This window comes from Gordionus sp. m RMFG-2023, chromosome 4, assembly GCF_954871325.1.
Source record: "Gordionus sp. m RMFG-2023 chromosome 4, tfGorSpeb1-WG-v2, whole genome shotgun sequence".
Classification (NCBI taxonomy): Eukaryota; Metazoa; Nematomorpha; class Gordioida; order Chordodea; family Parachordodidae; genus Gordionus; species Gordionus sp. m RMFG-2023.
Genome location: NC_088778.1, coordinates 4,952,091 through 5,095,065, shown reverse-complemented (window position 1 = coordinate 5,095,065; position 142,975 = coordinate 4,952,091). Strand labels below are relative to the sequence as shown.

General features: G+C 28.5%; 5 protein-coding genes across 7 annotated transcripts; 3 read left to right on the top strand and 2 right to left on the bottom strand.

Annotated features, from left to right (window-relative positions):
- The first annotated feature begins 2,163 nt into the window (after positions 1-2,163).
- Positions 2,164-11,630, top strand: LOC135927753 (atypical kinase COQ8A, mitochondrial-like). The gene is made up of 6 exons (XM_065463917.1): positions 2,164-2,594; positions 4,373-4,640; positions 5,039-5,181; positions 5,828-6,149; positions 6,338-6,590; positions 11,244-11,630. The coding sequence occupies exons 1-6, from the start codon at positions 2,216-2,218 to the stop codon at positions 11,526-11,528; spliced, it is 1,650 nt and encodes a 549-aa protein (XP_065319989.1). The 5' UTR covers positions 2,164-2,215; the 3' UTR covers positions 11,529-11,630.
- Positions 11,631-23,565: 11,935 nt separating this feature from the next.
- LOC135927754 (protein phosphatase 1B-like) lies at positions 23,566-25,376 on the bottom strand. The gene is made up of 5 exons (XM_065463918.1): positions 24,387-25,376; positions 24,226-24,343; positions 24,055-24,154; positions 23,938-24,007; positions 23,566-23,890 (listed from the first exon to the last, which is right to left on the bottom strand). Exons 1-5 carry the CDS (start codon positions 25,290-25,292, stop codon positions 23,870-23,872), a joined length of 1,215 nt encoding a protein of 404 aa, XP_065319990.1. The 5' UTR covers positions 25,293-25,376; the 3' UTR covers positions 23,566-23,869.
- Positions 25,377-29,908: 4,532 nt separating this feature from the next.
- On the top strand, positions 29,909-88,759 carry LOC135927872 (fibrillin-2-like). Of its 2 annotated transcripts, XM_065464102.1 has the most exons (17): positions 29,909-30,022; positions 30,216-30,325; positions 32,015-32,200; positions 32,560-32,704; positions 34,098-34,235; positions 35,129-35,275; positions 36,495-36,638; positions 37,242-37,430; positions 37,819-37,950; positions 38,618-38,746; positions 39,796-39,882; positions 40,349-40,468; positions 40,522-40,653; positions 40,708-40,834; positions 41,604-41,854; positions 43,099-43,253; positions 88,749-88,759. In XM_065464102.1, the coding sequence occupies exons 1-16, from the start codon at positions 29,986-29,988 to the stop codon at positions 43,242-43,244; spliced, it is 2,220 nt and encodes a 739-aa protein (XP_065320174.1). In that variant the 5' UTR covers positions 29,909-29,985; the 3' UTR covers positions 43,245-43,253; positions 88,749-88,759. The 2 variants fall into 2 exon arrangements, with proteins under 2 accessions (XP_065320174.1, XP_065320173.1); XM_065464101.1 differs by lacking the exon at positions 88,749-88,759 and having other exon boundaries at positions 43,099-43,327.
- On the top strand, positions 61,580-94,005 carry LOC135927871 (WD repeat-containing protein 26-like). Of its 2 annotated transcripts, none has more exons than XM_065464099.1 (16): positions 61,580-62,798; positions 77,136-77,235; positions 83,897-83,959; positions 85,153-85,289; positions 85,436-85,533; positions 85,745-86,056; positions 87,191-87,271; positions 87,879-88,119; positions 88,957-89,095; positions 89,533-89,673; positions 90,298-90,417; positions 91,044-91,189; positions 91,541-91,619; positions 91,984-92,113; positions 92,358-92,537; positions 93,072-93,996. In XM_065464099.1, exons 1-16 carry the CDS (start codon positions 61,975-61,977, stop codon positions 93,086-93,088), a joined length of 2,808 nt encoding a protein of 935 aa, XP_065320171.1. In that variant the 5' UTR covers positions 61,580-61,974; the 3' UTR covers positions 93,089-93,996. The 2 variants fall into 2 exon arrangements, with proteins under 2 accessions (XP_065320171.1, XP_065320172.1); XM_065464100.1 differs by having other exon boundaries at positions 61,828-62,798; positions 87,191-87,286; positions 93,072-94,005.
- A 3,027-nt stretch (positions 94,006-97,032) lies between these two features.
- Positions 97,033-133,741, bottom strand: LOC135927870 (ral GTPase-activating protein subunit beta-like). Its single transcript, XM_065464097.1, has 29 exons — positions 133,660-133,741; positions 133,491-133,616; positions 129,358-129,565; positions 128,935-129,135; positions 128,566-128,784; positions 127,671-128,096; positions 127,090-127,221; positions 126,296-126,799; positions 122,276-122,412; positions 121,517-121,809; positions 117,920-118,197; positions 116,972-117,079; positions 116,436-116,552; positions 115,073-115,306; positions 114,563-114,786; positions 114,239-114,349; positions 112,674-112,854; positions 112,261-112,367; positions 111,551-111,917; positions 111,246-111,348; positions 111,002-111,077; positions 109,724-109,948; positions 109,321-109,393; positions 109,113-109,214; positions 107,825-107,955; positions 102,828-102,936; positions 101,514-101,679; positions 100,513-100,629; positions 97,033-97,774 (listed from the first exon to the last, which is right to left on the bottom strand). Exons 1-29 carry the CDS (start codon positions 133,723-133,725, stop codon positions 97,672-97,674), a joined length of 5,244 nt encoding a protein of 1,747 aa, XP_065320169.1. The 5' UTR covers positions 133,726-133,741; the 3' UTR covers positions 97,033-97,671.
- Positions 133,742-142,975: the final 9,234 nt, after the last annotated feature.

The window sequence follows — 142,975 nt, the reverse complement described above, 5'->3', positions numbered from 1 at the left end:
ACTAGATGTAATTGAAATGGTATTATTTATAAATGTCATGGTTTTATTATTAAGAATAGTTGTTGTGGTTTTATTAGTTGATGTGTCAATGCCATATTAGTGGTAGGTGTGTTTTTTTATTGAATCATTAATAGCTGTAGTTTCATTTATATCAGGAATAGTTATGATTTTGATGGAATTCGCTGTTGAAATGGATATAATGATATCGGTATTAGGTGTGGTTGAAATATGAATTATAATAGATTTTAGTTTAAAAAATTATTAAATTTTAAATTCTTTCTTTCAAATTATTATTTCAGATATATGAATACATTTTTAGGGGACAGGAGTTGGAGATGGAGGCATGTAGAGGATATTCTTTAATAGTTAAAAATGATATTCACAAAAAATAACATATTTTTGAAGGGACAAATCCCCCTCATTCCAGCTGCGCCTATGCTTGAGAAGAAGTACTATCTTTAAAAATAGACTGAATGTGATAACAATTCTCAATTTACTAGAGAGTTAACATGAAGTGCCTAGGAAATGATATAAAAATCAACTCAATCCCAAAAATTGAATTTCACATTTATGCTTTTTAATCATATTTTGTCCCTTTTCTTTCATGAATACTTTCTGAGTTTATATGTCTGTAATAATTCATAGGTAAATTGTTGTGCATTTATCCAGCACTGGATGCAAACCCCCTTCAAAAACCTTTGCCTATCCCCTTAAAAAATTTAACCATCTTCGGTGGCGGTGTCAATCTATTATTATTTTCATCTTTTTATTGATACTCTTTTCAGATAATTTATCTATGTTACCTTAAATTAATCTATCTCTACTAACAACTATCGATATTTTGTGAATATAAAGAATTTTTTTTTAGATAATAAATTCAATTAAAACTTCCATTATTTACAATGAATTAATTATTATGTCATTATGAGCTTGCTAAAATATCTAAACCTTTTAAATGGATAGCAAAAAGTTTTATTTGGAAAACAATGTGTATGATTGTTTGCAATATATAGATTAGATCGATGAATTGTATTATAATAATTCTATAATAAAATATTAATTTTTACAGCAATAAATTTTGTCCTATTTCATGTCAAAATTTAATAGATAACCACCAAAAAGTTTATCCTACCACCATTAACGCAGCCTACCCTTCCCCCCCCTCAAAAAATAGGATGCAAATGTTCCAACCTCTCCCGCTCATGTAGACGCTGCATTTATTTATGTTTTATTTTTCTAAATACATAAATTCTAGATTTTTTAAAACTAGTTTTTTTGTGGGAAATTTATTTTAAAGATAGTCACTAGTGATTAATACTAAAATTTGATATGTCGCCACATGTATATTAACAAATTAAATAAAATTTCACGAAATATCTTCTGACTAATAAAGTGGGAATAATATTATTAAAATTTACAAATTATTGTTAAAAATTTGGCAGCTTACTGAATTGATTAGACAACTAACAAAAATAATCGATACAATAGTCACGATAGGAAGGAAATACAAGCCACAATTTAATAAACTCAAATATATTAATTTTCAATGGACGGGAAATCGTATTTGGGGGTGGGGGGTTATTATAGTCTAGAAGTTTGAAAACTTCAGATAGATAAATTAGCGAAACATAGTAAACATAAATATTTAGTATCACATTTTATGATTAAAATATTATATATTGTCTTTAGGGTGATGTGATTTTAGTAATATTAGCTTATGGGATATATAAAACTCTAACCAGACCTACTTAATTTCACAACAATAAAAATAGTGTCAGGATTTAATTTATTTAAAATTTCTACACTTATAATTTTAACTATTTATATCTTTACCTCTTCTATTCGCTATTTACCGACCGCTAAATATTGGCAAAATATAATTTCATTCAGAAAATCATATGGGATTTTTCGGGAAAATTTGTCAAAATCTGCTGCATAATGGTAAAATTCCTATTTTTAGGTGTATTGCAATAGTACAAGTATAATATAATATATTATTTTGCATATTCATTCAATATTTAATATCAAAATTATAATTATTATATTTCAGTAAATGATATGACAATTTTTTAAAGATTTATTTGAATTCTTGAAATTTTTTCTTTACATATTTTTTTAGGTATGTGCTTTAAAGAAATCATCTATTATCATTCCTAGATTGTCTAATCTATTAAGAAAAAATACTTTATTTAATAAAAAAAATATTTGAAGGATAATGTATACATTTACTAATTTTGCTAATTTCAATGTGAAAAATCAAACATCCTTTCACATATTAAAAAGAACATTATTTTTATTAAAATGCACAATTTATACCAGACAAATATTAAATTTAAATAATTTGGTGCGATATTTTTCTAAGGACAAAACAATGGGGTTATCACTAAAATCTCATGTTTATGAGAATTCTTCTGATGAAAATAAAATCAAATTGAAAAAAGATTTGATCAAAATGAAGTTAAAGCAATCTTTATCACATAAATCTAAAGAAAACAAAATTCCTTCTACAAAATTTAGTCGTTTAATTAATTATGGTAGTTTAGCTGCAGGATTAGGTGTAGGAGCTCTTGCTGAAATTGCCAGAAGAAAATTGGGTATTTAATCTATATAATTTTTATAAATGTTTAATTATTAATCAATATTATATAATCCCAACTAGTTCACCGAATTAATATTTTTTCAAGTCAAAGCAATTAAAAATAATGTTAGAAATATTATTTCATACAAATAACTAATCATAAACAAAAGATAAATGTTTCACATCTTTGTTTAGTAAATGGGAAAAGTTTATCCAGATGTTTCTGGATGTTGGTTCCATCCTGTCCAATCCCAGTCTGTTCTTTAAAATTATTACAAATGGTCTGTTCTTTATAATGTTTCCTCAAAAAATACTGACATACCATTTTTTATTATATATTTAGTAAGCAAATTTTATAATAAATTAAATATTGCCTATTGCTTTTTATCATCCATTAATGAGTATTAGTGTGATTTCCTTAATATGTTTTAATGAATAGAGAAGAGTAATATTTAGCATTAGAAGATGGATATAAAAATGCAGATAACAAATTTGAAGAAATTAATGAATTTGATTAATTAAAGATTATCCAATAAGCTTGATTAATTACTATATTATGCATTAAGGGAAATAATTTTTTAAGTAAAATAATTAAAGAAAGCCTTAAGAAGAATGGGCTATAAGTATATTTGTCCAATAATTTATATCCAATTAATAACGATATCCTATTATGATGGATAACCAATGAATGTAGCTTTACTCTTTTAGCCAGAATGGCTAGATGTTATAAAGTACAAGAGTTTTTTAAAGTGGAAAAATGAAATATATCCAAAAATGTTTATTTGATAACATTAGATTCTTGGATTAGGAATGGCTTAAATTTATAGATTGATTGAGGCAAAATAATGATTTCTTTAAATCTAGTTATATATGCTTAAATATTTTCGAAAATTATTATTATAATGATCTAGAGTGTCATGGTTATGTTAGCAACTTCTTAGATATATATATGCGTGATGATTAGGATCTTAAAATAGATCTTTCTCGAAACTTCTGGTACAAACTAAAACTCGGCCATCTGATTTTATACAAAAAAAGAGGTGTAAGGGTTGTCATAATAAGATGGAGAAAGTTGCATATTATTTTGAAGGAGCTAGACCAGTGCAAATGTGTCTGAGTTATCTTCTTAACTCTCAGAATGAAGTTTTCCTTTTATTTTAGGTGCAAAAAAGGGTTATAATTTTTTGTTTAAAAACGACCTATTCAACCATCAATCACAATGGCGTCATAAATCATGATATGCACACCTACGCCATCAATTGTTACCATTTTTTTTATAGATATGCCTATTCTTTCTCATCTTGCCCCAGATTTTCGCCGAGGCCTATTTCCTCATCACTTATATTATCTTTTAAAATAATATATTTTTTAAATTTTTAAAATCTTTGACTTTAAAAAAAAAAAATAATTTGCGAAACTTTTTGATCTTGGGTTGAAAGAAAGTAGAGAAGAAAGAAAAGAAAGTTTAGGTAATTTTTTTTTCTGGCTTTAAATTCGATTTTGTCGTTTTTTAAAAATATTTCTATCGGCGGCGCCATTTAAAAAAAATAAATCAGAAACCTGGAGAGGTACCATTTTTTATAAAATATATTATATTTATTATTTTTAAGTTTTATATCGAATAGTAGCAATTTAAGATATCTCCGGGTCGGGTTTAGGGCTGAGCCGGGCCTGCAGGTTTCTAAAATAAATTTAATACAATTAAAATAATTATGTTCGAAATTTTGAAAATAGTGGCCCCCCTTTGCCCTAACCTAAACAAATTATGACAAAAAAATTTTACACCATTTTAAGGAATAGACAACACAGATGGTGATTCACGAATAACTCCGGAGAACATTTTCTTGAACGAAAGCAATGCTGAGCGCATAGTAGAAACCTTGTGCAAAGTTAGGGGTGCCGCGCTAAAATTTGGTCAAATGCTCAGTATCCAGGACAATACCTTTATTAGCCCCCAACTCCAGGAAATATTTGAAAGGGTCAGACAGGGCGCAGACTTTATGCCACCATCTCAAACTCAGAAAGTTCTAGAAAGCGAAATGGGTCCGGAATGGCGAAAGAAGTTTTTTTTTTTAAAAAAAATAAAATTAAAATTTGTAATATAATACTTATTTGTGTTTGATTTAATGTTTAAACAGTCCTAATCTTAATTTGTCCTTAGTTTAAGGAAGAAGATAAAAATAAGGGAAATAATTGGCAATGATTTATATATTATATATAAATCTTTTTCGCCCGATGATACTTAGAGCTCTTTAAATATTATTTTAAGCCAAAATAATGTTACGCAAGTCTCACAGATGTTCAAACCTTTTCTTGCGTTCTATTTTTTGGTTAAAATATTGGTTTTTAAAGGTACGTTGTGTCCTTTTCGATCCAGGATAAAAGAAACTATAATTTTCAGGGAAAAACAGACGCTTGCAATTTTAAATAAACTTTCGCAATCCTTATTTTTTTAATAAGGTTCACCTCCTTCGACAATAAACCTTTCGCCGCCGCGTCTATAGGCCAAGTACACGAGGCGCTTTCCCTGCCCAATAATCCGTCTTTAGCCACACTAGGCATAGATGAACCTACACAACTGGCCGTTAAGATTCAATACCCGGGTAACTGAAGAATTTTAATATTTTTTTTTCATAAAAATGAGAATTCAATAAAAGCATCCTTACTTCAAAATAGTGTTATTAAAAAGCCCGACGACAAATCACCACACTTACATAATATTATTTTGTCCGAAATTTTAAGCTGGCCTTTTTTCTTTTAAAATCTACCCATATCGGGCTTTTTAACAACGATACTTCATAATGAGAATTCAAAATTTAATATGAATATAGTTTTGGAAAAATTCTGAATTTAAATTAAATCATCAATTAAAAGAATCAGAAAAATAAATAAAAAATTTTTTAACAAAAAAACATACCTTATTTCATTTTTACTGTTTTATATCATTTTATTTTTTGTATTCACAAATCTTTGATGTTTGGGAATAGTTTCGGGAATTTGTCTTATTTTTATTTTTTTTTAAATTCACGATGAAATTATATGATTTATAAAGCTAAATTCATTTAATCATATCTTCTTTAAATTATATTCTTATTCATTCGTCTTAATATTTTAAAATTTTTTTGCTGTGGGTGTTGTAAATATTATAATTACCACGAATATTTGTGCACATTTGTTGCGGTAGCTTTCCTGTAATCGAATATAATGGTGGTAAAAATATTTTATAACAAAACGAAAAACATACTTCAGGCATAGCCGAGAGCATAGACAGCGACGTCGATAACTTACTAGCACTGTTAGAATACACCAATATTTTACCCGCGGGCCTTTTCCTTGATTATAGTTTAGAAGTATTTAGGAAGGAACTTCATTTAGAGGTGGATTATTTGAGAGAGGCCAATTCTAGCGAAAAATTTAGGCTGGAATTGTTGCCCAACGATCCGTTTTTCACGGTTCCCGCCATCGTGAAAGAGTTATCCACTCGTAAAGTGTTGACTAGCCAGCTTATGAAGGGGATGAGTTTGGATAAAACCCTGGATCTCGACCAGGCGATCAGAAATGATATAGGGAGGTAAACAAATTTTTTTTTTAAATGCTAAACGCGATTATATATATGAAAAATAGAACGAAAGGAAGAAAGAAATAAAAAGAGAAAGAAAGAAAGAATCTAAAATCATCTTTAAATCTTAATTCAAAAAAAAACATCATTGACTTAAAGCTATTTATTTTATACTATAATCCCCCCCCCCCCCCACAAAGAAATATTTTGAATCTATGTCTCAGAGAAGTGTTCGAATTTCGATTCATGCAAACCGATCCTAATTGGTCGAATTTCTTGTACGACCCCGAGACCCATAGGGTAGCGCTCTTAGATTTCGGGGCTTGCCGACAATTCGACAAAAAATTCGTCGATATTTATCTTCGATTGATCAAAGCGTCGGCTCAAGCCGACAGAGCTTCTATTTTGAGGCTATCAGAAGAATTGGGATTTTTGACAGGTCACGAAACAAAGGTAAATTTGAAAATGTTTATTTTTTTTTACCAACCTAAAGTTGATGTTTTTGTATGACGCATCAAATTATCACCCCCCCCCCCCTCCCCTAATGAATATCTTTCAATCATATATTTAACGATTAAGCGTTTCCGTGTTAATTTTTACAACAGATTTTTTTTCCGAAATGAATGATTAAATTAGCAACATTGAAACGCTTCTTCAGTTAAGGGCACTTAAAAACGTCGTTAAATGATCGGCGTAGGGAAAAACGCGGATTTAACAAAGAAAATAATTTATTGCCTAATTTGATTAAAATTTTTTTTTAAAACTCATCATTATGTTTAGATATTGTTTGAAGGATAAATAAGTAAAACTTTTTTCTTTAAAAGGCCCATTACTTTATAACCGGAAGTCGAGTTTGACAAAATCTTCTTTGAGAATCGGAAAATTTTTTTTTTCACTTAAAATATTAAGCAAAATAAAAAATTTACAATATCATATCTAATAAATGTAAAATATATCATCAATAATTTTTGAAAATCAATATTGTTATTTTCAATTTTTTTCCCAATAATATAGTATTATCTTATTTATCTACTCCCTAATGATCAGAGAGCATTGCATAAATGAAACGGTTTATATTTTCTATTTATGATGCTTTATTTCGCGCAGATTTTTTTATGATTTATTTGTTATATTAGAATAAATAAAATTTTGAAAAATTCACAAATTTTTACTGGCCGAAGATGGGGTTAATTAGCCTTTCTAATAAATCCTCTTCAGATGAAGATCCAATCACTGTTGATAATTCACGTCATTAGGATCCCCTACTCTTTTAACAAAGTTTTATCCCATGTTAAACCATATTTTAATATATGTTACCTTGTTTGGGGTTTTCTTTTTTCAGTTAGAGGCACTTGATATCTATATAATAAAAATTTTAAAAAATATTTATTAAATTTTATGAATAGATATAAAAAATATATAATTTAAAATTATATATAAGGTAAAATGAAATTATATAAATAATTAATAATAATTTAAAAAAAAATATACCCTAAGTCTAGGTATATGCATGACAAAAAGGCATTATTTAAAAGTTGTGTCTGCAAAATTCATTGCATCTATTGATGAATCAGCAAAAGGTGAAATAAATTTAGAAATTTTTAGTATAGCTTTCAGCCAATCCATAAAATCTCGCTAAAGTTAGCTGCTCAAATTGATTTTTTGGTAGCTACTTTAATTCGTTTTAGGATATTTATTAACTATAATTGCTTCCCAATCCATTCAATTTCGCCAGCATGTCATAGATTGATAATTGCAAATCTCAAATAGATGGTAAAAAAAAATTTATGGAGGATGGTGATGATATTGACAATCAAATGTCTGAAAATGACGAAGAGGAACAAATGCAAAATACAGATAAAGGATATTTGTGAGGAATTATCAGGAATCACGCAACTTTTTTTAAAACAGTTTTGGGAATTGGAAGCAATTATAGAGTTAACAAATATCCCAAAACTAATTAAAGTGGGTACCAAAAAAAATATAACTCGAGTAGCTAACTTTAAGAGACCTTTATGGAATATGGCTAATAAAGCTAAACTATAAATTTCTATATTTACTTCACCTTTTGTTCATTCATTGATAGATGCAACGAATTTTAGATAGACACAACTTTTAAAGAATAATTCCATTTTTTTGTCATGCATATATCTAGATTTAATGTATATTTTTTAAAATAATTATTAAATTTGATACCTTATAATAATTTTATTTAACCTTATTTTTTTATATCCATTCATAAAATTTAATGAGATTTTTTTTTGATAATATATAATTTTTATTATGAGATATCAAGTGCTTTTAACTGAAGAAGAAAAACTCAAAGCTAGGGAACATATTATTTAAAATATGGCGTAACATTGAAATTAAATTTTGTTATAAGAGTGGGGGATTCTAGTGAAGGTGAATTAGCAGCACTGAATAAATCTTCATCTGACAAGGATTTATTAGAAACTCTTCTTTAAAAAAAGGATCATAACAAACAAAATCTATTACTAAAATCGGAGAATATCAGAGATATTTTAGTTAATTTTTCTAAAGAACCTAGGTTAAACACGAATATTTTAACCATGAATTATATAAATTGTCTGATAATATATTGGCAGTGCCGCGACCCTAAATTAGAATGGCAAGATAGATGTTTCTCGACAATTAAATTTATACTATCTCATTATAGGTATAATTTAAGTGAGATGAATCTTGAAAATTTATCAAATTGTACGGCTTTAATAAAAAAAAATTTTTTTAAGCAAATAAATATTTTTGAATATTAAAATTAATTTATATTTATTTTTTTTATATTTATAAATTAAATATTATTTTATAATGTACAATTAATAAAAAATAAACACTTGTTTTATATCTGTGTGTTTTTTTTAAAATTTAATAATGAAATAAAAAATAATTCGAATGAGGTTTGTGTTCAAACCGATTTTTTGAGGTTTAAACCGAACCGATATTTTTATTCTATACAAACCATTTTTTTTATTCAAACCTTAACCGAACCGATATTCGCTTCTTTTCGATCCCTGATCAAGACACTTATTAAAAGACAATGCTTTCTACACCTTCCATTACCAGGAACCCTGCTATCTAAGTGCCTTGGGTGCTAACGCATCACATATTAGCACCCATTAAATATAAATAGCAATCTTGAAATCTAAACATCACTTTCCATGTGACATAATCATTTTTTGTTATTTTAAATTTTCTTCCTTTCGCCTTAAGAAAATGCGAAATCGATAGATATTATATATCTTGGTATAAAGTAAATAACCTATCAATATAATTATATGATCCTACACATCAAAATGAATTAGAACCTAATACATAAGAAAACGTTAAAGTTATTAAAATTCAATATACATTCATTTTCGTGCTGATTTTTTGAGTATACAAAAAGTTTTGCTTATTTTCCAATTTATCTGAAAGAAAAAGCAAAATTTTGGGGTTATTTTAACTGCCTTGATTTTTTAATATAAAAAACGTGACGCATCCCTCGTGTTTAAATTGAGGTTGCCTTTTTTATTAATATCGTCGATTCAAAATTTTAAAGAAGTTTTTAAAAGTAAGGATTTGTCTTTGATAATTATATTATCGTCTGCCTTCTTATTTTTTTTAATTCTAAATATTCCTTTTTAGGATGTAAGTTATTTCTCTTACATTTTATGTAATATTACTAGGCGAAGAATAAAAAAAAAGTAATGAAAAAAGCAAACCTATTTACGTTTTTTAAAATTGTTAACGCCAAACGGTAATTTTACCAATTTGCACGATAGCCATTTGAAATGCATTATTTGCGCTTGCAACGCATCTTTTGAAACGCTAAATTTATGCCCACTATTATGAAGGTAAAGTGTGTAAGGTCAGATATTCCTTTGATTAACGAATGTATCTACATTATAATTAATTATAGAAAAATAAAAATAAAATCTAGGGACATAAACCCGACCTGAGGGCGGGCCAAAGCCCCTCCAATGGGTAAGGAGAGCGAAGCTCTTAGGAAAATTATACATTCAGTAAATAGACACTTTTTAACAAATTAATTAGCACCTCCTGAAAAGCCTATGACTCCTCTTGCTCATTAGATATCTAACGGATGAATATGATATGTATAAAATAAATAATAATTTCATTTTAAATGACAAATTAAATCCAAGAAAGTGACTTTTTTAAAAAAAAATAAAATATGTAAGGTTGAAGAAAGCGATTATCGTAAATAAGGATAGCCTAGAAATTATGCAAGTATATTGACGAAGCTACAGTTTTCTAATGATTAAATTCCTTTGGATTGATGAAAATTAAATCAAAAAAAAAATATAATAATTCCAGCCTTCTAGTTTACCTCTTAAAAAAAACTTTTTTTCAGAAGGAAAAAATTTATGTCTTATCATGTTTATTCAAAATATAATTGAAGTTTTATTTATAATTTATTATCCTTTATATACTTTTGATTCATTAATAATTTTATTAAAAATAAATACTTAAAAACAAGAAATAGAAAATATTGTTTAAACCGATCCCGATATTTTAGAAACCAGTACAATATTCCCTTAATTCTTGGGTTTTTTAATATTGGTTGCCAGGCATATGTTCGGGCCCGTGGCCCCAAAAATGTTTGTCATATTACCTCCTTTCTATTCTTCCTGAAAATTTAAAAGTATATATATTTACTATTCATTTTTCATAATCATATTATTATAATAAATAGAATGATAATTGATAAACATCATTAAAAATTAAAGAATAAAACAATTTATTTTAAAGTTTGAAATTTCTTCTCTACAAATCCTCTCTTAAAAAAAATTTATACTCGGGGTTGGAAAAATGTTGATTTTGCAGATCTTCTAATGCTCATAAATTTTACTCAAAATTCTCTTTTTATTTTGATCATTTTTATTTGTAAAGTTTCATGATGAAATCATTTTTAAAAGGGGATATATCTGAGGATTGCAATGAGCTGGTTTTAATCCTAACGCCAGTCCGCCCATATATTTTTTTAATTCTCCCGCTCACTCGCCCAATGTTTAAAATCTTTTCGCTGGACCATTGCAGCCCTCTGATATCTATTAAATTATTTAATTATAACCGGTAAAAACAAATAAGATAATGCAAGAATCCCACGTCGAAGCTGTCCTAATATTAGGGGAAGCCTTTGCCACGGACAAAGAATTCGATTTTTCCAATCATAACGTGACCCGAAGAATACAAAATCTTATGCCAATCCTTCTGAAACATAGACTGAAAGCTCCACCGGAGGAAAGTCTATCCTTACACCGGAAAATGGCGGGGGCTTTTCTTATATGCTCTAAACTCGGTGTCAAAATCCACTGCAAGGACTTGTTCGACCGTATTTACGAGAGTTATTCATATGAAACTAATAGCTTATGATTGTAAAAATGTGTTATAAGAAGAAAAAAAATTGTATTCGGCGTTTAGCAATATTTTATTAGGTCGTCATAAAGTATGTAGTGATAGTTTAGAATTAATCATCATTTATTTCTTTAAAAACAAATAAAATTATGTAGTCAATGAAATATTCTTAGATTTGTTGTGGTTGGTTCAGATTAATATATTTTAACATCCTGAATTGGCAGAGATGTTTTGATTTAAATTGATAAATTAGATATGTTGTCTACAATACACAACTTTAATTTGTTTATTAACAAATTTATATTATATTATCGGTTTTTTTTCAGGTTAACTATTCTTGTAATAATATCGATTTAGCTTATTATTTTTTTAAAAAAACGGCGAAATCAAGATTTTTAGCCAAAACAAATATTACATGATCTTCAAGATTTCTGCAAAAGATGACTGACAGGTTAAAGATCTCTTGGTAAAATCTTTAGGCTTATAGAATATTTGTTGGCTAAAATCTTGATAAAGCCTATTTCTAAGAATCTAGTGATATAAAAAATTTTTCCCCATTATATCCTTTCCAATACCACAAGATCCTTCCTCTTTCATAGCCTGTCTTAGCTCAAGGAAATTAGTTACGAATTTTTTTGTTTCTCTCAATTTAGGAATTATTGTTATCAAATATGCGCGCCCCGAAACATACTAGGATGGAGTAACCATCAGAAAGGAACGCGTTCATAGCATTATGTAACGCCGAATATGTCATTTCACCATGTTATCAGTGTTTGGCTTTGTAGCTTGTTATTTTTTTTACTTAGGTAGTTCAGTTCCCTCGAATCACATTTTTCGATTTTCAACTGTCGTAAGGTGTCACCCATTATCTATATGTTCTGTAGGATTTCGATCTGATTGGCTGCCCCTGAAGCCAAAAATGAGATGACTTTTAATAGTGAGGCACTTGGCCTAAAAATTTTAAAAATATTTAAAAGTGTGGGTCGGGTTTAAAAGTTTTAAAAAAAAAATGAAAAACTGGACGAGACCAATTTTTATATTTTACAAAAAAAAAATTAATATCAAATAATCAATGGGTAAATCTTATAATGGAGAATTCAATAATCATTTTCGTGCTCACATTGATTATTCAAAATTTTAATTCCGACCTTTATAAAATGATCAAATATTAAAATTGGGGCCTCTTTAAGGAGGGAAACGAGCTTGAAGATAAAGAATTGAAATGCGTAGAGGATCTAAAATTACGACTTCCGCAGGTCCATGCGTTAAATTTATTCATCCCAATCATTCTTACACCTTTTCCTTTCCATTTTGTCTCTACTATGCAGATCACGTTTACTCTCTTACAAAGTGTGTCCACCTTTTACCCCGCTCTTTTAGTTACGCTCGTAATACCTCGATGTGATCTTTGTTCGCTATCCCTATTTTCCCACAGTTTTAAGTTCGTTTAGGATTGTCATAACAGAGGTTAAACGGAAAACATTTCCCCCGAAAAAAATATTCCCAAATTTTTTTTTTTTATGAAGAGGATTATTTTTTAAAAAAAATTATTAGGGGAATATCAGACAGATCATATATGTTTTATATTAAAACATATATTAAAGCCTTTAAGATTCAAATTGTAAGAAGAAAAGTTATAAGTTTTAAAAAAAGTTAATATTGGGAAACCGAGATTACCAAAAAAAGATACCCCTTTTCCGATTAAAATTATTGTATATGTTAGGGTCAATCTGTTTTTTTCCGGCAATGATTTTATCGGAAATGTATTCTATCATGTTTGGAATACCTATTTTTTTTAATATAAATTATGAATGACTCAAACGTCAAAATTATCTACGATTCATAAGATAGATATTCTAAACATGCTAGAATACATTTCCCTCAAAATCCGATTTTTTAAATTTAAAAAAATTGGTTTTAAAGTAGAAAAAATAACACATTGTCGGAAAAGACACATTAACGCTAATATATATATATATGATACATAATATTTTTTATTTTGATTCAAAAAATGTATAAAATAATTCTTTTTAAAATTAAAATTACGAATGCCGTTATAATTTATTAATTATGTGAAAGGTCTCAGTGTTTTATTTTCGATACTCTTGCGAGATACATAATTTTTCTTAAATGGCATAAAAATTAAAATACAAAACATCTTATTCTTTGAAATATTTTTTTTTACGGAGACCAGAATGATTAAGACTATTTTGTAAATAATATGTATTTAATCTAACTATGTTGGTATGATTTAGATTTTCTAACCAAAAAAATGTAATAGCATTGAATTGGACCATAATTACGATGAAGAAACTGCCTTACGCTAACAATTATAGTAAACGCGATTTGTTAAAGCAGTGCGATATTAAACGCTGCGTTATTTACAAAATCAAGCCAAGTTATAATTTATAAATTTGAGACGAATTTTTCAAAACTTCTAATCGCTGTGATTTTGACAGGGTTTAATACCGCACCGCTTGAACAAATCGCGTTTACTATAAATGAGACCTTAGATATAAAAAAAAATTCTTAATTAAAAGCATCGATTGCAAATTATATCAGATATCTGTAGATCTGTACCAGAGCAGTCAAAATGATATAATTTTAAAAGACCGGGCCGGGCTTAAAAATTTTTTGCTGCAATCTTGGGCATGGGCTTTAACGGGAATCATCTCGGGGCAACTAGTAAATTTGGTTCTCCAAATCGTTAAGAACAAAAAATAAATTGGGAATTTCCCTTTATATCTCCTAAAAAAAATTTAAGGTATATTTGTAATTAATATTAATAGATGCTCTAGGGAAGTAAACACTTGTTGCGTTAAATTTGAATATTGAAAAGTTAATAGGAAATTTTGCAAATAAAAAAAACATTTTTGATTTTAAAAATGCGATGAAATTGTAACATATTTCATTGTAGATTTTTATTTAAAAATTAGCTATATTCATTCCCTAATCTCTAGTGTCCAAAATTATTATTTTTTAAAGCAAAAAGTCTAAAAAAAAATATTTTTTGAACCTTTATAAATATTATAAAAAGTTATCAATCTTTGCATTAACTGAATTTCAAACATTTTAAAATTTCGGCATAATCTGGGGAAAAAAACACTATAGCACAACATGGCACAAACTTTGTAAAGAAACGTTGATCAGTCTCTGAGGATCAGATATATAAACAGAGGAAATGGTTAACTCTCAATGACATTTATACTAACCTAGAATGATGAATCATTTATTAAAAGTGTATAGATATTGAAGTCAGCTGCAGTCAATGGGTTAAAACTCAATTAAAATGCATTTAGGCAAAATGTTTTTCAAATTTGATTTAAATGTCATTTAATGGCGGACAGACATCAGTGTATGCCCCTTTTAACTGTAAGTTTAGTTATCAATAATTAAGACCCTCCGTAGATCTCTCGGTTTAACATTGCAATTAAAGAAATTACCTTCCAACCCCGGTACGTGATCACATTGGAAATTTTGCCATTTTTTTTTTATAATGTTAGCTTGTATTTTGCCAAATATGTTTCACAAAGAATAAATTGAAAGATGAGAAGTAAAACTAATTATCAAGCACTGCGTCATAAAATTTTCCGACTGATTTTAATTCGTCCAGTTTTCTTAAATCAGGCCGGTTCGTATTTTATTGAACCCTACTCGGTTTTCATAATATTTTTCGAGTTTAAGCGGGTCGAGTTCCTAGCCTATAGGTCTGAAAAAAAAATTATCAATATTTTTATTATCTAATATCAATGAGTCTTGTTAAGTATTATTTGAAAAAAATTTTAAATTTAAGAAACAATTTTTTTTTTTTTATATAAAAGAAATTAGTAATGTTATTTTATAAATTAAAATTTTAGCCGGATTAATATTTCGCAAACCTCAACGTTTCGTTAAGATATATCCAAACTTTCTTTCCTACCATCTAGTGTTATTAACCGGCCTGATTTTTTTAAACGACAAATGATATGATGCAAACTTTTAGCAAATAGAAGTCTAAACCTTTTTTTTGCAATCTATGAGCAAAATCTTAAGACTCACATAATATTTTACTTAAAATCGTAATAGGGCCATTTTTAAAAAAATAGGTCCCTTTAGCAACACTGCTGTCATCTATGAACTCTCCAGGCTTGCGGAATATTTTTTGACTAAAATATTGGGTTAGCCTTTTTTTAAAAAAAATCGAGCTCTTTTAAACAATACTACCAAATTATCAAAATGGTAGACAATTTTTATTTTCTACTTTAATAATATTGATATAATTTTGGGTCCATATTCTGTTTAGAGACGTCTAATTCAAGGCTTTTGGGTGGCATGATCTTAATTTTAAAAAAAATCCGGAAGAATAAATTAAAATGGCAATCCCATGCTGGGCTCAGAATTAAAATTTTAACAAAAAAGTATCATGAAATCTGACCCGGGCCAAATTTATGTTAAAAATTTAGATTGTTACAATTTAACTAAGTTGAAAATGATATAATGGATTTATTTATTTATCATTCATTCATTTCTTGTATTTTCAATTTCCCTTTTGAAATCATTTACAAGATATGATAAATTAACAAATTTTTTGAAAAATTTTAATAGCGGTGAAAGGGAGAGAGGGGTCTGTGCCGGTTTCAAAATTTGTCTTCTACAGGTCTTTGATTCCTTTATAGACATTTTTCACCTTATTTTTTATACCGTTTCAAATCATGTAGCGATATCGAAAACTATTGTAGCGGTAGTAAAGGTCTCCGGCGTAGACTGGTGGGCGGATGAATTTTAAATGTTGGGATGAGCAGGGCTGACTTCAGGGTTGGGAAAATTTAAAAAAAATAAATAATTCGATATAAATAAATACAATTACATTTCAAATAAAAAAAATCATTTAAATAATTACAAATACGTTTAAAAAAATTTTTTTTTTTTTAAATTACAATTACGTTGATGAAAACATTTGGCAAATAATAAATATTTCGATGAATACTTTGTACAAAGTGTTTTTCATACTATTAAATATTAATTTATTTTTTTTTGCTTATATAACATTTTAATTAATAATTTTTTCTAAAAATTCTAATATATATATTATTAAAATGATAGCTCACTTTTTTAATATATTAATAATATATTAAATCTATTCCTTTTTGGCCCTAGAATTTGATTTGAGAAACTGAATAATCTTTCTGCCTGAGGGTAAGGGTAAAATAGAATTATATTTAAAAAAATATAATATAATTTTAAAATTATTTAGCGCCATATATATATATCAAAGAGCTCCCGGCTCTGGTACATGGACCGTATTTTAATTTTTTTTAAATATACCCGGGCCGGACCTAAAAATTTTTTTTTTAATATACCCGGGCCGGGTCGGGTCGTATATTTTAAAACCAAATATCTTAAATCGCCATTATTAGTTATAAAAATTAAAAATAAATTTAACAAATTTTATAAAAATTCCGCGCCGGCTGATAATTCAAAACCCGGGCCAAAAATTAAAAAAAAAAAAATCCTAGTAGGGCCGTGGCTTTGGGATTTTTTTTAATATATCTAAATTTATCAATTCTATATTGAATTTTTAATGTAAAATAAAAATATAAGATTTTATTTATAGAAACTAAACGCCATATAACATATATCATTTATTTTGAGTAGTTATAAAAAATTTCTATATTTAAATATTCGGGCCGGGCCGGTAAATTTATTTTAAAAAATTTCGGGTTCAGGCCGGATCGGCAAAACTTTTTAAAAAAAATTTCGGGCAGGGCCGGGTTTGAAAAATTAGGCTCGATGCAGATCACTAATTTATATTAAAAATCAATTTAAAAATAAAATAAAAAAAATAGTCTTGTAATCTTTATAAATACAAACTACATTTTATTATTTTTTTCAGCATTTAAAATACAAATATTTTTGAAAATATTCGGAAAAAAAAATACTAAGATGTATTTGTAATTTTGAATACAAGTATTCGCGTAAGCTGCCCAATGGCTGAATTATATTTATTAAAAATTAATTTTTAATTTTACAATATTACAATATTACAAATTTTTTAAGTTTAGATATGTTAAAATAAAAATAGAGGTAATAAAACGATTTTTTTTAAAAAAAGAAATAAAATAAATATTCAATGTCATTGGTCACCTAATAAAACAAAAAGTAAAATCGTAATATATTTTTTTTTTAAAAATGTTATTCTAAAAATATATATTAAGACAAATTCTATCCAGATGGTGATAAAAATTAAATTAGTTTAAACGTCAAATGTATGAAACGCTAAAATGAGGATATTATGTAATAAGCTTTAAGAAAAAAATTAATTAAACTCAACTCGGATTGGTTGGTCAAGCATTCCCGGAGGAGAAGCAGTTTGGACGGATTTCAATCTTAAAAATTTTTCTTTCAAGCTCGAGTCAAAAATGAATGGCGGTAAATTAAAAAAAAAAATTTTTTATGTTATATATTTTCTTATAGGTCAGGATGTCGTATTCAAAAGGCGTATATTATTCTAATTTTTAGAACTTGGTCACTAAAAAGTTTAAAAAAAAAGGAGTTCTAGACTTTGATAAAGCAATATTTAAAAAATGGCAACAATAATGGGACCCACCCTGCATGGCCTGATTGGAGTTCAAACTGACCGGAAGTCGGATTTTAAAATTTGTGTCAGAACTACTAACCGAACTTAGACGTCGAAATTTTTTTTTAAAATTGTTTATTTTTCCTTTAAACGTTTTTAATCTTTCCGATTTCGTTGAAATGTCCTACCATTTCAACCCTTCCAATCATTTAAAAAAAGTTATTACTTAAAATTCTTAGGATATTTTTTGACGGAATCTTTTAGTAGCTTTAGCATTTTTAGATATATAGTATGTGTACAAAATTAATTTTGATTTTGTTCTGTAGTTCAAGAGTTATAATGGTTTTTTGGAGCTTGGGGTCACATAGACCCCACTTGTTTATCCGGGAAATTTTTTTTCATCTGTTTTGGCATTATTAATCATAAATATACACTAATTATATATATATTAATTAAAAGTTATAATATATTAATATTTGAACCTTAGATAAATATCATAAATCATCAATTTTATTTATATATATTTTTTATATCATACTTTGACTTTAAAATAATTTGTCACTCCCTTGACAAGAGCTGTAATATAATGATAAAATAACATTTCATTATTAAAATAGTTAAAATCATTAACATATCGTCGATCTAGAATTGGAGGCTCCACTCGACATTTTCAAAATTTTTGAGTTAGGAATATTAATTATTTCCAAAGTTATAATAGCTCTGTCAAAATTGATCAATAAGGTTTTCCTATATTTGATTTTAAACTTTAATGCTGATTTTCTCATTTTAAACATTTTGGCAAGTGGAGCACTCCAATTCTAGGCCGACGATATAGTTTGTTTAATATATTTTTAAATAAACAAATTAATTTGATTTTAATATAAAGTATTCCTGAATTTGGGTCTGAGAGCACCCCACCTATTCTCTCGCCTAATTTTTTTTTGCATCTGTGCAATGAAGGGTTAACAATAAAAAATTTAGGATAAGACTTATTTCTAAATAATTATTTCGGGTTCGGTAAGGCAAAAATTTTAAAATATTTGTTTCAGATCGGATCTGAAAAGGGGAGGGGGACCTAATAATGTTAGAACTGGTTCTTGGAAATTTTTAAAATGGTATTTCTGTCTTTACGAGTTTTTTCAGAGGGATTCCATGCTGATTGCCTTTAGCTACTGCCAAGTCAACATATAGCAATTTTCGTTAAACAACTACCAATTATATTTTTTTGAAATGCAATAATATTCATTTTTCATATATTAGGTGATGGGATCACGCGATCATCTCCGATCTACTATATATCATCATCCGCCTTGGACGGAACCACCAAATTAGTTTCAAAAGAAACAAGGACTATAGGAATGGAGATCCACATATGGCAGTGTCGATCCAAACAAAAAACAAATTAAATACCTATTGGTTCAACACCGCTTTTAGTGGTAAATAACAATAACCAAGTTTCCCGGATTTTTTTTCCAAACTCATGCATTATTCCTTAGCTGTCCCTTTTTTTATTTAAAAAAATATAGAATTTTACTTACTTTTCCTCCTTTTAATTTTTTTTTTTGAATGGTCAAATAATTTCATAAAGAATGTAATGAAATTTTAGAAAGAAATAAAGATTTTAGTAAAAAAAATAAGTAAAAGAAATGATAAAAAAAAATATCTTCGACAAATTTATTTTATTATTATTGCATCATAAATATAAAAAAAAACCCTTTTTTTGTAACAATTTACACAATATATTTTTTCCCCTTTTTATAAATTTATGCTTAAAAAACGTTAAAAGCGACGAATTGTAAGCGAAAACCCCAATTTTTCCCCGAAATTTTCAGCATATTTTTTTCCCATTTCTATTGGTTATTAAAATTAATATTTATTCAATATAATATATAACGGAGACCTGTAGGCCAGGCCAGTATTTTAATTTTTTAAAATATACCCGGGCTGGGCCATAAAATATAAAACCCGGGTCGGGCCGTAAAAAAATTTTGAATAAAAATCCGGGCCGGGACCTCTGCAGGTCACTGATGTATAACACCAATAATAAATATAAAATTAATTCATATTTTTCTGATCAGTAAGAAAAAAATTGATAATCGCTTTTTTCTCCAAGATTGGGACTATTGAAGCCAACTTCCTGGAGCAAATTAAGGCTAAAAAGGGATAGGTTCTAAATCACTATAAATTGGGAATCTCGCTTATTTCCCCTAGAAAAATTTTAAATTAATATTAATGGATGCCAGGGAGGTAAACACTTGTATTTAAATTGAGTTTTTTAAAAATGGAGGAAATATCATCCATTTTACCAATTTGTTAAAAAGTACTTACATCTGAGTATTTGTAATCTTAATAAATTTCTAAGTACCTGATCAATTTTTAATATACTTTAACCAGTGACATATAACTAACGATGAATTCATTAAAAGTGTACATCAATTAAAAACAGCTGAGAAAGCCATTATGACGTCATTTTGTTTTCGTGTAGCATATATAAAAAAAATTTAAATTTTAATGTAGGCGAAGTAAAATAATATGTACCTAATATTTATTCCAAGGCTATTCACACAAGAAAATATGAATTTTATTTAGGTTAAAATGGCGATGTCATGTGGTCTCCAGCTGATTATCATCAGTCTAGGTACTTTATTTTTTCTAGGATAAAACTTGGTTAAACCCATATTGGAGGAAGTTATTTAACAACACCAACTGCAAAAAAAAGTCAAAATAAAAAAAATTAATTCAAATGGTTGAGGTTGAGCATTTTTTAATGCCTTAGATCATGCATATTTCATTGATTACTATAAATGATGTTTTATTATTATAAATTAAAAAACCTTGAGACAATTGGGTTTAGAATTGTTTAATAAATATATAATATTTTCTTAATTTCATATCAAAACTAAGTATGGGGAGACAGTGTGCAACATTCATAATTTTTTAATCAAAATTCATTCATTACAAATCACTTGATATTTTTAATTATTATTTTTTAATTTTAAGACAAGTTTTTTTATTAAATTTAAAAATAGCATAATATATAAAACAATATTAAAATAACATGTTAAAAAGTCATGCATACAATTAAAACAAGATAAAGTAAAAAAAAACATAAAAGGGAGGGGGCAAAAAAAGGCTCCCATTGAGATCACAAAAAACTAAGATAGTTTTTAAACTTATTTTAGTTAGTGAAAATTAAATAGTAACCTTTTCTAAGCTTAAATATTACAATTTTTTCATAAATTTATTTGATCTTATATTTATAAACACTAATAAACAATACTCAAATAAAGGGTTGTTGAAAAGCCCAATTTGAGTCAATTTTTAAAAATGAGCCAGCCGATTAATATTTTAGCCAAAATAGCATCTTGTAAGCTTCGAGATTTGATGAATAGAGGGCTTTCTACCATCTATGATTAAAATCTCCAAGCTTATATAATTTTCCAAATTGAGCTTTGTAACAACCCTATGCATAAATACGACATATATAACTAGTATTTCTTTTTAAATGTAAATTTCAGAAATAAAAGATGTTTTTGTCTAACCCTGTTTCTAAATTTGGATTGGACTGGGCCAAGAGACAGAAGGTATTACAATAAGTTGATTGAAGATTAGGATTATTTGTCTATTATCACCAGAACTTTTTATATTTAAGGATCTTCATTATCCAAGATTAGATAGATTATTTAGCATGAGAGGCAAAGATTTCTGATTTGATTTGATGTGTAATACCAGGTGAATCTGATAACAATATATCCAAGTTATCATCTTTAAAAGATCTTTAAAGGTTGATAATTATAACTTATGGGGTACCTTCACAAATTTTATATATTGTTAAAAATTCTAGGTTACCATCTGTTAGTATGTTCTATATAGCCTCACTTGGATCCTTAATATAGGCAGTATCAAAAATATTTTATCTAAAATATTTAATATTTGGTTAGTTTTATACTTTTTTACATTTTAATTAGAATTAATTAAATATACATAAGCACATTAAAATTTTAACTAATTGGAATTAATGCTTTTATTATTTCTCATCATTAATGTTTTGGGCATTACCAGTCTGCCCTTATAACTAGTGTTGCAAAATAACTCAATTTGAGCTCATTTTTAAAAATGGTAACTCCATTTTTAGCCAGAAAAATATTGCCGATGCCTCTGGCTAATAGATACCCAAACCTTTGTGCCATCTATGAGCAAAATCTTTAGGCTTGCATATTATTTTTCTGGATACAATATTGAATTGAGCTACCCTTCTTTAAAATAAACTCAAACAGAGCAATTTTTATCACTACTTATAACCATGCAATTAAAATACGGTTATAATGGGACTTATCTTTTCAAATTGTATTGATTTTCCTATATTAGTAAAATGTTTACTTTTTCAAGTGTTAAATAGAAGTATAAATGATAAAGACATGGGCATGACTAAAATACACGTCCCCGGTCAAGATAGATTATTTTTATAAAAATGAATATAGAATCGTGTATAGTTTTTCATGGAGATTTCGAAAATGGTATTAAGAAATTTTTTTTTGACTAAACTACGCGTCTCCGAAATTTTTTTTAAAAAAAATTCTTAATACCATTTTCGGAATCTCCATGAAAAACTATACACGATTCTATATTCATTTTTATAAAAATAATCTATCTTGACCGGGGACGCGTATTTTAGTCAAAAAATGAAAAAAATGAGTGTTTTTTTCAAAATTTTACTAAGTTAACACTTCTTTTTTAAATCAAAAAAACATTTTCTGTATCCATTTAATGAGCTAAATATGAATCTGCTTTTATTTTCTAAAAAAAACTGTATCTTGATAGGGGACGCGTAGTTTTTTCATGTAAAAAATTAGAAAAAATAAATTTTTAAAAATTTTACTGTTAACACATTTTTTTTAAATCATAAAAAACATTTTCTATATTCATTTAATGAGCTAAATATGAATCTGCTTTTATTTTTAAAAATAATTGTATCTTGACCGGGGACGCGTAGTTTTTTCATGTAAAAAAATAATTTTTTAAAAATTTTACTAAAATATCATTTTTTTAAAAAAATCATAAAAAACATTTTTTTAACTTATTTTATGAAGCTAAATAAGATTTTTAATTAATATAATACAAATTAAACCTCTTTGACCAGGGACGCGTAGTTTTCAGGGACGCGTATTTTAGACATGCCCTAAAGACATCACTTAAATAAAATATCATAAAAATAAATTTTATTCAAAATTCCAACATTTAAAGCTTTGCCATATGAAATCCAACATATTTTAAAAATAATATAAGCCTAAAATTAAAAAATCAAAGTCAATGATTTAAATAAATCCTGTTAATTCTGCATCTTGCCTGGCCTAATTAAATTAGAAAATTTTAAAAATATTGCTTAACCCCCCTTTATGAAAAAAATAAATCTTGTTGAAAGTTAACTTATTTTAATTGAAATTTAACATATTTTTTTAATGGAGTATCTTGCCAATTTTCTAATAAAATGCTATCAAATCAAAATAATTCTTTTTTTTATTTAAATATTTTGTCTGGTTCAAAAAATAAAAACTGTTGGTATATATATATATAAATAACATTACAGAAATAAATGTAAAAAAATATATTTCAATTTTGGGAATTATAATTTAACACGTATTAATATCTACAAGATTAAACAATTTACATCCCCCATGTCAAAATTTAGTGCAAGCAAATAACCTTTGTGGGTAAATTTTGATACAAAATGATGTTATTTATGTGTATAAGAATAATTGGTTACAAATGTTTTGTTAATAAAATTGGTTTGATGAGAATTTGGTCATGAAGATTCCACTTTTTCCTATTTAATAATTCAATAATTTTTAATTTGTGCTTAATTTTTTTAACTTTTTCTGTAGCTGCGGTTGTGTTGGAAGATATAGAATGTTGATTGAACGATGTTTGGATTATTTGATGTCTTAAAAAACAAAATAATATTTGCATTTCACATATTAACTAATTTACTTTGAGGATATCCCACCTCCAGGTGGATACTCATATTCCTGACGCTCTAATTCTTGCAGTATAAATGACATGTTTGCTGTTGGATTTGTTTCACATATTTCTGTATATATTTTTCAAAAAAATATTGATAATTATATGTAAAGTTAATGGAATTTTTATAAAAAAGCTAACCTTTTATTTTTAAATCAATACTTTGATTTAATTTTGTATCATCTTCTATAGCTTTTGAATTTAATTGTGGTGAAGCATCAAGGGTGACTAAAATTATGCTCATGTTATCACGACTTCCCTTAAAAATATACATAAATTGTAAATATTTTTATATTATTTACTTTTTGTAGGCAAGTGTCCACAACTTGATTACACACACTTTCAAGATTGTCACAAACTTCTAGCCTATTTCTAACATATTTACATATATCATCAGAACTCATAACATCCCAAATTCCATCACATGCTAATATAATAAATTCATCTTTTGTGGGATCTCTCAACTCTATACGAATATCAGGTTCAGGTGAGACTAGTTGATCAAATGGATGTTTACCAGAATTGTTTTTATAATCAAAATCTCCTAATGCGCGTGAAACAGCTAAAGACCCATTAACACGTTGTATCAGCACAGATCCACCAGCTTTAATTATGCGAGCTTTTTCATTTGGTTTTGAAGGTTTATGATCATCAGTACTGTAAAAACATGCATTACTTCTGGATAAAACTGCCCTGGAATCACCACAATTTATAAATATAAAATGTGTAGGTGAAATTATCACTGCAACAGCAGTTGATCCACTTTTATCTTCCCCTTTTTCTAATTTTGGGAATGTTTTAAGTTTTTCGTCAATTTGTAAAAATGCATCTTTTATTGATTTTTCTAATAAACTATAATCTATATTTTTTGGATCTCTTTCAATAGATTCTTTTAATTCTTTGCATTCAAGTATAGAATTAAGAAGATTTTCAGCTAAATAAGATGAAACAAATCCCCCAGCATGACCATCAAACAAACCAAAAAAGGCCCAATCATTCAACCCATTGGGTAGACCCAAACAAGCACAATGTGAATCTTCCATCCTGACTCTCCAGCCTTGCATTGTACTGATACCATATTTTATAGTTTTATTATCCCCATGTTCATTGTATTTTTCAGTCGATGGTTTATCAAGAAAGGTTCCCATGGCGAATTTTTCATTAATTTTAAGTCGTTTTAATAATAATCGTGTGATGATTTTTAGCATAAAATTTTAATTTTATAAATTAGCCAATTGTAAAATTAAGTGACGGGCATCTTTTATAATCATAATATGATATGATAAATGAAGCCAAAAGCCCATTTCTATTTTTATTTTTTATTGTAAATCACAACATATTATACGTAAATTGGTATAGTTGGCCTTTGGTTTATTTATAATTAACTGCTTATTTACTAATTGAAGATCTTGATAAAATATATTTAAATTATCATACCAAATATAAATTAATTCTTTTATGTAGGGGTAAACTGTAAATGTAATAAAATAACTTTTTCAATTAAGCTAGAAAAATGACTTAAATTTATAATTAACATATGGCCTGATTTAAAAATAAGTAATTACAAGTATTAATAGTAAATTATTTGGTTTATTCGAATATTTAAATTGTAAATTTGAATAATTTAATCGAATTAGAATTTTTATAAATATTAACAATAATAATGTTTTTTCTATTGATAACTTATCCAATTCATTAGCGTCTTCATAAGTGTGTAGAGGGAGGGGGGGTAGAAGCGTTCTGCTTTTTTTGTAAGAGGCTAGGCATCTAGAAGGTAGAGGAGAGGGGCAGACTGGAGGTATAGCGGTCACTTGCCATATTTATCTAGAAGCCTCGTTTTTGGGAGGCTCTTCCCATTTTTACCCGGCCTTCGTTGAGCTCTCTACAATAATTTTTACATATTATATATGGTTTCTATTTATATATTTTTATACAAAAACATGCATAAACGATAGGCTTAATAATATATTGCAAACAGTGTTTTGCAAATTTTCAGAATATTGTAAGGTATAGATATATATGATGTTAATTTTGTATTTAAAATATAAGATACTTGGCAAAAATATCAATAAGATACTTTTGTATATCATATTTTAAAAAATAACATCTAATTTACAAGATAATTTTTATCATATTTTAAAAAATAACTTCTAATTTACAAGATAATTTTTATCATATTTTAAAAAATAACATCTAATTTACAAGATACTTTTAAAAATAATTTTAATAAATCGTCAAGTCAAAGATAAAGAAAATATAAAATTAAATTTATCCTTTTTACATAATCTTTTAGTTCAAATATAGATAATGGATGCATGAGTTTTATAACAAACGAAGTATTAATATTATTATTTTTGTTGAAATTTTGTTTCTTTTTTTATATTTAGAAACATTTGGGCTTTTGGGTTTATCTTTTGGCATTGACGATGCTCCTGAGATCTTTAAGTTTTACTATCCCCTACATGATATGATATTTAATATTTTAATAAATTTATAATGCGCCAATATTGTAATTCAATTCATATTTATTCATGCTTTTATTCCACATATAAAACTATCAATAATATAAATTGAAAATAAACAAATAATAATGTTAGACAGTTAAGAAATACTATCCGATATTATAATACATATATAAATATTATTTCCATTATATCAATATTCTCTATATATGTATTATAATGCAATTATACTAATGTAATTTCTATATTACTATAAAATAAATTTCATTATAAATGTGATCTTTAATAAAATAATATATTATAATTTTAAATATGACCAAATTTTATTATAAGTATGCAGAGCCACTTATAAATTTATGGTATTCTTTACACTTGCTTTAGTTTTTTTATTTAGATTAGTATTTTCATGTTGGGTGAACTTTTAAATTTTTTTTTAATATGCTTAAATATATAATGTAATTGTATTCTCATTATTTATTACCATCATTGTTTTTTTTTGATTCTATAATTATAGCTTCGATAACTTGATTCATAATATTTGAGATATTGAGATGTTGTGATTTTAATAAAATATTTTAGTTAGTTGTTTATCAAATTGTTATATGGCGACCAGCATAATATATCATTATCCTATCTCTTAAAATTTCTAAAATCGAACTATCTTTTTCATTTAACAATCCCAACCCAATTATAATGATGAGCTAACTACATATCCTCATTTTCATTTACAAATTTAATTAATAGAATAAACAGATGACCAAAATAATCTATTTGGAAAATTAGTCCTTTATTAAATTTTAAAATGATAATCATTGTTATTAAATTAAATTAGACAATAAGATATCAACCTGTTTCCATTAACCTTATTATAATGCCTCATAATCAATAAAGTTCCTTATCACATTTTTCGATGTTTATTATTTATTCTTATCAACTATGTATCAACAGCTTTTTGTTACCAATACATGTTCTAAATAAAGGTAATCTAACCCTGGTTGGCGTACTATAGCGTTGAAGAATTTCATAGACATATTAAGCAATGTATACACTTGTTACTGAAGTGGCTCAATTTCGCTATGGTCTTTAATTTATCAGAATATTCCCTCTAGCCTTTACAATCTTAGAGAGGGGCTCGAAAATTTGGAGAGTACTTGAATCCCTGTATTCTAATTTACTACAAGCATGAGATGGTATCGAAAAATAAGCTTAGTCTTTTTTAGATATAATTGTTTATCCCATAAAGATATGAAGTATGGCCATTTGTTTCATTTAAAAAATTATTAACTTTTACATTCTTTCAAATTATTGTTTAAGATTAATGCATACATTCTTGGAGGAAAGGGGGTGGGGAAGTGGCCTGGAGGGGGCTAAGGAGAATATTTTTATTAGCTTAAAATGATATTCACAAAAAGTTACAAATTTTTAAGGGGGGATTTCCCCTTACTCTCCCATCATCCTGCTGGCTACAACTATGAAGCAACTGCATCATGTCACCGCTTACACTTAGTTTGCTCTGATCGAAATATCACAGAATTAGATTTATCTTCTCCAATCTCTGCTTGATTTCATTTCGTTTCGGGCCGGGTCGGGCTTTGGAAATTTTTTAAAATATATTTAGATTTATCAATTTTATATTGAATTTTTTATGTAAAATAAAAATATTTGATTTTATTTATAGAACTAGACGCCATATAACATATGTCTTTTATTTTGAGTAATTATTAAAATTAATTTATATATTTTAATAAAATCGGGCCGTGCCCGCAAAACTTTTTTAAAAAAATTTAAGGCCGGGCCAGACTTGAAAAATTAGGCCCTATGCACATCACTAGCTTGAATCATGTCTAACCTCTACCTAGCTAATTACTGAGTTGCACGAAACTCCTTAAGGCTCAGCTGAGTTTCGAAAATCTTTTCCATTCAAGCACAGATTTATTTTGTTTAAACGTATTTTACTCGATCCATTGATTTTTAGAGAGGCCCAGATTTATTTTTAAAAATTTAATCGTATTTAAAAATTTATTATATTTTGTAAATTTTTATAAAGAGAAATGGAAAATATGAACCTCAAATGAATGTCTTCCAACTAAGTTAATTGAAATTTATTTTAAAAGATTCCACCCGGCTTGGGTTAAAAAATATTTTAAAATCTAAAAATCATACTATAATCCAGCCCCGCAGCTCGAGTTTCAGGCCGGGCCTGCAGATCATTTAAATATGCGCCTATATAACTTGAATTGACGATAAAGTTTTAATTTTATTACGCGGCGAAATGACCGTTATTTAAATACAACGGTTAGTTTTATATTACATTATAATTATTTAAATAATTATGAGAAAAAACATGTTACACTGTTAAATAAAGAATTCATATTCCAAGGTTGTCAAATCATTCATGCATATACATAGTCATACAATAATTCAAAATGAAAAGATAAATAATGGGAGATTTGAAATTATTTTACTATCCAAAGAAGAAAGAAAAAAAAATATTTAAAGATTTAAATTAAGATAATGTTCAAAATATGTATTAAGAATGTCGGTAATTAGTCCCATACATAAAAGCTATTTAAACTTGGAGTAAAATGCTTTTCAGTGGAGAATGGAGATAGTTGGCATTAAAAGGTCTGGGTCAAAGCTTAAATATTGGTTAGGGTTTGTTCCAAAAGTAATAATGCTAAATACCATTTTAAAAATTTTTATGCTTGATTTGGACCAGAAACACATTATATGAGTAAAGTCTAGACTCTAGAGTCATATTTTTTTAAAAAAATATTGTCATATATCTCGCTACGGTAAATAATTATGGGATATTTAATAGACTCCCGCTGAGAGTATTATGAAAACGTTTATTGATGGATATGGTAATCGTTAAAAGGAAAACCCATTAAATTTATATAAATAATACCTTAAAATACCATCAGGTATAATATGTAAGCGCACTCAAGATTAAAAATTCATCCCATATTTATACATGTTTGTTGAGAACAAGTGCTCAGTGTCACAGCACAATTCGAAAAAGGACCATAAAAAATCAAAAATGAGATTTTATTAAACTTATTTTAAAAAGTAAAAAAATTTCTAATCTATAGGTGTGGAAGGTTGATTTTGAATACATTTTTGATTTCGAAAAATAAAAAAAAAAATAGCCGATTGGGAATTCAAACGTGAAATTTATTAATAATATTAATATTTTATTATTTTTTTTTGCAGAAGGAATAATTTAATCTTTAACGTAACAATTCGTAAGAAGATATCTTTTATATCTTAAAAATGTAAATGGTTAGCAGGTGCCAAAAAGAAAAAAAATTAGTTTATTTTTTTTTGGAAATTTAAAGGTCAATTTATTCTTTAAAATATAATTAATATTATTATAAATAAATATATATTTTTTTTAAATAGTTAAATTTTGAAGTAAAAAAAAAAGTTGATCCAATCCATGAATTTATTTTTAATATTAGCTATCATTTTATTAAGTAACAAAAAAACATCTAATGATTTATGAAATTATATTATATTAATGTATTATGTATAAAAAATTTTTTTTTTATCCAATAATAATAAATATAAATGTATAATGTTAAATATTCATTCTTATAAATTTATTTTATTTTTTTTTACATAAATTTTTAAAAAAAAATCAATTTAAAATTTTGATATAAATAATAGTTAAGGTGAATAGAGGCGTGTCTTTAGAATCGACACTTGATTATTGCTGCAATCGCGGAAATCTCCAAGCCCTAGAACGAAATCACTGCTTATTCCCTAATCACACAGAAGTAATTTTATATGCAACATTTATTTTAGATGCAAATATTCTGTATAAAATAGTGATCGAGATCGGGTCTAAAAAGTTTTACCCGGCCCGAACCCGAAATATTTTTGAAAAAATTTAACGGCCCGGCCCGAATTTTATTAAAAAATATTAGGCCCGACCCAGCCGAACTCATTTTTTTTAAAAAAATAGGCCCTTAGGGCCAGGCCAACTTTTGCAGATCTCTAGTATAAAATACTTCCTTTTCTTCTAATTTTATTAACTATTTGAGGGTATGTGATTGTGATGTTCAAGTTCAAAATTAAATTAAAATTTTTTTAATTCCTTTCTTTTGGTCAGGACAGGACCGTATTTTAATTTTTATAAATATACCTGGGCCTGGCCAAATATTTTAAAACCAAATATTTTAAATCGTCATTGTTATCTATATAAAGATTAAAAATAAATATAATATATTTAAAAATAAATCCGGGCTGGGCCTAATTTAAAACCATGGCCGGGCCGTGCATATGGTGCCTCTGCAGGTGCCTGCTTTTGGTAATTATAATTATATATATTTTTTAAATATTAAATGTAATCGGTATAATAACATGTGCAAATCTCTAATTGCTTGTGACCTTCCACCTTATTACGGTTACTTATCGGAAAAGATAGAAGTCCACTATACAAATTTTATTGGGGATGAGAGGAGGGGGGGGGGAGGCGAGGTTTTAATTTATTTATAAAAACATATGATCATAAATAGAGAAGCTAAACTATCTAGTTCCAGATGATAGAGCGTTTTGACGCGAGTACCGTTTAGGCAGGAGCACCCGGAGAAATAAATATGAAAATTTTGTAAAAAATATGCCAAGTTTCCTAAGCTTTATTTTTTTTTATTATAATTATATCTTGCATAATGTATATAGTGTATAGTAATATATGTTAATCGATAAATATTTCATTGTCATTCTAAAAGAAAATTAGACTATACCTAAAATACTGTATATTTTTGATGTTATATGCTAATTTTAATTCCAGACTTTTGCGAAAATTTTTCTACATATTATTTATTAACAATTCCCCCCCCCCCCTTTTTTTTTACTATTTCCCGTTTATGCAAGAAATGTAATTTAAAAAAAACGTTATCAGATTAGTATTTCTAGTTTTAAAATTTTATGAACAACAATTCTGAGAGAAAGGAATTCACGAAGATCATTTTTATGTGCAACTGTGCACTGCACCCTTCTACATCTTGCCACTGGTTCCCATGGTTCCAAGATATAACGTCTTCAACTGACCAATGACGGGTCTTTTTTTAATATTTAACAAATCAGTTTTGTATTTTAAAAAATAAAATTCACATTTTCCTTAAAAATAATTGGTTATCATTTTATATTCATCTTTTTGTTTTAGATAACTTCCCGCACCTTTTAAAATGGAGGATATATTGGACTCTGGAAATTTAAATACAAAATTAGCAGAAACCTGTGGAGGTCGAAACAGACCCGATCCTAATTTTTACAAAAATCAACTTATTTTCCAATCCGGTCCCAACCGGGATTTAAAATTTTTTCTATTTTCACGCCCGGCCCGGTTTTAATTTTTTTGGCACGGATAGCCAGGCTTGGAATTTCATATCTGGAACGGGTTAATCTCTATTATCAACTTTCATATTACCTTATTTTTTTTTAATTATAATTTCTTTCCCCAGGGAATCGAAGTTTGGATCAAAGAAGATGACATTTCAAGGTGTCAAATATCTTTCGAAATATGTTGCGCTCAAACATTAGAAACTTCGAGATGCGATTTAACGAAAGAGTTCGTTATTAATGAGGGAATATTCGCGAATTGTTCTTCCGTTCCTCTTTCATTTAACCATTCCACCACGTGCGTCAATGTAAAATTATACTTATGAGATATTTACTTTAAAATCAAGTATAAGCTCTTGTATCATGGGATGATGGGGGGGGGGGGTTAAAACGCAAGATTGTCATGAAATTGAAGAGTGACATTTTTAAAGCTTTTTCCCTAAAATGTTAATATAAATTGTTGTTTATACGGGAAGCCAGCTGATTTGTATTAATATGCATTTAAAGAAAGGGGGAGAAGATGTGGAGAGGGGGGGATAGACTAAATGAGTGTAAAGTGTGTGGGGGAGTGCCAATTTTTTTTTTTACTGGTAGCAGATAGGAGGGATATCTTCAACGGTATAATTAAAAACTAACGGCTAAAATATTTATGACATTAATATACAAGAAATGTTGCGAATGTTGTAAAATCGGACTAATCACATTGCACGACGGAAAATCGTGTTCCGAACTAGAATCCTTGAAATTGTGCGACAATATTGCTTTAGATTGCTGTGAATACAATATCACCAAATTGGAAATTTCGAACGAAAGTAAATGAAATAATAGAGTTTAATAAAAAGTTTAATAATATATAAGGTCCCCAAAAATGTCCTTCATCATCAAGTAAGAGCGGCGAAATGTTGTTATGTTAATAATATTATAATAATTACCTTAATCCTTCCCTAACTTGTAGATAATTATTGGGAAATGGGGAGATAATCGATTTAATAGTGGGAGTGGGCATGAGGTGGTTGAAAGATATAGTTCATCATTTCTTTATACTTTTGTTTAATATAACTTTATTTCGCTTTTTTAATAGGTAATAATATTTGTTTAATATATCTTTTCGGTTTAATGTTGTTAAACGGCTCGTTTTGAACTCTTTTTTAAAAACGGCTAACTCAATATTTTAGCCAGAAAAATATCGCCTAAGCCTTGAGATTTCGAGAATATATGCCTAGACCTTTCTTCCTTCTATGAGAAAAATCTTCAGGCTTGCGTAATATTCTTCTGGATGAAATATTGAGTTAGCTGTTTTTAAAAATCGCCTCAAAACAAGCCGTTTAACAACACTACTTCGATTCTTTTCCATTTTGCCCTCTATATTTGCTTCATATTTTTTTCTTTATCATTGTATATGGGTGACCACACTTTTTCATACTAAAACTTTAATTTGTGCCGTTTAAAATTTTTATTTGTTGTTTTGTTGCCTTCATTATATATGCTTCTTCGCGTATTTTTTTTTAGAAGAGTTTGAATGAATTATATATAAAAAATATATCTTTTTTTGAAATATTTAATACTTTTGGGAAGATTTATAACTTGGAAAAGGGATATATATTTATTTAAAAAATTCATTTCCCACAAAACTAATTATTTAGTTTGCTTTTGAAAACTTTGATCTTAAAAAAAAATTATTTGGCCTGAGTTTAAATTTTTTTACCAAAATATTTTGAAAAATTTAATTTTTGATAATAAAGTTAAACTTATTATTATTATTATAATTTTGAAGTTTGTAAAATTTGGATGAAATTGGATGTTTTTCCTTGAAAATAATAGTGTATTATAATAATTTCATTTTTAATATTATTACGTATAAGGGATTTATATTTTGAGCCAATAATAACAAAGATATTCATATTGGATAGTTTTCATATTTTACAATGAATCACATAAAATAATATGTTTTTGATTATGGATAATATTGAATTAAAATTTAGTTAATATCGGATAATTATTTTTTCGGTAAAAGTCTACTTTTTTTTCATATCTCATAAATATATTTTTTAGGTTAATAATTTTTTTAAAAATGCAATCATCCCAAACCTAGAGTTTAAAAAATATCTTCCAAGATTTTTGAAGATTTTTCGAAGATCTTCTTTGCCCAAAAATTTTGAGTAAAAATAAATCTTATTATAACTTATTATTTTTGTTGAAAATAAGTTGTAGAAAAGACTTTCGATAAAAGATGCTTTGAGCTCGGGCATTGCTCCCCTATCTGCTCGCCTACTATAAACGGGAAAAATATCTGCAAATGTCCCAATGGATTTTATAAAAGGTCAATGGATAATAATTGTGTTGGTAAAAGAAAACTTTAATATTTTATTCGTTTTTTTTTTTAATTTCTAAAGAAACTAACGTGCTAAAAAATTTAAACTGTAAATATTTATAAGGTAAATTAATTTTTATTAGAGACCTGCAGAGGTACCATTTGCATGTCCCTGCCTAGATTTTTTTAAAAAAGATTTTCAGACCCGGATTTATAAAAAATTAAAATCGGCCCGGCCCTAAATCCGGGCAGGGCTTAGAGCCGGGCCTGCAGTTCTCTGAATGGTCAATTCTATATAACTAGAGCACTCCTTATTGATTTGTTTAGAGGAGATAAGAAAGAATATTTTTCTAACTTATTTTTTTTCACATTATCATTATATTTAATAACATGTATAATAACGGCTCAAATCAAGCCATTTAACAACATTACATGTAATAATATAAATTCAGCATGTTTTAAAGCCAGACGGTTTAAAAATAACATTTTTTATAATTAAGTTAGGATGCCGGGATAATTCAAAATATAGATGGCATAAATGCTTATTAAAAATTAGGCCGGCATCTAGTTTTTAAATGAACGCAAATTTTTAAATGTACGAAAAAATAAAAATTTTATCACCAATACTAGATAGTGTTAGCATTTTAAATGATATTTATAATAGTCATCTGTAACATTAATAAATGTTTTTTGTATCATATGATAAAAATAATGGGTTAAACACTATAATTCCTATTAGAATAATAATAATAAGCATGTAGAGGGACAAAGTAAGATGGCCCAAAATGGAATTTATTCTATGCCATATTATAAGCCTATGATCAGACTTATTTCTTGGGATTAACCCAAAAATTTTCTTTGAAGTATGTTTATATTAAATTTCTAAAATACTATTTATATTATATATATTATGCATTTCAAATAGACATAAATGAATGTTTAGAGGGGATCAATAATTGCACCTACAATGAAATGTGTATCAATATATACGGGACTTATAAATGCGTTCCAGATATCACGCCATATTGTGGAAAAGGATTTATATGGAAGTCAAAACTTTTTGAATGCCAAGGTTTGACGACTTTAATTATTAACATACAATTTATGAAATACGAGAATGGATAACTTAAGTTATCAAATGTTGAGCCACTATGGTAATATTTGGAAAAGGTTTATCAGGGACCTCAATATCTTTTTTTACAGGTCACCCGGCCCTAAAATCTTATTACCAGGCTAGACCCCCTCCGTCAAGATGATTATTTAAAATCCAGAGATCGAATATAAAAATGACGAAAATAAATGTATAAAATCAATTTATAAAATTGGGTTACACGCATGCGAGTTAGGTGCGTAGCGAAAAAAAATGTACGACCGAGACCTGGTCCATTTATTTAACGCTGCGTTTACGCTTGCAAATGTTATAAGATAAATATAAAATTTTATAAACTTTCTTTTTATCATTGAAAGCGGTTTAAACGGGCTAGTGTGTTAGATATCGCATAGTAGAACACATAGCAATTGCTAAAAAAAAAGGCCAATTTTTTTTTAAGACTCATTTATTTTAAAATATATATTGTCGGAATCACGTGGTCGAGTCCAATCTACTATACGTCATCCCCTCCCCTCAGGATGATGCCACATCATTGGTTTCAGAATAAACAGGGTTCTTGCTGAATTCGAAGAACTACCGGATCGAGTACACGCACTAATATGACTATGCCAAAAATGCTCCTCGAAGATGACTATTTTTTTAAAAAAAATATATAAATAATCGTAAATAAACATGTGTTATCTCAATCATAACAAATTTTGGTTGGTCCAATATCGCACCACGCGATCGCGATATTTAACATCAATCGTTTTAAACGCGGCGTTAAAGAAGTGCACCAGAACTTGGCCCTAAAAGACCTGCATGATATTTTATTTATATTATCATAGAATTCAAAGTTTTACCTAATTTTTTAGAATAGACATAACTCGCAGTTTTTTTGGAATTATGAGAAGGATATTTTATTTAAAAATGCTAATATAATTGATTATACTTTTTATCAGTTTGCGAAAATTAGTAATTTATATTTTACCTTCGGGGCAAAAAATCTACGAAAAACAAAATTTGTGATTTTATCTTCGAAAGATTTTTTTTTTGTGGTGCATGAAAATTACAAAATAATTTACTTAATAAAAGATCTCACTACGAAAAAAAAAAATATTTGGCATTTTTTTGTAAATAAAGTTAAAAATTAAAAAGGACCGTCGTGGTAATTATGTTAATTTTCGAATATGATGTTTAGATGTAAACGAATGTGAATTTCCTGATCTGAACACTTGCGAAATGGGTATGCGATGCGAAAATTTGCCGGGGTCTTACAAGTGTAGAAGAATACTCGGGTGCGGTACAGGATACATAATCGATAATGTCACTCAAAAATGTTATGGTAATTTCTTACTAGTTTTTTACTTTACATTTCTTTTCTTTTACATATTATTATTTTAAAATAGTAGAATAAATATGAGTATTCAAACGTAAACATTGGTCAGTATTTGGACAGCTGTTCTCGAGAAAAAGACCGACCTCTCAAACTGTTCGGTCCAGTCTCGATCTAAGACCTATAGAACCGGACCTTGATCTCATACATTAGACGAAGGCATTAATGGTAGCTAATCCATTATTAATTTATAATGATAAAAATACTGGATAAATAAATAACAACCTTAATTATTTAATATCACTTCTAGACTTGGAAGCAAAAATTATATAAAGAAAATTAAAGAAAGCCATCTTTTCCCATTATTATATTTATAATATAGTTATAATATTGTTGTTGTATAACGGCTAGATTTTAATCAAAAAAAAATACATAGGGTCCGAAGATTTTGACACACAGGTGACAGAAAGGTTTGGACATCTATTAGCGTAATTTTGAGTTTTAGTATCGAAAATATTGAGTTAGCCGTATTTAAAAATCGGCTCAAATTCGAGCCCTTTAATTAAAACTATTGAGTTATTCATGTCTATATTGAACATAATTTGCCATTAGACGTGAATGAATGCGAAACAGGAACTCACGATTGCCAAGAATCGTTCGAGTGCGTAAATACGAAAGGTTCTTTCAGGTGCGTACGTAAAATCTGTCCCAAAAATCAAACTTTAGACGCCGTAAATGGACGATGCGATCTTAAAGTATGTCCACCGGGCTTCTACTTAGATATTTTTGGCGATTGCGTCGGTAAATAATAATATCTATAATTTAGTTTTTTTCTTCTTCTTTTATCAAACGACAAATCTTATCGCAAAAACGGTAAACTATAATAGAATAAATTTTGATTGACTTAAGATCAAATGAGAGCTTCGAACACGAATTAGGGAACAGAAATTTTTAGAGTAGTATGATTTTGACATTTTGCAAAAAAAATGGACCAAACAGAGACCGATTTATGGACAACTCATGAAATTTGGGGTGTGTTCGAACAGGGGTAGATCGGGAAATTCGCGCTAAATTTAAACATTTTAAACACGAATTCTAGTTCCAAGCCTGGATCGAAAATCAAAAATACGGAAACAAAAATTGAAATATTTTTTCTTATTAAAATTTTTTTTTTTTAAAAAAAAATTAGATATTGATGAATGCAAACAACTTGATATATGCCACGAGGGGCAGGTTTGCATGAATGAACAGGGCTCGTATAAATGTAAAAATACTAAATGCCACTTGGGTTATCAAATGGATGAGGATAGGAATTGCATTGGTTAGTTTATCTTCATATTAGCTGAAATATGAATCATTTCTCATTTTTATTGTATAAGCGTAGCTGGGGGGGGCAAGGGTAAATCCTCCCTCTGCAATACATCCCCCTTCTCCAATCTCCCCCAAATATTTACACAATATATCGGTATTTGGAGAAAAAAAAATAAGTAAAAGTTAATAAATTTTTTTTTAAAAAAATAACGACTTATAATTGATATTTTTTACCAAGATTGTTATATGACATAGCCCAAAGGTCTACAATAAGTCGACCAAAGACATCCAGTAAAATTTATGGCTAATACCCTCCCCCCCTCCTCCTAGCCAAATCTTGGCCATTCCTCTGTCGTGTTGGTACGAATAATAGAACCGATAAAATTGAATAAAAACAATAGAAGATTAAGATTTGGAAAATAAAGTTTTTAACAAAAAAAAAATGGAAAAGTTCCACAAGGAACAATGTTGAAAAATTTACTTACAAATAATTTCATATATTTAGAAGTAATTTTCTAATATTTACTAATAATTCTGTTTTATTTACGAATAATGCTACCGAATAACGAAAATGCTATTATTCGTATTAGATTCGAACTTTACGAAATGGGATAATTTAATCACAAAATAAAAATATATTAATTTAAATATAATTTGGCATCTAAAAAAAACAAAAGATATTGATGAATGCCAGATAGGAATCCATAATTGTCATGGAGGACAAATTTGTTCAAATCTCAAGGGTGGCTTTAATTGCGATTGCCCTCCTAATCATTATTTTGATCGCGATTACAATCAGTGCAAAAGTAATTTGTCTATGTTTTTTTAAAAATACTCATTATATTATTAATAATCTAACATAGCCTATTCAGATCACGGGGGAAATCAAATAATCACATGGAGAAGGGAAGGCGGATAATTTTATTACGGAGAGGGGAATTCATTTAACGGATCTTTAAAGGATGATCGAAATTCATAAATTCCGGTATTTCCACCGGGTAGTTAAGGTAAATCCGAAAGGTTCATACCGCTCCGGAGTATTTGGTTTTCTATAATGGATCTGAATTCAGCCGACCACATTTAAAAAATCTTTTTAATTGTCTAGTGGTCTGAACTGGCTTGATTGATTTTCACTACCACCGGGCATAGATAAAAAAAAATTAATTTAAGAGGCAGCGTCTTAGATTGACTTAATTTTGTTCTTCAATTCTGAATTCTATTCAGAAAAGCATTTTTTTTGAAAAAAATATAAATGATAGATTATGACATAATGTGTTGATATATTTAAAATGAGCATAAAGGTTTACTTATTACAATTTTTTATATCTAAAATTCACTATTTTAGGAACAGCCATCATATTCATAAAGCTTATTTTTTTTGACTAGTGTAAATAAATAAATGTCAACATTTTTTTTAAAAAACAATTTAATATATAAAACGAAACACATATAAATAACACATAAACTACACGTTTACTAGAGGTCTGCAATGCGGGTTTTTAGCCAAAAAGCCTGACCACTAGTTGTAAAAATTATTTTAATGGCTGGTTAGGTTCTTTATTTATATATTTTTTGTGTATATTTTAATTGAGCATATATAATATGCTATATTATGAAATGAAACTATATTTTTTATTAAATTGAAGTCTGTTCTGTTCATTTCGCCTAGTATTTATTTTTTTAACCCGCCCGCAACCACCCAATGTTGAAAATATTTCAGAAAACCCGTCCAATGCAGACCTCTAGTTTATATTTTTGTTCTTTGGTTATATACCACTTTATGCATATTTTAAGACAAAATTTTAAAAACTTATTTTTAGTTCTTATAATTATTGTAACTCCTATTTTTTTTTAGTAAATAGAGTTATTGGCTGTGATCCTTACAAAAATAACTGTGGTTGCGCTTCTGGATTTCAGTTATCTCGCTATTCCGAATGCATAGGTAATTTTTCATTTCATTTTAACCCGATCGTCGCTTGATTATGGGAGTGCGCCTAATCTGTTTTTTTTTGTTTGATAAACGGAGAAAATCGACTTTTAAATTTCAAAAAATTAAAACTCATCGATCAAACTCAGGTCAGACTCACTTCAATAATCTAGCGAAACCTCTACAACAAATTTTGGTTGGGAAGCTTATTCGTCTAAACTGCTAGAATTTTAAAAACGGCTGACCAAATATTTTCGCTAAAAAACTGGAGATTTTGCTCACAGATGGTAGAGAAAGGTTTAGATATCTTATTAACGAAATCTCGCGGTTTGTGCTATATAATTTTGGCTAAAATCTTAATTTACGAATAAAGCTAGCCTGTTTAACAACATAAATTAATATTCACTCTCATGGAATTTTTTTTATTAGTCTCCAAAAGGATGGCACAAAATTCAAACAATTTTAATTATTACCAATTCAGATATAGATGAATGCCTAAATACCACTCTATGTGAGCATAGCTGTAGTAACACACGGGGCTCTTACATTTGCCAATGCAAAGATGGGTATAGGTTGAATGAAAATAAGCATAACTGCGACGGTAAAATTTATTTGCCACTCTCGATTATCATTATATTAATATTATATTCAAAGATGTAAATGAATGTCACGAATTTTTCGGGGCAAATTCCCTTTGCCAAGGAATGTGTATAAATGAAATTGGGTCCTTTAAATGTGGATGTCCTGATGGATACCATCTTTTGTATGATGGGAGATCTTGTAAAGGTATAATTTTACTATAATATTAGCACTTCCTTATTAGATAAATATATGATTTAGATATAGATGAATGCATGTCACCCAATTTGTGCAAGGATGAACAAATATGTATAAACACCAGGGGAAGCTATGTTTGTAAAGGTGTAATATGTCCCCCGAATTATATTCTAAAACCGTCATACAATAAGTTAATAATCACAAAACAAAACAAATAAACAGATTATATTATATGTATAATTAATTTATGTTTAAAACATGCACCAGAAGGCTTTCGGGCTCTTCCCAAATGATTTTTGCCCCCCCCCCCCCTCATCCTTACGATAATATATTTTATACAAATACAAGCTTAAAAATAAACGATTAAATAAATTAGCTATTTTATAACAATTTTTATTTTTACAAAATTTACTAACGAACCCATGATCAGAGCTTTATAAATGCTCATTTTTAAAAGGGGATTGTTCCCATCTTTTTCACTCGTTTCAAATTCTCAAAAGTTTATCTTAAAATTTTTATACTTGTTAACAAGTTAAATCATCAATCACCAACTTATAATATTTAAACATGATATTCATACTCCCTAAATTTATGATAGCTTAAATATTTGTCCTTGAAACTAAATATCGGAATGTACTATTATTTATATCAGAGACCTGCAGAGGTACCCAACCCGGCCCAAATTTTAAAAATAGTTTTAGGCCCGGCCCGGGTATTGTATCTTCAGGCCCAGCCTATATTTTATATTTTCAGGCAAGGCCTGGATTTTTTACAAAATTTAAAATATTTAGTTTTGAAATATATGGCCCGGTAAAGAGAAATTTATAGGCCCGTCCTGGATATATTAAAAAGAATTAAAATACTGCCCGACCCGTGTCCCTTGGCCGGGCTGTGCCGAGCCTGCAGGTATCTGATTTATATATTTTTTTTAAAAAAAAATCAACGATTAATTTTTTAAGAAATATCCAGGAAAATGGTTACATGTGCGATAAAAATTGCGATCCCTATGATATCACTTGCCTGCTAAACAATGTGCTAACTTACAGATATCAATTCATAACTATGCCCTCAACCACTAAATTGTATGAACCCATCTCTATAGCCAGCATATTTCCTATAAGTAACAGCGATAAAATGAAGATACATTGTTCTATAAATTCTGGTAACTACGGAGGCTTTTTCGATATCTTAACCACTCCCAATAATTCGTGTAAGGGATTAAATTATCTATATTTATTTTCAAGAAATATATTGAATAAAGACTCGTTTAAAAACGTTTAAAACTGCAAAAACGCAAAACATTGTAAGTAAAAAAAAATCGTATACCAATTGAGTTCGCTAATTCGGAGCTTTCTATATAAAGATGCTAATCCCACTACCCTACCCCAAATTAACTATTAAAAGAAATGTATCTACTTATAGGACACCTTATATTAATTTTTATCACCGGCCCATGTTTTCAAAAACGAATCCAGTTCTTTATCAGGTTCTTTCTTTCTTTCTTTCTTTCTTTCTTTCTTTCTTTCTTTCTTTCTTTCTTTCTTTCTTTCTTTCTTTCTTTCTTTCTTTCTTTCTTTCTTTCTTTCTTTCTTTCTTTCTTTCTTTCTTTCTTTCTTTCTTTCTTTCTTTCTTTCTTTCTTTCTTTCTTTCTTTCTTTCTTTCTTTCTTTCTTTCTTTCTTTCTTTCTTTCTTTCTTTCTTTCTTTCTTTCCTTCTTTTTAGGGCTAAAGTATGTGATTTTTTAAACATACCTTTTATAACCTAAAACAAATTATTTTTGATCATTTTAAAAGTAATTTTGGCTCTATATACTTTGTAAAATTTTCGAAGGGAACTGGAAAATATGAGAATCGATTGCATGTTGGAATGATCCATCATTCGACTTTTCAATTTGGTTAGAGTTTATATTTAACTTTTAAAAATTCACCTTTTTATAAGCTCCGACCCTACCCGGATTTTTTTTAAATCATTACGATTTTACCCCCTTTGATACTGAGTGGTGGGTCTCTAAAATATAGGGTTAAAACGTGTTTTCTTTTTCATGTTTTGAAAGTTATTTTATTTTTTTCTTTTCAAATTCACCCATTTTTTTCTTTTTCGATGAAAAAAATATAACGAAAATGATGATAATTTTTTGAAATAAAATATAAATTAAATCAACTCAATAATTTAGCCAGAAATACATTAGGCAAGCCTGAAGATTTTGGTCATAGATGGCACACAAAGGTTTGGAAATCTATTGTGCAATATTTTTCTGGCTAAAATATCAAGTCAGCCGTTTTTTAAAAATCGATTCAAATCTAGTCGTTTAACAACACTAAATTAAAAACTTGTTTTTTTAAAGTTTTTTATTTTATTTTATTCAAATTCAATCGTTTTTTATAATAGTTAGAGCTTTGTGAAAATGATAATAATTATTGAACAATATTTATAAATAATAAACAATAATTTCCAGGTCAATTCAGACTTGTACAACCTATATTCGGTCCTTACGACGAAATAATTCACATCAAGATGGATGTCGCGAGTCAGTACTACGTACCCAGACGCGTTTCCCACATGTTCATGTTAAATATATTCGTTTCGAAATACAAATTTTAAGGAAAACTGAAGAAGAATGAAGAGAAAAAAAAAATCAAAATACGTTTATAAAACTAAAAATTTCGCGAATAATTTACTAAATAAATGTGATTTTTAAAAAATTGTTTAAAAATTGTTAAATTTTATTATCTTCTATATTGTACATAAATTATCAATGAATAAATTCAAAAAAATTTTTTTTTAAAACTGTTTATCTAAACCGAAAAAGCGGGAGGAAAAGATTATTTGAAATAGGCAGTGTAGGAGTGCTTCCTTTTCCGGGAATATTTTTGATGCCCTAAATACCTAAAAGCGTACTTATTTAGGAGCAAAGATATTACGGCTAACTTAATATTTTAGCCAGAAAAATATTGCTAATGCTCCGAGATTTCGCTAATAGATGTGCAAACCTTTGTGGTCCAAAATCTTCAGGCTGGCGTAATATTTTTCTGGATAAAATATTGAGTTAGCCGTTAATCGACTCAAATCGAACCTTTTACCAACACTATATTGCTCTAATTGATGGTTATAATATATTAAATTACATTATTAATACATTTTCATGTAGTTTAAATGCATTCGTAGATATGATGTATCGTCCTAATAACGAGCCATGTATCGTTTTTTAGTGCATTTTACAAAATATGAAATGAGTGGAATATTGTTCGGGGAGAACAATTATGCTTCAAAAGGATAGGATCTTTAAAATTTTATATTAAATCATATATAAATTAATAATAGATTTTATCTAATGTCCTTTCATCAGATAGTGTCATCAGTTACTAGCCTAAGTCAGGATATTGAGGACAAACTAGGGATATAGCTACATATAGTTATCTATATGAAAAGGCAGGTAGGTAAGTGGATGCCAACTATGTTCAACGCTTGTCTCAGATCTTTATTAATTGTTATAAAAGAAGCAGGTCTAACGGGAAATTCCGGTGCTTGAAAGAAAATGGCAAGCCACAGTTGGAATTTAACTTTCTCTTAGAATGAAATCTAATGCCGAGATAGGAAGAGAGAGAAAATAAAAGGAGAAAGGAAATGGGAAAGAAAGGGGATGAGGAAAAGAGAAAAGTTAAAAGGGAATGAGAAGGAAAAGATAAAGAAAGAGAAAAAGGGTAAAGGTATAAAGAGAAAGAAAAAAAAATTAAGGATAAATAAAAGCACAATAAGTGAAAGTGATGAAAGGATATCGACCACTAATTAAAATCAAATTTTCTATGCTAGGATAAACATAATCCTTTTGCAAACATTATATTTTGGACAAAAATTTTTTGTAGTATTTTATTTATCAAAATATCGAGAATCATATTATTTATTGATAATATTTTAATTAGATAATGTAATTGCAATAAAAACAAAGTGCTATATTGAAAGAATGTCTATAGGAAGAGGACAAAAATTATTTTAAAATAATTTATCTTAGTTTTACTATTAAAAACATAATAATTTGTAATTTATTTTTTATAAAAAAACACCATATTTGTTCTTAGCAATTTAATCGTAATTTGTCCCAATCAAATATTTATACACTATAACGTCAATATGTTTTTTCCGGCAATGTGTTATTTTTTTCTAATTTAAATCATTTTCTAAGCGCTTTTTTTTTAAATTTTAAAAACTGAAAATGTATTCCACCATGTTTGGAATACCTACTCTATAAATTTCCGATAATTTTGCCATAAACCTTAGAATTTAATAAAATTTATATTACATTTCCCATACATTTTTTTATATAAATCAAAAATGATTCTAAGGTTAACAGCAAAATTGTCTATAATTCATAAGATAGGTATTCCAAACATGATGGAATGTATTTCATGGTAGTTAAAAAAACGCGCTTCAAAATATGATTTAAACTTGAAAATATAGCACTTTTTCGGAAAAAAACACATTGACGCTAACATACATAATTAATGACAAGATGGAAAATCTTGTCTTGAGAATGGAATTGCTAGTAGTGGGAAAACTCTTGCCCTAAGAATGGACTCGCTAGTAGTCTGTCTTGTTGTCGGTTGTATGATAATAATATTTAAGAATGTGAATAAAGCCTTTTATTAAATAAAAAAATTTTATTATAAATTAACTGATGAAATTTATAAATATAAGATCTATTTTTATATCCAAAGTAAATCAATTATGTAAATATATATCATATAAAAATTACGTTTTCTATAAAAATTAATATAAAGTAATAGTTTAATTTTATATATCACACGATAGCCTTAAACCTTCATTATCTTAAATAAAATAAATAAAAATATTAACAAAATAAAATTGTTACAAATTATTTTCATTTTTTTTTTCATAAAATAGTTATACGCCAACTTGCGGATTAAATTTTATAGAATTATATTTTTATTTTAATCATTTTCTAAATATTGAAAGGATTTAAACCATCTCTTGAATTATTATTGTATATGAAGTTTAATGATAATTGATTTAACATTATGTTAAGGATGGAGAAACTCCATGAAGTTACCATAAAGTCTACGAAGACAGGCAAAATATAAATAATTATAATGATTAAAATGATTTGATTTAATACAAATTAAAAACGTTTCTTATATACAAAATAAGGTTGCTGCTTCTTTCGGGGGTCTTATTATTATTTATTTATATAATTTTTTTTTACGTGATATTTTGTATTAAATATATGATTGGTTCTTTTTATGATTGGTTAACTTTTTATTTTATTTTTAAATGAAATGTAGGGGAGACCGGGGTAAAACGATAGGCATTTTGCATATTTACCATAAAAATTTTAAACAAGAGTCAAACACAACAAATTATAGATCAATGTGTAGCCCCATCTCTCTTCTACAAGATAAAAAAAAGTGTAGCCCTCTACCTATAATATTTTAGGAGCTGTACAGGGGTGAAAATGGATAAGCACTAGGGTAAAGTGGTTAAAATAATATTTGACACATAGTTTATTTAACAAATATTACAAATTTAAGATTTATTTATGATTTTTATTTAAAAACTAATCGATACAATAAGGACATGTAAAATAATTATCATAATTAGCACATTTAGAATGTGCCCATTCAAGGCACATTGTACATTTTAGCCATTCATCGCCCTCGCGACTATTTTTATAGTTTTTATTACAAATAACACATAAACAATTATTTTTTGATATCTTTTTTTTCTCTGAATTAATAATTTTTTTTTATAAGGTGTAGATGTTAATATTTCTGAATTCATTTTTTTAGATATTTTATCCGATTATTGAATAATTTTGGAATAGGTATTATAGATGAAGGATTGAATACTTTATTATAATTTTTTGAGCATGATGGTAACATATCATGATAAGGTTCATCAATATCATCTGGAACATTTTCGTTCAATAATATAGATAAATCACTATCATTATTTTGAGTCACTGTAAGATTTTGAGTCACTGTAATATTTTCATCATTATTTTAAAATTCAATATTTGAGTTACCATTTGAATTATTACAGCAGATATAATCTTGTTCTGTAAATATATTTGGGTTTAAAGGAAATATGTCACATGCTAAGAATCCATTTAATATATTATTTGATGTCACTGCCCTTGGTATTTCATTTTTTAACACTCCTGGAATATCATAAATCTGAAATTGTTGCCCCACATGATTTTTAGATTGAGCATTATTAAAATTATGAAATACAATATAATTTCAATTGAGCATTTTTATTAAAGTTACCAAATTAATAATATTTAGATTGAACATTATTAAAATTATGAAATAAAATATAATTTCAATTGAGCATTTTTATTAAAGTTACCAAATTAATATTGATATTTAGATTGAGCATTATTAAAATTATGAAATACAATATATTTTCAATTGAGCATTTTTATTAAAGTTACCAAATTAATATTGATATTTAAATTGAGTTATTAAAATTATGAAATACAATATAATACAAACAATATAATTTAATTACTTGTTTAAGCGTTAATCCCATAAATGACCTACTTGCTTCTAATATGTAGTCACACAATCTAGATTCTTCTTCATTTGTAAATATTTGTTTATGATGATCTGAACTTTTAATACCAATTTTACATCTCCTTCTCAACGTTGTATAAGGTATGTTAAATTTTTTAGCAGACAAATTTAATGAAGTATTATTTGTTATTTTATATTTTATGGCTTCATTGCAGACAAATTTAATGAAGTATTATTTGTTATTTTATATTTTATGGCTTTATTTATTATATTTACATCTCTGTATATGGTTTTTCTTTTATAATTTCTCATTATTTGATTGATACAATAAAAATTATAATAAATGAATTAATGAAAAATTAATGTGAATAATTTTATATTTTAACCGTTTTACCCATAACAGCTTTACCCCTAGGTGACATATATTATAAATATCGTTATTGCGTGACTTCTAATATAGCTAAAGATGTCAGATAAATTTTATTTTATAGCTAATACATTAAGGAACATGTGTGCCAAATTTTGAATCCTGAGGATATGTAAATTTTACTAAAAGCAAAATATACTAGAGAATGATTTTTATATTTTTTGTGTAAAAAACAGTTTTTTGACAAAATATATAAAACCAGGTAAGTTTTTTAAAAGATGAACATAGGTAAGAAATTATATATAAAAATACATCTTCACACCAAATTTAAGGTCTTTATACTCAATGGTTAAAAAGTTATTCGCGTTAACATTGTTACCCCGTCAATCGCTTTACCCCGGTCTCCCCTATCCTTTTTTTGTATTTTAGATACTTTAAAATAAATAAATTAATTTTTCTAAAATAATGTATACAGTGTTTATATATGGGAGGGGAGAGGGATAGGAGCATTGTGCCTGCAAATTTTTTAGAGGGGGTAGATAAATTCTTGAGGGTTATGTATTAAGTTTTCAGATGAAACCAGGGTTGTGTAATTAACAGGTCAACTAAGGTTGAATTCAAATAAATGTTTTTTAAGACAATATTAACTTTATTTTGTATATAATAGTAAAATTTATCTATAATATTAATTTTATAATATTTTTTTAAATTCATTGACATTCAATAAATAATATTTCGTCTTGTTCTGATTCATATTCAATATTATCATTTTTTTAAATAAATTTTAAGCAATTTTCCTGTTGTTGAGATCTTCAATCGATTTCTGTTTTAATGGGGATAGTTAGTAGTTCCACTTCCGTTAATAGGCATGGTGAGCAAAGCCCATTCCATTAACTTGAGACCGGAATCTGATTGTTTCTTATGGAAGTTATTGCTTTTTACATTTGGTATTTATCTTGTATAATTTCTTCTTAGATTAATTACTTCTCCGGTCAATTGATCGACTTGCCAACCCTGGTTGAAAAGCGGTTATTTTTCATTAAATCGAAAAATAGTACTAAAATTTATACAACCATTAATAAAAATCAAATTTTGAGGGGTTATCGATTAAGTTTTTAGATGAAAAAGCAGTTTTATTCATTACATCGAAATATAGTATTAAATAATGCAGTTTTATTTATTAAATTAAATTTATTACTACTTCTTCTTCAGTCGTCGATTCATAAATCGATTGAAGATCTCGACAACAGGAAAATTGTTTAAAAAATATTAAAGAAAATGAAAATATTGAATATATATATAAGAACAAGACTGCCATGGAGAGCAGAATATTAGTTATTGAATGACATTGAATTTTAAAATTAATATTATAGATTCATTTTACTATTATATAAAAAAATAAAATTCATATTTTCTTAAAAATCATTTATTTGAATTTGACCATATTGGCCGGTCAAATATCGGTCAATTGACTGAATCGTATTTGACCGGTCCACACAACACTGGTTTCATCTAAAAATTTAATTGATAACCCCCAATAAATTTTCCAAAAAGATATATTTATTTAAAAATATTATAAAAAATTAAACCAATCAGAAAAAGAACCAATCCAATATTAATATTAAAAATATTACATAAAAAGTATAACATAAAAATAAAATAAGAATAATAAGCTCCCGGAAAAATGCAGCAACCCAAAAATATTTTTGTTCAAACTGTTTTTGAGCGTAAAATGAAATATATATATATATAAAAACTTTAGTTTTAAATGTCTTCCAAAATACAATATAAAAACTTATAATTGTTTTATATAAAATAAAATTTTCAACAGTATTAAACTGTTATATTCAAAAAAAGAAAAAACAGTTTAATGCCCTTTTATAAGTAGAATGAAAACTTATAATAAATATTTATATGTGCACATACTGAAAGGAAAGAAAGGCTAAAATGTTTTCTTGATTTCACTGTATGCGTACCCCCTTCAAAAACTTGCAAACTAACCTCTTAAAAAATTTTATCCGCCCTCGGCGGCGATATTTCCACATTATTAATTACATACTTTTAATTATAATGGTACCCTTTTCATAAATTTAAAAAAATAATAACTTAAATTATCAACACTATACTACCAAAATATTGTGAACTTAATAATTAGTTTATAGACCTAAATTCAATTAAAAACTCCCATATTTACGCGCCAATAATGTCTTACCCCTAGTCGCGCCCCTCCCACTTAGTAAAATTGGATGCAAACGGTTCCTACCCACACCGTTCATAAAGACACTAATCTCATATACAAAAGTTGGAATAGTATCTTACGAATACAACGTTACTTTTTCTCCAACCCTTCCAATTTATGTGAAAATGAATAACTATCATTTAATCGGTCCTAAAACATTGCTGATATCCTTGCTCATTTTCCTACCATAAGTAAAGTTTATAGGGTAAAAATTCGACCCACATTGTGATGATAAGTGGCTCTGTGAGTGTTGTACTACATGATAAGTATATACCATTTCCGCAATTGTATTTGCATCTGTATTATTTCTTAGCATATTTTTGTATTGCAATAGATGTAGATACACTCCTCTGCACTGATTATAATAATAATGTGATTGAACAATAATAAATAAAATATCATTGAAAAAAGTACAATATTACCTTATTATGTTTTTAAATATGTTACATGATACTAGCCCTATAATATTATAACACAAACAAACATCGAAATGATAAAATAAGAATGAATGATGTTAAAAAATTTACAAATTAGACATGTTTTTTGAATAAATATTTAAAATTTAAAAAATATAAAAATTATCAATTACTGTTTAAAATTTTTATTTATATGTTAAAAACATTAAAATGCTAAAAAAAATTGTGCGGGAGAAATTTAAAAATTGCGGTAGATTTTTGCGGTAAATTTCCAATTGCGGTAGTTTTACGGGAGTGAGATGTCTGCGTGTAAGCTAAAAAATTTCGTGAGTCTTCCGCTGATGGGAGATATCCTGGTAACCCTGGTCTCAGGTCAAAAAAATATTCTAGATTTTATCATATATAAAGTTTTTGATAAAAATTTAGTATCCCAAATTTAACTTTAATTAAATATCAATGTCTTAAGTTCTGTCGAGGTGGGTATTAGTTTTAAAGTTGGAATTCTTTCTTATTTAAAAAGATTCATATATATTTCTAAGAAAACTGGAAATTATTATGCTAGATGCTTGACTTTTTCTCTAAATAATGTCGGCAGCCAACTATTTGCTAGATGACATATTTTAACATATCTGACATTTATTTACACATAATTAACACTATAAAATATTTTATGAACACACATCTGCAATTTGTGAAAGAATCTAGTTCATAGTAAAGGAGACCATTCCATTGCTAGTACTCAAAAGGTAATATTGCATATTTTTTTTAAATCATACTGGCCTGTGTGGGACCTATATTTTTTAAATGACGGGTTTAAATTTTTAACTATAATCAAATTTGAGAAATATATAAAATATTTTTAAATATTTTGAATTTTCGGGACATAAAATTTGTTTAGATCGGCGCTCCGGACAAATCTTTAAAAAAGAATTCCGTGCTGGTGAAAGAATTTAAAGGTGGATTTCTATATTTATTTTTTTATATATAATATTTTATCTATTATATTTTTATGCATTATTTTAAAAAGCCATTATGTTATATTTTTTTAGCTCATTTTTTATGTATTATTTTTAAGGGTGATATTTTTTTTATAAATTAGATACCTCAACCTAAAGGTTTGGAAATTATATTCCTCTTTAATAGCTATGATATAAATATTTCGAAAACTCGACATTTCTTCAAAAACTTGACTCGAATTATAATGGTAAATTTCACATATATCCTCGATATCATTACAATGGCCACTACATCAAATCAACATTAAATTTTTCATTAAACTGTATTATCAAATCAATACAGCATAGAATATAAAGGTTGTATAACTATAATAAAATATAATATTTAACAATGAAGTATTTTTATTTTTTGTCATGTTTAAAGCCTAGAACTTTCAAAATCATAAAGTTGATTTCTCCCCTTCAAATACTTAATCTGCAATCTATAAAATTATTCACTTTGAAATTTCATCACGTAGAATTTATTTACGATAATTAAAAATATTTTTATTCATAACTTTCAAAATACAAATTTTCATCACAAATTTAAATAACTCAGAAAAAATACTTTTTACATCACAATTTCAATAATGGCCTTTTTTTACAATTTTGCTTTAAAAAAAAATATATATGAACCATCACGTGTTATTTAAATTTTATTATAATCCAATCAACCTTATCTATATCGGTTGATTGGCATTACACAATATTAATATATATTATTTTTTTTTCTTTAGCTTTCACCTTTTCTGGTGGTAAGCTCCTTCAACATCTCTCTCCACTTTATGCTATTCATACAATCTCTTTTATCTAATTTATACTTCTTTATATTGGCTCTAACTTTCTGGCCCCATTGAAGTTTTGGCCTTCCTCTTTTGCGTTTGCCCATCACTTCCAAACTCTCAAATATATTTCCTATGTAGTTCATAGGCCTTCTCATTGTATGCCCATACCACCTAAGTCTGTTTACCATTAACTTAGTCTTAATGGGCACTACCTTTAAACTACTTAGTATTCTTGTACTGCGCACTTTATCCTTTCTTGTTACCCCAGCAATCATCCTCAGCATTCTCATCTCCATAGTTTGTAGATTTCTCTCGTCTGATTCTTTGGTTGGCCATGTTTCCGAACTATATAGAATAGTTGGTTGTACTATGGAATTGTAAATTTTTCCCTTTAATTTGTGTGGGATTCTTTTGTCAAATAGCACTCCAGATAAAGATCCCACTTTAACCACCCTTGATCTCTTTTTCTATTGTGCCGTTTGTTTGTATAGTGGAGCCCAAATATTTGCAGCTTTCAATTGCCGATATCTGCCATTCATTTATATCAATACTCCCTGTTTCATCTCCTCCTATCACCATATACTCCATCTTTTCTCTACTAACTTTTAGTCCGTTCTTTTCTAGGATATTTATCCAACTCACTAATCTTTCTTTCATTTCATCCTTGGATTCGGCAAGTATCACAATATCATCTGCAAATATCATATTCCACGGGACTGTTTGAGGTATAGACTGTGCTAATACATCTATTACTGTAATGAAGAGAAGTGGGCTGAGATCCGACCCTTAATGAACTCCTTCGGCTATTGTGAAGCCTGTTGAAGTACCTGTTGTGCTACGGACCAATGTTGTATGGCCCATACACATATCCTGTATTATTCTTATATATTTTTCGGGAACCTTTTTGTGGCGTAGCGCCCACCAGATTAGTTTTCTTGAAATTCTATCAAAGATCTTTTCTAGATCTAGAAAGACCATGTGTAGCTTTTTGTTCTTTTCCCTGTATTTTTCACTCATTTGCTTAATTGCGCGGATAGCATCAGTTGTTGATCTTCCATAATAAAGCCAAACTGAGTCTCTCCTATTTCGATTATGTCTCTTAATCTTTTTTCTATTATTTTTTCGTATAGTTTTAGACAGTGTGACATTAGTTTTATGCCCTTGTAATTTTGACAATTCTGTGGATCCCCTTTATTTTTGAAGATAGGAACTAGATAGCTCTGCTTCCATTTTTGGGTAACCTCTTCATTTCCAAGTATTTTATTGTACAGATTTGTGAGGAAATGTATTCCATCATCTACTAGTGCTAGGCTTTCTATTGGAATATCATCTGGACCCCTAGCTTTGTTGTTTTTCATATTCTTAAGGCATGTGATTATTTCTTGTTCTGTTATTGGTTGTACAAGGAAATATACGTATATAAAAATAAGACACCTTTGAAAAAAAACTTACAAAAATTCAATGTCATTATCTGTTAAGATTAAAAAATTGATATAAGACAATTTAAATCATAATTCTCAAATCAATCAGGAAATAATTGGCAGATGAATTTTATTTATTGCAAACTCTGTTAAATTTGTACAAGGCCAAGCTTATCCTTTAATTTGTCCAATCATAAGTATAAATAAATTTACAATCGCTATAAATATATAAAATAAAAATTTTAAATTTAAACAAATTAGATAATGGCACCGAGTGGTATTCTTGATTCCGCATCTTTAAAAATTATTGTAATACATGTGAAAAACTTTTTAATTTCTTTATAGATTGTCATACAAAAATTGAATTTAATAGACGACAGTAGCATAATATCAAAGCTATGTTTGGGAAATCATATTAAAGCCTGTACTCTATTGATCCTTTCGATCGTGTTTCTATTATAGTTATACCTAACTGGAAATTCGAGAGTTTTAAGACTAGATAAGATACAAGATACTAACAAGTAAGGAAATTAATTTTCTATTGCCAAATTATGGAGTTATAATAGTGCATTCATCATCAGAGATTATATGAATTAAGCTCTGAGATGTATAGCTATTCAATTCGCCAAATTTTATTTATTCTAACCTGAACCCATCCAAAATTTATATTTATTTATTTTTAGGCCCGAACTTTTCCTGTTCCAAATTTAATAAAAAAAAGTGTAATTAAACGCTTATTTAAACAATTAAATAATATAAAAATTTAATTCCTTTATGCTAATCCTAGAGAAAACATTTATTTTATTTCTTAGAATCTTTAATATTTATTAGTCAAAAAAATGCCTTAGCTCTAATTCAAAAAATTGTTTTTAGTCCAGAGCACACTTTCGGCTTATTTCAGGTTGATTATTTCATTATATGCGATGATCTATAGTTGTGATTATGTATTATTAAAAAAAATTTAGTTTTTAATATCTTAAAATCAATAAAGGGTGTAAAAATTTGGGGAATTAATTGTAGATTAGTAAATATACTCTATGCACTAGATTGGTCATATAATGGTAAAATTTGAAATATCGCTTTATTTGACATTATCTAAATCATACATTTTTGTCTTCAAATAACAATTTAAAATATTATGTAAAAATTAAAACCAGAAAGTCATTAGTTATGCTAAGTTATGCAAAAACGAATATATTTTTAAATTAAGCGATACGATAAACAAAAATGCAATTTGTCATGCGATAAAATATAAACAAAATTTAAATCACACCGTAAGGCATAAAACTAATATATATATATAACATCATAGGCGTAACCAGGAGGGGGGTAAGATAAATTTTCCTCCCCTCATCAGAAATTTATAACTACTTGTGTATATCAATCCTCCTTAGTCCTCTCCCCACCCCCTGTCTCCCAAAAATATGTGCATATATATTAAACAATAATTTGAAAGAAAGAATGTAAGAGTTAATATTATTTTAAACTAAAACTATTGATTATAATTCATACTTTTTTGAAAAAAAAGCATTTATACATAAAAAAAAAGAGAAATCAAAAATGTTTTTTAAGAAATGAAATATAAGCCACAGATAAGTCTTAAGACAAAAGTGAAATGTATTATAATTACTATTAATAGATCCATAAAATTACTAAATACTAATATAAAATATCAAATATATTTTTTTATAAAGTGAGTACTTTAATTGATTTTTCTTAATAAAAAAAAATATAATTATAAAATTATTTATAAAATTAAATATAAATTAAATTTAAAAAAAATTAATGCACAATACAAAAAGTATATTATGTGTCGAAGATTTAGTATATCTAATTATATCTATTATTATCGTTATGGCAATCAAATAATTTTTACCAATAATGAATTATATATTTTACAGGAGACTATAAAATATTGATAAGGACATCAGAAATCTTTTAAAGAATGTAAATGAAAAAAAATAATTCTATATTTCAGTAGCGTCAATATCTAATAAGTTTTATCCATTGTGGAGAAATAATATGATGATTAATTTTAACAACATTTATTTAATTAAATATAAACAGATGGCGTTAAAGAATTGAATACAAATTGTTGCTTATATTTATTATCAAACATTGATTAGTAAAGTTTGTTAAAATATTAACTTAATATATTCTGCAACTGTCAAATATGTCTGTAAAAGTGACATTTTTCCTAATATATTATAACTAATTCTATATAATAGAGGAATATCAACTATATGTCTGCTTACTTTTTATAAAAAAATTTCTTATATTGGTTTGGAATAAATTATTACGCCATTTTTATTAATGTAAATATATGTGTTGTAATGGGTGTCAGAAAAATCTACAAAATGTAATGGAGTTACCCTTATATTCATGGGAAAGTATTAAAGAGAAATAGAAGCTCGCAGGACCTACAGACTCTCTATATTGATTGGTAGGAGTAGATTTTAATTAGATCGGCGAGTAATAATAACTAGATTAGAAATATGGTTTGACCTTTGGGGTGCCTGAAAGTATTGTAACTGTGATCTTCAATTTATTTATAGAGAATTTTAGCGATATGAGAACAGCAATATTTGCCACATTCGTTCAACACCATACCACCCGAAGACAAATGAGAAAGCAGAACAAAACCTTAGGACCTTGAAAGAAAGATTTTATGCAACTCGAGAATCAATCAATGATCTACAAGAAGCAATGACTCCGTCGGGAGCAGAGTATGGGGGAACATAGTTCGATTGGTACATTGCTAGAGAAGATTATGTTCAGTCATCAGATAAGAATTAGTCTAGATTGGGAAAGACCAAAGGTGGAAAATGAGATAAATAGCTCAAAAAGTCTGGAACATTACACTCATTCCAGTGTTGGGGAATTTGACATTGGTCAACATGTATGGATTTGGAACCAAACCACTAAGATATAGAGAGAAGGAATAATCAAGATCGGAATTACTTATTTATCTAACCTTATTTTTAGATAAATATTGTATACAAAAAATATCATCTATATATTAAATATAGTACTATTTATTTCGCAATTTATATTTTTCTACATATTAATTTAAGTTGAAAAAAAATTAATTAAGTTAATATATATTTAATATTTGAATTGGAAATATATGTTTATTTTATTTTATTTATACTCATTAACTAAAATTTCATGTTTCAAAAAATGAACGTGATAACGGTTTATAGGTTTTTCATACCCATATTCAGAAAGAATGGGAAATTTCTATATTTCACTTGCATCAACAGTTCTAGGGATGCTAGGAAATATTTTAACATGCTTGAGTTTCAATGGTTCTAGAAAGAAAAGCGTTGAGGAAAAACAAGAAAACACTTCTACTAAGAATTATTATAATAAAAATGCTGAAAAAATATAAGTAACGCCGACGCTAATAGTGGGGCCAATGCTATTCATAGCCGTTTTGAGTTTTTTTTATTTTGTCTCTGCAAAAATGCCAATATTAACAATAATAATTAATACTTTTACTTCTAAAAATCACGATAATAGTAAAATTTTTAAGTTTAACTCTGAGGAATCTAAAGCAAACTTGACCTAAATAACTATAGTATTTCAATTTTTTTTATGAGAAATACTCAGTGTATAACATCTGGAATTTAAGATAAATTTATGTGCACCAACGATATAAATTGTTAATTTTTAACATCTTGAACTTGGCTAACCATTGCCTCACATTCTACTTTTTTGTTTTACTCAACGATAACTTCATGGAAATTGCTAAAAATATCTTTACTCAATAAATAAGAAAAATGAATAATTGTTTAGATATTATGATTAGTGAGAGAAGTATATATTTTGAAATCGATTCGACTTTATAAAGAAAGAAGGGTTTTTGAATTACATTTTAATACAATATTTAAACACATTGGATTTAAAATATTATTTAATAGAGTAAAAGACAACAAACTTTGGATCAAATATTGTTTTAAAATATTCCCTTATTATTTCACAATATATTACGCCACATATTACTTGTAAGCTATAATAAAACTCGATTTTTTGAAATACTTTTTTTCATCTATAGCTATAATTACGTATAAAACATTAGCCCAGTTTGACCATTTGCCGACTCATAACCGACCGAATCCAATTGAACACTCATTTCTGGCGCTAGAATATAATTTATGGCAAAATATAATTAAAAGTGAATAAATATACAATTAAATGAGGGTCAGAATTTATTTCTTTATTTGATATCATTTTCCCATTAAAAACAAAATAGAAATTAGGAAAGATAAATTTAATATAATTTGGTATTTGTGTGCGATTTGAATATAAAATATCAATAAATAAATAATATTGGGTTCTACAAATTAAAATGAGAAAAAGGGAGATACATAAAAGTTGATGATATGATGGATTATTTAGTGGTTAGGGCTAAGAAATGTATCAGATACAAAAAATCTATTAATACTAAAAATTATAAATTGCATTGTTGTATATATATATGAAAAAGAATACCCGTCGAGGTCCTTATTATTTTTCAATTTTAATTTTTTTTTATACTGATAGTCCTTTCTGTTCTTTTATCTTGAAAAGATTTTTTAGAATTTTTTATGTTTCAAAAAAATCAGTTCTCCGCAAATTGAGTTAGCCATTTCTAAAAATCGGCTCAAACTGAGCCGTTTAACAACACTAGTTGGGCTAGATCCGCAGTAAAAATAGGTAGGTCCAGCTCAACCCTGCCGATATTTATTTTTTAAAAAAATTCCTCCCGGTCCAAGCCATAAAAAGTTTCAAAATTTTTCTTAGCTCGGCCCAAGCTCATATAAAAAAAATTTAATTTATTGTATTTGATGAAAATAAACAATATTTAAGTGTATTTAGGCTATCATTTTGTTACAATACGGAAATTTATTCTTAATAGAAGAAGAAAAAAAATGCAATCTAGTTAGCAACTATTTTAAATTAAATTAAAAAAAAAATTAGGCATAAACCCAGCTCAGGCCTATTGAAAATTAATTTTCAAAAACCCAATTCTAGCGCGGACAAGCTAGACAATATAATAATTGCTCATAAACCGCCTTCCCTGACCAGAAGGTCTCTAATATAGATGTGATATCAACGCAATACATCTTTTAGCTCACTTCGAAGTTTAAATTTTAACATCAGAATCCCAATTTAAGACCATATATTATTATTAATTGAGATACTTTTTTAAAATTTTAAAAATGCAGAATATCAATAAAACGGCCAGTGTAAATTAATCATCCTTATAAACAAAATTAGCTTGTAAAACAGAAAATAAATATATTTAGAAAACTACCTGTTTTAGAAAAACCCCGTGAGTGCTTATCGGTAAGCAACACAGCTGTGACAAATGTTCAGTTATAATATTTGGTCAAGTTAGATTCCAAATCCAACTAATAGTTATTACACTTCACAAAATGTAAGACAAAGATAGGTTAAAAAAATAAGGGGGTTATAAATAAGCAGAATTTGGAACCTAGATTAAATGGATTCAGTTATCCGGTTCTCAAAATTTAAGCTGTTCTGGATCCTCAAATTTGAAAATTTCCTACTGAATTTGATGTTGTTTTGATGCAGGGTCTTCCCGGTTCCTAAAAGGCAAAATAAAAAAATCTATAAAATGATTCACACAACTAGTGTTGTTAAACAGCTGTCGATTTTTATAAACGGCTAACTCAATATTTCATCAAGAAAAATATTACGCAAGCCTGAAGATTTTGCTCATAGAGGGAACACAACAAAGGCGTATCCAGATACCAACAAAATCTCGAGGCTTAGGCAATATTTTTCTAGCTAAAATATAGGCTGCACAACACTACACACCACATTGAAACAATATATGTGTAAATTACTTGCACTTTTGTTGAACTTGTTCCAGAACCGGTTCATAAAATTTTTAAAGGGAGTTCCATGTTTCTGTTTCTTGTTTTTAAATTTTTCTTCCGAAGGATCTAGTTCCGGCGCGATTTCAAACTCTGGTCATAAAATTCTAACAAAAAAATTATTTTTTGAAAATTGGATTTCGATTTGACCTTTATTTAAAAAAAATTTGTTAATCATGTGGAATTATTTTTCTAAAAAGAATATTTCATACTTGCATGCCCAGCGTCTACATGACAGGATTTTCACTGGATGCAAACCTCCTTCAAAAACCTAAGCCTACCCCCCTAAAAAATCGCCACCTTCGGAAGAGGTGTCATCATTAATTTTACCTTTTTATTTATTGATACTCTTTTCAAAGAATTTACAAATGATAACTTAAATTAATCTGTATCTACTACCAACTATCTATATTTTGTGATTAAAAATAATTTATTTTTTAGATATTAAATTCAATTAAATCCTCCATTATTTACAATGAATTAGTTATTATGGCATTATGAGCTTGCTAAAATATCTAAACCTTTTAAATTACATTTAAAAGGATAGTTTATTTGGAAAACAATGTGTATGATTGTTTGCAATATATAGATTTGGTCGATGAATTGTATTATAATAATACTATAATAAAAGTATAATTTTTACAGCAATAAATTTAGTCCTATTTTATCTCAAAATTTAATAGATAACCCCCCAAAAAATTTATCCTACCCCCAATAAAGCAGCTTACCTCCTACCCCCTCAAAAAAATAGGATGCAAACTGTTCCTACCCCTCTTGCTCATGTAGACGCTGTGCAAGCCTAATTTTGTTTACATTCTCGTGATTATGAAAAAGATTTAACTAAGATTCTGGGGATTGGACCTAAAATTTGTAACCAAATAAATGTATGATTTGTTTTCGATATACCTTTTCCCCAAAATTAGCGTTGTGTAAATATTGCAATTCTTCCTAATTAGTCAAACTCTAGGGTATTAAGTTAACCTCTTCGCGCCTCCCGTCCAATATAAATTCTTTTATCTATAGGTTAGCAATAAATAACTCTTATTAAACTAAAAGATTTGATCCAATTTTTTTTTTTTTGGATAGCTAAAAATTTTTTTTTTTATAGTAATGTTTTTGATCAAATTTTTCCCAAAATTTTAAACCTTTTTCTATAAAATCTTTTATAAATAAATCTTTTGCAATTTTTATCTAGTAAAAATCTTTCTTTAAGAAATCCCTCAAGTTTTTAAATAATTTTAAATTTTATTGATTTTAAAAGAATTTTGTCAAACCATAATGACCTTATTTTATTAGGTTAATCGTCGAATCAATGGGGTATTTAATTTGAGATGTGAAGGGGGGGGGGGGTCAAATTTACTAAAAATAGAGTTAATTATTAATATCCAATATTCATAATTTTGAGGCAAAGATTTAATCATGGTTAAAATAATTTTAGAAAATAAAATATAGAGGATAAAAATGTATAAATATTTACAAAATATATTTATTTCATTTTTTAAAAATGTTTTTGTAACTTTTGATTTTAAGTTTTATGTTTAAGATAGATAACATTTTTAATCTCAACTTGGAAGTAAATTAATGCATATCTGGGAAAGGCGGTTGACACCCTCTTCCGCCTTAAATACGCCTACTCCCTAAGCAAAATTTCAAAGATAAAATATTGAGTTCTAACAATAAGATAAATTAAGATTTTACTAAAAAAAAAACCTCCTGTGAAGAAAAATACATGAGGCGTTCTACTGGTAAGATAGGTTTGTGGAATAATAGGATTGCATTTAATAGTTTCATTATCAGAAACATTGTTAAAAATGCTAATATCTTTAATTTATGCGGGAAAATAATATTTAAACTTTTCATTAAAGTTTTGATAAATACATTAGTATTTCTGTTTATTCTTAGATTGATCTAATTTCCTTTTATAATCAAATTATGAAAATCTTACCAAGAATATATTAGAATCACGTCATTCATATATTGAATAAATAATTTAAGCATTAATTCAAATAAATAATTCATTAAACTCTATTTTATTTTTCCGTTTTTAGTGAGGAGCTTTGTATTAATGTTTATTTTTAAGTCCAACCTATAGATGCACCAATCAAATCAAGTTTTCCATATGATTCTTTGTTTATTGTATTTGTAATTTGTCCTCTTGGATTGCTACATAATCGAATTTTCGTATAAATATCGCACTTCTTAAATATAAAAAGATAAATATCAGATACAATTTAAAGAAAATTTATTTTAATTTTCATAATACATGATACATTTAAAGGCCAAAATAATCGATATACATTTTTGAAAAAATATTGCCAGCAAAACATTTTAATGTGTATAAATAATTTGAAAATCTCATTGGTCGATATGTAATTTTTTATGAGCATAAAATACAGTTTCGTTTTAGATCAATAATCCAAATTTTAATAACATCATATGCTGCTTTTGGATGAAGTTATACATTAATTCTGCCTTGTTCCTTAATAAATTTAAGCTAAAATTTAGTGTTAATTTTATTAGCCTCATCGATATCTTAGATAATTCTGGCATCCTCATCAGAATCTGAGATCGGTGGATCTTCTCCACCGACAAAGAAACAACGTGTTTATCCACCCTCTTCTAGCTCACACAAATCTTTTTCTAACATAGAAATACAAGCTGTTGGAAACATATCACCTCTATATCACTTAAAAATGCATCCTAATGGTTGTTTTATGACTGATGATAAATCTTTAAACCCTGATTCTGAAATAAAAAATGTAGGTGAAATCATTGTAAATGATTTTCCAAGTAAAAATGGATCTGATTATGGAATACAAAATCAAATGTTAACCCCCATGCAACTAAAGCAGGCAGCTCATTTATCTGTTTATAATGAAAGAAATTATTGTTCTTGTTGTTGTTGTCTAAAATATAGGAATAATTTAGTAGGACATGAAAAGTCTAACATTTCCAATCTTATAATATTTGCTAAAGAATCTTCTCATCTTAATTTTGCTCATAGTGATGATAAAGTCATTAAAGATTATCAGGACCCACATTTAGACAATATAAAAAATAATGCACCAAAAAAAATTTTAACTAAAATACATATATGCAAAAATCTTAAAAATGGGGATAATATAAAACCAGAATATAATCATGATTATAATATGAGTGAAATCTCTCACATATGCAATTTAAAAGCAAACACACAATCTACCAAACTCTCACAGCCTAAACCCAAACATGCAATTAACAAAGCAAATTATAATCACAAAAATGGTAATAACATGTTAAACTTAAATGATCCTCCAACTAATAAAACATCAAATGCTTCCAAAACAATCAAACACTCTTGTCACTTGCACACCCACAATTTACCTCATAAACATAATAAAATTAAAGAAAATAACAAAACCTTACTCAACAATGATAATACAGGGCTATCAGATGTTCAAAGAAAAAGCTTAATATCCCAATCTGATTATGAAATTATACGAATTATAGGACAACACCTCAAAGATTTAGGATTGAGGTATGCCAATTTAATTTTTTTAAACTATATATTTTTTTATAATGATAACTTGCTTTTTGGTTTTATATGTTTTTGGAAGATAAAGTAAAGATTATTTAAAGAAAAAAATATTAAGTATCTCCTTAAGATATTTTAAAATTATTTATAGATTTTTTTAAAAAAACATCTTAAGATGTAGGCAATTAAAGCTTTTTTTAAGAAAAGATTATTTTATATTTTCAATTTTACAAAATATGGATTTAAATATTATCTTTCCACTCCAATGACAAATATGAACTGGACACCTGGATTGACTTAGATATTACCCCCCCCCCCCATTCCAAATTACATGATTTATCCAAATGATTAGGATGATTTATCACAACAAATTTAAAATAAAATGAATATTTAATTATTTTAAAAACAACCAGCCAACCATACCTATATATAATTTTTTTTAAATACCCCTTCTCTTAATTATACATTTTTATATTGATTATAGATATAGTTGTTAATATAAAATTATTATATTTTATCAATGTATTATAATTAAAATATGTTTTTTTTAAACCATCACATTCCAACACTTCACTACTTATAACAAAAAAAGCGTTTTATATTACAAGGTATCCAATCATTATTGTTAAATGAAAATAATATTCTCCCAGTAACTTGCCAATTTTCTAAGTGGGGAGGGATTGGAGAAATGATTGTTTAATAAGTTATAAATCGATTTTTGGATTTTTTTCCCTTTTGATTTCCTCCTTTTTTTTACAGAATATAATAACATTTTTTGTTAAAATAATACGATATCGTTTCGTTCGTTATTTATTTGTTTATTTATATATCTTTTTCTTTATTATTTAATTGTAGAGGAGATAAAGATAAAGAATTCGAAAATTATTGCCAAATTTGAGTTTAATAATTATATAAAACGGAATCACTCCTGTTTGTATTGCAAAAAAAAACAAGATATAAAGGTGTTTTTTATACAGAAACACTGGAATGTATCGATTTTTCTAATATCGAATTGTATCGTATGTTCAAAATGGCCGATCTCATACGATACATTAAAATGGTGTACGGTACAGTTGCTATGCCAATATTTTGAATCGCGTTTTTAAACTCTTACAGCATACGTACACTGTAACCGTAATGTTCCCATAAAATGACGTTAATAAACTTTTCTATATCTATCCTTAGCCTGAAAAGAGGATACACTGTGTTTGTGGATTGTCTCATTTATAACTTGAAAAATGTCTTTTTTTTCATTTCATTTAAATGATTTAGCCAAAAAAAAATATGTTCTTATGGCAATTTGGCAATCGACAGCTTTTTTTTTTTGAAAAAAAAAATAATATATTGTTAATTTTCTCAGCGTCAGTTTTAATCGTTTCGATTCGCGATCATCTATTAAAGTATTAACTTTTTTTAAATTGGTATGTATATTGGTCGTTACTTTTGACAGATACTTTTTTGAATGTTAACCGATACAAGTCTGATGATTAACCGTCATAAATTAAATGTGTTTATATTTGACTAAGACTAATGAATTTATAGAGAAAATCTAAACGGATAGGGGCGCTAGAATCGAATACCTTACTATTCGCATGCATTTGAATTCGTTTAAGAGAATCGAATACGAATAATTCGTTTATCTTAGACCTTTTCCCTCCTTCCCCTTGTTCTCCCTTCCCTTTTCCTCCCTTACTTTTTCCTCCTTTCTCTTTTCCTATCCTTCCATTTCCTCCCCATTTTCCTTTTCCTTCTATCCCTTATCCTTTCTCATCCTTGGGGCCCTGACTAAAGCCCTGATGAAGATTTTTTTAAAAAAAAATATAAATAAACTCGCGTGCCTGATAATAATGTATAGATATTTTATAGTCCCCGTGACTGCCCGATAAAGAATGGAAAAAATCTTTAAAATTCGATCCAATTATATGTATAATACTTACCCACAACTGACGATACTTTTATTAAAAAATGCATTCTGAAGCGTCGTCGAATACAAATCAGCTGATAATGCGCCATTTTGGTTAATCCCATATAAATTTAGTTTTACCGAATAAATTGAAATTGATTTTTTTTAAAAAAAAGAAGGTTTTCGTAAAATTTTAATGTAAATTATTTAGTATTATGTAGGAAACCAAAATGGTGTATTACCAACTGATTAATAATGCGTTGACCCGACCGTGCTCATCCGAAGTGAAATATTTTTCTACCCGACCCGAATAAAAATTAATCACAATAACTCGGCTAAACCTACTGGTCAGTGGGTTTGGTTTTCAGATATTATCGTCACTGTCCAATTTAAATATTTTTTATCAATTAATCAGTCGAAAATAACGTTGTTAAACTACAAAATATTAAGCAAGCCTGAAGACTTTGCTCATGGATGGCACAAACGTTTGGAATTTATTAGTGAAATCTCGAGGCTTAGGCAATATTATTCTTTCTAAAATACTGAGTTAGCCATTTTTAAAGATCGGTCCCATCGAGCCGTTTATCAACATTATCCGAAAAGATCATCAAATATGGCGTTTAATATCCGTTTACCTGTCATAATTTTCAATTTCCTTTTTTTGGAACTATTTGCAAAATACAGCCATTTATTAATTCAAAAATAATATTAGCTTTAGGCGAAATTTTTTATTTTTTATTTAAAAAATTACAAAATCCAGGCTAGAAAATTTCGACCTTTGCATTGATTTAGCTCCATTCCTTCTGATATTATTTAAAAAAATTTTATCTTTTTTGGGGGAATTATTATTATTTTTTTTTGAAAGTTGTTTGTTTGTATTTTTTTTAATTTTTAGTGTATTCTTATTATATTATATATTTTTTTCGTAAATTAGTTAAGCCTTGCTATAACGGCGTAACTGTTCCTCTCTACCGAGGGGAGCTAAAAAAAATCTCTAATTTTCAATTACAAAAAAATAATCAGAGACCTGCAGAGGACCATTTGCACGGCCGGATTTTTCTAGCCCGGTCCGACTGGGCCCGGCCCGGGTATATTTGAAAAAATTAATATACGACCGGCTCTCTGATAATAATGATAAGAGTTTTCTAGTATCGATTCGAGACAACGAAAATATACGAAAATATAATTATAAATATTATATTTTATATATTTTATTTTTTTTAAAAAAATAATTACATTTTATAAAATTAATACACGACATCTTAAAACTATATATAAGAATTTTTTTTTTTATCTGTTGTGGTATTTTTTTTTTAATTATTTTTTATACCTGGCCCGGGTATATTTGAAGAAATTAATATAATACCGGGTTTCGGGCCGAGCCTACATGTCTCTCATAATAATGACAGCCGGGTTTTATAGTATCGATTCGGGATAATGAACACATAATTATATATATTATATATAATATTTATTACATTTAAAAAATTTATTACACGACATCTTAAATCTATATATACATTTTTTTTAAATCATCTTCTCCATTTTCTTATGTACTCTAATAATAATAATAATTATTATTATTTTTTGTCAAAATTGAGAAGAAATAAAAAATGTAATTTTGAAAAGCGGCTCTTTTTATGCGTTTCAAAACATCATTATTATTATTATTGTTGTTTAAGATGATAAAACCTCTAAATAGATTTGATTTGCTTGTTGCCGGGTACGAAAAATATTTATTAATTTTTTTTAAAATTATATTAAAATCGTGTGAATTTAAATTTACATTTTCTCTATCTTCTTATTTTCCTTGGGCGTTTAAGTAAGCCGTAATTGCAGCTTACCCCACCCCCTTTTCAAACGTGGATGGTCCTTCTTATATTTATTTGCCTTAGTTTTTGGTTTTTTATTTTGAGAGAACCAAGCTGGGCTTAGGCGCTAAATATCACGTGAAATAAAATTTTATCTTAAAAAAAATAAATAATGAATCGAATTCGAGTGATATTGGGGGGGGGGGGTCGGTTGACGTAATCGCCGCTAGAATCCAATAGGTGTTTTATCTCTGGGACATTTCCCGCTATTTGTGCTTAGCTTAAGTTTATATAATTTTTTTTTTAAACTCCTCGATTCGATCTTTTTGACACTCAGGTTTCTAACACTGGGGCCTTTAACGCGCGGTGTAGAGGTGATGGGTGCGGGTCCGAATCAATCTCGTTTTTTTAAATCTCAGGGAGACCCCCTTTCAGTCATAATCAACATAATTAGTCAATATCCATTTTATATTTTAGTCATAGGGGAGGTGGTAGGTAAGGTCATTTGATCCGGTAAACTATAAAGCCAAATCATATAATAACTTCATTTAATTATCTGAATTCCTACTAAAGCCATAATTTATTATTCTTGTATCTCCATCTCAGCCATTAAAAAAAATTTATTTTTCCTAGACATATTGAGCTGGAACTCTACAAGTCGATCCGGTATTAAAACCGGGCGAGCCCGGTTCGGACCAAAAATTCTCAATATTTTTTCCTCGCGCTTTTCCTTTACTTTCTTTTTCCTTAATTTAATTAAATAATCCAGTTGTTCAAATGTCATACTTTTTTAATTTATGAAATTCGTTAATTACATTTCGATCAACCCAAATTTTTTTTTCCTATGATTGGTTAGACCAATGATGTACATATATTCCTAGGATTGGTTATTTATTTATCAAAAGTATCACAACATACTGCACGTCTATTAATTTTTTATTAATCATTAATATGAGCGAACATTAATATTTAATTGACGGGCAAACGGCAAAATGGTGCTACAGCTGACTCCGATATAAGGATACTTTTAAGTGGATTATTTCATTATTTTGAGCCCGGAATCGGATGTCACAAGAAATGGCTATTATGATCACTATTTTCAAAGTCCCCCCCCCCAAAGGTTAGAATTCCATATCAGGGAAATAGGCTAATTAGTTATCTACACCTGATAATCCTAGCTAGCTAACCATTTTAATTGCGCGATTTAAATTTTTCGCCCATCTCTTCTCTTCTTTTCTCTTCTTTTCTCTTCTCTTCTTTTCTCTTCTCTTCTTTTCTCTTCTCTTCTCCTTTAGAAAGAAAGAAAGAAAGAAAGAAAGAAAGAAAGAAAGAAAGAAAGAAAGATGTAAATAATAGGAAGTTGTATATTTTGTTAGGACGCAGGCTTGCACGGCCTATTTCATAATATTTTGTTATCAGTAATGAAAGTCAACTGGATCGGTTCATACCGTTCCGCAATCATGTAAAAGACCGGACTTTCTAGAACACATCTAAATGTAGCTGACCACTTTTATCGAAGATTTTTTTCGGATTGTGGGGCGGAAAAAAAGGTCCTGTGTCGCGATTATGTCACCACGGTTAATTTTTTTTTAACGAAATTAAGTGGATAACTAGCTAATGATCGAAATTTTCTATGCTAGCTTACACTAATAACGAGATATCTTAGTTATACTTATACCTAATCTATCCTTTTCTATCTTTTCTTTCATATTTCGATTAAAATATATTTAAAAAAAAATTTTTTTTTTAAGTATAATAATAATAATAACAATAAATTAAATATTGTTTTCGATTTAAGTTTTGACCTCAAGTTTATTCTATTAAGTATATTATATATGTATATATAAAAAAATATGAAATTAAAAATTTTTTTTTTGTTATATAATTTTTTTTTATACATTCATTATACCGACGCGGTATATGTTATAGTAAATAAAACATACCGTAGTTTGAAAAATATCTGGACCCTCTTAGACCTGATGTGCAGCTCCTAGGCCTTAGTCTTAAATTCATGCCACGAACTGACCCTCCCATATAACTTTTACAAACAGTACACAATAAGTGTAGAGAGAAAGGCGATTTTTTGAGAGGGGTAGCGGATTCAATTTTTCCAACTATACTGACTAGTTCATACTGCAAATTACTTGGCCGGGCCCGGTTTATAAAAGAACCGTGTTCAAAATAACGGCATATTTGTACGAATAATGAAAATTTTGCTATTCGTTATCCAATTCGTATAAACTACGAATATCAACTTAATCGGTTTGAAAGAATCGAATACTAATAGTTTGACTGATATAACAGGCCTACAAATAATAGTTAAGTTGTGAGGGTTAGAGTTTTTGTTATATTTAACGTTTTCGTGAGAAATAAATAAGCCTACGTCCAAAAATAATTGACTGATAAATAAATTACCCAAACTATCGATCCAGTAGGTATGCAAAGTTTATTTTTATAGCAAATTAAAAAAAAAGCGTTTCAATAGCCAATTTTTTTTTTAATATATAAATTTTAGGGAAATGATATATATCGTTGAATGTTGTTATAACGTTATTGATTTTTTTGATGTTTTTTATTAACATATTATATAGCGTTGGAATTTATTAGAATTTTGGATGCGACCACGTGATTTTGTATATATAAATTAGAATAAAAATGTCATATTGCATTTTACCTGCAGGGACACCATTTGCATTGCTCGGATATTTTTTTTTTCAAAATTTTTCTCTATATTTTAAAAAAATTAAAATCTATAGGTCACTGATTTAAATGAAATTTGGTCTATGTTTAGCTAATTGATTTATATGATGACCAACGCTATATATCATTATTCAACCGATAGTATCGACGTTTTTTAATAAAAAACAAACTCTGCCGTTAATTTACTTGATCGCTTTCCCAACTCATGAAAATCGCGTCACGACAACTGACTTATTTAAATTTCTATTCGTCTAGTATCACATGACCTTTCAAATTATTTAGTCCTAGCGCATACCCATTCAACCTTTAATTCTATTTCCAATTATTTTTTTCTCTCCATATACTTATTTTTGAATATATTTCATCCAATTAAAAATTAAATCTCCTTCAAGTTGAACTTTTTTTGCGAGCTAATTATCGTTTCATTTTATCTGGTTTAAAAATTCCGATATTTTTTTCTATCTTTTTATTTTTGCAACTTTTGCACTTTTTTATAAATCAAAATTTATTTATTTATTTAATTTTTATAAAAATAAATTTCTTCTCCTCCCAACTGTAAATAAAAAAGGATTTTCCTTTTTAATTATTATTTATTTTATTATTCATAAAAAAAATTTATAAAAATAATAAAATAAGATTTTTTTCTAAGGTTCAAAAATAAAAACAAATTAATTAAAAATTAATAATTAAATTTACTCCCCCACCCCTTCTTTATTTATGCGCTTCTTCAAACTCAATACCCCGCGAGCGATAATTTTCGCTCCATCTAACCCTTATCCAAAACGCGTTGCCGGTTTTATACTTTTTGGCTAGTAAACTATCATTATATATTTTAGGTCTACCTAATGATATATACATATACTGCTGCTAAATTTATTCGGAGTCAGCTGTAGCGCCATTTTGTTGTTTGCACTTCTACTAATTGTCTAATTTATCAATATGTGAAGGCGCAGTAATAGCATTTAATCCACGCGCAAGCTACAAAATGGCACTACAGCTGACTCCTATGCATGGAGACTTTTAAATTCATTTAATGAGTGAATCGCTACATCATTAGATCTACCCCTCCCGAATTGAACGGATGCCATTTTATGGTTCGGTCTGGCTAATTAAAATGCAAATTTAGGTTCGGACTAGAAAAAAAATTTCATTTTAAAAACCGGCCCGACATTTATTTTGGAAATTATTTTAAGACCAAGTCCGTAATTTGTATAATTGTTATTTCGAAAATTTTGGTCCGTATATTTTGAAAAATTATTTCTAAGGGAAATTGAAAATAAAATCATTTAAAAATGAATATTTAACCCTCCATTTATATAAAAAAAAATTTAGCCACTGATTATTTGACATAATTTTAAAAGTCGGTCCATGCCGGCCCAGATTTTTAAATGTTTAGTCCGACACGGCTTTTAAAGTCGTATTATTTATCGGGTCGGGTATGCAGGTCTCTCATAAATATAATATTTAACCTAACCTTGCATTATTTGTATACTTCCCAACGAATTCGCTAAACTGTGAATTCAGGGTAAGACGGTTAAAACGGAAATGAGTCTACAGATAAAGCCATTTATATCGATCATCTATATATTAAACGAATTAAAGGTCTACAATGGGGAAGTTAAAAAAAATTGAACATCGGGCGATTTTTAAAACAATTAGGCGGGCGGGTGAATTTAAAATATTTTTCAAGCAAAATGAACAGAAAGAGCCAAATCAACCAATCAAATTTCTAAAAAATCGGGCGGGCGGTGAATTTTTTAAAAACCGATGAGCAGGCGATCGCGCGGGTTTTATTAAATTTAAAAACTGCCATTGCAAACCTCTAAAAATGGATACCAAAAACATATCAGAATTTTCACTATTATAATGCTAACGAATTTAATAAAAATCCTAAAAAGTCCTTGATTTTTAATGTTGGAAAGAAGATATCACACAAATGTAATATTTTGGCAATTTTATCGATTTTAAAAATAACACACAATTAAGTCGTTATCAAAATAATATAATTTAATTAGGTTTTAATACTTTTTTTTTAAAAAATAGATCGTAGAAATGTTTTTTTTTACCGTTAGCTATTCTACTATGCTATTAGCCTTAAAACAATGTCCTTCCTTAAATAATTTTAATGTACTTTTTTCAATTTAATAGCTAATTTGTCGTCCCAAACCGGCAAGCGGATATTTACGAAAAGTTTTCCGGTCCGGCTCGTAAATTTGTTTTATCCGACCCGCCATATAATGCTTTTTTTTATACGAGGAAAAGTACATCATCCGGCCCTGCCCATAAGAAATATTTTACGCAAGTTGTCCGCGACGACCTCTAATAAGTTGTGTCTTAATTTGTCAACAGAATTTACTATCCAATTATATGATTCAAAGTGAGGCACGCCAGCAAAATTATTCCAGAATGAAATTGAGCTATTTTCAAAAAAACGCTGACAAATGATTTTAACAGAATTATCAAACTACTCAAATTATTATAATGTGATTTTGATAACTTAAAAATAAATTTGATTTATAAAAAGTTTGTTTCTTTCTTTTCTTAACAGCAGATTTTTATTCATAATATGTCATTTTAAGGAATATTTTTTTTTGATTGGATGAATTTTATTTAAAATTTAACAAGTATCTGTAATAAGTACCGAGATATGGGTTAGGGTTAGGATCAAAAATGGTTTTTTAAATAAAATTTAATCGTTTTTTTTATTATTATTTAATAAAATTTCCCCATATCTGACAGGTCACATGATTAAAATTAAAAATAAATCAGCTGTTCTAATGGCAACTCGGTTTGGAGGGCCTATATCCTAAGCTGATTTATTTTTCTTGAGTAATAATGTATTAGGATTTGGAAAAGAAAGAATGGAAGAAAGAAAGATGGATATAAGAAATAATAAAAAATGAAAAAATTTGTAAAATAAACTGATTTATATTTTATTTTCAAGCGAGACCCCACCCAATATTATTTTTTAAAATACCAACCCGACCCTTCCCAAAAATAAAAACAAATTACAATCTGGGGATCTCTAACTGCGAAGTTTGCTCAATGTAGCACTATTTAAAATATTATTAAAATCGCCACTCCTAGCTCGAATAGAGCATTGAGGAAGTCGTCAATGGCAAAATTATCGGGTCCGACTCGGAACGACGGGAATTTTATTTTTACCCGGCGGCCCGGCTTCGATCCCGACTTGGTCCGGTTTAAAAAAAAAAATTTTTTTTTGAAATACAAGACCCTACACCTAAATATATTTTTTTAAACACCAAAATAAACAATTATTTTATAATATTGGGTAGGTTTTTTTTTTTTTTTTTTTTTTTTTCTCTTTAGCTTTCACCTTTTCTGGTGGTAAGCTCCTTCAACATCTCTCTCCACTTTATGTTATTCGTACAATCTCTTTTATCTATTTTATACTTCTTTATATTGGCTCTAACTTTATGGCCCCATTGAAGTTTTGGCCTTCCTCTTTTACGTTTGCCCATCACTTCCAATCTTTCAACTTTATTTCCTATGTAGTTCATAGGCCTTCTCATTGTGTGCCCATACCACCTAAGTCTGTTTACCATTAACTTAGTCTTAATGGGCACTACCTTTAAACTATTTAGTATTCTTGTACTGCGCACCTTATCCTTTCTTGTTACCCCAGCAATCATCCTCAGCATTCTCATCTCTCCATAGTTTGTAGACTTCTCTCGTCTGATTCTTTGGTTGGCCATGTTTCTGAACTATATAGAATAGTTGGTTGTACTATGGAACTGTAAATTTTTCCCTTTAATTTGTGTGGGATTCTTTTGTCAAATAGCACTCCAGATAAAGATCTCCACTTTCCACCCTTGATTAATCTTATTCTTTATCTCTTTTTCTATTGTGCCGTTTGTTTGTATAGTGGAGCCCAAATATTTGCAGCTTTCAATTGCGGATATCTGCCAATCATTTATATCAATACTCTCCGTTTCATCTCCTCCTATCACCATATACTCTGTCTTTTCTCTATTTACTTTTAATCCGTGCGTTTCTAGGATATTTATCCAATTCACTAACCTTTCTTTCATTTCATCCTTGGATTCGGCAAGTATCACAATATCATCTGCAAATATCATATTCCACGGAACTGTTTGAGGTATAGACTGTGCTAATACATCTATTACTGTAATGAAGAGAAGTGGGCTGAGAGCCGACCCTTGATGAACTCCTTCTTCGGCTATTGTGAAGCCTGCTGAAGTACCTGTTGTGCTACGGACCATTGTTGTATGTCCCATATACATATCCTCTATTATTCTTATATATTTTTCGGGAACTTTTTTGTGGCGTAGCGCCCACCAGATAAGTTTTCTTGGGATTCTATCGAAGGCCTTTTCTAGATCGAGAAAGACCATGTGTAGCTTTTTGTTCTTTTCCCTGTATTTTTCACTCATTTGCCTAATTGCATGGATAGCATCGGTTGTTGATCTTCCAGGCATAAAGCCAAACTGTGTCTCTCCTATTTCGATTATATCTCTTAATCTTTTTTCTATTATTTTTTCGTATAGTTTTAGACAGTGTGACATTAGTTTAATGCCCCTGTAATTTTGACAATTGTGTGGATCCCCTTTATTTTTGAAGATAGGAACTAGATAGCTCTGCCTCCATTTTTGGGGGACCTCTTCATTTCCAAGTATTTTATTGTACAGATTTGTGAGGAGATGTATTCCATCATCTCCTAGTGCTTTAAGGCTTTCTCTATTGGAATATCGTCTGGACCCCTAGCTTTGTTGTTTTTCATATGCTTGAGGCATGTGATTATTTCTTGTTCTGTTATGGGTTGTACAAGGTTTTGACAAGGGGAGTGTTCGTCGAGATGCAATATGTGGGAATTAAAGTTGAGAAGCTCCTGAAAATATTCTTTCCATCTATTCATTATTTCTTTTTCCTTTATTATCAATTTCCCATCTTTATTTTTGATTACTTTCGGAGCTCCGTTTATATCCCTAGAGTTCTTTTCTCGCTGTTTGGCTAATCTGTATATTTTATTTTGCCCTTCTTTGGTATGTAGATCTTCGTACATGTCATCGTATGCCATAGATTTGGCCCTAGCCACCGCCTTTGTAGCTAATCTCTTGGATTTTTTGTATCTTGACTTGTCATCTGCATTTTTGGATTTGTACCATATTTTATAAAGGGCTTTTTTCTCCTGTATAGTGGTTTGTACCTCTTGATTCCACCACCATAGTTCTTTGTGTGATTTGTTGCCTCCTCTTGTCAAGCAGCCTAGCGTCGATTTTGCAGTGTCTATTAATCTGGATGAAAGGTCTGTCCATATTTTTTCACTGACTTGTGAGCAATTTATTGTTTCAATGTTTGCATTGATTGCAAAGGCATCTGTCATTGTTTTTAATTTGCCCCATTTGATGCATGGTTCCAGTTTTATCTTATTTTGAGTGGATTTATTTGAGATTTGTAAATCCATGATTAGTAGCTTGTGTTGCGCGGCGATATCTTCTCCTGGGATGACTTTGCAGTCTATTACATCTTTTAATCTTCTGCGAGAGATTAGCATGTAATCTATCTGTGTTTTCCTAGTACCACTTTCATATGTTATTAAATGACTGTCTTTTTTCCTATAGTAGGTGTTGGTTAAGGCAAGGTCGAAGGCTTGCGCAAATTTCAGTACGTGCTCTCCTTCATCATTTCTTTCTCCGTATCCAAAACCACCATGATGCCTTTTGTAGCTATCTCTTGCTTTCCCCACATGCGCATTTAAGTCACCACCAATTATGACTAGGTCATCCTCCTTAGGGATTTCCATTACAGCTTCATCAAGGATAGCTCTAAAGTCATCTTTCTCTTCTTCCTTGCAACCCGTTTGAGGAGCATATACTGATAGGATGTGTATTATTGATTGACCTATGCAGAGTTTTATCTTCATTAGTCTATCAGAGATCCTGTTGACTTCTACTACTGAAGAGGTTAGGTCTTGGCTGAGGATGATGCCGACACCGTTCCTATTGCTAACAAGTCCATTATAGTACAATTTATACCCATCTCCAATCATCAAAGTTTTCTGTCCTTTCCATTTCGTCTCTTGTATGCACGCTATATCAACTTTTCTCTTGTTCAACATTGATGCCAATTCTCTCGTCTTACCTTTAAGCGTCCCAATATTCAAACTTGCCAGTCTTGTCTTCTTTGCTTTGACCTTTACTTTATTTTTCACAGGATGGAGGTCTACACCCTGCGCGTCGCATGGAGGGAACGCCCTAGCTTTCATATTCATATTTTCATTTGTGTCCTTCATTTTGTTTATTGGACAGGTTATCCTTAGCACCCGGCTGTCCAGGCCTGTCGGTGACCGGGGTGTCATCTCTAAGCTCCGAAATTCATCATACCATATGTCTTTACACATCAGTCATCGAAGAAAAACTTGAAAGTTTTTATGGTTCTTACCAGGATTGAACCCGCGTCCTTGTTCATGCTCGTGTTTCCAAGCCTACATCTTAAAATCACTAAACTTTAGGGTTGTCACTTCTATGACATATCGGCATTCATCAATTTACAAATATTTTTTCTCATTTAATAAAACACATTTATGACAGTATTTGCAACGATATGTTCTGACAGATATAGTATCTATTCAATAGTTTTCTTCTTTTTTTTACCAATTATTTAAAATTGAATATTATATTATATCATTATGAACAATCGCCTACGCGTTTGTTTTCACGTACTTGTTGTACACTGTACACTATTGTACATTAAGTGCGGTATTTTTTTTTTATTTCAAAGCCTTTTATCTTTATTTTATAATTATAAAATTATATAAAATCTATATTTTTTTAATCCGAACCCCTTCTAATTGCCAAATTCGATAATTTTCGATAAGTAATAAATATTTTTAAACATTTCATTAATTATGAAAATAAAAAAAATAATTGGCATCGATATTTCTTTGATAAAATACATTGATAGTAAATTTCGTAATATAGTAATTTTTCTCTTGATCTTACCTCTCATCTCTCATTATCAAATAAATGGTGAATCAGTTTTTTTTTAAATCTTCGACACCTGTCAATCTTTTTTCAATTATATGTGCGATACTATTATATACAGAATGCACCGATACTCACGATATAGGGCCAATATGACCTGCAGAGGTACCATTTGTACGGCCCGACCCGGATTTTTTTTCAAAATTTTTTCAGGCCCGGCCCGGATTTCTTTAAAATATTGGTTTTAAAATATACGGCTCGGCCCGGATATCTTTTTTTAAAAAAATTTCAGGCCCAAATTTACGCGGGCCGGGCTTAGGGCCGGGCCTGCAGGTCTCTGATAAATATATAGTGGATTGGATTCGAAAGTGATGGAAAGTTTATTCACCAATTATTATAAGCCTGGTATAATCGGAGTTTGGTTACAAGGACTAAAGAGGGGTTTTCCAGTTCTTAATATTAATATGATAGTAGTTTCTAGAATTTTTAAATAGAGGGGGGGGGGATCCAGAATCGGTTTCCTAGATTTGTCTTCCGATTCCGCTTCCCAAACTCTGGATATTTCAAGGAGTATATTCTGGAAAAAAACCTATTCCATAAATCGGAGAACGCGACGTGTAGGCAAGGCAGGATTTTACTAATAAGTTTGACTATTTAAAAAAAAAAATAGAAACATAAATTAGAAACACTTTTGACCTGCCATTGAAATTGGTGTCATAAATAACGGGTTTATTTTATATATTAGATATATCAGAGACCTACCTGCAAAAGTACCATTTGCACAGCCTGGTCAAGATTTTTTTAAAAAAAATGTCCGAGTTTTATATTTTTAAGCCTGGCCCGCTGGGCTTAGGACCGGTTTTGCAGGTCTCTAATATATATATACACACACTACTTTTATTGAATTTTATGATTTTTACATAATTTTTTTATAAAAAATAATTTATTTTATTTAATAAAGCCGTTCCACCGAAATTCTAATCAAGGAATCCGGATGTTATTTAGAGCACCCAGCCGCCGCCAACTTCAATAGACATGTTATGAACGGTGAATGGGGAAAGGTTTGTCATACATTCATTATTTATTTGTATTCACAATATTTTATAATGATAATTGTACCATCAGACATACCGTCTACCTTTTCAATATACTATTATTTCCTTGGAAAGAATAAAGGAAGGAAAAAATAATAGAGGAAACACTGCGAGTTAAATAAACTGAACTAAAAGCTATAGGCCTGAGATTGAGTGGATTGGTAGTCTTTTATCTAGAAAGAAAGAAAAATTACGGAATGAGGGAATTGGCTTAAAGCAATTTATACTGTTTCTTACCTTATTTTTTAAAACCTAAAAACAAAATTGATAAAATTCAAACCATTTTTACTTTTTTTTAAATTTTTTCAATCAATCATGTTTCGTGTTTGTTGTACCTTTTGTTAAAAGCACATTAAGGTAAAATGTCTGGTTTGTTAATTGTGAATAGAGAGAAAAAGAGAAGAGTTGTTTTTTTTTTAGAAATTAAATGAAAAATGATTGTACTTTTTCTACTGGTTTAATTAGCCATGAATGAACCAAGGGGTTTGAACGCATTTTCGGATTCAAATTGTTTGGTTAGACATTTTTACAAACACAGATCAAACAGGGGCCGATTCTGGGGTGAGTTTGAACTTCTTCTAGAAAATGGGTTATGGTCATGTTTGCATTTTTCAGAATATCCGTTAACAGGGTTTAAAAATTATCGAGTCCTAATTCGAGTTCGAACCCCTGAAAATGAACCTTCTATTAATTGTCGGTTACTTTATAGGCGGGTTTCACGATTCGAGAAAATGATCGACATCCCGAGGTTCGCACCTTTTTGGGATTTTAGCGGCTGTATTTTGTTGAGTCAAAGAAATTATTTCTTTTTTTAAAAACTTTTTAACTTCCTCACGGAAAGTCAAAAAATAGAAGATTTCGAGAAGATGTCCTTTTTTTTATTAAAAAATACATAAATTAATTTTTCCTCCAGTAAAAAAAAATGTAAATAAGTAGGCATAAATGACAAAATATAATAAAAAATTTTTTATCATAATATTTATTGTCAAGGTTGTTTTTTTTTCGGTTATTTTATTTTATATAAAATATATAAAAAAAATTTTTTTAATTCTTAAATCATATATTATCTAAATATTTATTATAATAAAAAAAATAATTATTGATTAGCAAATTTAATTCACTCTCTCTGGTACGGTCACGGACAATATTTACCCCGAACCAGACGATAAAACAAAACGTTTTTAAAATTTTATTTTCGAACCGAAAAAATTAACGTCACTCATTTATTATATTGTTCTATCTCTTCCACATATGGTCCAAGCTCAAAATGGTATCCCTTTAGGAGTCATGTAGTTCTCCTTCCCTTCACATTTTTTTAGCCAAGGGAGTTATGGTGTTTTAAATGGAATATCATGTAAATCCGATCTAAATGGAGTTGGAACATTATCATAATTATCATAGCACTCTCTATACTCTATACGCTCTCGGACAATGGGTGCAGAATCACTATTATCCACTCCCCCCATATGCTAGTATTAGTATATGTCTCCTACCCTTTAGGGTGAGGGATACTCTTAGTTCACTTAAGCTAGTATAGATAGACAGGTGTTCTAGTAAATTTTGATCCTCAACCTTTAAATTATCTTATCATCTCCTTAACTTATAAATGAATGAACGAATTATTTTATGATAAAGAAGGGCCTTCATATATTCTAGTTTACGCGACGGCGACTATCTAACGCCAATTAAAAACAAACAAATGACTAATAGGACTGTTTCACTCTTTATACCATTTCCTCTATTTGAAGAGTAAAAATTTAGATTTAGCTTTGGACATTAGAAAATAAATTTCCTAAAATTTCCCCCGATTTCTTATAAATTATTGATTCTTTCCAAATTCTTAAATCCCAAACAATTCAAACCATAAAAAATTTTTTTAAATCGATAATCGTTTCTTTTTTTTAATTTCCAATCTCCTGATTTTTTCTTCTTCCGCTTCCGTTTCTTTTTACTTATTTAATTTCCTGTTATCATACGTTATTACAGCACTCGTCAATTGGCGCACTGCCGCGCGACGGGAATATCTTAAAAATACCTATTTAGTCCTTCTATAAGGAAAATTACCAACATTTTGATTTGTAAAAAGATAAATATACCTCGAACCCATAACGGATATCTATTGATGGCCTAAAAACAGTTTTTAGCCTTATTAGAATTATGTAAAAAAGGGGGGGGGGGAGTAGCATATTTAATTTTTACACTAAAACCTATATTGTTAAACAGCAACTTAATTTTTTTTTTGCACCTACAAAATTTACTCAATTTATAAATTATTATAATCTATAAGGAGAAAGAATTGATTCCATAGTTGAGAACACTTCCTACGCTGAACTTAGACAGCTAACATCATCAAATACATAAAAAAAAATTTAAAAAAATGGTTAATGAATAATTAAAGATATTTAAATTAATTATTCAAAAATATTCATCACTTACAAATATCACTTGACATTTTTTGGTATACGAATATCTTTTGTATATTATTTAAAAAAATATTATTTTAAGCAAATTTAATAAATGAGAATTATTATTTAAGTGGCCTTCCCTAGGCTTAAAAGTAAATTCATTTTTTCATCAATATATTTTGTGACACTAATAACAAAGTAATTTTTTCTTGAAATGTAAATTTGCAAAAATAACACGTTAGAAAATAATTTTCTAGTGCAAGCATTTTCTCTAAATTTGGATTAACCTAGGCCAAAAGAGTAAAGCATTATTTGTAACAGAAGCTGCTGCTATCAAAGAATTAGTCGATTGGAAAGAATTATTTCCGCCGTATTATCGCCGGCAAAAAATTTGTAGGATAATCACCTCTCAAAGTGTGAGACATTATTTAAATATGAAAGGCGCGAGAAGATTATTTTATTAAACGTTTATGATTATAGGTTTGGGATTTTATTATTAATACCAGGTTCAGTCATTTTTTTTTTGAAATACATCCAATAGAGGCTATTTTATCAATATTTTGTAGTGTTTCTTCACAAATTTTACTTACACACCATTGACTTAAATATGCTTAGGTACTTACTATCTGCTTATATGTTTTAATCTAATCTCACTAGAATTCTTCATTCTTCTTACATAGAGCAGTAGCAAAATGATTATTTCTAAAATATTTAATACTTGATCCTTTTACGCCCTTTACCTCTAAATCATTAGAGGTAGATTAAACATATAGGAAGCCATCCTCATATAGGAGTAAAAATATTCCCTAAATCAGAATTCATATTAATAGTATTTCACTTCATGTTTTTTTTCTGCATTATCCTTAACACTGCTCTTGACATCGTGCAATTAAAATTCTCTTTGTATTTTAATAAACTAGACCTTATATATTTTCAAATTTGTGAATTTAATTTTCTTAAATAATTTTAAAATGTTTTTAAATTTACTTTTTTTTCAGGTATTTAAAATGAAAATGTGAAAGTATTTCTCTTTAATATGAAAGAATCTTACCGTTTCCAGTTCTGTTTGGATCCCTGGGGGGGGGGGGGGGTTAAGAGTAACATATGATTTTGCTGGCTTACTTGCGACCTAGGTCAATGAAAAAGATAGCAAAACGGTCACGACCACGTTTAATTTTAACCCCTAACCCACGGACTGTGTTTAAAAATCATGGGCTACCGCGGTTCATCTAGATTTCTTTTAATTCCTATCTTTAATCTAAACTAAACACCAAGATTGTTAATCTTTTCTTCTTTTTTTAAAAATACTAAAATCACTTTGAACCAAATGAAATACTATTTAAAGATTCGTATTATTTTTTTTTAAGATGACATACATTTCTTCATATTTTAATTATTATTTTTATATAAAACTTATCACGATTTTTCTTTCACGCTATATTTTGGCAAAGGTTACAAAAATATTTTTTGAAAAATAAAAAACAATTTTAAAAAAAACAGGTTATATAAATTGTTTATTTGTCTGCCAGAATAATAGTGCTTACAAATTGAGGGCTTAACGTTCCCTCAAAAAAAGAGAAGTGCTTTCTTTGTTTAAATTAAGGGTGGTATTTTTATTGGAACTTATCTGCCGAAAATAATAAAATAAATTTTTAAACACAAAAAATTGGCAGATGTATTATTACCAATTTGTTTAAGAACTTGCTCTGTGATACTTCAGAAATCTTCGTGGACCTAATATTATATTTTCTAACTAATCTGTGTTTAACCTGGAGGTTTTTGAAAAAGAAAAAAATTTAATTAGCTTGGGCCTAAATTTTTCTAAATTAAAAAAAATGGCCTGGGAACTATTTTTGAAACTTACCATGTACATGGGCCTGGTTTGGGGTTTTTTAAAATAAATATTAAATATAAGCTGGGTCGGGCCTCGCCCTAAAAAATTTGTTTACTGCGGATCTGGGTCGAGCTTGATAAATGAATTAAGGTCCATCAAGGTTTCTGTGAAACTTAGGGCCGTAAATTTGTCACTCATTCGATGTTTATTCTTACATACCCAATATCGATCCGATATGTATATTATTTTTTTAAATACAAATTTTCTGCGCCAAAAATAATAATAACTGCGAAACTATGGGCTAAAACAAGAAACGCTTTAAAATTTTCCGTTCCTAAATAAGCCAAGGCGATATTTGACGTATTATCGGGGTACGCGTACAGTTTTTAAAACGGCGCGATTAGAGTCCGATTTTTTCAATATCCGGAAAAAAATATTAACGCGAGCCTGAACAATTTTCTCATAGATGGCCACAATGATTTAGGCATTTATTAGCCACATCTCAAGAATTCTATTGGTCACTGCGATATCTCCCTCATTATTGGATCCACATGATTAAACATATTTTTTGATTCCATATGAATTAGCAAATTAAAAATATTTATTAAATTATAATTATATATGTGTACCATATTGGGATATGGAATCCATGACGCTATAAGAATCTATTAACTTTAAATCATTTTATTTATTAAAGTAAATTAGTACTAAATTACAAATGTGCCCCAAATACGTATTAACTGTACACAAATAAAATAATGATTAATCTGCATTATATATATATATTCTTTCTGCTTCTTCCTCAACGATGATTGAATTCGTTTAGCGAAAAATCGATGGACAGATGGGACATGCTTTGGTCGGTCAATGTTCATATATGGCACCTTAAATATTTAAATATACACCCTATGGATTTTAGACAATTTTCGCCATTAATCTTTTTTTTTTAGTATTTATTTTTAAAATGGATATCTACAAAAATAATAGGAAAGGTTCTAAAGATTATGGAAAAAGTTCTCTAAACATTTAGAGTACATGTTTATTGGAATGCATTTCCGGTTTTTAAATTTAGAAAATCGCCATCTGTAGGAGGACATAAAATTGAGAGATTACGAATCCCCGTGGATACGACATATATATGATCATAAAATAACCCTAAAACAATGATAATCGCTACACCTGTTTTTTGAAAATATCACCCGTTCGGATTTTTTAAAAAAACCGATAAATATTGGGTTCGGAAATGCTTTAGTTTTTTTATTACGTCATAATATAATTTTATTTACATATTTTTTATTCAATTTTTTTTTTATCAAAACCTACTTTCTTTCATAAACAAAATTCATAATTAAGAATAATCTCCATTTTTTTCTAAATGAGTTTTGATTTGATCTGACAGTTGATTCGCCTAATTTACAGTAGCGAGCATTGCTCGCGTTTAAATTGCGTTTTAAGCCCTGTCAACTTATATATACCCCTCACCCCTCCATCAAAAAAAAATTTTTTTAAATTCATAATATATCTTGTTAGTCCTGCAATTAAGTAATTTATTAAGCTGACAGGAAAGACGTGTCGTGTTTATGTTTCCGGTTTGTCAGATTTGGATTATGAATTTAAATTTTATTTCCTGTCGGCCTGAGATCACTACACAATTTTTTATTTTTGTTTTTCCTAATTTTCTATGTCGGAAAAAAGAGGGATTTTGAAATTCTGATGATAACCCCCCCCCCCCCTTCCCCATTTGTAGCACTTTTTTTAAAAAACACAAATTTAAATATACGAGTTTATTTCTCTAGCACCTAGTATAAATATTTTTATTATTTGCTTTTAAATTCTAGGAAATATAAACGAGTCAATTTTCAGCTATTTTTGTTTTTCGCGACGGCAACCAAAAATAAGTAGAATCAGATCTTGATCTAAAAAAAATCTTTATTAGGACGGACAAAATTTTTTTAAAAAAAATTCTCTGATCGGGTTCGGTCAAATAATCTTCAAAGATTTTTTTTTGGAGAAACGCTCAAACAGGATTTTATGTTTAATTTTTGGAAATTTTTCCAATGATTTTTTTTTTGCTCAATGTTTTGAGCTTTTCCTTCTTCAAATTCTGCCTGTGGAATGATGTTATATATATATATACACAAATACATTGGCGATTCATTCATTCATTAAATTCATTTAAAAGTGTTTATACATAAGAGTCAGCTGTAGCGCCATTTTGTGGCTTGCGCATTTATAAGTCGGCGTGCGAACCCCAAAATGGCGCCACAGCTGACTCCTATATATGGGCCCTATTAATTAATAAATCGTCAATCCCGTAAGATACAGGTTCGATACATGAACTCTAGTTCGTTATTAATTTTTTTTTTTTTTTTTTGAAAAAACAAAAAAGGCGATGAAAGATCTCTCCGCGCTTAAGCCCATGCTGCAAGTTAGCGAAATAGAAGCAATGCCCGTAATACGATTTTATATTTATCAATTTTTTAAAAAATATGAATTTGTTTGAAATCCTCCGGAGTATTTCCCCCCCTCCTCAAACCCTTGCCACTTAAACCTTTATAAGATTCAAGATCATCAGTAAGAGTATTTAGGTTTATCTTAATAAGTTAAGCTAATTGATGCGACCACAATGTAGTGGATAAAATTTTTCGGGGTTCAGACCCTCCTCCTCGTTTGAGTTAGCCCCGTTAATAGATTCAAATTTATAACTTGCATATATTTATGTTGGTCATCTAAACTTCGAAAATGCATCTTGCGTCCATGTAAGATACTAAAAAGGCTTGGAACGAACGAAAAAAATGAAGATGGACAGTACCTATTGTGGAAGATATGGAAAGACGATAGTACCATTATTTATATTATGCAATTTATAGCTCTTGACGTTTCAGGGTTTAAAATTTAAAATGCTTCTCACGGTTAACCAATAATTGATTGGAGTTGAAGCCTCCTCAACTCAACTCCTTTAATATACCCAAAAAAACTTCATTTTTTCCAATATTTTTGAGCAGGAATTGGATGATCAGGAATCAAATGTGATGCACACACCAAGTTGTTCTTTATCGTTATGCTGATTTGGGTTATGGCTAGGATGAAAGATCCTAATAGGAATATTTCTTAGCGAATATAAATTCGACAAATTTTTGAGAGGTGCTTTCCGTTTGCTTTGTATATGATTATGAGCTTATGTTTATGATAATAAACGAATGGACCAGCAGTAATCTTATAAATTTTATAAGCCACGCGAAGCAAGCTTTTAGTAACATTGTCCTCCAAGAAAGTCACAAAATTTCTGGATTTTAAAACCGCAAAGGTTGAATCAAATAGGAAAACATTTGTTAAAGGATATTGATTCTCCCAATAAAAAGTATTTCAAGAGAATTATTACTTGTATCCTAAGTCAAATTATTGGACACTGGATAACTTCAGAACTCTATTCTTGCCATTTACGGAATTAAAGTGGCACCTGCCAATTTATGAGAAGCTCTTTGATTTCAATTCTTTAGGACGATAATGCTAATCATAATTCAATATTATCCCTATATGTCCCATTGTTGCAGTGCCATTTTCATTATTATTGTCCTAATGTAATGTGTTTAGATAATGAAATAAACATGAATTCTATTTTAAGTTTTTATCTTGAAATATTAGAAAATGAAATTTCTTTTGTTGGAACAAAAGTACTTGGAACTTTTGGACGAAGGAAAAACGCTAGACGCTCTCTATTGCCTGAGATTCGAATTATCCGCCCTAAAACAAGATTCAGAACATTTGCACAAACTAAGCAGGTTTTTGTTAATGAAAAAAAAATTGTCGGATCTATAACCATTAATAAGAATAATGATAAGATGACGCTTGGATTTAACCTGAACGTGATACTATTTCCAGAATATTCCAAAAAATTTTTACACGCATATTTTTCTTATTTCAAAAGCTATTTGCTGTGCAAAGGCTCCGACGATGTTAGGTCTACAGCTGCGTGGGAAGGAAAAGGCAATAATTCGAGGCAGAAACTGATGGAAAAACTGCAAAGTAAATTTATGATTTTTTTCAGTTAAGTTATCTCACATTTTTTTTGCTTTATACACTTATTACAACATATTGTCGTGTCACTAAATTTTAAACTTGTGACCTAATATTGAACTAATATATTTCCTCTCTTTTTACTTATATTTTAATTATATTTTCGGAACCCGTTTTATTATAATTTATAATTCTAATCTTTCAACATTACGCTGAAAAGCTTTCCTCCCCGCCAATATAATGTTACCTCCCAAGAGACTTTCCAAACTCCTATCTCAAGCCCTAGAACTTCAAAGGCAAAAGTGTTCGTTCCACAACGCTTCCCCGAATAACCCCCTGAGTGGCATAAATACTTTTAACCGCGCGTCAAACCCTTTCTCCCTCGGAAATCTAAATAGCCGTGAAAACAACGAGCTTTTCACGCGAAACAATAAATATTTCGGGACGAATGAGGGCATCTTCTCACCGAAAGATGGTATAGAGGGGATGGAGATGATTGACGGGACCGACACCATCCTCAAAACCACTAACGGTTTGATTTAATAATTTTAAAAATATACATCACTTAGGTATTTTAGAAATAGATATTTTAATCAAATAGTTCACACTCAGGTCGGGCTTAACATTTTTTGTTATTCTTCAATCATTTTTATAAAACTTATTAATTATGTTTGAAATATTAAAGATAAATAATAAAGATGTACGTATATTTTTAAATTAATACGTGTTACATAGAAGAGTAATAATAGCAAACGTTATTAGGGTGTGTCCAATTTTGACTTATTTTTGATACTTAATGTTGTTTAGCTTCTTTGGCTAAACAGCTTTTGGAATAGGAGCACCCTATTGTGGATTGTTTTATTTATTTGGTGGCATTGTTTATTTGCATTTATTTTCTCGTTTATTTTTGTATTTTTTTTAAAAAAAAAAATTTTCTTTTACTTTTTAGGCCTGTTTAGTCGAAGCTAAATATCCGGCTTAACAGCTGACTCTTTAGTAGTAAGTGGAAATAAGATAAACCTGTAGACTGTGCTCTGATTCGACTTCTTTTGTTTTTTTTAGGTTATTTAGTAATTAGTCGAACCAGGGCACACACTTAATTATATTTGGGTAGATTCTATATTTTTAGCAGTTCGGCTAAACACTACTATCATTTTGTCTTAGGGGGGTTTTTAAAAAAAAAAGAAAAGGATAGCAGCTCAAATTTGGAAAAAAAATTAATACAAATTAAAACGCCTTAATGTTAACGGATTTTCTTCAGCAAGTGTCTGAAGATTGAACCGAATTAGCCTACATTTAGTACCATTATGTTTCATTTATCATAACAATTTCAAGAAGTTTTCCTTTATTTAAAGATCATTTTCAAAGATTAATAAAAAAAAGTAAAATGGTTTCCACTTAATGTTTTATTTGATAAAGCGTCCATTTATAAAAAAAAAATTGTTATTTTTTTTGGTGTCAAGAATTATGTCTGCGAAAGCTATTTGGTAATATTGCTACGGGGTTGAATGGTTTATCTACTATTAGGAGTTTGACTAAAGACGTCATTTTTAAAAAAAATATTTTATGGCTTATGATATAAACTTATCCTTTTTTATGAATTTTTTTTTTTAAAATAAAAAATTAATTTACTATATTTTAATCTTTACATTGTTCACCTGGACAGGGCTTCCAAAGCAAAACTCCTTATTATCTGCCAGCTTGTCGATGCCTTCAACACCCGTAACTAACGTATTCGACAATAACGGTATTACTTTTTCGTGTACGTGCTTTTAATTAAAAGGCAGGGGGTTTACTGGTACTGTACTTAACAAATAAGGGTTTTGGGTTCGGTTCGTAAACAATAATATCGGCTCGATTAGCACCCTTTAAAACCGGTTCAAATATTTTTGGAATTAGGTAAGAGAGAAGCACTGCTGGAATATAATTTCGGCAAAATCAAGTCTTTAAAATGTGTTGAGCGCGTTTTTTTGGAATCTAAAAATCTGATTTTATCATAAATGTATCACAGCATGTTTAGAATACCTATCTTATGAATTTTAAACAATTTTACCTTTAAATTTTGAGAACTCTATGCAAAAAAACCAATATAAATAATATTAAGTTCGAAAGTTCACTGGCAAAATTGCCTCAAATTCATAGGGTAGGTATTCTAAACGTGCTGAAATACTTTTCCGGTAAGATCAGATTTTTAAATTTTAAATGACGCGCTTCAAAAAATGATCCAAAGTTGAAAAAATAACACATTAAACATATGTACTAAACATACAAAACTAAAAAGGTGCTCATTTAGTTACATTGCGCTAAGCTAAAAATAAACATAATATTATATTATTTGTAATCGATACATTTAGGCTGCAATAATAACAAAAATAACCTCAACGATAATTTCCCTTACACCGATAACTTCTTCAGTTTTAACGATTTCGCCAACACCCCCTCCGCCTTTTACAACAACGATAGCCGTAGAAAGCGGCACAATACCAGCACCTTTTACGACCGACACTTCTCTTCGTTCGGTTCGGGCTCTTCCGGAGCCACCTTATTTTGCACGCCTCCCAGTACATCCTTGCTTACCGATCACGTTTGTTCGAAGTAAAAGAAAAAAAAAGATAAAATTAAAATATGACGTGACAAATATTAACTTATAAGGATATACGTTAACCACAATGACATTTATTATGACGATACATTCATTAGAATACATTTTGAAGTCTAGTTGAGTACATATCAGCTGGTGAGGCGCCATTTTGATTTCTCATGTTAAATTTTTTTTTTATATATATAAATAAAACTCTGAATTTTTATTTATCGAATTGACCTATAAATAACAAATTAGTTTTCAACCAAAAATCTTCTTATCTTGATCCCCTTTAAAAATCGGTTCCTTCCGGTCACAATCTTATTTTTAAAAAAATGCAAAATGCTTATTGATCAAAACGGGCTTGATTTAAATTGCTTTATGGCAATAATAATAGTTTTCGTAAAAGACCTGAGCCGTGTTTTTATTTTTTTTAAAAACTAACCATGCTAGGCTTAATATTTTAAATCGCCATTATTACCTATAAGAAATATATATTTTGGAAAAAAAAACCGGGCCGGGCCTTGCAAATAGTAACTCTGCAGATCTTTGGTTTTTCATTAATCCCACATTCACAGCTAGCGCTCACCGCTAATTCGCGCTAACGGTGAATGAGGGGCTAAGAGTATTAAACTTTATAATATTGAAGAAGAAATCGGTCCCTTCCAATTCATATTCAAAGACTTTATTTCATTTATGTAATTGTTATATTTATTTTGATAGTTTCGCTAATATTTAAAAAAAAAAAACCCAACCATAAAACGTAATATTATAATTAAATTATAGCTACTACAAGTTATTATTTAAAGATTCGCTAAAAAAAAATAATAAAACAAAATTTTTCTTTGCAGAGACACATTTCCCCACGAAATCCAACAGATCTTGAGCGATCACATTGACGAGGTCTGGTATTGCAAGTTCTCTCACAACGGTAAATATTTAGCGACTGGCTCAAAGGACTCCACCGTCATTATCTGGGATATAAATTTCGTAAAAATCAATAATAATATCACTAACTAACAATTCTTCGTTCTAAAATTAATTATAAGAAATTTTATAGTTTTTTTTAGTGGATTGAGAAAAATTAGGTTATTCCATATCTACTTTTTTACATCGAATTTTTTATAATTATACAATTCTATATGCATATAAAAAAATATCCGAAATATTTATAAAATAAGTCAGATTATAGCAAATATAAGGGTAACCTTCCTATTGAAAGCAATGGAAACTTGATTTTTAAAATTTTTTTAAGTGAAGATAGAATAATCTAATTCTCAGGCGACGAGGACTAGTAATTAGTTATGTTTTTTTTACTTGTCAAAGGTTTAAAAATATCTTGCTTCCTTCATACATTGTTATAGTTAACCAAGTACTTTTCATATGTATATAAAAAAATTTAAACATATTTGCCGGGTTCAATGAAGGAAACACACCAAGTGAGTAAAAAGCACATGTTGCAGGGTCATTCGTACGGTGTATCCTACCTGACTTGGAGCCCTGATGATTCAATGCTGCTGGCTTGCGGGCCAGATGATTGCCCCGAAGTTTGGTTATGGAACGTTCAAGTAATTTTGAAACAATTTAATATAACTAAGGTGTAATAAAAAAGTAAGGAGGGGGGGAGACGGTGGGTAGCTAAAACCAATCCAATTCCCAATATGGTGAAAAAACTCGATTTTGGTCTATTTTTCTAAACGCCCCAATTAAGATTTTAGCTAAAATAATATTATGTAAGCATCGGGATTTGGCTAATAGATGTCTAAGCATTTCTATTTTGATGTCTTTTAAAAAAGATTATTTCCCCAACCTTTACCCAAAATTACTCGATAATAAAAATAACACAAGTGGTTCTTACAAGATATTCTTTATTAGATATTCTTTATTGTTTTCTTTTAATTTCACACAAAAACAAAAAACAAAACTAAAAAAAAAAATAATTATTTACAATTCTTTTTTTCGCGCATTATGTACACATTTTTTTTTTATAAATAAATAAATAATAATTTTTACAAAAAAAAAACAATTTGCGCTATTTCTTTTATTTATTTTTTATAATAACAACATAATAATAACTATTACTTTTTCCTTTTTTTTAAATATTTTCTTCTCGCCCATTATAACAATGTCCATTTATTTATTATTGTAATTATTCAGCTTCATAAATAAATGAAAATATATTCATTTAACAGACCGGTGAGTTGCACATAAAAATGCGCCATTCTCCAGATGATAGCCTGACAAGCGCAGCGTGGCACAAAGATGGGAAGAGATTTGCCACCGGGGGTACCAGGGGACAGTTTTACTTATGCGTAAAATATTTTTTCGTATTTTTTTCCCCCTACTATTATCATGTTTAATTGTTTTTTATTGAAATGATTAATTGAATGATTGTAAAATATTAATTATAAAGAAATGAGATGCTTATTGATCGATTCTCTAACTCTGCTTAAAATTTTACGAAATTTTCATAAACAGATTTCTGCATATATTTAATTATTTTCCTTGCCGTAGAGTTATGGGTAATGGCTAAAAATAGATTTGGTTTAATTTACAGGCCTTTTTCAAAGGAATCTGCTAAACATTGAAGCCGCGAGTTATTTGATTTCTTTATTGTTGAACTTGATATGGATAGCTTTCCCTTAAAAAACGAGCTTATCCGGCTAAAAATCACTTCCCAACACTAACTTTTTTTATATTTCTAAAGTTGAAATGTCATAGTGGACCTTAGTTACATTTATATTTGGTGCATGATTAAGCTTCAAATGAGATCACTTAACTTTATAATTTAATACGCACATTAGAGATTAGTTTAAGCATTAGGAATGTTTTATTGTGAAAGAAAAATCCCAAAATTTCAGGCCGGGATTTTTAGTCCGTTTCGAGCCTGGTTTGGATGATCCCTATAATATACATTATTATAACGCACAATATACAGGACATAGACGGGAACATCGTGGAAAGTTGGGAAGGAGTTAGAATCCAGTGTATGTGGGCCTTTCACGACGATAAAACTATTCTAGCCTCCGACACGCATCACCGCATACGCTCTTATAATTTTGAAGAACTCAAGGATAAAAATATGTAAAAAAAAATTTTTTTTTTTCAGTTGGATACATAAAAAAGTGTGAGGTTTAAGAGGAATTAATTTATACGAATTATCACCTCTCACCTCGCGCATATCTTCAACACTTTTTTTGGGTAAGGTTACAATGGCGGTGAAAAATAAACTCAATAAAAAATAAAGCAGGGTTTGAGACCACGGACCTAACAGAGACCGACTTATGGGCAACCCATCGAATCCGGGTAACATGGAAACGGGGCGGGTTCAGACCTCTTAGAATCCTTAAAAAGTGATTTATTTTACTGGGAAAATCCATTGAAGTTAACAAAAAACAATATTTATATTTGTTATCGTCGAAATTTTCTTTATAGGTTACAAGAAGACCACGCGATAATGTCATTCATATGTAGCGAAGACGATAAATTAGCCTTGCTCAACGTTGCCAACCAGGTTAGCTTCAATATGTTTTTTTTCCCAATCAATTCGTTATTCTTTCAAATCATTCTTTGAACCGCGATAAAATTATAATAATTTTTGATATCTGAAGATTTTTTTTTTGAGATGAGAATATACTCGAATAGAATTTTTAAGTAAACTTTACCTTAAAATTGACAATTTTATAAGAAAATCCTTTTTTGATTATTATGCATAAAAAAATCCTTCATGATTGAATCACAATTTTTTTCAAAAAAAAGACAATCTTGTGATCTTCAAATAAAAAATTACCAAGTAACAATGATTTTTTTTATAGATTTCTTTACTTTTCTGAAAAGGATTAATATATAAATATTTTTTATTATTCATAAATAAATAGGGAGTTCACTTATGGGATTTAGAGGACAAAATCCTTATCAAAAAATTTCAAGGGTTAACTCAAGGATTTTACACCATCCATTCCTGCTTCGGTGGAGCCAACAAAGATTTTGTCGCAAGTGGAAGTGAAGGTTAAAATAAAAACCCCGTATAAAATTATAAAATTGACTTAGGTTTAAAATAAGTAATGGAAGAGAGTAAATTTATTTTGGCACACCTATGTCACTATTTGAATAAATTAAGGGAAAAGCATTTTCACACAATTATAAGAAAATAAAATCCAACTTTGGACCCAAACCCGTAAAGGGATTCCGTTTGGATACCTACCAAAATTTAAAATAAATAAAATTTTATCATTATTGCTTCTCAAAAAAGATAACAAAGTGTACGTATGGCACATGACCAAGGAAAAGCCTATCGCCTGTCTCTCCGGTCACACTCGTACGGTTAACAGCGTGAGTTGGAACCCCGTATTAAATACCATGATAGCGTCTGCGTCGGACGATTCCACCGTTAGAATCTGGGGGCCTTCTCCACCTTACAGAATCTATAGTGGTTTGATCCTTTCTTCTTCCTTTTTTTAAAAAAAACAACATGGAGCTAGCACGGGTTCTGGTTAAGAGGAAAAAAAAGAGATTTTAAGGCCCGGACCTTCAGTTGAGGACTGGTTTTTACGGCTAAATCAAGATTTTAGTTAAGAAAATATATTACCAAAGCCTCGAGATTTCGAGTAAAAATGGCAGAACGATTTGGCCTTCTTTAATCTCGAAGTTTGGATTATATTTTTTGGCCAGATTCTTAATGCTTTTAGAGCAATGAAATGATGCTAAAAGTGAAACCATGAATTAGTGAATACGAAGAAAGCTAGCCGGACCGGTTTTGGCAGACAAAATAACTATTGTTTTCTAAACTCGAATCTAAGGGTATCCGCCGATCACTTTAAAAAAAAATAATTTTGGAACCGTTTAAACTAATTCTGGCTGACTTTCTCGGGTGTTGCTTTGTTGCAAAAGTATAATTTTATTATAAAAAAAATCTAGACCATTCAAATTAAATAATTTTTAAATTTATTTTAAAATACTTTTAAAGATAAGATAGAAGGCTAGAAAACGGATTCAATGCTTGCTTGAAATAAGCTATTTATTATCACTTGGTAAAAACACCGAATAATTTGGCTCATTTTTATCCTCCATTTTTCTTTATTATATTTTTTTATATCTTACACCAATTTCCAAATTTAGTCATATATATATATTTATGGATAATAATAATAATATTTAATTTTAAAAATGAAAAAAAAATTACACACTTAAAAAAAACTAAATTATTTTTTGAATCATAATATATTGTATACACACCTTATTTATGAATCGCTTGTCTCGTTTTAAAAATCACACTTTTTTCAAAAAGTAAACTTTTTCCTCCATTTTTTTTTGGTGTATTTTTGTGAATCCAAAATTGATCATTCTGTTTAAATGTTAAAAAAAAAATTTTTTTTCATGTTTTTCGTTCTTCTTCTTCTTCCTCTAAGAATACAATAAGATTTTGGCATAAAATTAGGATCATTTTATATTTAATACCTTATATTGACATTCCTCAAAAGTATCGAGATACTATTGGGGAAAAAAAAAATAACTGGGCGACAAAGAATATTTATTGATCTAGCTTACGTCTACACCTTTTTAGGGTTCGTTTTTACTTTAATCATTACTATATTATTTTTTTAATTTTTTTTCTCTCCTAATAAGTATAATATTTTGCGGAAATTATTATTTTTTTTTTTGAGGAATCAAATGTGCATTCGTTAAGTTTTAAAAATCATATCTTTTCCACCATCTTTTTTTTTTAACTCACACTCATTTAGATTGATTTGTTTTTTGTGGATAAAAAGAAAAATGGCTAAATTTGGGGGTTTTTTTTAAAAAAATCTTTTAAAAAGAAAAAATCATAAAATATCTGAACGTGCATTCATTCATTCAATTATTTTTTTTTTGAAATTATATCAGATAATGTTCAATTTTAATTTGATTTTTGTGATTTGTCAAATTTAATTTTTATTATTTATCATCAACTACAAAAAAAATTTTTTTTATTATATTTCGTATAAAAAAAACAATTCCAATTATATATTATAATGATTTGTTCTTCGATTTAAAAAAAAAAATATTAACAAAAAAATAATAAATAAATAAATTTATTTTTTGAAAATGAATTTAAAGTCGAAAGGTTTTATACTTTTGTATTTGACTCAATGGTGTATTTTATACACTACTTGATTGGCAATTCATTATTTAACGCTGCGCATACATAGTAGTCAGGTGGAACGCCGCTATGTATGTACACTAGTGTTGTTAAACGGCCCGATTAAGATTTTAGATAAAATAATATTATGTAAGATCGGAGATTTAGCTGATAGACGATAGAAAGGTCTGGAACCTTTATTTCAAAAATCTTAATATTTTGACTAAAATCTTAATCGGGCCGCTTTTGCCGTAACAACACTAATGTACACTATTAAATATCTAATTGTATATAAATACATCATTGATTTGACCACAGTTTTAAAAAACATAAATAGTTATTACTTATGAGACAGTAATTTTTTGTCCCATCTTTCATAAGCAATTATTAAAAATGGGTAGTTTTATCTTACGAAATAGTCAAAAAAAAATAACCACCTTTTTAACTCTTTATATCAACACGGTATTTAAAATTCTTTGCACAATAAATTATATTAGATATATATATTCCTAAAAACATTACAAATAAAATGCTGAAAATGTAATCATTTTAACTTTGTTTATAAAAACTTGAAAATTTATGGACATAAAAATGGTACATGTGAAATTTATTAAATTAAATCTTAATTGACTTTCCGTCAGTATCATATGGTTAAATGGTATGTAGCGGAATCTAGAACTCTTTCAGATACTCTAAATAAAAACAGTCGGTGCAGCTAAGAATCTATAGCATTCTATTTCACAAAACCAGTTTTTTCAAAATTGTTTATTGTCTTCAGTATTCAAATTTCAGTATGAAAGTTGTTCAGTTTAATTTAAAAAAATACGATGTAAAACAAAATTAATATACTATGTAACAGATAAGATCTAAACAAAATATTTATTTAAAATAAATAAATCGTAAAATTTATAATTTTTGTAAAAAAAAAATAAATAACCAATACTAAAATACCTTTTTAAAATAAATACAATAACAAAAAAGGTATATATGTCTGGCACTTTAAAAACAAGTGTCGGTGGAAGTGATCCTTTTTCTTGAAAGGAAATATCAAGATACATAAAGTGTCGCCTAACAAGCCTGCCTTTATTTTTAAATTTAATCTCGTGAAGTTTCATTTCAACTTGTAAAAACCGCGCCCAAAACATCAAAAAAAATTACGAAATCTTTCAAAATTCTATCGAAAAACAGGTAATGAGCCTTCTTTTTTAAAAAAAATTCAAAACTTTAATACTATTAGGCTTTTCTTAAAGTTTTAAAACAATTTATGGATGGAAGGAATTTAATATAGCTTTAAACTCTCGATGACCGAAACCCCCTGATTGAACATCCTGTGCATTGAATGGAATTAAGCTATTTTGCTCTCAATTATAACGTTGGCTAAAAAGGAACTTGGATCTCAATCGATAAAGACAGCAAAAATTAATGACTTTATATAACTGTGATTTGCTAATCAATAATTGTGATTTAATATTATCAATTAATAACTGATAAGATATACTTATTTAAATTCTAACCCGCAAATAATTCACACTTTTTTCTATAACATATTTAAAATAATATTGGAAAAATATTATAACACAAATCTTCCTGAGTAAAATTATAAGATAATTTTTTTTTTAAACTTAGATTAAAAGGGTTCTTGGGAAAATGACACTTCGATATATATATATAAAGGATTAATATGAGAAACCACTAAGGTAAAATAGCTTATTTAAAAGGAAAATAAATATTGGTTATTATATTTTCTAAGTTCTTAGAAGCCGAAAATGTGTGGTTCTTATGATTCATATTTCTTATTCTTCGAGATATAAACTATAGATATTGTTACAAATTTCGTATTAGGATATGGAATATCTCAGGAATCATTTTGCTGAGGGGCGAATTTTAAACTTGAAAAATCTGATATAATCATATCCATTACACATTGAATTTCGCACAATTTCGCCGGGAACTTTTAAACTATTCTTGCCTTATATAAATTATATATATATACATATGTCATATGTTAGCGTCAATGTATTTTTTCAGGCAATGTGTTATTATTTCTAACACTAAATCATTTTTTGAGCGCTTTTTTTTTAAATTTCAAAATCTGATTCCCTATGAATTTCAGACAATTTTGCCACGAACTCGTGAATTTAATGTAAAATTTATATTATTTTATTTCACGTAGATTTTTTTTTAATACAAATTATAAATGACTCAAAGGTCAACCAACAGCAAGATTGTCTGCAATTCATGAGATTATATATTTCCGGTTATATCAGATTTGAATAAACGCGTTCAAAAATTGATTTTAAAGTTGAAAAAATGAAACATTGCCGGTAAAAAAACTCACTGGCGCTAATATATATGACTCGGAAATATGCAGAGGTGAAAGGCCCGAATCCGGGTTTTATATTTTCATTCCGGATTTTTTTTAAAAATATATTGCATTTATTTTTAATTATTATAGCCAATAATGGTCATTTAAAATTATTCGGTTTTAAAACATCAAGCCCGGTCCGAGGTATATTTAAAAAAAAAATTAAAATACGGCCAGGCAGGTCTCTGATATAAATAAAACAAAAGTTCACAAGCCAAAACAGTCCGAAATTAATAAAGGTGGTAGGACAGGAAGCTAAAGCTACATTTAGCAAATTATATAAAAATTTGAAAGAATTCCAAAAACAAAATGGATTCCGTATCCTAAATACCACAAAATAATGAATATCGCGCAATGATTTGATTTATTGTGTTTATATATTATAATAGTAATAATTTTTAAAGTCTTTGAAAGATGTATGTATAAAGAATATAAAAAACCTGATTATTGTGTTCATAAATTAAAAAAGAAGTCAATGATAAAAATTATGTTTTTTTTAAGGGATTTCCCGAAAGAAGGAAAAAAAATAATTTTTTATACGAAAAGCGCTCGTTATAATAAATTCCAAATATTGCGATAAAAAAAAATATATAGATGTATAATTTTAAAAATATATGAATTATAATAAATTGTCAAAATATGGTTTTCTAATTAGTTATCGAAATAACATTTAATACTAGCATAGATACTGGCGATTAATTTATAAAAAGCGTAAACACATTGAAAAATCAGCTATAGTAGACGCCTTATGTAAAGAGATACATTTGTAATGATTTTGAAATTGTCAGTCTTAGCTAGCATTAATGTCATTGAATAATGTATTATTATTATTGTATTATAAATAAGTCTCGATTCTTTTTCAAATTGCCGAAATATAATTTAGTGTTAATGTCTATATTATAAAATAAATAACAATAATTCTTTTCAACGCGTAATATTATAATAAATATGTTTTTTTTAAAAAAAATACTGCATTTTACATTGGTCCATTATCGTAATCAGGTTTTTTATATTGTATCATTTAACTATGCAATCGATACTTTACTAACAAAAAAAAAGATACTTATTCGTTTTGTAAAAAGATCACAGTAAAAGTTTAACAAAAGTTTTTAGGTCCAATTTCGTAGAATATTTTTGAACTATATTCTGTATTTCAGTTTTGCGCAGTGTCTCCGGGGTAGTGTGACTAAAAGAAAAATAAAATAATATAAATACAAATATCGTTAAAAAAGAATAAAACGACCACTCTTAAAATGTTATCAGTTTCCTCATTTTAAAAAAATTATTATTTTTAATATTTAATTTAATCTGTTTCTTTAAGTTGTTTTTTTTTTAAAAAAAAATTATTAAATTTTAATAGCAAATTTGTCGTTCTCACAAGTGATCTATCTAATGAAATTGAGTTTGTTTAAATTAACCTTTTTATTTATTTTTAATGAAAAAGAAATTTAATTTTATAAATAATTTTTGATTCGTTTTCAAATTTCGTTAAAATATTTTTAATATCAGTCGCCGATGTCCTTTGTAGAGGGAATAAAAAATACCAATTCAGCTTTGGGTAGTAGACGGAAATCGGTTCAAGTCGAATATATAAAAAATGTAAAAATGGCGCAGCGCAGAGTTAAACAAATCCAGAAAGATCAGTTTGCTCATTGGCTGGAAGTATAATGATAAAAAAGGGTGAGGTTCAAAATGACTGATGAAAGGACATTACTAAAGTAACACGAGACAAATGCGGGGTATCGATGTGTCTTACCTCGTCAAATAATTGTTCTATTTCAAAAATGATATTTTTGCATTTGCATATCATTTATTTTATCAATTTAAGATTTTAAGAGAATAAAACAAAAAAAAATTCGGGCAAAAAAATGGTTACCTTGTTTAAATATATATATATATATAGAGAGAGAGAGAATAAATAAAATGAGAATTATAACATTTTTAAATTGTTATAGCGTTTAAAAATGTAAGGCAACGTCTTAAATATTTGAATATAAATATACTGCTATAAAAGAATTTGTGCTCTAACGCGCATTGTCCATGAATATAACATTATTTTTTCTATCAAATATTATTAAGGGGGGGGGGGGGGCGGAGTAATATGAAAAAATTTATGAGTATTCTATCTTAAGCTACGGGTATTTATTAGGATTAGCCACTAGTGACATAAAACAAATGTCTCAACAAAAGGATTTTTTACAAAAAAAAATATAAATTTAAAAATTATATTTTTTAAAAAAAATTAAATGTTAGAAATATCGTTTTATGAACGAAAATATTATTAAGAAATATTGCGTGTTGTTTATAAATTTAGAATTCACCAAAGAGGAGAAAAATATAATTAATAAGCTTATTATAAATTTGTAGTTGAGTTTATTTTTCGATGATTTCAACAGCGTTATGTAAATTCCCTATGTATATTAAGAAGGGCTAACACTATTCAATCTATTTTCAGAGGTAGTAAGGTATGTTTATATTCTTTTTAAATAAGAAAGATGTTCTTTCAATGGTAGAGATGGGTAAAATTGCCAAATATTTAATTTTTTCCTCTGTCAAGAATTTGAAATAGATTAGGAAAGATTCTGTGATATTATAAGTGCTACATGATGAATCAAAAACCCTTTCATTCGTTTGAATGATAAAATTATCCAAGAGGGAAATAGAAAAGTTTATTTTATAGTATTTTTCTTCTGACCCTATATTAATATTGGAACGATGGGCTTGCCTTGCTGCGAGTCGAGGTAGACATATATTATATTCATAGACTCTGCGCCCTAATTTACATAAGTTCCAATATGATACATTCACCTATTCTTTTAATCTTAATTAAATCCATAAAATAGTTGCGTAATTAATTTATTAATACATTCTAATGTAAAAACAAATTCGGTTCTAGTACTGTGTCCAATAATCTATCGGCTTCTAAAGAAATGTCCTTTTCAGGCTATTCGGTCATTTCACAAAGTGAATTTTTAAAAGGCTTTTGTAACACCATAAAAGCCATCACTTTTTATAGGCTTCATCTTTTTTGGGTAACCTTTGTGTATTATTTTTCTCCATGTTGGGCAAAAAAAGCTTCAGATATAACTGTTTATTATATTATGTTTCTTGGGATATCTAAACATCTCATAGATGGTATAGATCTTTTGCCTTAATGTAAATGAGAAAATACTACTAAAAATAAACAAAATTAAACCTAAGCAATATTGATATCAATGGTAGAAAACATGAATCAGAATTTGCGAAGTTCAATGAGCCGCTCATTTTGGGTAGGTATTTAATATACCAGAATTGATAAATGTGCCTGGAAGAGAGCTACAAATATATAATCGTTGGATCTTTCCCTTTTTTAAATACCCGAAGCCCAATGAATTATCCACTCATTGTAAGGGTTCCATCATACCCTTGACAAGATGACTAGGATTTGGGACTTTCATCAATAACTGATAAAATAAAAGTCCTTATATCCATTCCAAAATTTGAAATTGTGAATGATAAATGTAAATTCAAATATATATGCGATAAGAGGTAGGAATGATCATAAAATATAAATTAATAATCATTAAAACAGTAATATTTTGAAAAATATTTTAGTCGTCATCTGGATTTTTTGGCTTGCAAGCTGCGGCGAACGCGCCTGATAGAGTCATTTATAGCAATATTTATATTGAAATATTTAAGCGTTGCATCAGGTTTACAAAGTGCAATAGAGAGTTTAGGCATGTTTTTTTTGTTTTTTCCCCTCGTTTTTTAAGGAAAAAAACAGTTTTTTTAAAAAATTTTTGTTTTACATCTCTAATATTTAAATTTTCATTTAAATCGCAAAATGTAATTCTTAATATTTCTTAAATCAATCACTATTAAAAAGCAGAGAATTAGAGGAAGAATAAAATGTAAACAATTTTAATTATCTTCTTTTCGTACCTTTCATTTTCTAATTTTTTCATTTGGCTAACGTGAATAATGGTTTCGCGTATAAGGGGAAACAAGGTACGGTTGCTTACAACGATGTTTGAGAAGAGCGGAAATGAAAGAGAGGTTCTGCAATAATATTTTTTTTGAAACATGTTCGTTATTTATTTTCTAATTAGATCCCTGCGCGGACCGATGTTGGTCATAACTCTAGCCGGTCGGGCAGGGTTTTTTCGGTCAAGGTCAAATCGAATCTCGATTTAACATTTGTAATCCGGACCTGACCGGGTCTCTAGACAGTACATTTAAATTATTGCAATTAATATTTTTTTTCAAGAATAACACCAATTTATTTTTCCTCTTAAGGAGTATATAAAAATATTGGGGTTCATTTTAAAAAAAATTTTTGAATCGGAATATGATCATTAAAAAAAATTATTAGGATTAGATAGGTCGGGCTAAATATTTTAATTTTTTTGTGGAACGGGCCGGATAAATTGGTCCGATTCAAATTTTATAAGTAGAATTTAAGTTGATTACCTCCTGCCCCCCCATCAAACAGGAGAAATTTTAAAATCTTCCACAAGGGAGGTAGATCCCTCTAGATTCCCTAAGCAAATGAAGCTGAGCTCACCCTCCTCCCTGGACTAAAATATAAAATAGATACTGTAGTAGTGACTATGTGTTGACCAACCCCCTGACCCGCGAGACTTAATGCCGCGATTCCTTTGTACATTCCCGTGTCAGGATGCCCTAGAGGGGAGGGTGGATTGAATTAACCCTATTTTAAATTTAAATATTTTATGAGGAAAAAAAAAATTAGATTTAAAATTTTAAAAGTAAGAAATAGTAAAAAAAAATATAAAAAACAATGACAACTCTCTATAAAAGGATATCAAAGTTTTATTGCGTAAAAAAACAATCGCAATCGCGTAACCCTACATTCACAGTAAGCGGGAATTCGCGGCGAAGGCAGAGTAAAAAGAAAAGTATTAATGTCCCTTTCAACTAACCTTCCCCGCAAAGATGTTTTGACGAAAATGCGAAAGAGTCCGTTTTTAAGTGGGTGAATAAATATGACAAAAATGTCGATTTTATTTTCTTGGGTAGAGGTATTATGACTCGTTTGGTTCGTTGTAGAAGAATGAGATTGTTCGTTGAACGTTTCGTATAATTCGCCTAAAAAAAAATAATAATGATTGATTATTTTAAAAATTTAAAAAAAAAGGAAAATAAGTTGTTGTTTTTTCGGGTAGATTTAAAATGATCATTTGCCAATGATATCAATCATATTTGGCACTAATCACGTGATGGTTGTTAGCTGACATTGACAAAAGTACTAAATGTTCATTTTTTTAGAATAAAAAAATAGCGGCCATATTAACAATATGTAATGATTTGAACTCATTATTAGATACCCTATTTTTAGTTATAGTCAATTTTTAAAAAAAAACAATGGCCTGCAGAGATACAACTTGCAAGGCCCGGATTTTTTTTTAAAAAAAATTCGGCTTTTTTCGGCTCGGCCCGTGTTTTATATCTTCAGACCCGACCCAGATTTTTAAAAAAAAATACATTTAGGCCCGGCCCGTAGAATAGTTAAAAATCCCAATTTGTGTTTATTTTTAAAAACGGGTCCGACTAAGATTTTAGCTAAAATAATGTTATGTAAACCTCGAGATTTGGCAAATAAAGGTCCAAACCTTAGACCCGAATCGGCCATTTTAGCAACACTACCAGCCCAGGTATTTAAAAAAATTTTTTAGGCCGGGTATATAAAAAGATTAATATATGGTCCGATCCGTGCATGGGCCAGGCATGCAGGTCTCTGATATTAAGTTTAAAAAAATATTATCATTCCATTCCTACTAGCAGAGTTGTTAAAAGATACTTTTTAAATGGATCTAGATACAGATACATCGTCTAAAATAATATCTTAGATATCGATATTTTAATCAAAAATCTATCTAGATAAAGATACAAATATCACTTTTTATATCTAGATACAAAATCTAGATACTTGTATCGAGATCCTTTAACAACTCTGCCTACTAGTGATGCAAAATCGCTCTATTTATGCCGATTTAAAACGGCTAACTCTGTATTTTATCCAGAAAAGTATTAGGCAAACATAAGGACTTTGCTCATAGATGGCACAAAGGTTTGGAACATCTGTTAGCCCGAATCATGTGGCTTAGGCAATATTTTTCTGTAGATAATACATATTGTTAGCCGTTTTTTTAAATCGGCTCAGGAGCCATTTTTAATCGCGAATTCCAGCTATAGATTCAGTAAAACTAAAAAAAAATATATTTCTAAAAAATTACCGAAAGGGAAATTTTCTATCGCCAAAAAGGTTTCAAGCCACACCGTGAAAAACATTATCTTCGATTGTTGGGAAATGCTAGAATTTAAATTTCCCATTGAGTCTCCGTGCTGTAATTTTTTTTTAAAAAAAAATAATGGTTTAATTTATTACCTGTCAAATTAAATTTATCTGGGGACGAAAAAAAAAAGAAGTTGATTGTAATCTAATTTTACATAGTATCGCCACCTTGCGGACATAAAATTATTATTTGTAATGTTAATGAATTTAAAATGTTATCATTTTTTACTTTTTTTAACCCTTTATCTCCTTTACACTCATTTACTAAATCTCGCTATTACAAATACTAAATCTCGCTATTACAAAATCGTAAAGGGTGAGTTCCCATTATTTTGTTAAATTACAACTGGGTCCGTTTTAATGATATTCTATCTCTTAACATTACAGGTAGTTAGGATATTCATATTAAAGGTGTTGATTTTTTGTAACGGTAAAATGAAAACCTTTAAATTTATAAAGTGCTGGGAGATACTGTATAATATTGTGGGAGCATTGTTCATTTTAGTAATATGGATGTGTAGCTTGATTTGGGGAAGAAGAGTTAAGAAAAGTCGTAGCGTGAAGATAAAGGGGCATAATGGAGAGGAGGATGTCATGGGAAAGGTAACGTGGCTGCCGGTTAGTAATTAATCAATAGGTGGACAGATAGTGATGTAGATAAATTAACATGTAAGCCTAGAGAGATTCATATACTGATCAGAGGTTGGGGCCATATAGGAAACCAAGAGAGAATTCTCAGGGAAGGAGAGGGGAAATAAGACCAAGCTTTGATTCTAGAGTGAGGGGAAGGATGAAGTGTTATAATGGCGGAAGACAAGGACATATGGTTAGAGATTGTCGGGAGGCAAAGTGTCTCGAATGTGGAAAATTTGGTCATATGGCCCCTTTATTGTCCAGGAAAACAAGAGAAATTACGATGTGCTGCTGTGGAAGATTTGGTCATAATAAGGAGAAATGTAATACTGGGAATTACAATACTCGGAGGTTTCCCGCCATGAGGAATGGGACAAAGTACTTCAAATGTGCGTACTATTGAAAGTGGAATTGAGGGGAGAGGAGTACCTCAGTTGCAGGGAGTTGGAGAGCAAACCACGGAATGTTTTAGATGTCGAGAAACGGGACATGTGGCAAGAGATTGTGGCAATTGGGGACTATATGATTATAAAAAAAAATAAGACACGGGTCCAGGCGTGTCAGTTATTGAAGACAAGCGAGATATATTCGCGAAGCCAAATAAATGTAATTAGAAGTGTAAAGATGATACAAGAAGAGGTAATACATGATCCTTGTCCGAGAGTGATGATAGATTTCAATGGGAATATGGTACCTATGCTAGTCGTTGTTTAGTACTTGCTATATATTGATTATGCGATATACATCAGCCCATCAGACCCTTGTATTTTTTTTCTGAACCCACGTCCGGACCATTTTTAAAAAGTGGAAGATTCGAGATGTCAAAAAAATTCTTTTTCTTCATTAAATTCATGAAAATACAAAAAAACAAATATTTGTATTATATTTAGCTTTGTTATATAAATGTTTAAATTTTACTGTTCTGCGGCTATATACGGAGAGACATAATTATTTTTTCTTGTTATATTAAGCAAACGGTTAAAATTATATTGCAATATATAGATTGTTATTGTTTGTGTTACGTAAATAATCTATAAATTAGTGTCTAACACGATACTTGAAAAATTCCTACACACTATTCTTAATTCTGGGTAAAAATCCCTACATAATAGGAATACGTTGTTTATCTTGTCTTATATCAATTTTAGAAAGTGAAATATTAGAAATTTTGTAGCAAGGGCGAAACCAAAGGGGAGACCCCCCCCCTTCCTATTCTCTAGTATCATTTTAAAATAAAAAAAACCCCACCCACCCCATCCCAATTACGATATATCACTATAATCAAGAATTTAAAAGAAAAATTAAGTTAATATTTGTTAAACATGGATCTATATATATAATTATTTTATTTATACTGGTTGTTGTATAGCGCAAATTGTTATATGTCGCATTCATTTTATTAACACAACTGTTAACTTAATGATATAATTTTCTTTATATTAAATTGATATAAACCTCACTCAATAGTTTTATATAAATTATTTAATAGATTTTTTTAATATAAATAGAAATAATATATTGTATTTTTAATTAAATATTTTTTAAATAAATTTAATAAATAAAAGTTTTAAAATTACTTTATTAAATCTTGTCTAACTCCCTGCCAACCTTATTTTTTTAAAAAAAATAACTACTTATTATAATTCAAAAATTTTTAGGAAAAAAAAAAGTGAAAATCCAAAATTATTTTTATAAACATGTAATACAGCCAAATGACTACGATAAGTGAACCTAAAGATCTAAGGGGGGAAACCCCATTTAATAATACCGCCTCCCCCCCCCATCAATAACAAAATCCTGGATACGCATATGTTTTGGAGTGTAGGTAATAATATTGTATTATAAATGATATCGAGGAGCTTATTGCGATTTGATAAAAGCATTTCAAAAATATAAATTAAGTGCAAAAAAATAAACCCTAAACCGATGATATAACCTAGACTGACCATGCATTCATGATAACGCATTTGAAAAGCGTCGTTGAATGCAAATCAGCTGTACCCGCCATTTTGGTAACCTCCATAGTAATTATTCTCATGTTAAAAACTACTATTAAATCGATAACTCGCTTCTTTGTTATCTCGATGATCAGGAATTCTTTAATAGAGTTTGCGTCGGACATGGGAATAAATTGGCCTCTCATTTAAAATTTTTAATAATGATTCGGCTAACCAAAATGGCGTCCCCAGCTGTTTTCAATGATGTACACTTTTAATTAGTGTTGTTAAACTACCTACCTTTAGTCAACTATAAAACAGCCTAGCTATGTTTTTATTCCAAAAATATTCGTCCACTTTATATCATTATAAATAATATTTTTCAACAACACTACTTTTAATGAATGCATCGTCAGTATAGGTATTATTATTATATGTCATTGACATTTTCTTAATTATTTTTTTTATCTACCTTTTATCAATCACTTCATTTAACATAATTTTACAGTCGATTTTAACTATTTGCAGATAAAAGTTTGGAAAATTTATATCGGACCCGGGGTTTTATAAATAATTTATTTTGACCCAGTCCCTAATTTAAAAAAAATATATATATATTTCTTAATAAAAAAAAAAAATAAGGTCCATCCTGAATCTTGAAATTATAATGACAATTTTACCAACATTTCCCGAATTTTTAAAATTACCATAATTTTAACGACCTTCCAAGTGTTTTTAATTTTTGGCCATTCTAAATAATTTTTCCATGTACACTTTATTTTGGAAATGATTTTCAAAGAAAGGAAAGAAGGAATGATGAAAGGAAGGATGGAAGGAAGGAAAAGAAAAAAAGGAAAGGGGGAAGGGGGAATCCTATCAATATTTAAAATTTTTTTGATGTCAACAATAATCTTTAAATATAATCCGGTATGACTAAATTACTGCATTGCTAGAAAGGAATTAATCAATTTTATTATATAATCTTTTTTTAAATATAATTTTCAGAAGCATTTTTTTTTTAAAATATACACAGATCAATTTTTAATTAAATAAAGAATTGAGATTAAATATCAAATAATTTATAATTCTATTATTACTTATTATTAATGGGGGGAAAAAAAATATTATAGCTTATTACTAGGGCTCTGCCGATCCACATATTTTTCACTGACCCGATCCGATATTTATACTGATTTTTCACCATCACCCCCCTTTGAAACCAAAAGTAATTAAGAAATCAATATTTTTTATGCAAAAATTCGAATTATGCACTTAATTTAATTTTTTTTTATTTCTACAATCAAGACTATAATTTAAAAAAATTGATTTTTCCAATATTTTGCGTTCTTTTTGTATTAGTTAGCTCTTCGAATCCCGATTGATAGTATTAAATGAATTTTTCATTATTCCTCCCCGTGAAATTAGAATTCCATAGATAACGCATTTTGCAAAATTATCTTTTCTAAAATATTTCCATAATTCCGTTACCACATTTTAAAAGATTTAAAATAAATAAAAGTTTGGGTGTTCCTTTCAATTTTTTTTAAAAATAATATAAATCTATTTTATAAAATAAGTAAAATATAGGGGGTGTTGTGCATTTGCATTGTTTATTGTAAATAAAAATTATTTAGAAAATATTATAATAATGTATAATAAATATACATAAAATTACTTTTTTTTTGAATTTGTATCTTTATACAACATAATATATAATATATTAACAAAATTATAATAATGTAAAATAAATTTATACATAACATATAATGACAAAAAAAATGAAAAGTAAAAAGATCGGGTAAATTATTTACAGGTATCGGCCAGATCCGAAATTTTTAAAGCGCTAAATATCGAAGCCGATCCGATATCTGATATCGGCCACAGCCCTATTTATAACAACTCAAATTTTTTTTCAATTTTAAAATTTAACAAATATATATCCATAAGAGGGCGTTAAATGTATAAATTTATAAAAACCAAAATGATTATTGGTTAGAGCTATTTTTTTTATTTAGGTGTCTATTAAAAAATTTTATTAGAAATTTTTCATCATCCATAATCTTTCGTAAATTGAGTGTTTTTTTTAAAAATTTTAAAATGTTTAATTATACTTTCTTTCTATTTTTTTCTTTCGTAAGGAACTAGGTAGGAAGAAAATTGATAAAACATAATAATTTTTAAAATTACCATTTAAAACACAAATAATTAGGAACAAAACTGGAGTATATTCAGCTCACGGGGGCTTCTTACGGTTCCAGGAGAGGGAAAAAATATGTTACTTATGCGAATGATTCGTGCTAAGCACAAACATATCTTTGAAAAAAAAGATGGAGGAAGGGGGAGGGTGTATTAAATATTTTTTGCTTACAAAAGAATAAGGAGGACTCGTTTTATTATTGCATAAATCTTGTACTCTTTGTTCGGCGTCATTATTGTAGAGGGGGTGAACGGTTGACAAACGTGCATAGGTGGATAGGATACATTTTGCCGAATGTTTAGCTAGTGGATAATAAAGTAATAATTCTATGAAATATACTACACAAAATAAATGTCCTTATAATACTTATCTAGACTGACTATTCCTTCATAAAAAAATGTATTTTAAAAAGTCCTTAAATACAAATCATCTGGGCAGGCCATTTTTGGTTTCTTATACAAACATCATTTAACAGAGAAACCGATATGGCGTGTCACCAGCTGACATGTATTGATTGACATTTAAATGCATGAATAAATGGATCGTCAATCTAAGAAGAATTATAGGCGATTGATACAATAAAAAAAAATTGATTGAATGGTATATATTACTATTCATTAGCAAGGTTGAGGTATCGCAAATACCTGCATTTTAAGTACAAAATACTTTTTCCATTTTTTAAAATGGTTAACCCAATATTTTAGCCAAAAAATATTACCCATGACTGGAGATTTTGCTCATAGATAGCAGAAAGGTTCCGACATCTATTAACGAAATCTAGAGGCTTGCGCGATATTATAAAATCGATTAAATCAAGCAGTTTAACAACACTACTTTTGTATCATTTTTATTTTAAAAAAGTAACTCGTATCTGTATTCAAGATACTTTAAAAAAATTGGTCTATCCTTACTTATTAGATTCGTTATATTTACATAGTATAACACACTCCCCCTCCCCTCTCCTAAATAAATAAACAGAGGATCATAACTACGGGTGAGGAGCATTTTGGGGGTTCAACCCACTCACAGAAAATTTTGAAATTTGTTTATTTTTTCTTCACTTTTTAAAGTGTGCGGATATTTATTTTATTTTTTTTAAAAAAAAGGTTTAAATATTATATAAATCATGCTTATATAATTGCCAAATTCAACTACTACAAACAAATTATTTATATTTTACTTCGATAAATTGATACCTAATTCATATTCTAAGTTGCTAATCCACGAACCCCATTTAAAAAATAAAATCCTAAGTATTATTAGCGCAAGAGAAAATGGTAACTGAAAGAATATGACTGAAATATACAATTTTAAAAAGATGTGCCTCCTTCCCCTTTCTTGGAACAAGCGAAATATTTTGGCTTCGACCCTTAATTAACATAATAAAAAATTTACAAGTATTTGGTGGTTCGTTTTTTTCAAAAAATAAACAAATTTAAATAAAAACTTTTATAACTACCTTTCGAGTTAGGTTCTTCTTTCGTGGCTTTTAAATGATTGTCCAACTTCTTAACGAAGATGATCTTCCAATATGAATCAGAATTGATGACCAATGATTCCTCTAAAAAAATTATACATTAAAAAAATGTTTTTTTTTACTCGCTTATATTCATTTCATATTTTTAAAATTAGAATTCTGTATAAAATTTGTATAAATATTACAATACCCGAAATATTATTAGCACCCAAGGTCGACAAAAATTTTTGAAACTTTTCGTACTTTAGGTTATCTTTGTATTGCTAAATATTAAATAAAATGGTCCATATTATAAAATCATTCTTGATAAACATAACTATTACTTAATTTTAAAAACTTTTGAGAAATTTATTGCATTTGCCTCCAACCATGGCAAGGTTGAATATTTCCATATACATCTATAGGATCGATATGGACTCATTTACAATTAAAGAAAATATAAATGGTTTCTTGCAGCAAACAAAGATTTGATTAAAAATTAAGGTTAAGTTTTATTTGGGTTTCAGATACTGAATTGATCCGATATATCGATCCATTACATGTATAAAAACTTTCCAAAAACCCATTGGGGGTTTATAATGTAATAAATTTACCTTTTCTTGATTAAACAATTCACAAATATCTCGGTCTTTGTCATAACCATTACCAGTTTCGTAGCAAACGAAAACAATTTCTTTGGGCTTAGATTCAATGGAATTGAGATTTAGCAATGATTGAGTGAAATGGTGCAATGTCTCCTTCGAATTTTCCACGTTAAGGTGGTATAACTGTTGGGGAAAGGATGCGGGAAATGTGTCTTTGTTGTATTGATCGAAATTCTAAATTATATGGTGTGTAGGTAGCAGAGTTGTTAAAGTATATAGATACAAAAATGTCTAGATACATTTTTAGCAATATCTAATACATTATATTTTTATACAATTTTAATTTTGTACTTGAATTTATTAAATATCTTGTCCGAGTTTATTTCTTTCCAATTCAAGATAAATTTTATTTTACATAATAGATGACGTTCAAAGTACATTTTTAGATGATTAATATTAGTGATACCGGATGTAGAAGAAACTATCAACACCAGTATCATCAAATTTGACATAAATTGGATATAATGCCAAAAAAATTTAGTCGATGAACTTTCAAAGTTTCTAAATGATGCTAAAGAGCGAAGAGAATCACTGATTTTTTTTTAAATAACCCTCAAGAGGATTATGGATACAAAACTTTGAATCATTATTTTTTTTTAAATGGATGTCGTAATCATGATTTTGCTATATTCAGAGATTATTCCTAATATAAAGGTGTTATTCATTAAGTATAACACTACGTTACCTTCCAGCATTACCAGCTTGAAAGACTTTTTAGCGTGAGGAGTAAAAATGTGTGTTACGGATAAACGGGTGATTAAAACTTTGAGAATTTTTTATTGATAAAGGTTTAATGATAATATTTTTATAATCATTTTAATTATATATTTTTTTAAATAATCAAAGTTAAATACAAATATTCGGTTCACTTTACAATCAGTTTTTTTTAAATAGATTTTCAAGATATTATCCGCCACCATCTTACAATGATTATAAATAAAATAATTTGCATCTTAGAAAAATTTTAACGGTATCTAGATACATCTGAAAAGTATATCTTAACAACGCTGGTAGGATAAAGTATTAGCATCTATTTTGATTATACTATAAATTGATTGACAAGGATAACATATCAAAATAGCTTAATTAATTAAATTATCCATACATTAAGAGTAGTTTTTCTTTCTTTCTTCCCTTTCATACGATTATAAATTTTAAAATGCTTTTTTAAGGTTCATCATTTAAAAGGCAAAAAAATATGTGATATGCTCTCTTTTTTTATATTACTTTTGTTATGTTATCCATATTCAAGAATCCCAGCTGGGAAAGGTATAATCGGGGTAAATTGATCTCTTGAATATTCCTGTGTGGGTATAAAATAAACATTTTATAATATAGTAATCTTTCTTCCTTTCCTTCCTTTTCTTTCCTTCCTTCCTTCCTTCCTTCCTTCCTTCCTTCCTTCCTTCCTTCCTTCCTTCCTTCCTTCCTTCCTCTAAACTAAAATTAATTTTTTAGAAAAATACTTTACTTGGGTGGATAATAAGCGAGATTTTCTGGATTCAAAGTTTTAAATACGTCGAATGGTGATAGATGATTCTTTTGAGGAAAAGTGTTAATGGCTTGAATATTTTCTTAGAATTTTTTTTTAAAATTATCATAAAATATTTATTATCATACATAAAAATCACATATGATTTTTTTGCAAAATGTTTTTTGGGGGAATTTTGAGTAAAATTTGATCAAAAAAATCTTCATTTTTTTTTAATCTTTGAAGGATTTTTTGTGAAGCTACGACATATATAATAAATGATTATATTAAAGACAAAGAGAAACCTGGTAGGATTTTCCCTAATCCGTGATATTCGGACATGTGTTGCTTGAACGATTTTTCGAAATCATCAAAATCGTTAGAACTCACGTCTTTCTCGTTATAGACACTATCATAATGGCTACTCACACTGATGCTATCCATGGACGAAAGAAGTCCATCATCGGCGGGAACGCATAAATGAGGCGGTAAATAAGATTGGATATCTTGCGAAATCATTTTATCCAAAAATTCTGGTTTGATCGTTCGGTAGAGGTAAAACGGCTTCTCGCCAAAATTGTGCGCCTTTAGCGTTTCCGCGAGATGCGAGTTGGAGTCGGAAGAGTTTAATTTATGTGGGATGGGGTCGGTTGTTAGGTTGAAATTTTGAGACTTTTTATTGTATAAAACATATGTAGTAAATAAAAATGCTTCTTAAGTGATTCAGCAATATTTCTTAGCAAATATAATAGTTAAACAAATTATTGTATTAGAAATTAAAATAATACCTTCTTTCTTTCCTTTAGATTGTCACTCGTTAATAATAATAAAAATAGGTTGCAAATAGTTTATCAGGTATATCATTAAAACGAGAAAGGAATGTGATATTACTATTCGGCCTGTCGTATGAGTTTTTATTAAGAAATGTCTAAACTTCGACACCAACCCCAAATTTTCCTCAAGATAAAATTTCCAAAAAAATAGTGTAAACTTTTGAATATCGCATATGAAAAACCTGTTTGCGCGGAGAAGTGCCATTTAAGGATTTCGCGTAATTCAACTTCCAAGCCTGCCTTCCAAAACTATTGTGAATCACGAGAATGCATTGATTATTCACGCTTTCTGAATATTTTATTATATTTTTTTATAGTATAAACCAAAATTAATAAGATTTTCGCGCTTTCCGCGTTGGTATCAAGAATTCTACATTTTATACGTTCTCTGTTTGTAATCCGGTAAAAGTTTTATAGTTTCTCCAGTAAAAATAGTGTTTTCTTTAAATTATAATCATAAATGAATCTTAAAAAAATTTAGCATTTTCCATTGTTAAACGTTTAGATTCGATATCCAATTTCTTATCATTTAAAATAATATATTCTATTCTATTCTATTATATAAAATAATTATTTGATAGATTATTAATATAACCCGTGGCTTCATAATTCGTGGGCAATCTGTGGTCGCAAAAAAACCCGAATATCAAATTAAACCCTAGAGAAAAATACTGAGGTCTGTATTTAGGATTATTATTATTATAAACGTAAGTCAACAATTCTATTTCGCGTTTCAATGTGAAATCGTCTAATTCTGTTTTACCGGATATAGTTTTCTGTATTGTTTGTTTGTTTTTTTTTCAAAAAATATATTTTGCATTTATTTGAAATGATTATTCATAAATTAATTCTATATTTAAATAACATTAGAACCGATTTTTCTTTGCGAATCCGCTTCGAATGTTTAAAATTAAACAGATTAGAGCTAGCTAATTTTCAATAGCATTCTAACACATTTTAGCACCTATCTAAATAGATAAAAAAACGGTAAATTGACCATTTAAGCAGGGTTGATTGACATTTTCAGTAAGATTACAAATTGAACTAAAAAATTATAAGATATTGAAAGTGAGACAGTACCAGATGTGTAAAAAGCGAGATCTACGAGGAAAAGGGTGGAATGAATGCTTTTACAGGGGGAAAAGAATAATCCTTCCACAGAAGTAATGTGAAAGCATAAAACAAATCGGATAGCGGATACCAAGAAAAGAAGTTAAAACATATGGTGGCCCAGTATTGATCGTGAAATCTAAAAATTATACGGCAGGTACACATCATTTACTATATGGGCAGATTATCCTTTAGAAAATTCAACCTCATTTGGTACAAGCCACGACCATATCAGCGAGTTGGTAAAAGGACTTCGCGGTACAATTAAAATCATAATACTGATAGTTGCATTGCAAAATAGGTAGAAAGGAAATGAAAACCATTCAGACAGAGTTAATTATAAATGTATTTAGTTAGACATTTGATAATTATAAAATATTGAAAATCTCATGTATCACGCAAAGGGCCACGATGTTAGTAATTAGCCGACTCAAAAATTATCACGGTAGGCATCATATGAAACAGACTAACATCCGTAGGGGCTTCACTAGTTCCTCCCGCAATTATGATGTTGCGAACGAAATAGGAAACACTGAACTAAGCTACTGTGAGTGGGTAACAAAACAAGTCTCGTTTAATCACTAGCCCATTCCCTATATTGACAATACGCGTGCAATGATAAATAAAGTAGGTAACGGGAGTGATAGAAAAATTAATATTCACTAAGATATGGGGACACTGGAGTTGGCATCGGCAGATTCGGGAAGAGGTGCCCGAGCAATTTTAGGAGGAAGGTGATGTGAATAACATTATATTTTATACACGTCAATTTTATATAATTAATCTTCGATTTATTGATCTTGATCTATTCGGAAAATATATTTATGAAAAAGAAATCAACAAATCAATTTCATATCGATTCAAATTTTGGTGTACTCATATTTTTTTTCTAGTTAATGAAAAAACTGGTTTAAATTCGAGGTTTCGCTAATGATTTTTAAAAAATTCATAAAACTAAAGATTTCTGTTTTTCGCATTTTTCTAGCCTTAATCCAACCAATAGCGTTCGACTAGGATGACGCAATTAAAAATGTGTTCATGAATTATAACGTTTAAGGTGAGTATAAGCGCCAACAGATTTTCGGAAGCATTCGCCACCCTCTTGGATACTGGTCGGCATTCCCTTTGTTCCTTGTATATCACTGTTTTATCTTTCGTCTCCTTTTAAAAATATATAAGAATTTTTCTTTAAAATTTATCATAATAATCGGACAGAGCTTTCATTATAAAAAAATATAACGTGAATATTAAATTTTTAACCTACCAAACGAGACTCTATTTAATAATAATATAAGTTTGTGTACAAAAGAAATATTAATTATCAATTTTTTGCGGGTTACAAAAACTCCAAAACATATCATTTTAAAAGAATACCCTAGAGATATGCCCGGTCATTCCAATTTCGGATATTTCCAAGAGTAAATACAGCAAGCTTTGATCGTCTAGTAGCGATGGGTGGTAGGTTAGCCACATGCTCAAGCAAGAGTAAGCAAAAACAATCAACGTATGCAAGTCCTTGGTATGCTTGGTGGGTGGAAGCTGACTACACATTCTCACCACGTGGTTACAGAGAGTTTTTATAATGGTTTCGCATAGCGCTTTTAATTTATGTAAATAATGATATTTAGATCACATTCATCGTGGTTCGTTTTATTTAAAAAATCTTACCGACTTGAATAATATTTTCCTACTACTCATTCAAAAAGGTATTATTCAAATCAAGATCTCGATTTGATCCAATAGATCAATCATACGAAAATAGCCGCCGCGGACTCTTTAATCATTCGAGCGGTGTCAAATAGGTCAACTCTTTTGATTGACACGTGTTTAAAACTAATCTCGAATTTAGGGAATAAAAGAAGAGATTAAAAGGTTAAATTTTACGTTTGTAGATCAAAATCTTGATTTTAGCCATTTGGGAAAGGGTGGCAAGACAACTCAGCGCCACGTTAAAATCTTCCTTTTCTATCCACCATTTATCGAAAGTCTTGAGAACGCTTCCCATTATAGTTTCGAAGAGGCAATCGAAGCACCAGTAATAATGATTCAGACTTTCAACTTTTTGGGAATCTGATTCTTGCGTCATTTTGTCGTTAGGTTCATTAAGGGACCCGTGATCTGAAACACGTGATAATTAATGATTATTAAATCGCTTAAATCTCAGCTGTCTAAGTCATTTTATTTTAGTCTAGCTTCCGTGTATACCAAAGTTAAATGGTTTAGAAAAATCTGGTAATAATGTTATTTGAATGAAAAGTATAGGAAAATAGAAAAATTGAGCCAATAGTTTAAAAAAAAAATTGTTTAGAATAATTCAATTAATATAATTATTATTTTCTTATATATGTAAGGCACCCTTACACCTTAATCAAATTGTTTATAGAGTTAACATAGAATTGGAAAAAGTGTATTAAAAAATTGTGATGACAAAGTTTGAAAAGAGCGATTTAATTTTATGGTTATCAGTGTAACAAACTATGCTATTTTTATGAAATGAGCTCATAGATTTTCAATTGTCATGTATGTAAAAAAAATGCTGTAAATGTGTAATTAGTGTTGTTTATATAGCTTGATTTCTAAGCCGTTTCTTTTTAACGGCAAACTCGATATTTTATCCAGAAAAACGTTAAGAAGGTCCGAAGATTTTGCCCATATATGAGCACAAAAATTTGGACATCTATCAGTCAAATCTCGAGGCTTAGTCAATTTAAGGCTAAAATATTGAGTTCGCCGTTTTTTAAAAAATAAATCGAGCCGTTTAACAACAACACTATATAGAATCTCTTTAAAAAACATTTTTAGGTAAATTAAAAATTAGACAACTGTTTTAATAGCCAAAGCTATCAGAAATTTATAGGGTAGTTACTTTACCCCGCATTCAATATTAGCGCAAATTCGCGACGAAGATATATTCTACATTCATTTTTTAGAAACTTAGCCGCCAATTCGCTCAAATTGTTAATAGCTAGGTTTCTGAAATTACATTTCTTATGAAATCGAATTTTTTAAAATTTAAAAATAGCTCTCAGTAAGTAATTTTAAATCGACGAATCCCCAGTGGATTCCATATCCCAATAATGTCCGCGATACGTATTCCTGACTACACAAAAAGGTTCTTAATTCAAATCAAGCACCGTAAATGGGAAATAGGGGGGGGGGAGGGTATTGAGAAACCTTAATAACATTTTAGTAACAAACTACTGATTATATTTCGACACGTGTAAAAGTATGATTTTTCTTCAAAAACTAGAAATGTCTTCCCCAACGTCATCCTGTAGGTTTTGCGCGTGTGGATCGTGACTCCTTGTTGGTTGCGACGGATAAAGCGACGAAGGTATCGAGGACCTGAGATTGTAATGATGCACTGCCCTCACGATATAATTAAAATTCAGTTTTGAAAAAAAAATATATAATATAATAAATATATAACATGAATATTTATTGCGTAATGTAACAAGTATATTATAACTTATTGATTTGATGCATCCCGCATCCAATATTCGTTCCATAACCATCTACTAACCATTTATTGAATATCATAATTAGTCGCAATGGCGTCGATAACTCCTATTACTTAGAGCGAATACTTAATTATTAATAAAATCGATCTTATTTCAAATTGGAGGATTTTATTTTTAAAAAAACTTGACGGAATCGCGTTTACTATAAATGCCGCCTTCGGTGAGAATTTAAGGAGAATGTGTACTTTAGGACTTCGCCTTACGCAACGCCAATGATTAGAAGATAAAATGATATTATAAAAAAAGAAAAATTCTATAAAACCGATTGAACTGGATGTGGATTTAGTTTGCATTCGTTCCTCTGCATCGAATAAAGCATTTACTTCTCCTTGATACAAGGCGAAATCTAGAAGGATTAGAGACATCAACCCTAGTCAAATTTAATATTTTAATCATTAAGAAAGTTATATTAAAATAGTAGGTTATATTATTTTGTTACACTATATTTTTAGCATTTGCATTTTTTTTTGCTATTCCTTTCAATTGGGGTTCAAAACACGACTTAAAATCATTATTTAAATCCATCTTTTTTATTTTATATAATATTTTATCATTTATACCTCAATTTTTTTTATCATTAATAAATATTTTTATTATTTTAGCAATTATTTTTTTAAAAAATAAACGTTTTTATAATAGAGCATCCATAAATTTATCCGAAACTTAAGCAATTTTATTGATTAAAATCAATTCATTTATTTCTCCTTTTCATGTATAATTTTTTTTCTTGCTTCTAATCTATTTCTTCAATTATTATTTATTTATAAATCAAAATAAAAATAAAAATAAAAAAATATTTATTATAAAAGCTCGAAAAAAAAAAATCTTTTACCCAAAAAATCTTTAAGGATATTTTTCCAAAGATCAAAAAATAACTTGTGATTTGATGATTTTAAAAGACTTTTTATGCATAAAAATCATAAAAAAATTTACTTATTTTTTTAAAAAAATTCTAAAAGTTTTAAAATTTTAATGAAATCGCATGTTAAATTTTTGGAAATTTTTTAGAATTATATTTTGGACATGTTTTTATTTTTATATCAAAAAAAAGCTTATACATTTGTTTTTTCTGTAAAATTTCAAAATTTTGCGAATGGTATTTTTTGATATTTTGGACTTTTACAAAGGAAAATCGGAAATTTTAGGGTAAAATTTGATCAAAAATCTTGTTCCAAAAAAATGTTCTGACAAAATTATGTTAAATACAAACCCAATAACATTTGAACGTTAGAAGAGTAAATCTCGTTTTCCATCGCACCGAACAATAAATCAAGCACCGGTTTTCTTAAGGTGGCAAAAGTTATCCGCCTGTCGATAAGCGATGAATCGAGATTCTCCGAGCCGTTCCTTTTGGCTGGTTCGAAAGTGAAACCTTCGATTGTCAGGTTAGGGTTGTGGGTAGCTAAGCAAACTACGCTGGAAAGGATGTTAATAGCGGAGTTTCTGAGGGCGAAAGAGGAAATCGTGGTTTCCGATATGTATTGATAACTGTTTATTTTAAAGTTTTTTAAAAAAAATAAATGAATACAAACTTAAGGCCTGGCTTTAGCAGAAGTAAACGTCATGATGCCAATTTAATCCAAACATAAAACATATGTTTAATAAATTCATGGCTGTAGCGGAATATTATTCAGCGTTTATTTCGATATTTGAGGCGGGCCTAAATAATCCACGTGATGACAAATACGATCAGTCAATCTCCATTAGTAAAGATAGGAGTATGGTATATATATAACCGAAAATATATTATGATAATTATTGTCGTTTTTGTTGCATACATTTTTTTTGGGTTGTTATCATTTGATTTCAACCATTTTATTTTAAAAACTTTATTTCGTTATTCTTGCAATTTTTAAAAAAAAAAAATTATTAATCGCGTTAAAAAATTGAAGGGTATGAGTTATTAAAGGCCAAGATACCCCCTGATTCTCTTACTCCTCGCACTAGTGTTAAACGGCTAATTCAAATCCAGAAAAGCCTTGAGATTTCACTAATCGATGTCTAGACCTTTATGCTATCTATGAGCAAAATCTTCAGGCTTGCATAATATTATTCTAGATAAAATATTGAGTTAGCCATTTTTAAAAATGTGCTCAAATCGAGCAGTTTAACAACACTACCTCACACTATAAATTACGTACAAGTGGGTAATATCAAAAAAACATAGGTTCTACTTACAATACATAAAAAAAAAATTTATAATCTAATCTAATTTAATTTTAAATTTCTTTTTTTACATAAAACTTAGTTAAAAAAAAAAATTTCTAAATTTATAATTATATAATTATATAATTAAAAATAAAATTCTATAATTGAGTCCCCAAAAAGGGAACCATAATTGCGTCAAAAATTTCTATTTGAATTTTTTTGTCGAATAAAAAGAAATTTTCTGGGTTCGTTTGTGAAATGTCGTATTTTATTACCCATATTTTTTAAAAACATAAATGTTGATGGCGAAAAAAGCCCGTTCGTAGAGGTCCACTACTGGAGTGAATATGAATTTTAAAAATTTTTGTATTTGTTTGTCTCTTTAATTTCTGCCTGTGTTATTAAATCGAAATTTTTGTTTGAAAGGAATGATGAGATTTACATGTAAGACTGTTCTGTTATATTAAAACTCAACAAATATCAGTAATTTATTTGAAATAACGAAAGAAGCTTTTTTTTAAAAAACTTAAAATTGAAATTCATTTTCTAAAATAAAATAAAAAAGAGTTTATTCAAAATTGACAATGCTTATTTATGATTCAAATATTGATAAAAAAATACTAAATATCTATCACGTATTTTATAAGCTTATATAATATTTTATAAGTATTGATCTTTCAGGAAAAAAATTAAGATATAACAAAGGTTACTTATTTTTTTTGATATTTCGACATGTAAATTTTATGTCGTACATTTTGTCCGAGTATAATAAATACCTCAACAGCAACATATATATTTATTCTTATTGAAGGTACATATATAGTTTACGTTCATATCATTTAATTAAATTATATTTTAAAATAATTAGAATAAGGTTATAAAAAATTGATAAATTTTTTTGCGCAAAATGGCGTCTTTTATTACGGAAAAAAAATTTCCCGATTTTTTTTGTTTTGTAATATTTTTTTTTATAAATTATCTTAAATATTAATATTAATATCTAAAAAAAAATGTTATTTAAAATTCAACTCATTCTAAGAATTAATTGAAACATATTATGACTTAAATTTAGTGTTTGTTAAAAGTATCGTTTTGAGCCGATTTTTAAAAACGGCTAACTCAATATTTCATCCAGAAAAATATTACGCAAGCTTGAAGATTTTTTTTATAGAAGGAACAAAGGTTTGGACATCTATTAGCACAACACTATTAAATTGCTAGACTTGTATTATAATTAATATTTGAATAAATTATAAATGCCGCAAACTGCAAAGGCTAAGGTAATATTCAAATGATGGAAATATTACTTATTTACATACTCTAGCAATTATGTTTAAATTTATTTTCTCTTAAATACACCCTTTTTTCAGTATATTTTTTTTTCATTGTAATTATTTCTTTATTAAGAATTTTCATTTTTAAATGTCTTTTAAAATTAAAATTTGTAAAAATTTAAAATAACAAAATTATATTATAAATGATTGGCTATAAAAATTATTTATAGTCCGGGCTTCGCAGATCTCATTATATTTATATTTAATTATACAAAATATTTCATTTTCAAAAATATCTTTTTTATTTACAGTAATATAAACAGAAGCTATTCATTAGATTATATTAACATTATGCCATAATTTAATTTATAAACAATATAAGAAGTTAGATAAAAGTGCTTTAAAAAAAAATGTTCATAGATAAAATTGCGAAGGCGAATTCTAACATTTTAAACAATATTACTTATCACAAAATTTATATCTTCATTTACATTCCCAAAAATCAATCTTACAGGGGGGGGGGGGGGGGCTAAAATTATCCTTTTATTATTCGTATTATTTAACAGTTAAATTTTGTCAAAAGATGCAGCCAGAGGTTACATTACGAACATTAGTGATAAGATAAATAGGAAATATAATAAAATATGGGCTGACAAAATATATAAAATAATGATCCTAGTGATGATTATCATATTTTTTGGGGTTAGGTGAGCCCGTTTTGTCAGCTTGTGTTTCGCCAAACTCCCTGCATTCTCTCATGATGGAATTACTATTTTTTTAAATATAGCGACACAATAATTAAAAGAATCACGAAATCGCATCATTTCCCTTGTTTTTCATATACCATATTTCTAACATTTGTAATTCGTCGAATTTGTTAAGCTAGGCTAATCAATCATTCAAATTCAAAGGTGTAATATGCTTACGAAAAAAAAGATGGACACATTTATTTAAGGATGCATAAAATTATCCAGGAAAACCCCTTTCTCTTATAGTAACCCGAACCGCATCTGATAACAAGTGGTGTGTACAGATTTATTCAAAAAAATAATCATTTATGATTCATTATCTTTCTTTGAGAACGTTTATTTTTGTGTTTAGATTTGTATTTGAAGACATTTCAAATCAAAACATGGAAACCTGGTCGAATCCAAAAACTGGGATATTTTTTTAAAAAAGGAAACCGGAAAGAGTATATAGAAACCGGAAGAACCAACCCCCCTTTTAGTTCCGGGTCCCTTAAAACATCGAATTCTATTTTCGAAGAAACAAATTCTCGATATCAAATCGATAAAAATGTTGATCAAGTCAGGGTACGATCTTTTCGTATCGATTTTCATGAAATATTGATTGATTTTATTTTTCGTAAAGAAAAAATATATAACTTGATTATCGCGCTATTCGACCCGATAGAACTCCGATTTCCCATCTGACCGGAAGAGTTGGTCAATTGAATATTATTATAATTGCAATTAAGGATAGTGGAATCGATTAGGATCAAATAATCCCTCAATAACACGGAAACCCCTTCCAGGTCAATCCTGAATAAATCGGGGCTATTTATAAGGACGCACGCTTGAGTTATATCCAAATTTTCGACGCTCGTCATATTTGCATTATGATGGGTACTCTGATCAATATTACCGGAAATGGCATGTTTGTCGATAACGAAATGGATCTATATACATTTTTTTTTTAAATTTATTTTTGCGTATGGTTATGGTCACTTAAATTACTTATATAATTTATTTATATAATGTATATAAGCCGTGATCCAACCGCCATTTTTTATCGAACCTAAACCGATAAATCATTTTCTATCCGAACTGGAACCTTATTTTATATCTGAACAGGAACCGATATTCGCTTCGGTTTGGATCTCTGGTTATAAGTGCTTGCGAAAATTTTATTTTCTAATTTTCGTAAAGACCTGCTGTTTTCCAGACGCCGCCAAAAAAATTGTTTTTAAATTCCCAGGGTAAGGGTACTATAATGGGTTGAAATAAAATTGCGGCAAAAACTTTCAATATAAATAAAAATTCGCTAAAAACTCAGGGCAATAGAGCATGGTTATAAACTTGATAAAGACCTGAGACGTTTCACGCATGCTCATATATATATTTTATTCAATTCCTATCATTTACCAGGTTGTAAAAGTTGTAGAGGTATAGCGGTGAAACGGGTTCATCTGTCGTGCGTTGGCATATGATTCTGCAAAGAGTGCCGCAGGCTTCAGCTTTTCCGTATTGAAAAAATATTTCGGAACTGAAAGGCAAGATACCTTTTTTTTAAAAAATAAAAATCTTTACGATAGAAAAAAAAAGACAAATGGAAAAAAAAAGTTTATGATCAAAAGTTTCAAATAAGAGAATACTTTCCTCCAGGATTTTCTAAATATATCTTTTATATTTATAAGTGACACTTGAATGTTTCAAACGCAAATAACGAATTAGAAATGGTATCTTGCAAATTGATCAAATTATCGCTTGGCGTTAGAAAGCATTTAAATGATTCTAGTTAGCTTTTTCATCCTAATTTATTCATGCATTTTTACCCGTTCTTTAATATATTGGGTTTTCTTCGCAAGAAAGTCGACAAAACCTACGGGTAAGACTATTAAGAAGGGGGGGGGGGGGGTGGGGGTGAACAAAAATCCCTTCCTAGTTGTTTTAATTATATGTAAATTAAATTTAATATTTTATTAAATGATTAAACAAAAAATTTTATCTTAAAATGGAATATTTTAGAAATTAATAAAATAAAACTACAGACATAATTCAAAAAAACCAATTATTTTTTCGCAACTTACGCTATAGTAAATGCGTTAATGTTCAAGCCTTGCCTTAATTAACGCTATCGATATCGAAATCAATGCTGATTCTTCATATGCTTTATACTGAATATTTTATAAAAAATGATTTTCTACTTTTTAAATTTTTTTTAATAAATACTTATAATACAATTTAGATATTATTTTTATAATCGTATAGCAAACATATCTTTTCCAAATTTTATGACAGCGTTATCATCCAAAGAGCTCCATATTTTTAAATTATAATTATTTATCGGCTTGATTTTGTATATAACGCACCGCTTGAACATAACGCGTGATTTGTTCAAACAGTGCGGTATTTAAAGCTATGTAAATCACAGCTGATTCTTGAGATCGATAATAACTTTTATAATACGTCCCAACATATCTATTTCAATTTTTTTCGCCGTTTCGCTCCATATTGCCTATTCAGTGGCCTGATTTTATAAATAACGCAGCATTCAATACCGCATCGTTTGCACAAATCGCGTTTACTGTAAATGAGGACTTAGTTATAACTTTGAATCTACGATATTAATATTTTTAAAAAAAGGTAACGTCAATTTAAAAGTAAGCCAAAGCGCAAAGTCTCCATTTGTGTACACTATATGCGGGCGATGTGAGTTGCTACATCGCATCCATTTTTTGCTCCAAAATGTAACTTCTATTACTTACTATTCTAGCAGTTATTCTGTGAAAAATAAACCCTATAGCTATCGGGCGAGCCTCGCCATCTTTTTTGTATAAGGTAATGAATCGCGCGAGGGGATTTCACTTTGTTTAAGAATGTTGTCAGATCGGTTAATAATGTTTTACTGAATGGGATGGATTGATAAGATTTTGGAAAGAGATTGAGCGTATGAATCTTTTTCTAAGGAATTTATTGCAAAGAAGACCTCATTCTCATTGAAATTTAACTATTGAGAATTGGAAGGAGAGGTTGAATCAAATAAATAAGAACCTGAGGGATATTTTGACCAAAAGAATTTTAATATGTTAATATTTATTTTCATTTGAATTTTTTTTGTGATTAGTTTGACTTTTTAATATATTTTAATATTTATCATTCATGGATATCTTTCATCATTAATAATTATTATGATGATGAAGATTGTCTTATTATGATTGGATAAGTTTACAACATTATTTTGAAGGTATATTTTAAAAAAATACGGAAGATGAATAAAAATAATTAAGATCAGTTATAATAAAAGATAAAAATTAGTATTTGTTGATCTTAAAGTGTTAATGATCAGTAACCTCAGCTCTAACACCTCTGGGAAATTTTGTTAATGCAGTTCCTAATTCTAGAAATAAATAAGTATCTGGCTAGTTGGCTTGAAAGTGGGTTGAGTGGATTATGATATTATTGAATACATTTGAATAAATGGCTGTTGATTGATTATTTAAATGCACTAGGTTTGGGAAGAGCTATAATAAATGATGTCAGCGAAGTCCGTCCCAGAGAAAGGACATTGTATTTTTCCATGGCGATGCACTTTTTATCTCACTAGTTTTGTAAATGGCCAGTGTTTTAGATATCATTTTTTTTTAACATTCAAATTTCAATATATATGGAAGATTTTTATTTGATAAGAATAGCCTAGGCAAAAATAACAATAATTCCATAAACCCCACTTCAAGCCAACTAGGCAGATACTCATTTATCTCTAGAGTTAGGATCTACAATAACATGATTCCGCAGAGGTGTCATGGTTCAGATTGCTGATAATTTAACAAGCCAAATACCAATTTTGACCTTTAAAATAATTGGTCGTAATTGTTTTTATCTGCTTTCCATATTCTTAATACACCTTTTTTGTAAACGTGTCGTCCAACCATTAAAATAATTTTTATATAAATGGGACCTCTCCTAAAGAAGTTATAATTTGTATGTGATCGACGTCTGACTTTTTTTTTATTTTCCAAAAAAGTACCTTAGTATTACTATTTATTTACTAAACAACGGCTCAACCTTTTAGAATTTGAGATTAATAAAATCGATTATTTGTAATCGTTTTCAATTTCACCGAAACCAATATATCTTAGTCCGATATCAAATTTTCCAAAGAAGCCACGAGTCTGCTTTTAAGCTACCGCTACTAAATTTTTAAAGTATCACAGCTATAACCATCAAAGTTATAACCATAAAGCTATAACTCGAGTCTCATATTTTAAAATACGATAAAAAGTTATGATAATAATTTGTTTTTCCATATATTGTTTATTTTATTTTTTGATATAATTATACTTTTGTGCTTATATATGTAAATCTTAATACCAATTAGAGAAATTGTCTTATTTAACTAACAATTTTTTGTTTTGTTTATACTGTCGACCAAACTGATTGAGGTATTAAACTAGATTCATAAATATATTAAGATTTTAATTATTTAGCTTCTATATCTATTTTTTAAAAAAAACCTAATAGAACATATATAAATCGTTAAATTGTAATCGCGATTCAAAATCCAACATTTAAGACTCAGCCTAAAGCATGCCGTTATAGTTTTGTTTTATTTTGCTTATAACTAGTTTTTTTTCTGTTTATTGGCTGGAAAAATTGATTGACGAATTAGTAAGTAAAGTACTAATCAGGTATTGCATCTTATCGCACTTTGATATTCGGTGCTTCATAATTTACTTTTTGGAATGAAGTTAATCCTGACAATTCTTTCTTATTTTGCCAAATAATACGTTTCTCTTTAAAAAATTATAACTCGGCTTCCTTTGGGGGGGGGGGGGGGGTTACCAGATCCGATTATGGAATTAATAAATATTAATCATGCAGCAAATTTTAACGCAAACCAGTTTTAGTTCTTCTATAAATATATATATCCCATTCTAGCATGATGGCAATGGCAGTTCATTTTTCTTCTTATTTTGTTATAACCCTTTTCCTTCACGTTTTACTATTTACAGAACGAATTTAATATACAATTAAACATTAATAAATTTATCAGAAGAATTAATATTCCCATCGCTTTTTAATGGTTAGGTTTGCCAATATAATTTTTTTCTTTATACTGGCTACCTATACAGATTAAAGCATTCATAAAAATTAAAACTAATAAAGCATAAAATATTGGCATAGATTTTAGGATTAGTGCTTCTAATTGTTCAACCATCTTTAATAAAGATTATATAAAGATATTTATAAAACGCCAAATAAAAATCCATAGGCGAGACCCAGCTAAAGACCGGTCAGGCAAATGGGGAAGCCAAAGGTCCCCCTTCTCCCAAAAAATATTCGTAACACCCCCCGTTAGATAAATTCTGGTTACACCATAGAGAAACATGAATGCCAAGAATGAAATTTAAAAAAAAAAAATAATTCAATCGTAATTTAAACCGGTATTAAGTGAAGCGCAAGAAAATAACCACTCCCCGAATATTTTAAGCAAAGAATCCCGACTACATAGAGTATTAGAGTCCTTAATTTCCTCCCTTATGTCTTCTCCGTTCTTTTCTATTCGGTCTATAGGCTCGTCAAAATCTCCCGCAACGTTTCCTACCTTTCCGCTATAATGATTAAGGTCAGTTTGCGGATTTTGGTTATCGGGACCTATGGGTATTGTAGTAATATAGTTGTGGCGCTTCGTAGATATCACCAACGGGGAAGCGGTGTTTAATTGGTAACACAAATCAGCTTTGGGATTCAAATTGGTCTGATTTGGCATGCTCGTGTGAGGTCTATTAAAGTTGGAAGCGGTGGATGAAGTATTGTGCAACTTATCTTTTTGATACGATTGAGAAGAAGGGTTATTGATAATGAGGTTATTGGAGGATTGGTTAGATGATTGGTTGCTGGGTGAGTTGGATGATAGGTTGGAAGAAATTTGTTTGGGTAAAGCATCTAAATAAATGATTGATATTACATTATTCCATACCCTTTATTTCTTTAAACATAACTAATAATTATTGAAAGTAGAACCGGGCACATTTAATTTTTTTTTGGCCAGATAAAAAAAATTAAATACAATTTTAGAAAACTGACTAATCGCTTTGTCTTAAACCTCGCTCGGTCCAAAATTGACCGGCCCGAGCCAGGCAGGGCTTCAACCCGAACTTGAACAGAGCTCTAATTGAATTCATGAAAATTATAAGAGACTCGAAGGAGACATATATTATTATTTTAAAAAAAACCTTTAGAGCTGGCTGCCAAATTCGCGTTCTTTTTCTTAGCGGGAGGTGTTGGAGATTTAGTACGAATTGGAACTGTGGCGGAGGCGTGTATGTTAGTTCCGGTTGAATTCGTTATAGGTTCTTGATCGCAACCTATTGTATTTGATGTATATATATATCATAGCCTATATTTTTTTGTTCCTTCTCCCTAAATTTCCGGTTAATCATTTAATTATTCTCAAAATAGATTCATTTCCGAACTATGGAAATTAATGGCGACTCTTCAAGTCTAACAAAAAAAAATCAGTAATCCGATTCAGGAGTTGAAAAGATCTGGAATACTAAGTTGGGTTATTAAAATTTAATGATTTTTTTAAAATTCCTCACGGGCAAGCAAAACAAAACACCAAGTAAGTTTAATGTAGTTACATAATATAAAATGTTATCAATTTTCAATAGTTTACATATGAAAACTTTAATGGATTATTTTTTCTTTCTTTCCTTTCTTTCTTTCTTTCTTTCTTCCCTTTCTTTAATAACGTCATTTGACACCATGAGAAATAGAAAATCAAATTACAGAAGAAAAACAACGAATTGTTCACCTAAAAATATGTCTACAATTTTAGAAATCCCGGTCAAGAACCGCAAAAATATGAGAGAACACAAATGCAAATGATTCCATACGAATGTCTGCTCCAGTGGGTTATTGCTTTTGCTCATTAAATTACTCGCGCTGACGTTATTAAAATTATCGTAATTAGAATCCTTTTTGAGGTTGGAATTATTATTATCATTCTTGGTATGGGAAGCTAAGAAGGAATTTGAGATCTGGAAATGAGGGAAAAGTAATTGCAAATCTTTCGCCCAATCCTTTACGCTCATACTCGTCGAACTATTGCTAGGTTGGTGTCGGCAATAATAGAGCCAAGTATGAAAGCATATGTGTTGAGGAGAACCTATCGTTCTCAGCATCTTAAACCAATATTGGGCTAGCACGTCGAAGTCCATAGGAGATGAAGTTTGAGAATCTTTTTTTTTGAAATATTTTTTTTTTAAAAAAAAGAAATTAGTTTACAAACAATAATAAATAAGAGAAGGAAAAAGAAGATGAAAAATCAGATATAATTTATTCTATGATTGTCCTCACCAAACTTATACAAGTTTCTTCTTTAGAAACATCACAGATCCCAACTCATCTATTTAATCTTTTTTCCTTAATATACTCTTTTGTTAAGTCTCCAAGCTTAGAGATGACCTAAACATTTGGCTAAGCCATTTTGAAGTTGGGAAATTATGTGATTAAACAATACTGCTTAATTTTTCTTGCAATTTCTTAACCAACCAAACCATTCAAGAAGATGTTTGAGTCTGCTAAACTCCCCCCCCCCCCCCGACGTAAGATTTGAACGGATTTCTAGAAAAAATCTGACATTTGTCTTGTAACCGATCCAAAGTTTAAAAAAACAGATCAGAAGTGGCAATCATATTTATATATACCTGTTTGAGATTTTAAGAGTTGTCGGCTCAAGTAAAGGTTGCAAACGCTCCATTGCTCTATGAGAGGTAGATACCTAAATTTCCAAGAAGTCTTGCAAAATTGTTTAAGAGTATTCCAAAATATGGGGGCCGGAAAATAGTGGGAACCCGATCGTATCCAAACGTCGAACAAGGTTTTTAGTGCTTGGTTCCCTACCAAATTACCCAGCGTTATGTATTCTGTCATAAAATAAAATTTATTAACAAAAGCATTTCATAAGTATTATGACAACCTAACTGCCTTATCTTAACTAGGGCTGCTACTAGCTACCCATTATCGTTAATATTTATTTTTTTTACAATAATGAAGATGAAAAATAAAACTCATACCAGGATTCATCGAATCTTGATTAATATTCAATATTGTATCGTTGACACGAAGCAACCATAAAAGTACGTGTTCCCATAATTCGGGAGTTAAAACCTTAAAGCTAGAATTAAATATGGAATCCGCGGACGTTTCCGTGAGACTATTGATTATCAATAAAATTTGGATGCAGGCCATGGCTTGATATCCCAAATTTTCGGTGCCTTATTTAATATTGTATTATTTATTTATTTTTGTAAGCGATTTTTTAAATATATTTAAATAAAATGATTTTAACAAAACTATAAAAAATCTCCACTAGGAGAGTAGTTAACTAGTTTTGAAAGTATAAATTTAATATCTAATCCTCAATAAAACCCCAAAAATCATAAGAGGGTGGAGGAGGCATAATGATAAATAAAACTTTCGAATCAAATTTAAAATACTCGTATCGATGATCCGGGGCAAAAAGGCGTTGTAGAGTTGGTCCAATATCTTTTGGCCGTAAAGATCAGGGTCGTGTATGATTGATTGAGGCACGTTCGGGGATTTTGTGTCTGATTTGAGCACCGAAAGCCAATTGTAATAAATTTGTATAATTTCGTTTATCGTTTCGTACCTGTCAAAGGAGAGGGAAAGACCATAGCCAAAAAACTTAAAGGAACGGGGGTGGGTGTAAAGAAGGATGAATGAGAGATATAGCTATACATATGCTCATTGTCAGATCTAAAGCTCAGAAAACCCGATTTTTAAAAAATATGGTCAAGGCTTGAAAATGGCGAAAATTTATAAACTCGACTCTCTTAAGGTCATATAAAATTGCAAATATTGTGTTTTTATGAAAAATTTTCAAGAGAAGGAATGTAATTATTAAAAATTAAATTAGTGCTGAGAAGATCCAGCAATTTTTTAACCGATCGCGGTCCGATCTGATATTTTTCGATATAATCATACAAAACCGATCAAATCGTTGCAGATATAAACATTGATTTTGATTTGCCATTTATCCCTTGACCCAATGTAATACTAATAAATTAATCAATATTTTCTATGCAAAATTGTAAACTTACGGGCAAAAGCAAGAAATATTTTAAAATATTTCGTTTATCGTGGACAAGGTAATATTTGGTACATTGTCTTATAAAATGGGCAATACTATGAGAAAGATACGTTTGAGGGCTAATCTCCCCTATAGATACATCTCAGCCCCGAATCCTCAAACGAAATTTAATTGCAATTTTCAAAAAAAAATGGGTTACAACAAACGATATATGTATTTAAATTCACTATCCTTTCTTGCATGGCACATATTATACTGAATATTAGTTAATTCATAAAAGTGATATGATTATTAGGACACCCTATTATGGTTAGTTAAAACAGGCATGTGCGGTGACCTGCATAAAGGAGGAGGCAATACAAGGTTCGAAGAAAATTTTGCCAACACCCGGTAAAATCCAACTTATAAAGCTTAAGGTTAGGGTAGAATTATATACAAGGTTCAACTTTCATTTCTCACTTCGCGGAATTAAATAAATGAAAATATGATTTTATTCGCGCCTTATTTATACACATATTTTATATATTTTTAAAAATTGAATCCGACATTTTGAATCCCTCCCCCTTCCTTAGGTTTTATGGGAATCGTTACTAGTGCCCACCCCGGCCCGAAATTTTTTTTTGTCCCTAAAAGAATAGTTAATCTGGGAGTGCACCTACGTGTCATCATTCCCTGCACAATACTGAGAATGAAAAATAAATTCATAAATTTGAAACAAATTTTTCTTAGCCCTATTGTATTAAGCGTCTATTCGCCCATTACCTTTAAATTTTTAAAACTCCATAGGCCATAAAATTACTCACTCTACAAGAGATGCTTGGAAAAAAAAAGATTATAATTATGGGTTCCCTTTTGGGAATACTATCTATATTTTTTTTAAAAAAAAATCAATAACTAACTAACTAGTGATCAAAAAAATGCTAAAATGCTGCGTTTATAATTATTTCAAATCCTTAAATTTTTTAAAAGGCTCCGATTAGAAAATTTCGAATTCTGTTACGACATATATATATGTAAGCGTCATGAGTTTTTTCTAAAAATCGGATTTTACCGGAAATATATCATGTTTGGAATACCTATCTTATGAATTGTAGACAATTGTGATGTTAATCTTTGAGGCCGTATTCATGGTGGATCCGATCCGACACGATTTAACAGCTGATCGATTTTTAAAATATGTTTATGAGATAAATTTTTTTTTAAATATCATTAATTTTTTCTTTACTTCTATACATGATAATAACCTAGGAAATATTGGTTTTAATAAAAAAAAAATAGATTCTCATAAACCGATTTTAAAAATCGACCAGCTGTTAAATCATGTCGGATCGGGTCCACTATGAATGCGGCCTGAGTCATTTATCATTATTGTAAAAAAAATATCGTGGAAAATCTAATATAAATTATAATTAAGTTTGAAAGTTCATGATAAAATTATCCGAAATTCTTAGGGTAAGTATGTATTCCAAACATGATGGAATACATTTTCAGTAAAATCAGATTTTTTTTTAATTTAAAAAAAAGGCGCAAAATATGATTTAAAGTTGAAAAAAATAACACACTGCCGAAAAAATCACAATATAAAATATAATTAGTCAACGATGACATCGGTTTTTTTTGAATAAAAATGATAAGAAAGACCTTAAATGTCATTTTTTTCTCATCATTTCAAAAAATTTCCCTTATAGAATATAAGGAAATATAGATTCTTTTTATAAAAAAAACAAAATAATCACCCTCCCCCTTTTTTCATCTCAACAGCGATTGTTTAGCGAAGCAAATAAACGCAAAAATAAATTCATAAAATGTAATAAAGATAAAGCGTAAATTCGCGATTAAGTTTTATACAAGTAGTAGACTAAAAAATATTATCAATTCACGAGCTAATTTTTGTAACGTAACGCTAGCGATTTTTAATATTAATAATAACAATATGTTCCTTAAAATGTAACCTTTTAATGCCCCTCAGTATTAAAGATAAGTTGAGATAGATTTTTCTTATTATGTAAGTTATTTTATGGATCTTAACTCTTATCTTATCTCTTATAAAAATTAAAAAAATTTTTTCTAAAAAGTAATATATAAATGTGAATTATTATAAATATCCCCTATTTTTAACTATACTATAAATATATATAATATTAATTTGTATAATTAATATCCATTTTATAAAATTTAAATATTATACAAGTTAATTATATTGAATATTTGAATAAAATAAGAAAAAAATCCTTAGATATTTTAAGGGGGGGGGGGAGGTATGGCTAGAGTGTGTTGTCCCCTTTGGAACTTTTCTGAAAAATATTTATTTTTTTAAGTTTTAAACTTTATTTGGGGCAAAAAAAGATTTGGGGAAAAAGAAGGGGGGAGGGGGTGGGTTCAGAACTCAAAAGGAATTATTTACATATTGTATTGTATCATACTTTCCAATTTATCTCTCTGAAAGGAAATTTTAGATATCCTAATGAATGTAATAGCAAGATTATAAATATTATGAGAAACTTTAATTTAATTTCAAAAAATAATTATATAAGTTTAGTGTTTAGAGAAATATAAAATATATTTATGATTTATTAAATTTAAAAAAAAATAATTGTTTATATTTTATTTATGATAAAATCTACATTTAAGACTAATAACTAGTGTTGTTAAATAGTGATTTGGGTCAATTTAAAAAAACGGCCTGATTAAGATTATAACCAAAATAACATTTTGTGAGCCTAATTATTTTGCTCATAGCTGACAAAGACATCTATTTGCCAAATCTCGATGATTACATAGATTGGGCTGTTTTGAAAAATTTACACAAATTGGGCTTTTTAATAATACTACTAATAATACTATTTCAATATAATATCATTTTTATTTTATAAGAATTAAAGAATAATAATAATATGTCAATAGAAAATTTAGGTAAAAAAATGACTAATTTATATGATACTCAGTCAATTTTTTAAAATTAAATGTTGCTGTATCATATCTCCATTTGGGGTGGGTTATAACTTTAATATGCTTCTCACACTCACCTCCATAATTATAGCCATAATTATAGCACTGGGAACAATATTAAACCAAAATACATTTAGATAAAAGGTACACTTTAAAAAACTCAAAAAAGACAAAAGTGCCCTTATTAAAAAAAACTAAAAGTAAAAATAAATATAGCAAAAGTACATTGTAAAAATAACTATCAAAAATGAAAACAGATTTAGGTAAATTGCAACAAAAATGTTATAGTAAAAATAAAATCAATCAAAAAAATTAAAATCGAAAAAATATTGAATAGTTTTAGATTTTTTGGTTTATTTTTGATCTCAGCCCCACATAAATTTATTATGGCAAATAGAATAATTTGAAAAGTAGGTCCCCATACAAACACAATCTTATTATATTTAAATTATTGATGTGGTTTTAAATATAACTCAATTCTTTTTGATGTTAAAACATCTTTCAATATTTAATTAAAAAAATTTTTATTGTAAGTTAAGTCACATAAAAAATTTTTAGTAAACTATTTACTTCCATTATCCATAAAATTTGAGTATTGTCCTGCAATATAACCTTATTAATTTTGTTATTCCTAAAAGCTTTCAATATATTTTCAAGGTAAACTATTGATTCATCATTCCCAATAATATTTAACAGCTTTAAAAAAGATTAATATAGCCTTTTTTAGCTTTAAAAAAACCTTTTGCACAGAGTTATTAGGCTCTACATTCACTCTCAAATAAGCTTTTAATGTCCCGTGAGCCATATGATTTCTTTGGTATGGTAACACTATTTCGAATTTTTAAATATTCTATGTTTTGTCTGGTAATCATTTTTAAATTTATATAATAATAATATATATTATATGTATATATTACTAATAACATTAAAACACAAAAAATATATATATAGAACCATAATATTTAGATAAATTTATATATCTATTCTCTTAAGGATCCTACCTTTTTGTGAAACTTCCCATTTCGTTGCACCCACCATTATTCCCTTTTATTTCTGCGGATCTTGTCATTTCAGCACACCTATCATTATTCCCTTTTATTCCTGCGGATCTTGTCATTTCTGCACACCTATCATTATTCCCTTATATTCCTGGGGTTTATTTTGTATTACTCAGTAAAAATCAAAATAATTCAATAAAATAAACTATACATTGTTCACTATTTTTATCGTATCAAAGGATCAATACAATGATATTTTTATAATTTACATAAATTTATATATCTACTCTTAATGATTCTTACCTTTAAAAGCTAATCATTTAGTCTTCGTACAATATGTCCTACTATTCCTGTTAATTATTCCTAAAGATCCTACCTTTTTTAAAGCTCCGGATGAAATTATAATGGCAGTGTTAATATATTACTACCAAGGTTTTAGAACATCTTTCTGGCATCATAAACTTTTAATTGAGCTTAAAACAAAGTTTAAAAAAATATTAATATTTTTTCCTCGTGGTTTAAAATATAATGGCAGTATCAATTTATTATTAGACAGAAGTTTTAAAATATCTTTCAAGTATCAAAAACTTTAGGACTTAAAACAAAATTTAAAAATTTTTTTATTTTTACCTCGTGGAATATAATATAATGCCAGTTTAACGGTTTTAGAACATCTTTCTACTATTAGAAATTTTAACTAGGATAAAGAAAATTTTTTAATGAATTTTCATAAATATTTTTTCCCTCAGCCAATAAAATATAATGGCAGTGCCAATTAATCATTAGAACCAAAAGTTTATGAACATAGTATCAAAAACTTTTCAAAGTCCCTAAAAATTTTAATATTTTTTTCTCATAGAGTAAAATATTTTAATAGCAGCGCCAATATATTACTAGAACCAAAGGTTGTGGAACATCTTTCTGGTATCAAAAACTTTTAACTAGGTTAAAACAAAATTTAAAAAATTTCATATTTTCTTCCTCGTATATAATGGCAGTACCAGTTTATTATTAAATCCAAAGGTTTTAGAACCTCTTTCTAGTATAAAAACTCTAAACTAGGATTAAAACAAACTAGTTTAATTTTCTAATTATTTTGTTGACCCAGCCAGTAGACTCAATAACTCATCTGGCCCATTGATCAGATCGGATCTGTGACTAAATAGATTGGCTCGGGTTTAAGATCGTTTTCGTTTTTTCGGCTTAAAACTTGTTAGGTTTTTGGCCAAGCTATCCAGCAATTTAATAACAGTACTGGATACATTTCGCCCTCTAAAACTTTTACCTACCCCCTCCCCCCTAAATTGCGCTTTTCATTATTCATTACACTTTTTGATTATAATGGTAATCCCTTCATGAATTTAAAAAGAATAGCTTAAAATATTAATGCTTTAATACCAAAAATCAAAAGATTGTAAAAGTAAAATAATTTTTTAAAACTAGATTCAACCCGAATCGGGGTCAATAAAATTATCGATTTTGGGTCGGGTCCAAAAAATGAACCCCAACTTTGGGTAGAAGGCAAAATAAGGACAGGAATTTAAAGTTGGGTTCATGAATCATGGCGTTTTAACAACACTGCAACTCATTTAATTTTTCACCATTTTCGCTTCTAATTCTGTTAAATAATATAAGGAATATATTTTTTTGTACCGATTAAAATATAATAATATATCTAAAACACTTGAGTGGTGAATCGAACCTACGATATTTTATTTTAAATAGGGTTTCAGTTTTCACAACCTGCTCAAAATGAAAGCTTTAAAAAAACAATTTAACATTGCTCATACAAGATATTTGATCAAAATTGGAAAATCTTTAGTGGTGTTGTTAAAAAGCCCTATTTGGGTCGATATTTTAAAACGGCCAGGTTAAGATTTTAGCTAAAACAATATTATGTAAGCATCGAGATTATTTAAGCATTTAAAATCTTTAGGCTTACATAATGTAGAAAGAAAGAAAGAAAGAAAGAAAGAAAGAAAGAAAGAAAGAAAGAAAGAAAGAAAGAAAGAAAGAAAGAAAGAAAGAAAGAAAGAAAGAAAGAAAGAAAGAAAGAAAGAAAGAAAGAAAGAAAGAAAGAAAGAAAGAAAGAAAGAAAGAAAGAAAGAAAGAAAGAAAGAAAGAAAGAAAGAAAGAAAGAAAGAAAGAAAGAAAGAAAGAAAGAAAGAAAGAAAGAAAGAAAGAAAGAAAGAAAGAAAGAAAGAAAGAAAGAAAGAAAGAAAGAAAGAAAGAAAGAAAGAAAGAAAGAAAGAAAGAAAGAAAGAAAGAAAGAAAGAAAGAAAGAAAGAAAGAAAGAAAGAAAGAAAGAAAGAAAGAAAGAAGAAGAAAGAAATACAAAGTCTTTTCTTAGGCGTGCCCAAATATAAATTCATGTTAATTTTTTTTTTAAATAAAAATGTTATGTATATAATAAAATAAACGATCGACATTTTTAGTAAAATTCTCTATCTGGGGATTTTATTTTCAAAAAAAATCTTGTATTATTTTCATTTTTTTTTTGGCAAAGGATACAGAGGTCCTTTTTTATATATTTTTGTTTGAAAAAATTCAATATTCACTTATTAAAAAAAATTCTTGTTTAATTGCATTTAATTTTGTTGAATTTCCTTTCTTTCTATTATTTAATTAATATTTATCGCTATATTTTATAGAACTTAGATAATTCAATTTTATGATTATTTATCCATCCATATTTGTTTTAAATCACTAAATAAAAATAATCGTCATCTCATTTTTATAGGGTAGAATTAAAATATATTGTATTTATATTTCACCATCCAACATTTTGGATTGCCCCTTGGTAGTTTTTGTTAAAAGGCCCGATTTTGGGGTCGATTTTTTAAATATTTGGTTTTAAAGTATATGGCCCGGCCCGGATATTTAAAAAAAATATTTTTTTAAACCCAGCCGGGCCAAGGAATATTTAGGCCTGATTAAGATTTTAACTAATATTATGTAAGCATCGAGGTTTGGCAAATCGATGTCCAAATATTTCAGCCAGCTATGACCAAAATCTTTAGGCTCACATAATGTTATATTGGTTATAATATTAATTGGGCCGTACTCGACCCAAATCAGGCTTTCTAACAACACTACCCCTTGGACACAACTGGCTATAATATTTGGATAATGTCTTTCTATTTTTAATTATATTTATGTAAATGATATGGTAAGGATATTTTAATTATAGTCGTCTTAAATATCATGTGTTTCTTAGTGTTTCGGATAATTTAAAAAAAAATTTCTTAAGATTTTATTTGGGCTAGTCGGGGGCCTTGAACTATTATTAAATATTCACCATTTTGCCCCAATAATATTTCGCATTAGCTACTAATTTAATGTAATTTTTTCCTAAAACATATGTTTTATATTCGGGTTGACAACCGAAATAAATTAATATCACTTAGTTTGAGGCCAGGCCTTAAACCAAAAAAAAATATTCTCTTGAATTCACAGCTGTTTGCAAAATGATATTGTATTTAGCAAATTTATTAATTTCGCTTTCTTTGCGATAGGCTTTTAAAATTACCCTATACTCCTAACCCAAAATATCTATTATTAAATCCTTAACAGTAAAATTGGCCAATTAAAACATGCCCCTAAAATTTAAAAAAAATTAACAATAAAAATGTTAACTATTTATTTATATAATTGTAATCAGGAATTTTAAATGTAGAATTTTATAATATTAAAATAATATTTGACAAATGGTATTCCAAATGGATTGGGCAGTAAATAAGGAAAATGAAAAAAATCCAAATATTGATACTCCATTCAAAATAATTTCAAAAAAATATTAAATTTAAGTTAGACCTCCGCGGAGTGATGTCATTCATCAAGCAACGCGTAGCGCGATTAACAAAATGCATAACCCTAAATTATACCGCTTAGATATCGTTCAGCAATAAATTAAGTGTCATTTGAGCGAAATCGCGTTATTTTAAGCTTACCTACAATCGTGCCCTAAAATTGCTTGTTTTCTTCCTATATCTTACAATGACTTCGCTCGTCCTAATTTTTTTTACCCCGTTTAAATGGAAAGAGATAGCAGCTTGAACTATTATCAGTTTGCAAAAAAAATAATCAAAAAATTTTTTAAGTTTTTTTATGTTTTGAAAGAAGAAAGATTTTTGAACAAATTTTATTTTTAAAATTACCAAAATCTTTTATAAGTAAAATCTTTTGTGATTTTCGTGTACAAATAAAACTATAATTTTTAAATTAAAAATTTATACATTTTCAATGTTTTCGTTATTCAATCGCTTTTTGATTATATATGTCCTATGGGGATTCGGAATTTTTAAATCCTTTATCGAGGGCGATTTAACCAGAAATGTATTCTAGCATGTGTAAAGTATTTACCCTTTGATCTCAGCCAATTTTGCCATGAACTTTATAGAACTACTCCTATTTAATATTAATTTTTATATGGATAAATTAAAAAATAGTAAAATGTCTATGGCTGAAATTGGCTGAAATTTATAAGGTAAATACTCTACACGTGCTAGATTACATTTCCGGTTTCGGATTTTAAAATTTTTTAATTTCAAATCCCCACGGATTCCATATCCCAGAACGACATATATAATAAATTTTTAAACGAAATTTAATAATATTTTTAAAAAAAAAAACTAATAATGATTAAAAATTAAATACTAAATGCTAAATTGAAATTTCCCAAAATTTAAAATTTGTATTTTTAAAATAAATTATTTATAAAAAATAGTTCAAACTTTTAATAGTTTTATATTTATAAACCCTTGTGAGACCTATCTTCCTATTTCCTATAGTTAGCTTGAATGAATAGTTTAATTTAAGAAAATTAGGTTAGTGAATGAACTAATAATCTAAACTTTCAGTTCAAGGTTTCAAATCAAATAGGATGACTTACTGATTTTAATAAGGTGACCTTCCTTTACTGACCTCAATATTCTATAAAAATAATTCGAGTGATTTGAATTGCAATATATTATTATTTATTTAATTGATACTTAAAAAAAATATCTAAAAATATTTTGCTTACGTGTTTTAGACAAAAGTTAGTCTTTCTAATAGTAAAAAGTTACTCAGCATATTCAATATATACTCACGTAGTAACAATATATACTTTATAAAAAAAAAGGATTATTTATAACTGAATATGTAATTTTAATTTGGAATAATATATAACAAATTGATTCCCTTAAAATTGAATAATAATTTCTAATTATTGAAATAATCATCATATCAAAATCTATGATCCCCTTTCTTCCCCTAAGTCAAAAACTGTTGAGATTTTTAATTAATTTAAAATCATTAAAGGAGACTGTAGATCTAAAAGATTCAAAGAATGATGAATGTAAGTAAAATTCTAGTCATGGATTGAAGGGGGAAAGTTCTTATAAATCGTGATACTCCCACTTGAATTTTGTTTATTTTTAAAATTAGTTTATTTAGGAGATAAATGCTATGAGAGTTTAACTTTAAGAAGGATTTTCAAAACTTTAAATCACTTGCAGGGGCGTGTTTTATTATTTTAAAAGATCCTGGATATTGCCAAAATAGTATTTCAGCATGTGGAATACCATACCTACCCTGTGCCAACATTGCCTTAGATTCACAGGGTAGAATATATTTCTCCTTTCTTAACGTTGGGGTATTTTTAATATAAATTTCAGATTTTTTTTTAAAAAAAAATAATTATTTAAATTTATTCTTTTTTTTGTGTTATATTTTAAAAGGAGGAAAGGGGGGGGGGGTGAATGAATTCAAATTAAATCCTAATGATATAATTATTTTTCTCTCCTTCCCCCCCCCCCCAAGGTTATCAATTATTGAATATTAAAATTTTGCCAAAAAATGTACAAAGCCGTTATCATTTTTGATTAACGAACTTGAAAACCAATATAATAAACAAAACGGAAACGGAAACGGAAACAGGGCGGTGCAAAAATTTAAGGGGAGGGGGGAAGGAATTCTGATGTTTTTATCCTTCATTTAAACTTTTAAAGAACATAAAATAACGAATTCGTCAGATCGCAAATGTGCAGCTTGGAATAGGAAGTAAGTAATTGGTCCTTAATTAACAAAAGTCGAATAAGATGTCTTCAATGTTCATTTACAAGATAAAAAGAAACTCATTCAAAAATCGTAAAACGCGTTCATTCGAATCAATAAATCACCGACTCAATATTATAGTGTTCTATGTCCATTATATAAAATTGTTCAGGAAAACATTTTTTTAGAAAATATTTCTGCATTTTTACAATAGGGTAAAAAGCCACAATGCGATAATGCAAATAAATGATTATTCTCAATTATATTTTAATATTTTTATAGTGGATATATAAGAATATAGTATCCTAAAGAATTCATTTGCCAAATAGAAAAGAAGCATCTTGCAAAAAAAATAGAGATAGAACACTATAATACCAAGTCGCCGAAATATTATACCTTTTTAAAGATTTCATATACATATGTTCGTTTTTCAAAGATATAAGAGTGTCTTTTTTTTCAATACTAATTAAATTAGGCTCCGAGATATTACTTTTATATATCAAATGGATATATTTTACGATTCTAGATAGCTATATAAATAAATACACAATAAAGCCATGTTAGTATTGGATTCATACATTAATATAAGGAAAGTATAAAACAACGATAAAATATGCTTTCAATTGTAAATTTATATTAATGAATAGTTTTTCAAAATTTTTGTCAAAATATTAGAAGATAGGACTAAGTTGTGTTATTAAATGACACGATTTGAGCCGATTTTTTAAAAACGGCTAACTAAATATTTTGTCCAAAAAAATATTACGCAAGTCTAGAGATTTAGCTCATATGCGTGATACAATGATTTGGACATCTATTAGCTTTATCGTCGTCTAAAAATCACACCACGACTAATCGATATTACACTATATTATATCGTAGAGGGAGAATCGACCGGGTTCTTAAATAATTCTTAGAGAATAGATTTGATTTTATAACCGGAATTCCTGTTCAACCATGTAGAAGAGTAATTTCTACTGTGATATGTTAAATTCAAACACACAAAAAATCTAAGATATTTTTATGTATTTTTATTTTTATAATATATATATAGGAAAAATCTATAATATAGAATACTAAATTATGAGTATTTCAAAACGAACGGGTAGATTCTTTGTAAATTCTTCCCAGATTTGCATAAACCTCTGCGACACATACTTATGCTAATTGTGTGTTTAGAATCCATAATTGGGTAATTTACTATATTTTTAGCCGTTCAAGCCAAATATCAGCCCGCTAAAAAATCGGCTAAACCAAGTTTTTAGCGCAAAACTTTAGCCTCGGGATTTTTCTTTAAAAAGATAGCGACTCAAATTTGGAAGAAACTAAATACAAATTAAAAACGCCTTAATGTTAACGGATTTTTTTCCGGTAAGGGCCTGAAGATTGAGCCGAATTATCCGGCATTTCGTCATTACCCATCTGTAGAAGTGAATCTTTATTCGAGCCGAGACCCGGATCGGACCTAACTGTTATACAGGGAGGAAACGTTATAATTTTATAATTATAACCGTAAATGAACCCTTTATAATACAAACATAGATCTCGATATTATGATTTTGATATTCACTATCATCGCCGGTGTAATATTCATTTGACCATGATTTAATCAAATCGGAATTAACCGATTCACAATAAACCGTTACTAATAATAATCGAAATAAAAAGCCGTGACTTCTCTAGTTAACCGGAGCGTAATCGAATAGTAACCGCTACATATACCGGTTAGGAATCCTTGTTACAAGTGATTATGATTAAAAATTGTTTATTTAAAGTAAAAAGAAATAATTTTGATTTGACTAATAAAATAAACAAATATAATATTATTTTTTTTTATAAAACAAAAATTAGGACAATTAATTATTTTCTTTCATTTGAAAAAAAGCGAAAACTTTTAATTTTTGATAATTTTGACTTATTTCACGACTCCTCTTTATCATCTCCAATCTTCTTTTTTTTCTTCGGAATTAGGAATATAAATCAGGGTATTCAAACAAAAATTTAATAATAAAATATATATATATACAAATTGAAGCCTTAATGAATGACCTCCATAAGTGATTGTAAATAGAAGGGTACAATGATTTACGATTTCAAGGTGAACTGCATCTTAATTATTTCCTATTTATAATAATAATATATTAATATATAAATATATTTGATATTTTTTTGCTTTTTTTATAAATTATTATTTAAATAAAAATAAAATAAAATATTTAATTTTTACCTTTTGAAATAATAATAAATTTTGAATTTTTTTTGAAATCAATAAATTAAGCCTACTCAAAATAAAATTTTTTTTAAAAAAAGCTGAAGAAATTTCCTCTTTTTCAATTATATTATCATATTGTAAAATAAAATCGGATTGATACTGCAGCCATCGGTGAAATGTTCGGAATATTGGATTCGAGTTACGGAGATATGTATAATAGGAGTGAGTCATTTAAAATATTTTCCTCTTTTTTTTTGTTAAATTTAAAAAAAATCAAATAAAAAAATTATATCTAACTTATTTCCCACTTTAACTTGATCTATTTTGATACGAGACCTCCATGGGCCCGGCCCGTATTTTAATTTTTCTAAATATGAGATACCCGAGCCGGGCCGAGCCCTAAAAAATTTTTCTTAAAAAATACCCGGGTCTGGCCGGGTATGAAATTTTTTTTAAAAATAATATCAGTGCCGGGCTATTTTAAAACCCAATATTTAAAATCGGCATTATTAGCTATAAAAATCAAAAATAAATATAATCTATTTTTAAAAAATCCTGGCCGAGCCTGAAATTTAAAAAAAGCCGTGCCGGCCATAAAAAATTTTGAAAAAAAAATCCGGGAAGGTCCTTGCAAGTGGCACTTCTGCAGGTCTCTGACAATGAACTTAAAAACCCTAAGTTCTTGAAATATGCCCTTATTATATTTCATTAAAACTATTTAGCTAAGAGAAAGAATTATTTTCATATAATAAAAAGAAGCAAAAAATAATTTAAAATTAAAATGAAATATTTTATTTTTTTAAAAAATC

Coding starts and splice junctions, on each gene's coding strand:
- LOC135927753 (XM_065463917.1), top strand. CDS start 2,216: ATGTATACATTTACTAATTTTGCTAATTTCAATGTGAAAAATCAAACA. Junction 5,182..5,827: donor CGTTAAGATTCAATACCCGG/GTAACTGAAGAA, acceptor AACATACTTCAG/GCATAGCCGAGAGCATAGAC. Junction 6,591..11,243: donor TGACAGGTCACGAAACAAAG/GTAAATTTGAAA, acceptor AAAACAAATAAG/ATAATGCAAGAATCCCACGT.
- LOC135927871 (XM_065464100.1), top strand. CDS start 61,975: ATGCATCCTAATGGTTGTTTTATGACTGATGATAAATCTTTAAACCCT. Junction 87,287..87,878: donor TAACGGTATTACTTTTTCGT/GTACGTGCTTTT, acceptor CGATACATTTAG/GCTGCAATAATAACAAAAAT. Junction 89,096..89,532: donor TTATCTGGGATATAAATTTC/GTAAAAATCAAT, acceptor GGTTCAATGAAG/GAAACACACCAAGTGAGTAA.
- LOC135927872 (XM_065464102.1), top strand. CDS start 29,986: ATGAATTTATTTTTAATATTAGCTATCATTTTATTAA. Junction 30,326..32,014: donor TATTCCCTAATCACACAGAA/GTAATTTTATAT, acceptor TTCTTTCCCCAG/GGAATCGAAGTTTGGATCAA. Junction 40,469..40,521: donor AAATAAGCATAACTGCGACG/GTAAAATTTATT, acceptor TTATATTCAAAG/ATGTAAATGAATGTCACGAA.
- LOC135927754 (XM_065463918.1), bottom strand. CDS start 25,292: ATGCTAAAAATCATCACACGATTATTATTAAAACGACTTAAAATTAAT. Junction 24,344..24,386: donor TGGACACTTGCCTACAAAAA/GTAAATAATATA, acceptor TATATTTTTAAG/GGAAGTCGTGATAACATGAG. Junction 24,008..24,054: donor GGAGGTGGGATATCCTCAAA/GTAAATTAGTTA, acceptor TTGTTTTTTAAG/ACATCAAATAATCCAAACAT.
- LOC135927870 (XM_065464097.1), bottom strand. CDS start 133,725: ATGGCTCACGGGACATTAAAAGCTTATTTGAGAGTGAATGTAGAGCCT. Junction 129,136..129,357: donor GCCCCGGATCATCGATACGA/GTATTTTAAATT, acceptor ATATTAAATAAG/GCACCGAAAATTTGGGATAT. Junction 122,413..126,295: donor TTGCGCTTCACTTAATACCG/GTTTAAATTACG, acceptor TTTAAAAAAAAG/GTATCTTGCCTTTCAGTTCC.